Genomic DNA, 144179 nt, shown 5'->3' with positions numbered 1-144179 from the left:
TAAGAACTCATCGTTCGCGCATATATTACACCGGTTGACTTAATGCAGGCTTTTGGTATTGAGTGGGTGCCGGTAAGACCCACGAATACATAAATCCATGAATCCATGAGAAACATTCTAATATAGGTTTACTTGTGTGCCAGTATTTCTATTGATATAAATGCATTTTATTAATACAAGTTCATGTATTATTGATATCAAAAGGGTACTAACGTTTTTTCTTAAAAATGAGTTTTGTTTCTTTATAAACAGAATATTTATATCTTGGGCCTGTGACATGCATTTTCTGAACAACGTTATAAAACAAACGATAAAGTACACACTTTTTTAAGACAACAGTGCTCAATCAACTTCAGCGTACATTTTAGACTTTATGGACGACCACGCCTAATGTTTGCAATACTTACTGCCAATAGTTAAGTCTTTTTTATTTATTTATATATTTAATGTAATTTACTTTTCTACTACAATTGGCGAAGTTTATCAAAGACGTTGCAGGGCATTATCCTGGACGAACTATATGACTGTGCATTCTCATCATAATAAGATACGTTTAAATTATAACAATATTAAATGAATAATTCATTTCATTTTTTAAAATGTTAAAGGCGTATTTCAATATCAATTTATATGAACGAGTTGAATAAAGCTTAAACCTTCCGCATAAATAGTACATATGTTATGACCTTGTGGTAGTTTTTTTCTTATCCAGAGCCATTAAATTCCTCTTCTTTTGCAAACAAGCATTCTCCCGTGCATTGTGGATTCATTTAACATAATTTCCGATCTAAATAGATATTTCATTTTTTTTATCTCTTAAGCGCAACCATATATTATGAAGGAGTATTAAAAATTGTCATTCATAAATTGTTTGCATAAGTTTATACAGGAACAAGATCATTAGTCATCAAATTATTTAAGTTTTTATGCTACAATTATTCGGATGAACAGTGCGTAGCATAACACATGTAAACTGTCTTGGTAATTATTTATTTTAAATTTCTAAAAGCAATATCGTATTCGTAAATAAATATTAAAATGACCTACTTATTGTGGAACGAACAGTAACTGTAAACATTTAGCTCACACGTCCTACGAAGAATGCAAAAAAATAATGTAATAAATAAAAAAACAACATGTTTTATATAGGCAACATGTTGGTCAACAGAGGTTTAGTAAACACGTGTTTTGTCGTCCAGGGTGATATATTGCAAGAAGGCCTCTACATTAAAAAGTCTATGACATACAGTGCAGGCTATGTTCAAAGTGTTCATATGTTCTTTTCATACATAAGTATAAAATGATATTGGAGATTGTTGAATCAATTGAAAATGAGTTTGTTCATACGAAATTACTAATCATGATAAAATGCCCATTTCGCTATCCGTTTATAACATGTTTAAACGACACGAAATAGTATGTCAATGTATATATGTAGTAATAAATTAAATTTTAACACAGCAATCTATGTATTGCAATCTTGTAGCGTGACAATATAAAACGTTTTAAACGTGGGCGATACAATGGCAAGTACATACATAAATTAACACGTTGATCAATGTTAAGGCGTCAACGCATCGATAACGTTACCACCACATTACCATTTTATAGCACAAAGTGTGTCAAAAGCTGTATATTTGATGTTTATATGATATTATGTTATCTATATTTTTTCATTTAGACTATCACTTCTTTGTACATGGTACATAAATATGTGCATGTCATTATTATTCATACGGTCCTGGAACCTGTTTATTTGATTGGATGAATCTTATATCCCACAAACTTGCAGTTATATAATAACACAAAGCTGAAAATACTAATTTATACTAGCTTATTTATTATGTATGCTTTTAGCTTCTGTCATGCGGTTACCCCTACATTTCTTATACACAGATTAAAGAGCTTGAAATTAAACACGTTTTTGATACATAACAACGTTGCTAAAAGCTCTGAGCAAAATCAAACTAATATCCGAAGATGCATACGATTCTTAAATTGTTTCAAAATATGGTCTTGTTCCTGTATAAACTTGTGCAAACAATTTATGAATGTCAATTTTAAATACTCCTTCATAAAATATGGGTGCGCTTAAGAGATAAAACTAACATATCTATTTCAAAGGCTCGCTTACTAACACAATTCCCGAACTCGTTTAATAAAATATGGTATGATATGACAACTCGTGCCAGATCCTATATATATTAAATTTCATTTTACGAGGGACTACCAATGCGTAAAAATGAGTATCTGAGTGGTCAAGGGTTAATCTTAATTTACTTAAAGAACTCATTCAAAAGATACAATAGTGTATCTGTCCAAAGTTCAGTTCGTACCATTTACAATGTCTGCCATTGCAAAGATTAATGACTGACTAAAGCACACCCTAATTTTAAGTAGAAAAACAAGAGAGTACCTGTTGTAATGACCCTTCAGCACTTACACAACCACTTTTAAATTATATATAATCGTTATAATCTTGAAAAAAAATCAAGCGATTATCCTCAAAGAATTTTATTGTTTATAAGGCGGTTTAAGGCTTAGGATTAGCATGTAAATGAGCGTATTTAACTAATTTCCATTATGTAATATAGACCAATACATCGAAAGTAGATCCAAATGCGTGTAATTATGTAACTGTCATGTAGATTTTTTTCTACTGAATACATATTATTAACAGACAAGCGACTGGTTGTTAATTGTATATCTTGATATCGATTGTTTATTGTAACAAATCTCAAAATTACTTTTTGTTGCTTCTTTCGGATATTAATTAATATATTAACCTGCTACACATATGTATGGCAAATAGGAGGCTTCAAATCACCGCGAGCTGTCTACTAATTATGAACAAGCAGTGGCGTCTCGTGAACGGCCTAGAATTGGACAAACAAAAAGTTATTGAATTCACCTTACTTCTCAAACAATAAGGGTATGTATGTGATGCAAATGTGATGGAATAAAACACACGTAATACAAAATAAAAAAGACAGGGTCTGTCGTGTTAGTGGAAACAAACAGCTTTTGGTAACCATTACGATTCATCTCCTGCCCTCCTTTGCTTATGATCTTTATTTAGCTGTTTTTATATTATCATGCACCGTTCGAATTAAAACAGTTAAACAAAAACGCGTTTTGTGTTGCACTTTGTTCACTGTCTTGGTTTTTAGTTGTTCGCTTGCGAACAAATAAGGTTAGTACTACGCGTTGAAAGTCGGTCTTCTATTAACTACGCTAAGAACGATTACCGCCGCTATTCATCATCTGAGGCTATTAATAGACGCTGATTAACAAATACAGTGGGATGTTGTGTAACTTCGTTCATAGTGCATGCTGCTAAAGCGGGGTTAAATTTGATATGCCTGGGAAACATTCTTTTTTCTCATCAGATAGCGGCGATCTTTTGTATTCACGGGTGCTAACAATGCAACAGTAGAAGGTTAAGTTTGTTAACATTCCCAGTTCTCAATTAATAAAACGTTGAACTTGAGTTTAACAATTACTACAGGTATTCTTTAGACAAGAACAGACATGCTATGTAATCGCTTATTTTTGAAATAAAGTTTGCAATGTACGTTTCTAAATAATTAAATTGAAAAAAAACTATTGTGTTTGTTAAAGTGTTAATCGCCTATTCACCGTATGAATTGTGCGTTATCATTGTTAAACAACATATTAGTTTAAGTAGATAAAAAATATACTACGGGAGTACCACACAAAAGTGTAAGTAGATAAAAAATTTACTGCGGGAGTGCACATCATATGTGTCCTCACATGCCTTATTATGAGTGTATTTCTTCTCCATCGAAATACATCGTATTTTAATATTGATTTACACTCAGTTTTTTTCGACACATTTAAATCACACTTTCATGGCCGCGTCATGCAAAAATAGGTCTTAAGCGTTTTGGCAAGCGTATCTTAAGCCCAACCTGTGCATTTGCGCAGTCTGGTCATAGGCGCTGCTGTTCGCTATAAAATCACACAATGTGATATGGTCTCATTATGTATCTCCTGACCAGACTGAGAGATTTGCAGGCTGAGTGTGCTATACATATGATAGGCGCATATTGAATAAGACCCATGTTCGCATGACGAGGATCATTAAAACTCTAATTGCGAATTTTAAATGGCACATTTTAGCACAATGCTTTTCGATACAAAATTGAATTCAAAATAGCAAACTTGTAAATAAGGGAAGCCTATCCAGGCGTTTAGGAACGATTTCCAGACGTGCTGACCGAGTGCTGCAAACATTTGTGGTTGGATAATTCAAAATTTTTCATCTCATCGTGACACTATACTATTTGTTTGTTTTCTCATATTGAAAGCAAAACTGTGTTTATCGATAGTTAATTAAATATTCCCCGTACGATTAAGTGAACGAGTACTGACCCTGAAATTCTGCGATATGGATTTAAACACGTAATTGTAACTGGGCCTCAATTTGTGTCGTTTGAACATACAGAGAGAAGTCCGGAATTCCTTACACTGGATAGTGATACATCCTTTACAGACACAGTGCCGTAGCCAAAGTTCAGAGCTTTTATCTCGAATCAGCTAATGAAATACTCGAATATATTCATGCGTGTTTGCTGGCGTTATGTAAAAGTCATTTAAGGTGAAAAGCCGGGTAAAACAGCTATGCCGAAAAAGCGCATTGGTGCTCTATACTCATGTTTAGATCAGAGTTGTTGACATCGTGTGGACTGCTAGGGTAACGAGTAATGCATAAGCAACAAAGTACGGGTCAACGGGGCTGTCTTTATGACTGCCTAATTCGTGAGTAAAAAGTATTGCTCTCAGATTTAATTTTTTATTTATTTTCATCAATTATCTTATTGTATATTTATAATGTGTATTTGGGGTCAACAAACAAACATTTTGTACAGGGAATTTCCATAATGAAATTATATTCTTATATAGATAGGTATTCGATATTCCAACAATATTCATTAAATATAATGGTGATTGCAAATTGTCTATATATTCAGTTTTCAGTACCATTTTCGTCATACTTTCTATGCTGAACGTCAAAAAGGGCCATGTTTGGGTTATTTTGTCTAAGTTATCTCTATAAAATAAATAGGATAATAAAAAGTGCACACACATCTCGAACCGTGCGTTAAGACAAACTCTTTTATAAATTTGAATGGCTTGTGTTGATTTAAAACTTGCGATTAATTTTGAAAAATGAGTTGCGTCTCAAATTATTCAATAGCGAACAACTTCAGTGTCTTCAGCGCTTTAATTATTAATGCAAACGATTTGAAGCCGTTTATTACCGAGTCTTTCCGATGTCCCATGGCTTGCCACCGTAGAATACGGTAACGAATCATTCATATTCCGTTTGAAACAGGTTGTATTGCATATCGCATAATTAAGCAAACTTCGTGCAAGAAATACGAATGCCACTGCAAGCTGATTCTTTCATACACTGCACGTTCATTCTGACACAAGCATCGCACATTCACAGGGGATCTATAATCTCAGCCCAATCCATTGAACACGGGCATTCATGCCAGTTCATCAATCGCTTACAATAATACGCAGTATAGCGAATGGGTTGCGCTTCACTGGCTATGAGTCTGCAAGCTAGATTGACACGGGTCATACCGGAATTGCATGAATACGATGAAATAATGAGTAACATTTCACCAAAGGAATTAAGATGACGGCAATATTACAAAAACATGGGAATTTTAAAGCATTACTATTTGTTCCATAGTTATTTTTATATCAAAATCAATAATTCACAGTTCGTCATTGCATGTGTTAATCGATGGGTCGAAACTGTGCGTCATAAAGTATAATCATAGAAACAATATGCATGTCGGTGTGTTATGTATATACTGCATGTTTATGCCAATTCATCATTCGTACAAAGGCGGCATTAACTATTTATAAACACTGGGTTCTTTCGCCATGCATTTCATGCCAAGATACTCAGAAACAATGCAATATAAACATATTCGCGTATGGTTGTTAACTGACAATTTGTTAACAACAATGTCATGTGACGCTCTTATTTACAGCATCTCTGCACGTGCTTCCTTGCATTTTTTGTATCGAATCGCATTTAAACTTCGTATTTCAGTGGGATACCTGTCCTTCCCATTCAGCTGATTTTCAAAGAAATATGCATTCGTTAAAATGCACACAATCGCAAAAAATAATCACTACGCAAAGGTTTACGGCCAGTTCATGAAATACATTCAAAGAACACTGTGATTAGAAAGCAGTGAAGTAAAACGCAAGGGATCAATGATTGCAGCGTGTTCCTTTTGAAACGAGCTTTCACGTGGCAAACAATGCCGTCGAGTTCATTAGTGCTCAGTATTGCGAATGCATTTCGCAGCATCGTCAAACTCTCTGTACATGGTTATTAACACATCAAAAAGTACTGACACTGATGTTGCATTGAAATTGCTTGTTTTCATACCTCATGAGAAATTCAAAGTAAAGCAATAAATTTAATAACAATAGAAGTCGACACTAGTCCAGCGGTTTCTAGTATGGTCGCTGATTTCATACCGTTCCTATGAATATATATCTTAACATTGTTCTGCAGCTGCATGCCATGTCTGTAGTGGGTATCATTAAGACCATGCTATTGCAATTGTTACTTGCCTGCAATACATGTCATGCAATCCATTCAATGGGCTTCACAGTTTAATTATTCATGAGAAATCATTGCATGCAATCTCAGAGGACCAAATGGTATTGTACTATTCCGCCTTAAGCGTATCAATCAAACATAGCTTTCCTTTTTAAATGATTCACAGCTTTGCATTTGCCTTTTGAAGATATAATTACAACTGTTGAATTTTCCTATTTAAAAAATACGGATAAGACGAAGTTTGCAGAAAATGCAAACATTAAATGTAACATATAGTCTATGTGAAAAACATTGGTGCACTCTGATTTTGTTTCTATATTTATATATTGCACTAAATGTGAATGGAAAATGAACAACTTCAATATTTTGGCAAAAGCTCTATATTGAATCGATTTTGTCAACACATAATTCCCATAACCATATTATAGAAATAAATGAATAATGATAGCCTCGTACAAATATAAATAACATGTTTCGCAAATACACTTGACCAGGATACTCATATATGAAGATATTTTTAATAATATTTAACAATTAAAATCAATTGCGTCACGTGTTATTGTGAAACAGTGTTTGTATTGTATGCGTTAGGCTACCATTGTGCGATGCAATATGTATTTATTTATCTGTGCATAGCATTGTCTTGCTTTATGTCTCGCGTCATATGCATTTCGTTAAGTATTGGCATTTTTTGTTGCATTTAAACGGCTCAAACCAGTGACCCCTGGAGTCTTAGAGTAAAAAGTCTATCACCTAGACCACTCGTCCATCCTTCCTCATTCAATGAAAGATGTAGTTCATACTTTATATAAGCAATCCTCGTAGTTTCACAAAATATAACGACAACAACAGATCTCTCCAAATTATTCAATCGTTTCGCGTAGCGACGCTTTATAATTGTCAGGTTTTTAAATCGTCAAAAGATGATGGCTATTTTAGAGCATGGTAAATATTCAGTATCACTGTTTCCACACAAATATCATAACTGAAACGAAAATTTGCGAATCTGAAACAACTTTTTCAAGTTTGTCAATTTACCAAAACGTGAAAAGGCCTCTTTAACAAATCTTCACCTTAGCAGAACAAACATGGTATATTAATGTTTTTTTGTTGTTTGTTTTTGAGTCGCTGTGTATATTAAACTTTCATTAAATAGTTATGTTCTGTGTTCGAATGATTACTATATATCTAGTTGCTCACAGTAATCACGGCTTCTCCGCTGTGTCAATGTTCTAAATTTGAAGGATAGACCGTCACTGTCTGGTGAATATTCAAATAAAGATCACATGTGCAATCATCAAAATTCAACCACATGCATCTTGTGAATGAAGCATACTTATTTATTATGTTTATGTTTTAGCAAATAATGACATGAGTTATTTTCAAGATAAATTCAAATACTATTGACGGACGTAAAGGAAAGAGCTTTCCAAAATATGGTATGGGGATCTAAGCAGATGAAATTTGTGTTACATCATACAAAATAAACATAGCACTTACTTGTTACGTGATAAAGTTTTGATTGGAAATATGTTTCATTTTGTTATTTTGTCATGATTACATAGTAATTAGTGTTGATTAAATCATTATTCGTGTGCATTGATGCATCTTACAAATTATTACTTACTATATATTTACATTGGCAAATAGTAAGAAGTAAAACAACCATTGCAAGTTATTTGTCAATATTTATATAAGCCTTTTTTTACTAGATAGTTTGTATTGCAAAGCTTACATTAAAATGAAATATCGAGCGATGCCCTGCGGTTCCTTCTTAATTGACATCGTGGGAGATAAAACAAACAGTTTTTGCCGTTCATTTAAGTATACGCGCCTATTTTGTGGTGAGCATGCACATATTTCAATCGTTGACGGTTTCCATTGTTTTTACATGCGGCGGATATGTTTACTTTCACCAACCTTGATCCATAGCCGTGAAGTAGGTGCAGTTTATTCTTTTGAACGCCGGTACATTTCATTGGGCATCAACGCACTTATACGGTGTACCTTATGAAAGCGTAGGCAGAAAGGTTGTTTTGTACAACTTGCTGCTGCGTTGTTGAAAATTAAAATATTGAATCATTAGTTTGTACTTAAGAGTTTAATACATAAATTAAATCGGTTATTTTGCAGTTGAACGGTCTTTCACTTTTTTTTATGTGGTGCTCACAATACATCTACTCTATGTTTATTGCAACCAAATGCAAGTGTGAGAGTTAGGCATGCCTTAACCAGTTGACAGAGGTTGCCATTTAAAGTAGCAATGTCCACAGTTTTTTGCTTTGTGTTATGTATTGCATTACACGGGTTCGACATCTGTCTCTTGTCTTAAAAAATTGAGGAAATGAGGGACCATTCGATTTGCTCATTGATTCATATTTTATATATTTTTTTCTAAATTTAACTGAAACATATCGTTTGTTGACAATCACAAGTTAAGAAACTCGATAATATATTTTAAATATGAGTTTGTAACTAGTGACCTTTTGACGATCGGTTGGACAAGGTAGTCAGTTAAACGTACGCTTCCGAAAATCTTAAGCGAATACTGTGGTTTCCACATTGTTAAAGAATTAATTTAGTTTAAACCCATTTATTTTAGCATCGAAAGCCTCAAGCGAATTTGAAATGCTCTCGAGTCCGTTTCCTGGGACTAGAACCAGTACTTAGGGGGAGATCTAAAGAACGCTCCCACATTGAGGATTGAACCCGTGAACTCAAGGTCGCTCGGCAGACACCATATCAACAACGCCAGAGCAAAGTTACAGGATTGTCGTTGTAAAACGACATTATTGACAATTATTGGTGAAGATTACGATAATAGGATTTTAAAAATGTCTTATTATAAGTCTTAAGCGTTTTGTGAATCATATCGGGCTTTCAGGTTCGGCATGTCTTGTAACCGGTTTCCATATGGACGTAATCGCTCGAGTGGAATTAGACAATTATTTGTAAAAATGTCTGAAGTTGTAATGTGCAATCCCACGAGACCCAATAATTGATTGGAACGCTTGCAAATTGCGTTGGCGTTTAGAAATGCTTGTTATGTGATGAAATATTTGTATGAATCTTAATTTTTTTACAGGATCAGCAAGAGTTTCAAAAGCGGATTATATTCTGCGAAAACATAACTCTGACAGAAAAAATGAGTGGGTCGAGATTATCAAACATTCAAAGTGCAAATGGCTGTTAACTTGTAACATGTGGGGAAATATTTACGGCTGATTAAAAGAGTTGTCAACCTGTGTTATGTACATAGATTTATCATTTTTATTTAAGCTTAATTACATTGAATGAATGACGCTTGTTTACACATCCCCGAGTCTGATTTTTGTGCAGAACGAATTCTCAATGTGTTTGTGTTAAACTTGAGAATTGAACAGTGCACCTTGCGACAACTAGGACGACATCATATTAATTACATCAACGCGACCGTCAGCATAAAATTCTTTTTTTCAAATGTTTGCATTGAATTAAAAGAAACGTAGACATCATGTTAGTAAAGAAATCATGGGGAGCAACTGTTCTGGTGCGGGAAAGTATGAAGTCGTATAAAAATCTTCACAAATGAAATGGTCATGCAGTACAGCTCTACGCATGAGCTCTTCTACTAACGACACTGTTGTTGATATGATTTTAAGCCCTTATTTTTTATGTTTTTCTACATGCTGTAAATCATATAAAAAGTTTAATAATGTAGAACAAATGAATTTTCATTGCATAAGAAAAAGTTACAAACTACAAATCCTTTAAGATCTTGAAGGGTTTGTTTAAAAGGGAAGGTAAACACTGCGATGAGTGAAAATATTCCTTAAAGATAAATTGTGCAGACATAGATGCGAATGCCGATGATAGCGTATATTAAAATTTATGATATGGCCTTGTATTTACTTTTTTTCTTAATACGTTTGTCCATAAAAGGTTTTGTTTGTCAAGCAATAATGCATGCTCAGAGGGAATACCCCTGGTATAACTACTTTTGTAAATATATAAGGAAATATATAGCCGTATGCCCCTTGCAATATAACAATACCAGCATGGTATTTCTAATAGACTCAGTAACCGAAGGTCTAAAAATCATATGTTCTTAACAATATATGAATAGAAAGCAAAGGTATTTTGCACATCAGAAACAATTCTATATTGTTGCATTCCATCGTTCAACAATACATTTCACTGTTACATGTTATAGGTTCTCGTGGTAGCGGCTTTATTAACATTATTTCTCAGTTAATGCGTTATTTATTACTGTAAAAGTTAACGCTTGGCATTTTAATTGCAACCGTAATTCATTATCGTTTTCAGCTTTATTTGGTAAATAAATACAAATCCTTTATACTTGTGTTGAAAAAAGGCAATGTTCGACTTGCCAGCCGTATCTTTAAGGCTCTATAAAAGTCACAAATCCAATTATTATGCATATCAACTGGTCTAATTTTTACCGGATTTCAGTTACTTTTGCATAAAAACTGCTAATAACACAGCTTAGGTACAACGTTGTCAAGAATTATGGAAGATAAACCCGTTTCATAATTGGAAGAAATGTTGACATTTTTGCAACTAACGTGATGTGTAGCCTCAGAGCGTTGACATATGCTAAAAGTAGCCGAAAGAAAATTCAATTTTAATTCTATTTTAACAACTTTTTACCAGCAGAAAGTAACTAATTAGATCACTACAAACGTTTTAACCATTTAGAAAAGACCTACTTTGTGAGTGATACCGGAAAACGTTAAAAGTCATCGGTATATTGTTGGTGACCTGAGTCACTTTCACTTTCTCTTTCGCGAGTAAACAGCAATATAAATAAACTGATTGTTTGTAAACACAATTGACTTGGAGGACACTTTATTTTGAGCTCAAAACAAGTTGTATTGCTCATTTTTTTATTATTATGTCCAATAGCATATATATATATATTGTTTTTTGATAACATTTATAAATAAAATATGAAAAAAATATTTAAAAATGTGTAAAAAATTACGTATCTTCACCTTTATAGAGCCTTTAAATGTACCGATAAACGTTATAGTATTCTGTTACTGATTGATGTTATTCGGTAGACGCACATAATATCAGTGGTTACCTCACTGTATTCTGTACAACAACGACACAAGAAAAGAGCGAGTTGCTTCCAATTACGTCGCAAAAAAGGTAATTAGGAAGGCTTAACTATTTTTTCGTTCTTTTTTTTAAAGATTCCCAATTCAAAAAGAATATGCAACACACACATATTTTCCAAATGTCGCGTAACACCAGTAGAATATATTTAAAGTTAATTTACTGTACATGATCGAATGTTGCAAATACGACTGCAAATTTTACGGTTATTTATAGACTTTAGCAAATATGAAATCCCAACATGGAATTACACAAATGTACAAGATCGCCGAACACAAATAACGGTCGGTTTGATTAGTGAAGGCAAACTACTCATTTACGCCTTAAGAGTAAAAACAAGTGAACATGTGCCAAAATAAACTATTTTTATTTTTGTTTTCAATGTTGAGTTTGCGATTATGTTGTTTACATGAAATAACTTTCGCAATACCAACTGTTGAATATCAAGAACGTTTCGTGCATACATATTTTGGAATATTTCTGTCATATTGAACATTTTACTTGAAGTGCGAAATAACTCATGTCTTAATTAAGAAAAAACATTGGGCGATCAATCTAGCGTAGTTTTGGGATGTTAAACGTTCAGGTGCATTTAGAGGAACGAGATTAAGCATTTATCCACATTTAAGAACGAAAGCGACGTATTCAAGTATATGCAAGCTGTACAAAGAGAACATAATGTAGGGTGACTTTGATATTTATATAACAACGACTTACAGAGAAGGCAATAATTAATAATTTTGGAGATTGCAAACCTCTGCTTATGACCAAATTCATTGCCTGGGTTTTGTAGACATTGATCTAAGCAACACATTAAACAAATGATACGATTTTTTTCCTAAATAGTTGAAAGCATGGAGGCAGAGAATCGGGAATAAGATAAGATATTAATGATGTATGTCAGACTGACTGATCCTTCGTCGCTATGGGTGAAACTATATATATATATATATATATATATATATATATATATATATATATATATATATATATATATATATATATATATATATATATATATATATAACAGATATGCTTTAACGTACTTTATTATACATGTACTTAATGTTGTTCACATATATGCTTTAACGTACTTTATATTACGTCTTAAATAAAATACAATTCAATACAGTTTAATAACATCCAAACAAGGGTATGTTGTTTGCAGAATATTGGTGTTTGTTTGTCGTATCGGGACGGCGGTATTAAGGAAGTCAATTACTGGAGCCTTGTTGTGGCCGTTGGAACCTCTATAAAAAGCATGCATACAAATGGGTGTCTTTCAGTGCAAATGTCCATACGATGTTTTTGTTCGTAGGAAACAAAAACTATTTCAACATTAGAACCAGTATCAAAAGACTAATTATGGACAACTTTCGTTGCGAATGTCACCAAGATTGTTTCCTTGTTATCAAACTTTAACTATTTAACGTTAGAAATAACTCGTGGGTGTATTTTGAACCTATTCAAGAATGGTATAAATGTTCGGAAAGTAGTTTGATTTTGCTCAGAACGTTTTGCAACGTTGTTATGTATTGAATCTATGTTTGGATTCTTTGCAGTTTCGATATTATACTGAATATACCGAATGATCTACTGAAAAGGTAGCCGTCTTCTCTTTTATACGTACTGAGGAAAATATGGTGGATGATATTCTGTTATATTCGATTGAGCCTCAGGTTGCTTTTGTTGGTAATGCAGAAACTTGATTGTATATGGGATTGGTCTGCACATTTCAGCAGAGGCAGCCGCCTCTTAAAGCACCAGCGTAGTTAATACTTTGGTAGTAATATTTGAATCTTATTTGTTCGTAGTTTCATTTCATCGTTCCTCAAAATGTTGTAACTCTCTTGCTCTGGTATCTTTCTTACCATTGAGTAATTAAATGGTAATTAAATTGAATACGTTTTAATTCCATTTTATTATTGTTTAATTTGAGTTACAATGCTATGAGGTTAAATTTTATTCACACTTAAATTTATCATTAATATTGCTGTGCCAAGTGTGAGGTTGAGCGCTCTAAAACCGGTTTAAAACAACAATGCTTTGCATTGACCGTTCCAAGGCGGTGACCCCAGCTTTATTCTTATATGTGTTTATGTTGTTTTGTATTGTGCTGTTGTGTGCTGTTTTGTACTGTTTAGGCAATCGGTTACTTGCCTTAAATAAAGGACCAACTAATTGTATATAATAATAATTCAATACTGCTCCAGCAGCTGGAGCTTTACTTCTTTATATTATAAAATATTATTTAAAAACAAATATCCATGAATTTAATATTAAAAAAAAATCTAATATTTAGTCAACCAACGACATTTCGTGTCAACGAAAATAAATCAATCTACAGTATCAACATACATGTATAAATACGAACAAGACTATCAATGTATAGAAAACAAATTCTGCGAGTGTGCGAGTTTTCATGATTGGACATCAGTTGGGGTAACCGCATGACAAAAGATAAAAGCATTCATTATACATAAGCTATTATTAATTAGTATTTTCAGCTTTGTGTTTTTTATAACTGAAAGTTTGTGGGATTCAATATTTGTAGAATATGCTGTGGCCCCCTAAGATAACTGAGTGATAAACAGCATACATTTTCAAATTGTCAATACGCCCACACAGTTCATTGCAATAATGTTTATAAAAATCAAGTTTTTGGTAAGTAAACATGGTGGGATGTTATGTCAAACCTGTAACCCTGATAAAACAAGAATGCATATAATATTAGTTATAAATCTTGAAAATCTATAAAAATTACGTAGGCGGTGAATACTTTCAAATAAATTCGAAGCGTAATAAAAGGTACTTAAACTTAGCGATAAAATTGTAATAAAAATTTTCGTCTTCCTGCGTATTATGTTTAACATTTTTACAATAAAATTTGAGCATCGAAATATTAAGATGATAATATATTCTCAAAGAAATAAATTTTACACGAAATGTCACTTTACACGTTTTCTGCATCAGAGAGTTTTAATTAAGAATAACGGATTTTATACCTATGGCTTCGGTAATAGATATTCACATGCGTAACTATAATAGACATTGCATAACTTATAGAATACGCATGGATAAGACCTGAACTAGACGTTATTGAAACTAATATTTTAATTGGACTATATTTGGAATTTAATAACCTGGCAAGCTAACGATCCGGGCTACTTAATGAGTTTAATAAAATATTGTATGAAAAGGAAATGAGTGTAATTTGTTAAAATGATATTGCATTAATATATAACAAATGAAAACTCGAAATTGTTTTATGGCACGGGAAGCAAGGAACGACTTGTTCTCAATCGTTTGTGGCAATAAATCAGAGCATGCTTTCACCGATGTCTGGTTAAATATTTCAAGGTATAAGAGGGTAATACATAATTAGACTATCCGTGGAGTTGTGGATATTTTATGGTAAAAGCCGCACAAAAATTAACATTATATCATTATCAAGATTTGTTTGCAGTACCTCAGGGATGGTCATAGTTTGACTTTCAAGGGACTTTGTCATAAACTTACAATTTTCAAAAAAAAATACATACATTAAAAAAACGACAGTGTGCATTATAAATAATTATTAAAGCAGTTTTTAAATACTGAATTGCACAATATTGACCCCATTCTGATTGACATATCTCGTGTAGTATATATGTTGAATATTTAAAATTCGGCATACGAATGCAAGAAAAATTCAAGTTGAAATCATAAATTTGAAATATGACACTTCAACTTTTGTGTATGCCCATTCGAATAACATGTGTACATTACTGAAGATAGCAAAGCACTTTGATGTGATTGTAAGAGCCACTTTAGCAAAGTACCGAATTGAAACGGGAATTTATTGAGCTAAACGAAACGCATTTAACATTTATTAGCATGTCATATATTAAGATTTACTATTATGAGTTTTGAAGATTAATTTGTGGTCATAATGTGTATCCATGGAATGTGTTTAAAAAAATGCTTACGTTTACACATTTGTAACGCATTTAAAGCTATTTGAAATGGATGCAAGCAGAAACAAAAACTTCTTTTGAAAAATTACGTTTTTTTAATCAAAAGTGCATTGAAATGAAGATTCTAAATACTTAAATATGTATGTTTGTCAAATTATATCAATTAATTTCATGCGTAATATATCTTAGCCTATAATTTGAAATAAACAATATGCCGCGAACGTTATATTAAATGATAACGAAATGATATAAATGGTTTATCTAATCATGAAGATGTTCAAGGCCCATATACATAATTATGACATCATTATGCAAATATATACGTAACATGTGCAAAGAAGTAAATTCCTAGTCTAAAGGTAAAATACACATGTTATATATGGTAATGAACATGTTTGGCAACAGAGGTTAAGTAAACACGTGTTTAGTCGTCCAGGGTGATACTATATTGCACGAAGGCATATAAACCAAAACGTCTATGAATATTACAGGCTATGTCCAATGTTTTCATAATTTATTTTCGTACATAGGTATGAAATGATATCAACAATGCTTTAATTATATTGATAGTTTTTTGTTAATGCAATCATGTTAAAAGGCCCATTTGCTATCCGTGCATATTCTTGTTTAAACGACACGTTACAGAGTCAATGTATACATGTAGTAATAAATTACACGTTAACATAGCGTTCGTTTATGGCAAATACTGATTTTGCTTAGTGTATTGCAAGCGTGTAGCGTGACATTGCAATACGTTTTAAACGTGGGCGATTCAATGGCAAGTACATACATAAATTAACACGTTGATCAATGTTAAGGCGTCAACGCATCGATAACGTAACCACCACATTACCATTTTATATCACAAATTTGTCAAGAGCTGTATGTTGGTGTTTTATTTGATTTTTATATGATATTGTGTTAGCTGTTACCTATAAGTACACGAGTATTTCGATCATTATTAAATCTCCAAAGACCGTTCATTAATAGAATACAGGTCGTTTTGACAGTCGATGACATTATATTGTAGTCATCGGAGCCTCATTGTCGATGACTGTCACTCAAACGCCACATTAAGGTCAATGGCATTAGATCATTACTGTTTGCAAATAAATATGAGTTAATAAAATGTGTTTTATCTTGGAAGATTATTAAATTTTAACATTCGATGAGCAATTTTATGAATAATAACAACATCTGCCAATAACATTAATTGAAAACAATTATTATCAAAGCGCAGCGCAGAAGACAGCTTTACACAAGTTTTACCTAAACATTTTTATTTTCGTTCTTCGTAGGACGTTGGAGCTAAATGTTTTACAGTAACTGCTCGTTTCACAATAAGTCGGTCATTTTAATATTTTTTTTACGAATACGATATGGCTTTTACAAATTTAGAAAAAAGAATTACGGTGAAAGTTTACGTGTATTTTGCCACGCACTGTTCTTCGGAATAAACGTAGCATAAAAACTTAAATAATTTGATGACTAATGTTCTTCTTCCTGTACAAACTTGTGCAAACAATTTATGAATGACAATTTTTAGTACTCCTAGATAAAACATGGTTGCGCTTAAGAGATAAAAATGAAATATCTATTTCAATCGGATATTATGTTAATTTAATGCAGAATGCATGGGAGAATGCTTATTTGCAATAGAAGAGGAATTCAATTACTCCCGGTAGAAAAATGTACCCAGAGGTTATGAAATATGTACTATTTATGTGAAAGGTTTAAGCTTTATTCAACTAGTTCAAATAACATCTTTAACATTTTAAAATATCAAAGGAAATATTCATTAAATATTGTAATAATTTAAATTTAATTTAATTCTAATTTAATCTAATTCAGTAATGTGTAATCAATATTGTTTTATAAAGTTAAAAAGCTGTAAAACCATTAATAGAGAACAGCTTAACCATTCGATAAAATATACAAATAAGACGGAAAACATGTAACCGTTTATCACAAGAATATGCCCTGTAACGTCTTTGATAAACTTTGCGAAATGTATAAGAAAAGTATACTACATTAAATATAAGACTTAACTTTTGGTAGTAAGTGTTGCAAACATTGGGCGTGGTCGTCCATCAAGCCTTATATGTACGCTGGCGTTGATTCAGCGCTATTCTCTTAGACAAGTGTGCACTTTATTGTTCGTTTCATAACATTGTTCAGAAAATGCATGCCACATGTCCAACATATAAATATTCTTTTTATAACGAAACAAAACTCATTTTAAGACCATTAATTTTTTTACTACAATATAAATATCAATATTACATGTATAAATAAGACGCGTCCATGTTAATAGAAACACTGGCATAAAAAAATGTTAGAATATTCCTCTAGATAAAAGTATATCGTAGGAATACCGCGTTTTTTTTCTCATTGCAAAGGACCTTGTTTCTTAAGAATCAATTATTTATAGAGTATTCAAGGACATTAAGTATTCATGGTTCCTTCTAGCACTCACTCAATAGCAAAAGCTTGCATTAAGTCAACCGGTGTAATATATGCGCGAGCGATGAGTTATTAATTTCGCATTAATTACGCTAAATGCTCCTTAATGACGGTAGAATGATCCGTTATAAATGATATATACATATTTTCGTGTAAAAATGTTCTATATTACGACCAAACTAATAAATTACGCCACGGTTGCCATAACAAATTAACCAATCGCACATTCTCGCCTCTTTCCGTCAAACTATCGATTATTGATAATCTGCGAGGGGTACCGAATGCAAATTAACGATAATAATGTACGGATGATTACAGAAAACAAAAGTATGTTTACGTAAATCTACGAGTTTGCTTCTCGAACATTATCAACCCATTTATGCCTAGTGGACTCTCCCATCCTTGTAAATCGGATCAATTTATTTCCAATATTAGGGATGTCTAGTATATTTATTTCTATATTTAGAACATTTCTTACAGAAATTCCTTTAAGCAAACAGCGCAGACCCTGATGAGACGTCATGCGGCGTCTCATCTGGGTCTACGCTGTTTGCCAAGGCCTTTTTCTAGACGCTAGGCATACATGGATCAAAAGACCTGTCTTTAAATGATAACCTTAAAAAAATATTTAATTGTTTTCCATTGTTTCAAAGGTCTTAGTTTCCACAGTCGAGAAGGCTATTCACTTACTTTTATAAAATTATTTTAACAAGTGTTTCAGTATTATCAAGTTTAAAATCGAATTGAATTATTCTCTTGTTCTGCGGTTTCCGTCTTAATTTGCATCGTAGGAGATAAAACAAACAGTGTTTGCCGTTCATTTAAGTATACGCGCCTATTTTTGGGTGAGCATGCACATAGTTCAATCGTTGACGGTTTCCATTGTTTTTACATGTGGCGGTTATGTTTACTTTCACCAACCTTGATCCAAAGCGGTGAAGAAGGTGCAGTTTATTCTTTTAAACGCCGGTACATTTGATTGGGCATCAACGCACTTATACAATTTACCTTATGAAAGCGTACGCAGACCGGTTAATTTGAACAACTTGCTGCTGCGTTTGTGAACATAAAAATATTGCACCAATAGTTTGTACTTTATAGTTTAATCCATAAATTGAATCGGTTATTTTGCAGTTGAACGTTCTTTCACTTTCTGTGTTTTCTTATGTGGTGCTTAAAAATAATATTAAACTGCATTTGTATTGCAACTAATTGCAAGTGAGAGAGTAAGGCATGCCTAAACCGGTTGACGATCTACAGGCATTGCCATTTAAAGAAGCAATGTCCACATTTTTGTTGGTGTGTGTTATGTATTGCATTGCAAGGGATCGACATCAGTCTCTTGTCTTAAAAAAATGAGGAAATTAGGGAAATTTCGATATGCTCATTGATTCATATTTTATATACTTTTTTTTAAATTTAACTTGAAACATTTCGTTTGTTGACAATCACAAGTTAAGAAACTCGATAATATATTTCAAATATGAGTTTGTATCTAGTGACCTTTCGACGGTCGTCAGTAAAACGAACAATTCCGAAAATATCTTGCGAATTCTGTGGTTTGCAGAATGTCAAAAGATAAATTTAATTTAAACCTATTTATTTTAGCTCAATTGCATCGAAAGCCTTAAGCTTATTTGAAACGCTCTGAGTCCGTTTTCTGACACTAGAACCAGTACTTGGTGTCTATCGGGGAGATCACTGGAACGCTCCCACATTGGGAATTGAACCCGTGAACTCCCGGTCGCTAGGCAGACATCATATCAACTAGACCACGGCGACCTTACAGGATTGTCGTTGTAGAATGACATTATTAACACTCATTGGTGAAGATTAAAATAATAGGCTTATCGAATGTTTTTATAATTAGTCTTATGCGTTTTGTGAATAATTTCGGGCTTTGAGGTTGGGCACATCTTTTAACCGGTTTCAATACGGACGAAATCGCTCGAGTGGAATGAGACGATTATTTGTTTGCAGTCTGAAGTTGTAATGTGCAATCCCAAGATAACAAATAATGCAATGGAACGCTTGAAAAATTGCGTTGGCGTTTAGAAATGTTTGTTTTGAATGAAATATTTATAAGAATCACACGATCTTATTTTTTACATGATCAGCAACAATGTAAAAAGCGGATTATATTCTGCGATAACCTTACGCCGACATAAAAAAAAATGAGTTGGTCGAGATTATCGAACATTCAAAGTGCAAATGGCTGTTTACTTGTAACCTGTGGGGAAATATTAACCTCTGATTCAAAGAGTTGTCAACCTGTGTTATGAACATAGATTTATCATTTTCATTAAAGCTAAATTACATTGAATGCCTGACGCTTATTTACACATCCTGAACAGTGCACCTTGCGCCAAGTAGGACGAACTGATATTAATTATATCAACGCGACCGTCAGCATAATTTGTTTTTCATATGTTTGCATTGAATTAAAAGAAACGTAGATATCATGTTATTAAAGAAATCATGGGGAGCAATTGTTCGGGTTCGGGAAATTAAGTAATCGTAGAAAAATCTTCGCAAATGTAATTTTCATGAAGAACATCTATACGCATGAGCTCTTCTGATGACACTTAAAAAAAATATGATTTTAAGTTTTCTTTTTCATTTATTCTACATGTTTTCCTGACAACCACACAAAAAGTTTCATAATGTAGACACAACTTTTGCATTGAATAAGAAAAAGAAAAAAAAAAGATCTTGAAGGATTTTATTTGTGAATGCTGTGCGGTAACCCGAAAGGGAAAGTAAACACTGCGATAAGTTTGACAATATGTCTTAAGGATGAATTTTGTAGGCATAGATTCGTATGAAGATGCTAGCGTGTATAAAAATTAATGAAATGTCCGTTTATTTAATTAGTTCTTAATAAGTTCTTGTATAAATAGTATTGTTCTCCAAGTATTAATGCATGCACAGAGGGAAGACCCCTGGTATAACTACTATTGTAAATATACAAGGGCAGCCGATATGTCCCTTGCAATAACAATACCAGCATGGTATTTCTAATAGACTCAGTAACCGAAGGTCTCTAAATCATATGTTCTTAACAATATTTGAATTAAATGTAATGGTACTTTGCACAACAGAAACAATGCTATATTGTTGCATTCCATCGTTCAACAATACATTGCACTGTTACATGTGATAGGTTCTCGTGGTAGAGGCTTTATTAACATTTTTCTCAGTTTAATGCGCTATTTATAACCGTAAAAGTTAACGCTTGGCATGTTAATTACAACCGCAATACATTATCGTTTTCAGCTTGATTTGTTAAATAAATACAACTCCATTATACCTGGGCTGGAAAAAAGGAAAAGTTCGAATTGACAGCCGTATCTTAAATGAACCGATAAACGTTCTACTATTCTGTTACAGATTGATGTTATTCGGTAGTCGGGTGATATATAAATGGTTGACTCACTGTATTCTGTACAACAACGACACATGAAAATAGCCAGTTGCTTCCACTTACGTCGCAAAAAGGTAATTAGGAAGGTTAACTATATTTTCGTTAATTTTTTTACGATTCCCAATTCAATACGAACGTGCAACACACACATATTTTTCCAAATGTCGCGTTACACGTGTAGTATATTTTAAGGTAATTTAGTAAATAAAATCGAGTGTCGCCAATACGACCGCACATTTTATAGTTATTTATAGACTTTAGAAAATATGAAATCCCAACAGGGAATTATACAATTGTACAATATCGCCGAACACAAATAACGGTCGATTTGATTAGTGAAGGCAAACTACTCATTTACGCCTTAAGAGTAAAAACAAGTGTGCATAAATAAACTATTTTTATTTTTACTCATGTCTTAATTAAAAAAAAGATTGGGCGATCAATCTAGCGTAGTTTTGGGATGTTAAACGTTCAGGTGCATTAAGAGGAACGAGATTAAGCATTTATCCACATTTAAGAACGAAAGCGACGTATTCAAGTATATGCAAGCTGTACAAAGAGAACATAATGTAGGGTGACTTTGATATTTATATAACAACGACTTACAGAAAAGGCAATAATAAATAATTTTGGAGATTGAACCTCTGTAAAAAGCATGTATACAAAATGGATGTCTTTCAGTGCGAATGTCCATACAATGTTTTTGTTCGTAGGAAACAAAAACTATTTTAACATGAGAACCAAGGGTGGTGTTCCAGAAACATGTTAGAATATTCCTCAAGATAAACGTATATCGTAAAAAATACCGCGTTTTTTTCTCATTGCAAAGAACATTCATTCTTAAGAATCATTTATTTATAGAGTATTCAAGACATTAATTATTCATGGTTCCTGCTAGCACTCACTCAATAGCAAAAGCTTACATTAAGTCAACCGCTGTAATATATGCTCGAGCGATGAGTTATTAATTTCGCATTAATTACGCTAAATGACCCTTTATGACGGTAGAATGATCCGTTATAAATGATGTATACATGTTTACGTGTAAAAATGTTCTGTTTTACGACCACGCTATTAAATTACGTCACGGTTGCCATAAGAAATTAACCAATCGCACATTCTCGGCTCTTTCCGTCAAACATCGGATAAGTTATCGATTATTGATAATCTGCGAGGGGTACCGAATGCAAATTAACGATAATAATGTACGGGTGATTCTAGAAAACAAAAGTATGTTAACGTAAATCTACGAGTTTGCTTCACGAACATTATCAACCCATTTATGCCTAGTGGACTCTCCCATCCTTCTAAATTTGATCAATTTATTTCCAATATTAGGGTTGTCTAGTATATTTATTTCTATATTTAGAATATTTGCATCATGCGGCGTCTCATTTGGGTCTACGCTGTTTGCCAAGGTCTTTTTCTAGACGCTAGGCATCAATGGATCATAAGTCGTTCACTGTCGTTAAATGATAACCTTTAAAAATATTTAATTGTTTTCCCTTTTTTAAATGTCTAAGTTTCCACAGTCGACAAGGCTATTCACTTACTTTTATAAATTATTTTAACAAGTGTTTCAATATAATCAAATGTTAAATCGAATTGAATTATTCACTTTAGGGTTCAGTGATTGGCTGAGGTTGACATTGACTTAAATCTTCCACCGCGAAACATTTTCTCTATTTAATACTAATTTATTTATATAACTACTTGATATGCATATTTAAAATAAGGATGAGAAGGTCTCTGCAAGGATAATCACAAAGATAATATACACCTGTACGCCGCACCAGTAGAATTAGTGCCGTTAATTTCTAAAAAGCATGCATTCATCATATAGTGTTCCTGTCCGAATTTCAGTTCGAACCATTGACAATGTCTGCCTTTGCAAAGACAAATTAATGACTAATACCCACGTTTATTTAAAGTTGAAAATCAATAGTGTGCCTGTTTTATGGACACTATCACTTCTATAACATTTTTACTTAGATCTAATCGTTCTAATCTTGAAAACAATTCAAGCGATTAGCCTCAAAGCATTTTATTGTTTGAAAGGCGATTTTAAACTCAGGATTAGCATTTTAATAAGCGTATTTATCTGATTTCTATTATGTTATATAGACCCATACAACGAAAGTAGATCCTAATTCGTTTAATTATGTAATTGTTATGTAGATTTTTTCAATTGAATAAATAGTATGAACAGACTAGCGACTGGTTGTTAACATATTGTAAATAGTACATATTGTATTGTTTGCTTTGTTGGATATGATGTGAACTATTTATACCCTACTACGCTATTTGCAACTGCACGAATGTATTACCAAAAGGAGGCATCAAATCAAAGTGATATGTCTAAGACATAATGATGAAAAAGCAGTGGCGTCTCATGTACGGCCTACATAAGGTCAAACAAAAAGTTATTGGTTTCCCGTTATATATAAAACAATAAGAACAGATATATGATACGGATGTGTCGGAATAATGCACACGTAATCCAAAATAAAAAAGACAGGGTATGTCGTGTAAGTGGAAACAAAACACTTTTCTTAACCTTTACGATTCATCTCCCGCCCTCCTGTGTCTACGCATGAACTGTTCGTATGAAATAGTAAACCAACAACGCGGTTGGTGTTGCAATTTTTTTTCTACTGTCTTGTCTTACTGTCTTGGTTAGTAATCCTGCCAACAATGCCTAGCCTTTTATAACCGAGTCTTCTTCGATGTCCCAAAGTTCCAAAGATACCAGTGATTGTCACCGTAGAATAACGAATCATGCTTATTTCTGTTCAAATATGTTGTATAGCAGATCGCATAATAAAGCAAACTTCGTGCAAGAAATACGAATGCCACTGCAATCTGATTCTTTCATACACTGCACTTTCATTCAGATACAAGCATCGCACATTCACAGGGGATCTATAATCTCAGCTTAATCCATTGAACTCGGGTTTTCATGCCAGTGCATCAATCGCTTACAATAATACACGATATAGCGAATGGGTTGCGCTACACTGGCGATGACGCTGCAAGCTAGGATGGCACAGGTCACACCGGAATTGCATGAAGACGATGAAATAATAAGTTACATTTAATCAACAGAAATAAGGGCAATATAACCAGCCATGGGGATATTAAAGCCTTAAATTTTGTTCCATAGTGGTTTGAGACAGCAGAGTTTTCTATCCAAAGCATTTATTGACAGTTTGTAATTACAAATGTTAATGGATAGGTCGAAACTCTGCGTCATTTAGTATAATCGTACTAACACTATGATTATCAGTGTCTTATTTATATATAAAGTAGTAAAGTATACTACATGTTAATTTCAATTCATTCGTACACAAGCAACATTAACCGTTTTTTAACACTGGGTCAATCGCCATGCATGTTTGGTCAAGATACTAAGAAACAAAGAAATGCAAAGTTAACATGATTCTTTTCGTTTATGTGTTGTTGTTTTTTCATCTGATGCTCTTATGTACACAATTTGTGCACGTTCTTCCTTTGAATCCCTACATTTTGTGCATCGATACTCAGTTATTCTCTGTGTTTTAATGATTAAGATTTCAAATTTTATTTACAACATTTTCAAAAGGCCAATGCCCAAAGTGAACACATTTAGTACATGCAAGTGATAACAACATTGCGGTGGTTGAACATTATACATACTTACATATATAAATAATATCAAGCATTATCTGCAGTTAACCCTTTGCATGCTGGGAAATTTGTCGTCTGCTAATATGTCGTCTGCTGAATTTCTAAAATTAGCATTTTCTTCGATTTTTTTTTCAAAGAATATTATCAGAATAGCAAACAGTTTGGATCCTGATGAGACGCCACGTTATGTGGCGTCTCATCTGGATCCAAACTGTTTGCAAAGGCCTTCAAAATTCGGTTCCCGCACTGAAAGGGTTAATAACAGATGCATTTACTCGTCGCACACAATCAAAGTGAGACTATAAAACGAACAAACGCGAAACTACTGAAAACACAGAATAAGATGAGTAATACAAACACCATAGTGGATTGTATTCATTTAAAAATTACAAATATAGAAAATGAGATTGATAATGACCGTGTTTCATGCTAATAACAGAACATGTTTATTTCGCAACAAAACATATGGTAGATTAAATGCAAAGTATTATCATATAATAAAAATTCATAATGACACACTAAATTCGATTTCTTTTCATTAATCAAAGCACTATATACTCAACATTTTGATAGCGGATAAATTATATTTACATTTCATTTAAAGAGGTATCGTATCTGTGTTCTCCATATAGCCGGTTTTCAAAGAAATATACATTCGTTAAATAACACACAATTGCAACAAAAAGGTAATAACGCAAATGTTTACTGCACAGTTCCTGAAATCAATTCAAATAACTATTTGATTATAACGCAGTGAAGTAAAACGCAGGGGACCAATAATTTCAGCGCGTTCCTTTTGAAAAGAGCTTTCACGCAGCAATCAATGCCGTCGAGTTCATTAGTGCTCACCATCGCATATGCATTTCGTACCATTGACAAAGTCTCTGTACAGGAACATTGTTCTGCAGCTGCATGCCATGTCTGTTTTGTGTATCATTAAGAGAATGTTATTGCAAATGAAAACTTTCCTACAACACATATCATGCAATCCATTCAATGGGCTGCTCAATTTAATTATTCATGTGAAATCATTACATACAACCTCAGAGGACAAAATGGTATTATATTATTCCGCTTGAACCGTATCACTCAAACATAGCTGTCCTTTTTCAATGCTTCAGAGCTTTGCATTTGCCTTTGGAAGATATAATTACAAAAATATTGTTACACGGAGTTCAAAGAAAAAAATATGAAGTCCATATCTCCAAGGAAATTCACAAACAAATCATTATACTAAATCGTGCATGTAAATATTATAGATAAATCTATGCTGCAATTTATGTTTCATGACGCTTCCTTTATACCAACCACCGCTGCTAATACATTGTTTAGTGTACAGCTGTTCATAGCAACCACCTCTGCTACTACATTGTTTAGTGTACAGCAGTTCATAGCAGCTACTACATTGTTTAGTGTACAGCAGTTCATAGCAACTGTTGAATTGTCCTATTAAACAATTACGGATTCGACGAAGTTTGCAGAAAAAAAGTGTCAACAAATATAATCATACTTTTATTATGCGTCCTTGTGTTGACAACTGAGTAGATATTACAATAATTAAAGAAAGTACGTAGAATATGAAAATACCATAGTTTTCAGAATAATCCACTATTGTAAATTACGTTGGACGACGGACAGGCAACCCAAATGCAACATTAAATGTAACATACACTTTATGTGCAAAATAATGCTGCACTCTGTTTTTCTATATTTATACATTGCACTGAACGTGAATGTAAAATTGAACAACTTCAATATGTTGCCAAAAGCTAAATATTGCATCGATGTTTTCAACACATAATTCCCATTACCATATTATAGAATAAATTAATAACGATAGCCTCGTACCCTTATAAATTACATGTTTCACAAATACACTTGACTAGGATACTCATACATGAAGATATTTTAATTATATGAAAATCAATTGCGTCACGTGTATTTGTGTAACGGTGTTTGTATTGTATGCGTTAGGTTCCCCTCGTGCGGTGCAATATGTATTTATTTATCTGTGTATAGCATTGTCTTGCTTTATGTGTCGCGTCATATGCATTTCGTTAAGAATTGGTATTTTTGTTGTTGCATTTAATGTACATATTTTGAAAGATTTTTCTCCTGCGTATGATACAGAGTTCTAATGGAATTAATATTCATTGCGGTTCAACCATCGCGGGAAATTCATATGACGGTCCTTAACTATTATTGCAATGACATAACGTTCTGCATCAAATAGATTGTTTGATAACCATTCAATCATTGCATGTTGTGTCGACGGCAACAGTTATAAGTCATTGTAAATTATCTCACGTTCGCTGATGCGACTCAAATTAAGTCGCAGAAGTATCATTTAAGTATAATAATTGTATCAGTATGTGCAGTAAAATAAATTATAATATGTTGTGTGCATCACTATCTTAATGTCAATTAGTTCGAGCCAGCGCCTTAATAGAGCATAAAATATTAGACAGCAATACAATATGGTCCACAAAATACAATAACAAGTGATATGTATTCACTAAAAAAACTATAACATATATAAGATGTGTTTGAGTATCTGATCGTGAATCGCGATGTTAACATATTCGATACATTGGCAATAGCTTCTTAATCATTAATCGATTTCTTCAACGTCCCATGATCGTTTCATAGAAATAAAACAATAATTATACCCATGTACCTTCATCATTTACAGTGTGATCAAACATGCACTAAACCAGCAAAAACATATATGGAGATATGTTTAATATTTCTTACAATCAACATCAAGATTTCGTGTTTGTATGTGTACTAGAAATTGTATTGTATACATTGTGTTGTTACTTGCGGAGTCATATGATTGCATTAACCCATTTATGCCTAGCGTCTAGACAAAAGGCCTTGGCAAACAGCGTAGACCCAGATGAGACGCCGCATGATGCGGCGTCTCATCAGGGTCTGCGCTGTTTGCTTAAAGGAATTTCTGTAAGAAATAATCTAAATATAGAAATAAATATACTAGACATCCCTAATTTTGGAAATAAATTGATCCAATTTAGAAGGATGGGAGAGTCCACTAGGCATATTGGGTTAATGTGTGTATTGTATAGTCTTGCTTCGTGATGTCGTATGCATTTCGTAAATATATTGGTAGTTTTTTGTTGGTAATAATGTTTTGCATCCTTTCATGGGAAGCTATATTTTTATTCATTTTAAGATTCACATGTAATATTTATTGCGGTTCATATATACATGTATAAAGAAATAAATAAGTCGGCCCAGAACCATTCTTGCAATGACAGAACGTTTAGCACCATACGTGATCAATCGGGACTCCTCGGACAATTCCGCCATAACGGCGATCGTGTGGTGTAGCCCACTGCCCGATGCGTTCAGATTGCATACGTGATGTTTGATTACGATTCAAGAAGTTCTTTGACCGGAAACTGTTAGCAGTCTATGAACAGTGTATATTTCAAGGATGGGTTTCAAATTGTTTGCGTTAATTGTGTAATAAAAGAATAATCATTGTACCATTATGTAATATAAAATAAAGGATTATAGGTTGTGTGCAAAATTATATGGATGAAAATTTGTTCCAGTCAGCACAATGATAGAGCGTAAAATTGCCATAGCATATGGTCTACTTATCACAATAACAAATGAGATGCATCCACTAATGCGAAGAACATTCCATAGGCAAACAATCCATATACAACAGAAAATTAAATATAGAACAAAATGTATTTGTGAACAACTATGTCCCCTATATATTTGACCTTTGACTTTGAAGGATGACTTTGACCTTGACTTTCACCACTCAAAATGTGCAGCTCCATGAGATACACATGCATGCCAAATATCAAGTTGCTATCTTCAATATTGCAAAAATTATGGCCAATGTTAAAGTTTGACGCAAACAAACCACCAAACAAACCAACCAACAAACAAACAGACAGTGCAAAAACAATAAAGGACATAAAAATTATATTTTTGTTTATTGTGCGAGGAGAGAAAACAATAACATCGTGTTTTTTTCCACACGAGAGCTTGTGCTGCATTTGGAGTAAGTACACCAACTTGTGTACAAAAAACATATATTCCATTTACAAAACGCTTGTATACATTATTTTAAAGCGAACTTGTTTCAATAAAGAAAACACTCCTTGTTACCATTAGAACGGTTACGTTTCTAAAATGCATTGTATGATTTTCATTGGACTGGGGTAATGTGGATACCCCTATATCATGTAATGTTAGCATCAGAGTGTTACCTGGTGTGATTTAATAAAGATTTTAGGTGTTCACAACTTATCAAAGAACATGATACTCTATAAAAACAGTCGTTTATACTGCGTAAAATGCATACCAGACACCAAGACATAAAACAGAGAACCGTTGATAACCATCTAGCACATGCATCATCTACCATATTTATTGGTAAGTGGATATGTTATAATACGCTGGAATATAATATCTTTATCCTTTCTGGATTAAATAACAGTGCACTTACATGTAGACACTTAATTACGTAATAGTACTATATATTTTTGTCAGCAGATGTTCGACCAATCTATAAAATTGACATTTGCAACGACAAAATGCAAATTATAGCAAGACATTGTGCAGCCCTATGGCCTAGCATGCTATTATTCTATTATCATAATACAAAACAATTTGCTGCATAGCAATTTAACATTTCCATGAACAATAAACCTATTCAATTTCTCTTATCTAAATTTCCTTAGAGAAATGAGGCACATTATGTCATCGTATAAAAAACATTAACTGTATGGTTTGTGTCATTCTAAAACAGACATATCAAAGGCTAATACACTATTATCATCAAATCAAGAGTATATTTTCAGTATTTATTAAATGTCAATAAAGCATCGATACACACATGCGCACCTTTTACAATCGGTTGCAACATTTAAAATGCAGTGCGCGTTTTTTGTTGCCATGACAGTAGGGAAATTGAATATATAGGCGAACGACCGTCCATAAATACCGGTATGCCCTTTTAATCATGACATAAAGAAATGCTGGGATAAAAAGTGCAAACCTGTATTAACTTAAAGCCGCCAGAGTTGATGTTGGTATATTTTCCTATCTTGTTATGTGTCCCAAAAAGTGATTATGAGTCAAAATGTGTTTGTATTTATGTCAGATGTGCAAAGAATTTGGTCAAAATCGGTCAAGAAATGCCAAAATTCAGTACAAATATAGAGCTTTTCAATTTCTGTGCATGCACAGAAATAATCTAAATTTAAACACGCGCGGTCACATGTAAAACCAAGTGACCATTGCAACATTTTTTACAATGCCATTTGCATGAATAATGAATAATCATGTCATTACCAGTTTACAATGGGACAACACACAGACAGGACATAGCAGCGTAATGTTTTACAGCGTGATTTTTTGTCAATATCTTTTCATATTACTCGACAAATTTCAATAAACTTTCACCAAGCATGATAAAAACTCCTTTTGTGTTCAATCCACAAATCGGCCTTATTGAATTCGCTCTGATCTTAAAAATCGTTTTTGTGCGATCAGCTTGCATTCCAACTTTTTACGAACATGATATTCGAACAATGATCCTCGTTTATCCACAAATTGAACTTTTTGTAATAGTTTTTCATGCTTTTATCTTTTTAAGTTATCTTTTAATACCGTTTATTCCTGAAATGTATTAACATAACAATACCTGCAAATTATACTTGTATTTCCACAGTTATTTCAGGCTTTTTTAAAAATTTGTTTAATAGCATGCATATATACTACCGGAAAAATAAAAATGTTATTTAATAAGCAATGCCCTTAAAGTCTTACATTAGTCATGTTTTCCAAAGTTACCCCGCATCTTTGATTTAAAAGGTAACAACTGACGAACTGAGGTTCATCTTTATGAATAAAACAACATATCCCATAAACAACACAGAATAACTTGCTTAACCAGTTTTAAATAAAATATAAGCCATCATTTTTTTTTATTCACTTTTGTGGTAATAATATGACTGTTTTACAATAAGCAAAAGTCATGGCCGTCGTGATATATAAAAATTTCTTTTTTTTACTACTTCTTTTGTGGCGCATGAGCAAACATTCAAGACCCAATCGTATCGGGTATCAAACCACAAGATTTTGTTACAATAAGATGCAAGTAATTATGCATTAAACCGCACATGCATAGTTCAAGACACCTGCACGAACGTTGTATATTTTAGGGAAAGGTCGGACATGCAATTTTGAGATGATATCACTGGCGCATAAACGGTTGCTGCGGTGTAGTAGATATGATATCACAGTTCTTCGGTTGTGAGATTGACTAGCCTCGGATGTTTGGATGCATTTGTCAACGTTTATAAGGTTATTTCCGGGCCCAAATCAAGTGCTGTTTCTGCAGTTATTGGTAATTTCTTTGGGGTAGATCCTAAAGACGCTTCCACAGTTGGATCGAATATGTAACCTCTTGACAGCATATCCATTACGAATGACTTTAGGAAATATACATAAATTAACAGATGCTTCCATTTAAAGCTCAGTTAATAAGGACCCAGTGCGTGTATTTATACTGATTATACTGTTTAAAAGAAAAGAAACACATGTCAACTGAAATGATTGCAGCTTCTGGAAGAAATACATCGTTTAGTTTTATATTTCATATATTTTTAATTTATATGAGTTGACAATTTTCCAAAGGCCTGTGCTACGTAAACGGTAAAACACATTCAGACTTATCATCAACTTCAATCATTAACTGCCTAACATTCTGTATGTACGTGGGGAACGAAGAAACATTACACATATAATGAAAAAAGTCAAATATCTTAAGTTTCACATTCTCCCACCTTGATAACTTGATACACAATCCTTCCAGTCTCAGCAATAATATAACGGTTAAGTTGGGCAAATGCATTATCATTATGACATATTGTGATTAATTAAAATTAACACTGAAATAGTTTGCTTCCACATTCTCGTGCGTTAAATAAGATCTCTCCAATTTCAACAACCTTTAATATAAGATATCCAATACATGTTTAACACAACACTAACAAAGGTACGGAATCGCTGATGGATATCGTGACATTTTGGATACCTTTACAATGCGTGTTGTCCACAGCAACTGCCAGGAATCATTACGTGAATGTACGATTACATGATAATACTCAAACGGTTCACATAAACTGTCAAAAAAGTATTATAATAGCATCATTATGTGTTTTGTACTTAACTGAAATAATACTAATGTGTTGTGTGAAACAAATCCCTATTTGTCGTCTGCTAAAATGTCGTCTGCTGAATTTCTAAAATAAGCATTTTCTTCGAATTTTTTAAAGAATACTATCAAAATAGCAAACAGTTTGGATCCTGATGAGATGCCACGTTCTGTTTATGTATATGTATGTGCGTATAACTCTTAACATTGCAGTGCATTTATTTATTTATTTTCCTTTTTTTTATTCAATACAAGACATACAATGTGTACATCATAAAACAAAGTGATACCATGTAGCAACAATAATGTTCAAACATGTTACAAGATATGCTTATACAGTTTGTATATACTTTTTTGACCTGAATGTTTTCCTTTTGATAAAAAAAAGGTTAATATGTATTTTTTTCTTTGGTTGTTTGAGATGGGTGTTTTTTTTTTTTAAAGAAAAAAAAACTAACAGAATAATTATGAATAAGGATGAGTTGCATAAAGTGTGTAGAAAGCATACTGAACTAGTTTATGAAAATTTAATGTTTTTCCATTTTTGTTCAAATATATGAAGTGTATCATTGTTTAGGGCTATTTCTTTTTCAATTTGAATCTTCAGTTTTAAATAATTGATAAAACAGTTCATTGTAGGTATTTGTTTTCTGTATTTAATGCAGGATATGAGATACTTCATTTATATAATTATGTAATTGACAGCGTTATTAACCTCTTGTATTTTGAAGGTATCTTAACCCCTAAACTGATGTCTTAGAGAGATAGTTTAACATTTAATTGTTGTTTCTCTAGAAAGGTTGTCAATTGATTCCATAGAGATTGAATATGTTTACACGCCCAGAAAAGGTGTTCTATTGTTTCAATATTTTCTGCAGTGCATTTATGGTATCTACTGAAACGCAATATGATATTGTGATTACACTTAATTAACGTTAATTTATGTATTACCCATGTGTCGGCCCATCCATAAAAAATGCCACTTGTAGCGACAGACTGCAGTACATTGGCCGCTTGTTTGCATGTTAATGCGTCTTCAAAAAAACACAATTTGCTGCAAAACAATACATTGTATAAAATATACATGCACAATAAATGTGAAGTATAAGGATTTCATTTTCAATTTTCCGTCAATGCTGATTTCTGATTTGATAATCTGCCAACATGACCTGTTTTTATGCCCTGATGAATCCACTACATATTCCAATTAAAACGTTATCATTCCTGAAAGTATTGCTATTTAATGAAAAGTTGTCAGCCATCATTGTTTTGTGAAAATTTTATCACCGTTCTTTTTTTTATTTGTCCATATAAAGCATGTGATCAAAGAGGTCAGTTTTGACTTTAAAGGGAATGATTTGAAAGAGAGGACCACAATACAATGATACATATCAAATAACAAACGTCAGGCACTTGTAGTCTCATTTTTTGTCATTTATTGTGCTTTATTAGGGTTCATGTAAATTGACCATGAGATCCCCATGGCATAAGTCCAGTTTCCCCTTAGTTGCATAATTTAAGAGAAATTTGAGGAGAAATATTATACAATATTAACGGTTATTTTTTCCCATTTATGCCTATTTGACCCTCCCATCCTTCTAAATTGGATCAATTTATTTCCAAAATTAGGGATGTCTAGTATATATATTTCTATATTCAGAATATTTCTTACACAAATTCCTTAAAGCAAACAGCACAGACCCTGATGAGACGCCGCATCATGCGGTGTCTCATCTGGGTCTACTGTTTGCCAAGGCCTTTTTTCTAGATGCTAGGAATAAATGGGTAAAATACCCCTTATGGACCAAGTGGTCCCCGAGAAAATAAACTGCTTATAGTTTATACTTATAGTCATAACCATGATGTTATTGAAATTAAAGTTTAGAAAGAGGCAAAACTTTTGTAATTTTTGAAGTAAGATGATACAAATCATACATTAACAACTTCATGTCATAAGGAACAATGCCTGCAAATTGAATGCTGTACATTGATAGGTTTTAGGGCAACGCCTGCACAGAAGTTCATATCCACAATCAGGCATATTGACAAGACGTCTATGGTGATTGCAGTATAACACCCTTTACTTGGCAATAGGTGTAAAATCAATTATTAGATGGCATATGGACGACGCAGGTTGTCTCCCAAACCAATAGCTCAACAAAAATTTTATGGTTAAATAAGATTTAAATCTAAACAAGGGCTGTTTGTAAAACATGCATGCCCTCCATATGGGCTGTCAGTTGTAGTGGCAGCCATTGTCTGAATACATTTTTTGTCACTGTGACCTTGACGTTTGACCTAGTGATGTACTATGACGTTTCATGATCCTAGGCCTTATTATTCTTGAGTTATCATCAAGAAACAATATAACTGTTTTGAGTCACTGTGACCTTGACCTTTGACCTAGTGACCTGAAAATTTATAGGGGTCATCTGCCAGTCATGATCAATGTACCTATGAAGTTTCATGATCCTAGGCGTAAGCATTCTTGAGTTATCATCCGGAAACCATTTAACTATTTCGAGTCACTGTGACCTTGACCTTTGACCTAATGACCTGAAAATCATTTGGGGTCATCTGCCAGTCATTATCAATGTACCTATGAAGTTTCATGATCCTAGGCGTAAGCATTCTTGAGTTATCATCCTGAAACCATTTTACTGTTTCGAGTCCTTGTGACCTTGACCTTTGACCTAGTGACCTGAAAATCAATAGGGGTCATCTGCCAGTCATTATCAATGTACCTATTTAGTTTCATGATCCTAGGCGTAAGCATTCTTGAGTCATCGGGAAACCATTTTACTGTTTCGAGGTACTGTGACCTTGACCTTTGACCTAGTGACCTGAAAATCAATAGGGGTCATTTGCCAGTCATGATCAATGTACCTATGAAGTTTCATTATCCTAGGCGTAAGCATTCTTGAGTTATCATCAGCCCCTTATGGCCCATATCCCAATCATACTATACTCAAACAACTTGCCTAACATGGCTTTTGCAACCAGCATAAAACCGAAACAGCCTGCGAGTAAATTGAAGTCTGTTTAAGTTTTATGCTGTTTGCTGCTCATCAGTATCAAAGAGTAGGAAATGAAGCCTTTGAATTTAGTAATAAAGGTATTTGATAAATTATACTTTTTATGGGACTACAAATTGATCAAAATACGTATTAAAGTGGTAAAGGGTTATATCTGTAGTAATAATACATCTATTGCGCAAACTATTAATCATATTCATTGCCTGTATACAAAAAAGCTTTCAAACTACTCCTTGCAAAACTTTTGGGACAAATGTGCAGACAATGAAGGCGTTGGTGTTGGGTATCAAAACCACAAAATGTAATCTGCCATATCAAGCTTGCAGAATGTCAATTAAACCGCAGAGCAAGGTTCAAGCCACCAGGGTTGGTGTTAAACAGATGAATTTGATTTTAGAGACTTTACCACAGTTTGGTAAAATGACATTGTTAAAAACAGTCTCAATGATTCAAAGAAGAATGTATGCAGTGTCATTAAAATAATCCCAAACAAGGGACAAAATTGTCACAAAACCAGGTTTTCATTGTGAAAAAAAAATCTGATAAAGTGAGAAAACTCAAACTGAATTTTTGAAATGAACAAACAAAATTAACCCATTTTGTAAGTTTGTTTTTAAAAAAAATATATTTTTAGTCGTGGCGACCTTGACATTGGAGATATTGACGTGATTCTTTCGTGCGACACACCGTCCCATGATGGTGAACAAATGTGCCAAATGATTTTAAAATCTCACAATGAATGACATAGTTATGGCCAGGACAAGCTAATTTATGGCCATTTTTGACCTTTGAACTGAAAGTGTGACCTTGACCTTGGAGATATCAACGTAATTATTTCGCGCGACACACCGTCCAATGATGGTGAACAAATGTGCCAAATGATTTTAAAATCTGACAATGAACGACATAGTTATGGGCTGGACAAACTTGTTCCGCCCGCCCGCCAGCATTCGCCAATCTAATAACCAGTTTTTTCCTTCGGAAAACCTGGTTAAAAACTGGATTTAAAAATGTTTAAAATATCAGTTTGTTAATGGATATTTTTTTTAATAAAATTGGATACAATTATAGAGCCTTTGTGAAGCTTTACATGAATATTTTCGCATAAACATATATAAAACAGCATTTTTAATAAACGTTTTCTTCTTGCCATTTTAAATATTTAAGACTTTTCCAATGTTTCAGTATTTTAAATACATTAAATGAATGAATGAAAAAAATCCATGAACAAGTCCATTTAAAGAAACATTGAGCAGATACATAAAATTTGCACTCAATCTTATGTATTTGATAATTGGGAGCGGCACGCTATTTTACGCTGATAAATATGCATTAAGATGCAATATCAGTGATACGCAAATTGATGTTTAAGTGCAGTGTATATAGTGTCTGCATTGCAGTTTGAAGGTGGACTATTCGAGCGTTCATGTTATGTTTGGATGTGTTTGCCACATTTTTTACAGTTTTTTTTCTAACAAACACAACAGTTGTTCCAGGGCCCTTATTCACTAACCAATTATAAGTCTTAAAAATAATTCTTGAAACTGTTATGTTTTGATACTGTTCAATATGACATGAAATTTAATACCTTTTACAACATTATTATTTATTTTATATTCATTTATTTCTTATTAAAGCAAAATGTATAGCCTGTATATATCTCAGCTATTTATTTTTGCCCAATTGGGAAAAGAACAAGTACCAGCCCAAATAGGGAAAATTATGCGCGAAAACCCCTGAAATTGGGAAAATTTGCTTTGTGAAGTCTTCATACTGGAAAATTGGTGCATTAGATTGCTGTTTGCTGCTCATCAGTATCTAGGGGTTGAAAATGAAGCCTTAAAAACTTTAAAATAAATTTACCTTTCTACTGGACTACACAATTTTAATGGGTCAAAATACGTATCTAAGTTTTAAAGAGTTAATACATCAATTCTAACACTACCATGTCCTGATAGAATTTCACAGATTCAAAAACACCATTTTCATGTTTAATCAGAACAATACATGCAAATACAGTTTTTTTTCTAACAGACCTATATGAGATATGGCTTTATTTAAGAAAGAAAAGAGGGTCATGATGGTATTAAATCGCTCACCTGAGGGGCAAGGCTAAATACAGGGTATTACTTGAACAATTTTTGTTGAGGATCACTTAATGCTGTCAGGCAACAAATATTAAAACCCTGACAGGTGTGGTTTCTTATAAGATTGTTTAAGTTATTTACTATATAAGACTACAAAAATCATGTGAACTCTGGCGCATGGCCAGTTATCTAATATTAAAGTCCGTATATTCATGTGACCCCTAGCACGTGAACAGAATTGATCACAGGAACAGGAACTGAACAATCTTACCAGATTGTCCAATATGAAATGTTACACACTTAATATTAAATGCGTATTGATCCAGATAAGATTTTTAAGTTATATACTACATAAGTAAATATAAACCATGTGAACACATGGTACTTGCCAATTTAGACACAGGAGGCATGATTTAAATAAACTAAGCAGCAGAGGACCCAAATACGATGTTACACACTTAATGTAAAACCTCTGATATATTTGGTGTCAGAGATATTTTAATTTGTCAATTCTATTTTTATCTCAGTGATCTACATTATGCAGCAGACCAAAACGCTTTGGACAACTTCAAAAGATGGTCATCCAAGGTTAATTCTGGTAAAGTTTCGTTTAAATCTTCACAAGAATTATGAAGGAGATGCAGTTGGAATGACAATAAACGATGCAAAATGGACAAAAGGCAATCAAAACAAGAGATGTGTTTGTCAGAAACACAATGCCCCCTATTGCGCCGCTTTGAAGCGATAAATTTGACATTGACCCTGAAGGATGACCTTGACCTTTCACCACTCAAAATGTGCGGCTCCATGAGATACACATGCATGCCAAATATCAAGTTGCTATCTTCAATATTGCAAAAGTTATTGCAAAACTTTAACCTTGGTTAAAGTTTTGGGACACACACAATGACACAGTGACACAATGACAGACAGACAGGCCAAAAACAATATAACCCCGATCTTTCGATCCGGGGGCATAAAAACTGACAGTGAGCATCTTGTGCAGAGGAGAGCTAGAAAACACAACAATTTGTGTGTCTTGGCATGGTTGTAACATATGGAATTGAATGAGATAGTTATCCAGCTAAACAGTTGCAATCCGGATCTTCAAAACTTCGGAAGAGCACAAACAACCCTGACTTATGTAACAATTTCCCCCATAGAGCAATTTTAAGACTGATCAACTGTTCATTTGTACAGCCTTTTAATCAAATGTTCCAGCCTTTTTCCCATAAGGCTATGTTTCAAGTGTCGACTTCCGTAAATGACTAATAATTTTTTTTCAAACTTTCCTGCCTTTTTCCCATATGGCTATGTTTCAAATGTCAAATTCCAAAGATGGCTCATCATTGTATTGAAATTTTCCCAACTTTTTCCCATAATGGCATATTTTAAGTGTCGACTTCCATAGAAGTGTCATCATCATTTTAATCAAATTTTCCTGCCATTTTCCCATAATTCTTTGCTTTAAGTATCAACTTCCATGTATGACTCATCATTTTTTCAATTTTCGCCTTTTTTCCATAATGCAAACTTTCAAGTGTCTACATCCATAGAAGTGTCATCGTCTGGTTCATCGCTCTCATCCTCTGATTCCAGAACTTGCCTTGTGTGACTTTTACCCTTTCTTGAATGGACTGAAAACAGGAGTGAAAATATTTGACATGCATGTCATCATAGGCAAATTGACAGAAAACAGAGGATATATGAGCCTTACACTGGGACAAAAGAGCTTAATGCATGTGTGTTAAGTACTCTGGGAAAAAGGGACTTAATGCATGTGTGTTAAGTACACTGGGAAAAAGGGACTTAATGCATGTGTGTTAAGTACTCTGGGAAAAAGGGACTTAATGCATGTGTGTTAAGTTCTCTGGGAAAAAGGGACTTAATGCATGTGTGTTAAGTAATCTGGGAAAAAGGGGCTTAATGCATTTGTGTTAAGTACTCTTGGAAAAAAGGAACTTAATGCATGTGTGTTAAGTACTCTGGGAAAAGGGGGCTAAATGCATGTGTGTTAAGTACTCTGGGAAAAGGGGGCTAAATGCATGTGTGTTAAGTACTCTGGGAAAAGGGGCTTAATGAATGTGTGTTAAGTACTCTGGGAAAAAAGGGGCTTAATGCATGTGCATGGATTATAAACGGGTCAGATATGTATGACATGCATGCTTTCAAGCCTAAAAAGGTATGGAATGATGAGATGAGCTTGGCTCTCAGAAAATGGGACTTAATGCATGAGCATAAAGTGTTTATAAGATAAGCATGTGCATTGTGCAAAAGCCAATCAGAGACAATACTTACCACCTAAATTGGATTTTTGCTAAGGAGGGACTTCCTTTCAACTAAAAGTACCATAAAAGTGGCAAGAGTTGTCTCTGATTAGTCTGTGCACAGTGCTCATCTTGAGATATTCTACCCATATGCATTTAGCTGTGTTCTTGCAGAGCGAGGCTGAGGCAGAGTGAGGGTGGTGCGGTAGTTGAGTGGTAACACTCTGGTCTACCATTCCAGAGGTCCCCAGTTCAATTTCTGGCCGGGGCACTGGAAATTTCAGAAATGCTGCAAGTGTTTCCCACGCAACTTGAGATGTACTGGTATGAAACCCAGGTAATTTTCGCGTGTATTGGTGCTATACACTGGGCACGTAAAAGAACCAAGGGATCTATTCACAAAGAGCTAGGGTGTGCACCCACATTCCTTGTATCCCATTACTGTCTCTTCTGCTTGCTGTCTCTTCAGCAAAACCAAAGGACCCCATTGGAAATAAGTACTTGCACTTTCATGGGTTATCCTTGACCGCAAGGTCAAAAGAAATACAATACATACACTGATATGTTAAACTATACAAAACTATGCAAAAACTTGCAAGAATGCTACATAAAATATCTAATAAACCAAGTTTCATTACTTGAAAGGCAACAACTTAACAGATCCTGACCAGATTTTGTCTATGAATCAGTCTTAGCACAAAAATAGTGGCAGTAAGATATTCTTTTAAAAACAGAAATGAGTAGGAATGACAAAATCAGGGCCTGGACTGAGTGAAGGGAAACAAAATGGTATGATGCAACGCCAGCCAATGCAACTACTGACGGACCATACTTTGGAAATATTTACCTCTCATGTAATTGAAGTCGACAGAGTCGGAAATGGAGATGAGCTTGTTCACATGTTCGTACATGATGTCACGACACCGGTCATTGAATTTCTCTACACACCAACCATCCTTCTCTGTGCATCTTTTCTCCTAAAATTACGATTAAAAACAGTTTTAATTTAAACCTATTTATTTTAGCTCTATTATCGAAAGCCTCAGGCTTACAGAAACACTCTCGAGTCCGTTTCTTGGGGCTAGAACCAGTACTTGATGTCTTTGGGGAAGATCTAGAGAACACTCTCCGAGTGGGGATCAAACCAGTTACCTCCCCATCACTAGGTGGACACATTATTCATTAGGCAACGGCGAACTTACCGTTACATTTTTAGTTACATTTACAGTTACAGTTTTAAAAAGAGTGCCAACTTGCCACTTGTTTTTTTCTCTTGAACAACTGAAAGAAGGACATAAAATACTTTGACATTTCCACAAAAGAGACTTATACCCTGCACCCTCTTGAAAGCTTTGTGCAAAGGTAACAACTGAGGAATACGTGTTAGTGTCACTGAGTTAGTATATTGGCTTACACATATACACTTAGTGGTGATGACAAATTAAACATTTCCATTTAATCGCTTGTAATGTTTTATGCAAAAAAATGACTGATCCACAAACTTTGACTGATCCAAAAACTTATCTTCAGAAATCTTCCCATATACCCCCTGATAGAATAATTTTATAGTTATATTAAGTTATATAAAGAAAGGTAAAATTATTTTATGAAAAAGATGAAAAATTGCACATTCACAACAGACAGACTGATATAGCTTCATGGTGAATCCAGTACAGTCCCTCTCAAACAAAAGTTGTGAACTATTGTGAACAAATAACAATTTTTTTTTATAAGAAACTAAAAATGAATCAGACTGAACCAAAAATTTAATGTAAATATAATTGAAAAGTTTAGCAAAATTTTGAATTAAGAAGAATGTTATAATTCCACATACCAGTAAACCTAAAGCAAAATAATGTTCTTTTTAATTATTTAAAGAGTTTCATTCTTTGTTTTGTTTTTTAATTATTCTTTATAGTAATATGGATTATTACTACTAGATTGAATCCATTTCAGAAAAAATGAGAACTGGAATAAATATTGCAGTTAATTGGTAATTATTGGGACAGAAGTCAAGCAATTTGTTTAAGAACAATTATAGATTACACACACTTTGGTCAAATACTTTTATTTCCAAAAGGACATTCTATTTATTGCAAACCCATTCTACCAAAAGTACAACCAATTTAGATTTACACACACATACTCAGTGTCCTAGTACATTTCTGTCCATCCATAAAACAGTAAACAAACTCAAGGGGACAAAAGTGATCAGCTGGTGGTGTGTGGCCGCAGTCGATAGTGCAGTAAAACCTGAACCATTTGACCCAACCATCTTTGGTCATTCAATACAATTACTATCTTAACTGCACTGTTTGAACAGTGTAACAAAATAGCAAAACCCACTCGCAGTATGAGAATTTATTCCCCTCCTGCACCTTAAACCTTCAATTCACAGTCAATTTTCACATTTTTTGGTGAATTGTGACACTTTTAAGTATGTTCTCAAAAGACAGCTTCAGTGGTGGTGGATTTTACTTTAATGGGGAAAAATAACTGGTTATCTTACTGTGAGAAAATGACTGGGACAGCTTTAAAAGTGTTAATATTGCTTGAGGCATTTTTGTGGCTGTTAAAATTACCTTTTCCACAAACCTGATGGTTTTTCCCCCTTGATTACATGTTATCTGTCATTTGGATGTGTTGAATTTTACATCTTGTTCACGCTTAATTGAATTTCTGAAAGCTTTCAAATAGCTTCACTATGTGTTTATCAGATGAATCCATCAATTAGCCACGCCAGAATCATCGTCATCAATTGGGCCAAGCTAAATAGGTGTAATCGAGTGGTCTGCACCCAAAGAAAAGACAAATTTAAACCAAGGGCACCCATTGTATTGACAATCAGGATAGAAATTAAATGTAACATTAAGTGACAGACACTATAATGCTACCGGCTTAAAGTACACATCAATTAGTGAAATACAGAGCTATAAGCTAGGTGTATTGACCATCAAAGATAATCAGGACACTGTTGACATAATCTACACAATATAGACTAAGTGTACTTTATTGTCTCATACATATGTTATTCAAATAAAATCGATCACAGAAAATGCTTTTTTTCTTCTTTTTATTGTACAAAATATATATAAAGAAATGACATACCTATGCTAATGCAATATTATCTGGAAAGCATAACTTTATGGACATTTTTATTTCCAAAAGGGATATTATTAATTACTAAGGTTGACATTTAAAATGTTGCATGCAAGTGAAAGTTGACTTAATACTAGTAAATGTGTAGTAACAACATTTACAATATGCTGAAATTTCAAGGATGTTTAAACAACTGTATTGTTTATTTGTTAATACTTCAACAGAGCAAATTTATGGAACTATCAATTTAGAGGGCAAACATAGGATTATCTTTGCCAAGTTTGAACAAATTCCAGTCAGTGGTTCAGTTTAGGATGTAATTTCATATTTTCATTTCAAAAATATTTTTTACAACTCCAATAACATGTTTTTTTTAAAAGCCGACTTCAGCAATTTATTTTTGTTTGTTACAAGTGGACCATTAAAGGATCATATCTGTGCAGCTTCCAATAAACTGCAGGTTTTGTGGTTTAAAAGAAGAATTAAAATTAAAATAAAATGTTGTCACCTGAGGAACAAATGAATGTCAAAAATGCTCATCCCAAACCCTTCCTTCTCAGCTGATGTAAACACATTAATATTTGAACCGCATTCTGTGAAGAGGGGGTATAATGCATGTACATAAATTGTCCTTCCCAATTAGCCTATGCAGTCTGCACAGACTAAGAACGGGCAACACTTTCTGCATAAACTGCAATTTTGCTTTCTTTAACCCATTTATGCCCAGTGGACTCTCCCATCCTTCTAAATTGGATCAATTTATTTCCAAAATTAGGGGTGTCAAGTATATTTATTTCTATATTTAGAATATTTCATAAAGAAATTCATTTAAGCAAACAGCGCAGACCCAGATGAGACGCCGCATTATGCGGCTTTATGCGGCGTCTCATCTGGGTCTACGCTGTTTGCATTGTCCTTTTTTCAGGACGCTAGGCATAAATGTGTTAAATAAAAAATATCATAAAAGCAGATTAAAGTGATATTATGCACATTTTAAAGTGTTGAATTGAGCTGAAAACAATTAACAGGTCAAAAGAGTTAGTTAAAATGTGACCATTTATCTGCAACTCATCTTGTTTCCAGTTGTTTATAACAAGAGGGCCTGAAAGGCCCAAAGTCGCTCACCTGTGATAACAAGGTATTATTGGGACAAATCTTCTGACCAAGTTTCATGACCATCGGACAATAAATGTGGCGTCTAGAGTGTTAACAAAGTTTTACTTTAGCCATATAAGAAAAAATGCCCCACCCCGGTGGCCATGTTTTTCAAGCAAATATAATTATTTTCAAACTCATCCAAGATATCATTGAGACCAATCCTCTGACCGAATTTAATGAAGATTGGACAATAAATGTGGTCTCTAGAGTGTTAACAAGATTTTACTATATACAATATAGCCCCATATAAGGAAAAATGCCCCTTGGCAGCCATATTTTTCAAGCAAACTTAACCATTTTCAAACTCATCCAAAATATCAATAAGACAAATCTTCTGACCGTATTTCATGAAGATTGGACAATAAATGTGGCCTCTAGAGTGTTAACAAGGTTTGACAAAAGCCATATATAGCCATATAAGGAAAAATGCCCTGCCCCCTGGTGGCCATGTTTTTAAAGAAACCAAAACCATTTTCGAACTCATCCAAGATATCATTGGGACAAATCTTCTGACCAAGTTTCATAAAGATGGGAAAATAAATGTGGCCTCTAGAGTGTTAACAAGGGATTACAATAGCCATAAAAGGAAAAATGCCCCGCCCCCTGGCGGCCACGTTTTTCAACCAAAGGGCATTATTTTTGAACTCGTCCAAGATAATATTGGGAGGAATCTTCTGACCAAGTTTCATGAAGATCAGACAATAAATGTGGCCTCTAGAGTGTTAACAAGATTTTACTATTGCCATATATAGCCATATGAGGAAAAATGCCCCACCCCTTGGTACCCATGTTTTTCAAGCAAAGGTTACCATTTTTGAACTCATCCAAGATATCATTGGGACAAATCTTCTGACCAAGTATCATGAAGATCGGAAAATAAAAGTGGCCTCTGGAGGTGTTAACAAGATTTTACTATAGCCATATATAGCCATATAAGGAAAAATGCCCTGCCCCTTGGCAGCAATGTTTTTCAAGCGAACATTACCATTTTCGAACTCATCCAAGATATCATTGAGACCAATCTTCTGACCAAATTTCATGAAGATTGGACAATAAATGTGGCCTCTAGAGAGTTAAAAAGGCAAAATTGTTGACGGCGCACGACGGATGACGGACAAAAGGCGATCACAAAAGCTCACCATGAGCTCAGAAGAGCTAAAAATATTATATTCGATATTTTACATGACTGTCCAAGTCCTTTAAGCTGAGTGGAAATAGTCTTTTTTTAAGGATCGGAGTTAGTGTTCGTGTGTCGTATGAATATATAATTTGCAGGAAATTAAAATGATCAGTAAAACAAAATTGTGTCTTTGTGTCGTATGAACGAATCTGCACTTAAACTAAATTTAGAATTACATCGTTCATGCATGATCAGTTGTCAAAAAAAAGAACGGTTGGTAGTCAAATGCATTATTTTTCTCTTTCCGGGATATTGTTTTAGTATGTTGATTCTGCATTAACAAATATAAGCGTATATGAAGTAAAAACACCAAAAATAAACAACTGTTGCGATAGACACCTATAAACATCATGAGCATATACTGTTAGATGCACAAAATATAACCTTAAAGTGTTGACCCTGACTAGTCTGTGCAGACAAGACTTGAGGCACATGCATTAAACGTCCTTTTCACAGAGCATAACCCTTTGCATGCTGGGAAATTTGTCATCTGCTAAAATGTCGTCTGCTGAATTTCTAAAATTAGCATTTTTTTCACAGAATACTATCAGAATAGCAAACAGTTTGGATCCTGATGAGACGCTGTCTCATCTGGATCCAAACTGTTTGCAAAGTCCTTCAAAATTCGGTTCCCGCACTGAAAGAGTTTAACGTCCTTTTCACAGAGCATGGACCATATTAAATTCTTTTTTCAGATGGTATAAATCCATGTTTGCAATTCAGACTTCAATACAGTTTTTTTGTTAAAACTTTTTTATGACTATGTTAAAGAGACCTTTTCACAGAATTTAGCAGATATTGAACTTTGTCATTAAATGATTTATATTGATAAATGTAAACATTGGATCTAAAAAGCTACAGTAAAAAAACAAGAATAAAATTAATGAAAGAAAAAACAAGAGATGTGTTTGTCAGAAACACAATGCCCCCTACTGCGCCGCTTTGATGCATGTTTTTTTACTTTTGACATTGAAGGGTACCTTGACCTTTCGCCACTCAAATGTGAAGCTCCATGAGGTACACATGCATGCCAAATATCAAGTTGCTATGTGAAGGGACATAGAAGTTATGAGCATTTTTCAAAACCTAAATGCGAAACCTAAATGCAAAGTGTGACGGAAAGTAAGAAGGACGGACGGTCCGATCACTATATGCCCTCCTTCGGGGGCATAAAAAGTTACCCTCAACTTGGCTCAAACCACTGATCCCCGGAGTAACTTTAGAGCAGCAAATCTCATAGTGTCACAAAATATAACGACAACAACAGAACTCTCCAAATTATTCAATCCTTTTGCGTTGCAAGGCTTTATAATTATCAGGTTTTTAAATCGCCCAAAGAAGCATATAATGGATATTTCAGAGCATGGTAAATGTTCAGTATTACTGTTTCCTCACAAATATCATAACTTCGACGAAAATTTGCAATTCTGAAACATTTTTTAATTTTTTTGTCAATTTACCAAAACATGAAAAGGTCCCTTTAATATCATCTCATCTCTAATCTTTGCCTGAGGTCTGTGATGTTTGGTGGTATGCTGTTTGGGCTATGTTTACATCATCATTTATATTAACCGGATATTTTAATTGCTGATAATTATACATCTTTTAGAAAAGAAACCGATACTTTTTTAACCTTCTTTACATGCCAAATAAAGATATGGAGATTCAATATGACAATCCTGTCTTAAAAAAACTTCAACAAGGGCTGTTTGTAAAACATGCATGCCCCCCATATGGGCTCTCTGTTGTAGTGACAGCCATTGTGTGAATATGTTTTTTGTCACTGTGACCTTGACCTTTGACCTGGTGACCTGAAAATCAATAGGGGTCATCTGCCAGTCATGATCAATGTACCTATGAAGTTTCATGCTCCTTGCCATAAGCATTCTTGAGTTATCATCCGGACACCATTTTACTATTTCGGGTCACCGTGACCTTGACCTTTGACCTTGTGACCTCAAAATCAATAGGGGTCATCTGCGAGTCATGATCAATCTACCTATCAAGTTTCATGATCTTTGGCATATGCGTTCTTGAGTTATCATCCAGAAACCATTTTACTATTTCGGGTCACCGTGACCTTGACCTTTGACCTAGTGACCTCAAAATCAATAGGGGTCATCTGCGAGTCATAATCAATCTACCAATGAAGTTTCATGATCCTAGGCGTATGCATTCTTGAGTTATCATCCGGAAACCATTTTACTATTTCGGGTCACCGTGACCTTGACCTTTGACCTAGTGACCTCAAAATCAATAGGGGTCATCTGAGAGTCATGATCAATCTACCCATGAAGTTTCATGATCCTAGGCGTATGTGTTCTTGAGTTATCATTCAAAAACCATTTTACAATTTCGGGTCACCGTGACCTTGACCTTTGACCTAGTGACCTCAAAATCAATAGGGGTCATCTGCGAGTCATGATCAATGTACCTATGAAGTTTCATGATCCTAGGCCCAAGCGTTCTTGAGTTATCGTCTGACAACCACCTGGTGGACGGACAGACCGACCGACCGACCGACAGAACGACCGACAGACCGACATGAGCAAAGCAATATACCCCCTCTTCTTTGAAGGGGGGCATAAATATTTAAATTCATGAAAACTGGTGTAGCTGATATCACTTGCAAGCAAAAAAAGTATTATTTCACTTACATAGGCAGTTTTGATCATGATAAATAGCGTTTAAAAGGAGAGGCAACTTCAAATAACAGCAACGCATAATGGGTGCCACGCTCGGCTGCGAAAGCTTGTCAGATTATTTTATGTTTTTTTAGAGGTCACAGTGACCTTGACCTTTGACCTAGTGACCCAAAAAAGGGTGCGGCGTGTAGAACTCATCAAGGTGCATGTACATGTGAAGTTTTAAAGTTGTCGGTGGAAGAACTTTTATTTTAGAGCCAATGTTAAGGTTTTAGCACGATGCTGGCGGACGACACGACGAGCTGGCTATGACAATAGCTCGGATTTCCTCCGAACACAGCCTCGCTAAAAAGATATCAGAGATTATGAAACGCTCAAGTAAATACAAAGTGTCATTTTAAATTGCAAAAAGAAACAACATTCAATTGTTGATAGCTAAGTGCAGCATAAATATGTTACCTTTAAATAGTGAGCAAGCAAAAACAGCAATTGAGTCATAGGCGTGGCACATTAAAACGCAAAAAAACACAACATTCCTAAGTGCAGCATCAATATGATACCTTTGAATAGAGAGCGCCAAGCAAATACAGATGCATAGCAGTAGCACATGACTAACTTCCTACTTATAAAGGTTCAATGACATAAAAGAAGGGACCAAATTAGTGTTTTCTGATCTGCTGACATAATGAGAACTTTTTACAATATGCAAAAAATACCAACATATTAAATGTCCACCGTTTTTGAGTTATCATCCAAAAACCATTTTACTATTTTGGGTCACCGTGACCTTGACCTTTGACCTAGTGACCTCAAAATCAATAGGGGTCATCTACGAGTCATGATCTATCTAACGATGGAGTTTCATGATTCTAGGCGTATGCGTTCTTGAGTTATCATCTGGAAGCCATTTTACTATTTCTGGTCACCGTGCCCTTGACCTTTGACCTAGTGACCTCAAAATCAATAGGGGTCATCTGCGAGTCATGATCAATCTACTTATAAAGTTTCATGATCCTAGGCGTATGCGTTCTTGAGTTATCATCCGGAAACAATTTTACTATTTTGGGTCACCGTGACCTTGACCTTTGACCTAGTGACCTCAAAATCAATAGGGGTCATCTGGGAGTCATGATCTATCTAATGATGAAGTTTCATGATCCTAGGCAAAAGCGTTCTTGAGTTATCATCCGGAAACCATTTTACTATTTTGGGTCACCATGACCTTGACCTTTGACCTAGTGACCTCAAAATGAATAGGGGTCATCTGCGAGTCATGATCAATCTACCTATGAAGTTTCATGATCCTAGGCGTATGCGTTCTTGAGTTATCATCCGGAAACCATTTTACTATTCCGGGTCACCGTGACCTTGACCTTTGACCTAGTGACCTCAAAATAAATAGGGGTCATCTGCGAGTCATGATCAATCTACCTATGAAGTTTCATGATCCTAGGCCCAAGCGTTCTTGAGTTATCATCCGGAAACCACCTGGTGGACCGACCGACAGACCGACATGTGCAATGCAATATACCCCCTCTTCTTCGAAGGGGGGCATAATTAAAAACCTTTTTTGCTTGATTCAAGTTTTAAAGGCTTCATTTCCAACCCTTAGACACTGATGAGCAGCAAAAATTAACAGCATAAAACCTGAACGACTCACAGGCTGTTCTGGTTTTATGCTGTTTGCATATAGCGATTTGCAGTTTGCTTCTAAGTGGGTCAGGTTTAAAGTGTTCATTATACATGTATACATATATGTATACATATATCAAATCATTGACCTTGATGGTTTAAGAGATTTTTTAAGTTTTCATGTTTAAAATCAATTTTTGCCTCTCGTGACATGCAATCCTCCAGAGTTATACAACCTTGTAAGACAGTCAATCAAAGATCATTCCTGTGAAGTATCACTTAAATCTGTAAAGAGGGTCATTAGTTGAAATCGTTCAAAGAGAAAATGAACCGACAGAGGCATGCACGCACATACTGACTGACGGACGCTGGAAAACATGCAATACTTAAAACTCGTCATGAGCACTAAAAGCTCAGGTGAGCTCATAACATTTCACCCAAACTGTTTTTATACCCGTCTTTACATCAGAATTGAAAGGCAACATTTAACCCTTTACCACTATTTTCACGCATTTGTAGTTCCTTAGAGAGTTATATTCGATTTAAGACCTTTCTTACTAGATTCAAGTTTTTAAGGCTTCATCTACAAACCTTAGATACTGATCAGCAGCAAACAGCCTAAAACCTGAACAGACTGCGAGTTACTCGCAGGCTGCTCTGGTTTAATGCTGTTTGCACATTTTCAATTTGCTTCTGAGTGGGAAAGGGTTAAATAAAGAGTGGGAGTCAGTAAATTAAGAGTATGAGTCATTAAGTATCCATTTCCAGTGCAATTTATCATTTCTTGTGACTAATGCAACTTTATCTTTTATTTATGAAGTTGGCGTATATTTAAGACTTGATAGAGAATACAAGCTGAAAGAGCTCTCATAACAGTTACATGAAGAAGAATCTGGATTGAATTAAGTAAAAATGCTTGAACACATGCAGCGTCTTTCATTAACAAGGGCTGATTGTAAAACATGCATGCCCCCCATATGGTCTGTGAGTTGCAGTGGCAGCCATTGTGTGAATACGTTTTTTGTCACTGTGACCTTGACCTTTGACCTAGTGACCTGAAAATCAATAGGGGTCATCTGCCAGTCATGATCAAGTTACCTATGAAGTTTCATGATCCTAGGCCTTATTATTCTTGAGTTATCATCAGGAAACTATTTTACTGTTTTGAGTCACTGTGACCTTGACCTTTGACATAGTGACCCAAAAATCAATAGGGTTCATCTGCCAGTCATGATCAATGTACCTATGAAGTTTCATGATCCTAGGCGTAAGCATTCTTGTGTTATCATCCGGAAACCATTTTAGATATTGCAAAACTTAACCAAGGTTACAGTTTTGGACAAACACAATTAATAAATTACTGTGACCTTTACCTTTGACCTGAAAATCAATAGGGGTCATCTGCCAGTCATGATCAATGTACCTATGAAGTTTCATGATCCTAGGCTTAAGCGTTCTTGAGTACTCATCCGGAAACCATTTTACTGTTTCGAGTCACTGTGACCTTGACCTTTGACCTAGTGACCTGAAAATCAATAGGGGTCATTTGCCAGTCATGATCAATGTACCTATGAAAATTCATGATCCTAGGTGTAAGCGTTCTTGAGTTATCATCCGGAAACCATTTTTCTTTTTTGAGTCACTGTGACCTTGACCTTTGACCTAGTGACCTGAAAATCGATAGGGGTCAGCTGCGAGTCATGATCAATGTACCTATGAAGTTTCATGATCCTAGGCATAAGCGTTCTTGAGTTATCATCCGGAAACCATTTTACTATTTCGAGTCACTGTGACCTTGACCAAGTGACCTCAAAATCAATTGAAGTCATCTGCCAGTCATGATCAATGTACCTATGAAGTTTCATGATCCTAGGCCTAAGCGTTCTTGAGTTATCATCGGGAAACCATCTGGTGGACGGACGGACGTACCGACATGTGCAAAACAATATAACCCCTCTTCTTCGAAGGGGGGCATAAAAAAAAACTTGAGCTTACAAAACATCCAGTTAAGATTAAAACAGTTGTCCTTGGTAAACCTGTGCGGACTGCACAAGATATCTGGGACGACACGTAACCCACAATGTCTGTTCTCTTTCAACCAAATCTATGTGTCAGTTTCACTTACAAAAAGTAAACAGCAACTTCAAAGGGTCACATGAGATTGTAAAATATACCCCCACATTATGGCTTTGTCATAAACAGCCATCCATTTGAAATAACAAATACATGGGGGCCACGTTTTTCAACTAACGGGAACCATTTTCAAACTTGTGCCAGATTATATTATTGGCACACATGTTCTGACCAAGTTGCATAAAGATGGTGAGCTTAACAAACAGCTATCAATTTCTGTTTGAATTCAAAATTTAAACGTTCTATTGTTATATTGCAATTCATACATTAAGTACATAATCGTATGAACCAAAAACATAATTTGCCATATTCTGCTAACCAAAACAAAATCATTTACTTAAAACAGTTACATAACAAACAGCTCATTGCAAAACTGTAATATTTAGTATATGGATAACACCTATATAGAACACTGTTTCATCATTTCAAACACACAAGATAACATTTACACATCAATTCCCATTTGGTTTCTCTTGGTTGATCATGTAAGACAAAATCACAACTTGATATTTTATTCCCAGGTTGTAAAAATTATCCTTTTAAGATTGCGTATCTTATATGTGTGGAGAATTCAAAAAGATGAACGCGTCTGCAGTCAAGCATAAATATTACCGTTTGAATGCGAACAACGCCAGGGCTCAATAGTTTCTTATGGATGATACTTGTTAAAAGTTTGTGTGCAAAGATAGGCAATAAACTATCAGTAAAATACCTCAATTGAATCTGCCCATGCCCTAAAATCAAATACCTGTACAACACCACAGCTTGTCTATATAGTGATAAATAACCCAAACTATGCACGTGGTATTATGTAGCAAGATGTAACAATAATGCCATTTTTATTTTGTTATTAAAGGGGGCATAACATTTGTATTTTTTATTCAGTTAAATAAAAAATGTCATGTACAACTTCATAAGGAACAATGAATGCAAGTGTGAATGTTATGTAGTGTACAGTGCAGGTGAATGCCAGCAGAAAAATATGTGTCTACAGTCAAATACCAAAATATTGATATATTGTTTTTGTATGTTTTTTTCTACAAATTTAGCAGTTTCCCAAGGCTCAAAAAGATCACGAAAAACATAATTAAGGTGTTATTGTTCTTTATTTAACAGAAATATTAGCCTGTAAACTCCAAATGCTGCAAACTCTTTATGTGTATTATACATTCAGCAAAATTAACAACTACTTGTAAATAATTTTAACATTGAAAGGGAGGCAATTCAGCTGAAAGAAGGAGAAATCACAACAGTGTTTTACTACATGTGTCTAGAAAACAGCCTTTTTACTTCATATGATCTGCAATTATGAAACTATAATGCACAATTTAATGCTAATTATAAACAGACCTTCAATGCCAAACCTTGTGGACAAGTTAGTTTAAACCTATTTATTTTAGCTCGATTGCATATAAAGCCTCAGACTTATAGAAACGCTCTCGAGTCCGTTTCCTGGGCCTATAACCAGTACTTGGTGTCTTTGGGGAAGATCTAGAGAACGCTTCCCTAGTGGAGATCGAACCTGTGACCTCCCAGTTGCTAGGCGGACACCATATACATTACTCCACGGCAACCTGTGACCTCCCTATCGCTAGGCGGACACCATATACATTACTCCACAGCAAACTTGTAAACAAGTTGTGGACAAGTTGTTGGGTCATAAATAATTTTAATTCATTCATTAAAATTGCCTAACCGTTGCAAAACGCCTTTGTTAAAAGCATTCAATCAAGAACAATTGAAAACATTTTAAAACACTGATAACAACAAGATGTTTTCACAGGAGATACTCAAATCAGCCTGGGGGCTTCAAAACAACAGTTAGCTGACGTTGAACAACTATTAAACAAGGCAATTTGACAAATTACCACATTGAATATCAATGCTTCCAGCTTGTTAATGTCTTTTTAAATACCATACTAGGTTTTAAATGGACCTTTTAGCGGAACAGATTTATCCTAATACACTATAATAACTGATCTAAGATAGTGAAAGCTTTCCATTAATTGTTTTCACATAAACCTACTCCAGCATAACTGTTTCGCAACTGTTTCGTGAAATAGAGGACTTATTTGTTTGTTTTCAGGGTGATAGTTTTCACTGGGAAGGGAAAACTTGATTATTTACTACAGTATAAAATAATCAAAACATTAACGTTTACGTGTCCATTTCCTGAGATTTTAAAATATCTGATATCTATCATATGCTTCATACATATATGTGATATTCAAAGAAGATTTATATTCTGTGTGCTATGTTTGAATTTGTAAATTGCAATTATTAAGTACAGAACTAACATGCATATTTCAGAGTTTCCATGTTTCTTCTTTAATGTTTGAATTCTTGTCTTACTTTTCAAGCCCCTGCAAAGACAGTTTCCATGTTTCTTCTTATATGTGTTATTTTAAAGGGACCTTTTCACAGATTTTGGCATGTATTGAAGTTTGTCATTAAATGCTTTATATTGATGAATGTAAACATCGGTTCTAAAAAGCTCCAGTAAAAAAAAACAAGAATAAAATTAAAGAAAGAAAACAAGTAACCCTCAACAGGGCTGGAATCACTGACCCCTGGAATAAAAAGCGAACACTTAGACCACTCAGCCATCTGTTCTCATAAAGAATTTGATGTATTTTATACTTTATAAAAGCAATCCTCGTAGTGTCACAAAATATAACGACAACAACAGAACTCTACAAATTATTCAATCATTTCGCGTTAAAACGCTTTATAAGTTTCAGGTTTTTAAATAGTCAAAAGATGCACATAATGAATATTTTAGAGCATGGTAAATGTTCAGTATTACTCTTTCTCACAAATATCATAAATGCAACGAACATTTTCGAATCTGAAACATTTTTTTCAATTTTGTCAATTTACAAAAATGCCAGTCTAACATTTCAAGCCCCTGCAAAGTAAATTTCCCTCATGCTTTTTCTTTATCCTGTATGCACTGAGTGGTCACCATACAAACACCTGACCAAACGTAATTTCCCATAAAAAGAAAACAAGATTTAAATAGTCAATAGGTTACACTGATAATAAAATCATGACATATAATTGCCAGCTACTGACCGATGACCGTTTACTACCCAACAACATTCCTAACACAACAGGAGGGGATATAATGGAGGTCCAATCTTTTTTTTCAGTAAAGCTTAATGATCACTTTCAACAAGGATAACACAATTTGGTCCTTGTTCTTAATCTGTCATTTCAAAAGGACAAATGAGTTTTAATAGAACATCTATTAATTTTCCTGAATTGTATATTGCAGAAATAATGAAGTAGAAATATTTATTGCTCACAAAATTGCAGATATTGTGTAATTTAAGGGAATACAACAATCTATAAGAATTTGTATTTATGTATCTGAATGTACATTTCACTAAATGTTGCTGTATTTATGTATCATTAAATGTTAATCTGTTAATATTAATCACTAAATTAACGCGTCACTAAATGCTAATCTGTATGTACTTATCACTAAATGTTGCTTGTGCAAAAATAAAGTTGATGTACATGTAACTGTATATATGAAATAAAGTTATAAATATATCATGGACACACACTTTAAAATCAAACATAATGATTTATGGACCGTTATACACATATTTTAAATGTTGGTTGATAAAGATTGAACAGTTTTTATGCACCACTGCATACAACCAGGAATAATTCATGCATGTTTGCATTTTGTAAATTGAAAGGGGAAGGACTATTTCATCAAAAGAGTTTGTGTCAATGAACAGACAGACAGAAAGATGCAAAGACAATCAAGTATCCATGGTTAATCAAGTTTTTTACCACACATTTCTGCATTCATTGGGGATATAACTACTTTATAAAATATTATCAAAGCATATCAACTTATGGAGAAAATACTAACTCTCTTAAGAATGAAAATTAGTTAAAATTTTATTCACATACATATATTCATAAAACAAAGTTTTTGACTTTTATTTTTTTTAGCCAGTGGTTCATGGTCACAGACGGGGCAAATACATGTACAAATCAGCGTTGCTCTGGGAAAACGGGGCTTCATGCATTAAGTGTTGTACCAGATTTCCATTCAGATTTTAGTATTGAACGAAAAATTCCATAAAAGCAGAAAGTCAGGTGCCCGTTGGCTTGAACACAGGCTTAACCGTTGTACCACATTTGCGTTCAGATTTTCATCTTGAACGAAAAATTCCATTAAAGCGGAAAGTCAAGTGCTTGTTAAGCCAGAACACAGGCTGTTCTGGGACAAAAAGTACAAACATGCATAAAGAACAGATTGAGGCTCATTTGTAGGTAATGATCTGTACAAACATGCATTAAGCCCTGTTTTGCCAGAGTAAGGCTCAATGATAGGTAATGATCTGTATTTGTTAATATTTTTTATATTTGCATGCACTATTGCAGAAGTCTGAAAGATAGTATTTCCAAACTTGTAGGGGGATCTCAGTTGTACCACCAAAAAACATAGGCTTTGCAATGGGCTTCATTACTTTTTTTTAAATGAATTTTTAACAACAATACATTCACAAATGCTCAAAAGGATAATTAAGAGTAGTTTAAAAAATATCTGCTGTTATAATAGTGACAAATTTTAGTACTTGAGAAGACATATCTGTTAACATTCATCTTTTATGTAAAAACAAAGACATTCAGGCGACAGGGAGAAAAGTACTAAAACATAATTCATTGACAGAGAACTCATAAATAAATCATGTAAGGAATCAATATCAGACTGAATGATGCGTTTTAAATCACTCATTCACGTCATAAAAGTTTTCGTAATCTATGATCAGTGGAGCGAAGAAAATAATGTATGGATGGACAAGACCGATAATGATTGTACAGAACGTTGACCTTGGTAGGTTTGATGAGTGCTCATATATAACAGTGAGTTGTACAAGTATTTAAGAATATTTTTATTCAATCATTCAAAACATTTTCAAAAAATTTGTTGAAGAATCAGACAAGTAATTTTTAAATAATTGTATAAAAAACAACTGGTATCAGACAAAGATTGAAAAAAACAAGAGCACCGCATAGCAGGTGCCAACGCTCAGATGCGGGTGCAGTTTTAAATGATTTTTTTTAGAGGTCACAGTTACCCTGACCTTTGACCTAGTGACCCAAAAATGGGCGTGGCATGTAGAACTCATCAAGGTACAGCTGCATATGAAGTTTCAAAGTTGTAGGTGGAAGCACTTTGATATTAGAGCCAATGTTAAGGTTTTAGCACGATGTGGACGAGCTGGCTATGACAATACCTCGGGTTTTTAGTCATTACAGACCACCCCACTCATCTCAATTTGACAGCCACTGTTTCAACCAAAATTATAATTAATTTTGTTGATAATTACCAGTAAACTTTTCTGAACAACTTCTTTTACATGAAGCAAGTGGTTTCTTACATCATAATTATTATATAATATTTTTCACTTTATATCGTTCTTTGCGGGTATATATTATAATATATATTATAAACAAAAAACTTAACATTCTAACAACTTCTGTTTTAAAAATTCCAAGCCAAAACACAAATGTGTCCATATTTATCACATAGTGATTCAAACTAAAATATTTTTGTAAATATCTTATGATTCATAATCAAGAATAGTTAAAGAAAAATAATCCTGTTATGAGTCATGTGTTTTCAATGTTTAAGGCTAGAAATCAGCAAAGGTTGCCGTGGCGCAGTGGATATGGTGTCTGCCTACCTGGCAACCAGGGCGCCACGGGTTCAGTCCTAACGGTTGGAGCGTTCTTGATTTCCCCCAAGTACTGGTACTACCCAGGATATGACAAACTAAAGTGTTTTCAATAAGCATTATGCTTTCAATGCAATACAGCTTAACCCATTTATGCCTAGTGGACTCTCCCATCCTTCTAAATTGAATCAATTTATTTCCAAAATTAGGGATGTTTAGTATATTTATTTCTATATTTAGTACATTTCTTACAGAAATTCTTTAAGCAAACAGCATAGACCCTGATGAGACGCCGCATCATGCGGCGTCTCATCTGGGTCTACGCTGTTTGCCAAGGCCTTTTTTCTAGACGCTAGGCATAAATGGGGTAAATAAAAAGGTTTAAATTTTATCAGAAAAGGTTGTGAAAGGGAAGCTACTATAGAACTAAATTCAAGGCAAAATTATCTCCCTTGCAAATAAAAGCATCTTCCAACTCAACCTCTCTGAAATGAATAGGTTTCAAATAAACTCTGAGGGAAGTAACATAAATAGATGAAACAAGAGATGTGTTTGTCAGAAACACAATGCCCCCTTCTGCGCCGCTTTGAAGCCATGTATTTGACCTTTGACTTTAAAGGATGACCTTGACCATTACCTTTCATCACTCAAAATGTGCAGCTTCATGAGATACACATGCATGCCAAACATCAAGTTGCCATCTGAAGCGACATAGAAGTTATGAGCATTTTTCAAAACCTAAATGCGAAACCTAAATGCAAAGTGTGACGGAAAGACAGACAGACGGACAGTTCTGTCACTAATATATGCCCTCCTTCGGGGGCATAAAAACACTACTATTAGTGCCAACCTTTGCCTTAATGTAAATATTTTTAGGAGGCAATAAGGAAGTTTAAGTCACTGAAACATTATAATTTTCTGATGCAACCCACATTTTATACAAAACAAATTCACAACCCTTATTTTTGCAACAAAACTAAGTATATTTGTTAAACATATATGTGTTAAAGAGTATGCCCTCAATTTGCAGAAAATAGGTGTAATCAAAACATGAAATTGTTAAAGGGACCTTTTCACAGATAGGGACATTTTTTTAAGTGTGTCCTTGAACTTGGTCACGTAAGGGGAGAGGTTGTATGGCGGCCCTGGTAGATCAGTCGACAGCATTTGCCCTGACAGAGATTGTGCCGGGTTCGAGTCTCGGACTGGTTGCACAATTGTCTAACTCTGTGACAAAAGCCTTATAAAATTTCATCCAGAAAAGTTGCAAGACCCTTTGACCTTGACATTTTACCTGCTAACCTCTAAATCTCTAGGGTCTTCCTTTACTACTATAACAACTTGATTAATGGTAAAAGTATTTTATGAATATCGAGTGAAAACTAAATGATGCAAAGATATATTCCCTTGCTGCTTGTAATAATGTGCATAGAACAATCCTTGAAAAAGTTTAAGTGGATAACTGAATGATTTGAAGCAATTTTACCTTACACATGTAACAACCCATACAACTTGTAACGGAAAGTAATCCCTGTAATGCCAAAAGGCTTCCAGTGATTTATTTGGGGCAAATTTGAGGCCAAAATTCAGCCCCATTCTCCTATTCAAAAGGTGTTTATTTTCCCCATGTAATTCCTGATCTATAACAGCTTTATTTAGAAAAAAAGATGACAAAATTTAGAAAAAATGAGGAATTTTTGGTATATACTTCTAACAATTTGTATCTAAAAAAGTTCCATCATGATGTAATTTAGAATTCGTAGCAAAGCATTTTTAAATATTGATAACAAGGTATAACATGTAATAACGCTCAACTGAAAAAATAATTCCCCTTTTTATACAAAATCCCCCCTCAGAAGGGCCCCACTGCCTTATATGTCAAAAACAACAAGACTGGTTTCAAATCTACCATTTTACCTTGCCATCCTTTGAATGGGAAAAGATCAGTTTTAACGGATGACCATATGATCTGAGCAATTTTACTAAGGGCGATTTTCTTTAAAATATGTTCAAATGGAAGGAAAAAATCCTTGTAAGGCAGAAAGAAGGTTTCAAATCTATAACCAGTACCTTACCATCATTCAAATCTACCACGTTACCTTGCCATCATTGGAGTGCAGAAGTTGCTGTATTTCCGGCACGTTAACATAGCACACAGGGTAATACATCATCCTCTGTGGAGGGATGATGTCGGGATCAAACTTGTACATTGACTCCTGCAGGAAACAAGGGACTTGTATCATAAACATATTTAAGACAATATTTTGACACAAAAGTTTTTTTCCTCAATTTTCTTCTACATTTACTCCTGCAGGAAACAAGGGCATTATCACAAACATGTTTAAGACAATATTGTGACTAAAATTTGACTTTTTTCTCAATTTTTGAGATGAGTGGTACACTCATGCTGAAAATTTGGTGCTCAAAAAAGTTTTATTAGTTTTGTGTCTGACTCAAAACTGAGTTTGACAAGGAATATGTACATATTGTTATAGGTGAGATTTTAGATTGTTCGTCAGCTAACCGGCATTTTTCCATACGAAGCTTATCAGTAATGACTATAACATAATCTAATATAGTTTACCTCAAAAATTGAGAATTATTTTGAGTTCTCTTTTTCTAGCATATTCAAAGGTATTCTATAAGTAGAATATAATTCTTGTGGTATATTGTTTAAGCCCCCTTTAAGCTTTTGTTTACAAATAAACCTGCCATCTCTACTTGTTAAAACTGCAAGGAAACATCTCTCCCTGTCAATATCAATTGATTTTGGGTTATTAAATGTCTTAAAAAGTTTCATAACATAATTTTAAGACTAATTTCTACTGTATATCCATCTTGAAATTAAATTTTCATTTCAGCCTCTACAGTATTTATGTGTTTTCTTTGTGTGTATGTTATTATGACTTTGGAGTTCTTAGAAATACGATAAGTACTGCCTTGTTGAGACAATCTCAAATATGGTAATATCATTTATATTCGTCAGCATATAATTTTGTGGCTTTTTAGAAAACAATTATTTCATGGACACATCAAATTGAGGATCTCTGACATTGGAAAGAACGACGACAAATTTGCATTGGTTATTGTGTCTGGGTTAAATTGGTGCATCAGTCAGACCATGAAAATCAATACAATTTAATTTACTGTCTCACAAATAAAAACAGTAAACCAGAAAATGATGAAACAATTTTTTGTTATACAATCTACTGAAGTTAAAAAATAGAAATCTTTTGACTAGTATATTACTTTTTCCAGTTCATTTAAGTTTAAAAAACAACACCATGTATACTGTTGGAAACTATTATTTTGTCACATTAAAGCAGAAATGGTTTGAATTGCAAATGAATTTTATCAGTTTATTTAAAAGATTTGATAATTGAGAGTTATGTCTTAAATTGTTGTTGATATTTTAATGAAAATATTCAGTGTCATGGTCAAATGTAAATGCACGTTGATAACAAGCAATACACCTTCACCGCTTAGATACGTATTTTGACGCATTTGTTGTCCCTTAAAAAGTTAAATTTAATTGAAGACCTTTCTTACTTAATTCAAGTTTTAAAGGCTTCATTTCCAAACCTTAGATACTGATGAGCATGCAGCAAACACAATAAAAACTTAACAGACTGAGAGTTACTCGTAGGCTGTTCTGGTTTAATGCTGTTTTCAAATTGTAGTTTTCCCTTTGCCTCTGAGAGGGAAACGGGAAACTCTCACCATGTGCCTTTTGTTCTCCTCCACCTCCTCGGGTCCCATGGGTTCGTTGCTCTCCTGCAGTGATGTCACATTAATCTTTACGTTCTGTTTCTGACTCCGGGTGATCTGGTTCCACAGCATCAGCTTTGAGCTGTTCCGCTTGCACTTGATGTTCCTCTGGCCTGGCTTAACTGGAAATAGTAGAGCACTAAGTCTTGATGTTTATCTGGCCTGACTTAACTGGAAAACAATAGAGCACTAAGTCTTGATGTTTATCTAGCCTGGCTCAACTGGAAATAGTAGAGCACTAAGTCTTGATGTTTATCTAGCCTGGCTTAACTGGAAATAGTAGAGCACTAAGTCTTGATGTTTATCTAGCCTGGCTTAACTGGAAATAGTAGAGCACTAAGTCTTGATGTTCATCTGGCCTGGCTTAACTGGAAAATAATAGAGCACTAAGTCTTGATGTTTATCTAGCCTGGCTTAACTGGAAATAGTAGAGCACTTGATGTTCATATGGTTTGGTTTAACTGGAAAATAACGAGACATTTAGAAAGGGGACACGTTTTTTTCATTTGAATTTTCGAAAACATCAACTATCAGCATTGGTTTCGAGCTGTTCAACTTGCACTTAATGTTGATAAGGTTAGGCTCAACTGGAAAACAGTAAGCAAGTTTCGAGCTATTCCGCTTGCACTTGATGTCCATTTGGTCTGGGCTTAATATTTATTCAAAATCTTTGTGAAATTTTCTGATTCCCTTAAGTTTTAAATTTGCATTTGCATTTTGAAAAACCAGGGTCCTTATTTATTAAAAATCTTGAGTGAAATTTTGATTCCCTTAAGTTTGTAATTTTCATTTGCATTTTGGAATACCAGGGCCTTAATTATTTATTATATATCTTGAGTGAAATTTTCTCATTCCCTTAAGTTTGTAATTTTCATTTGCCTTTTGGAACGCATCAATTTTCAGCTGTTGATCTTGCAACTAACCTGTCAAGGATTTATAGGAAAATTGCAGGGGCTGTATGCTAGACCATTGTTATGTTTTGAAAATTGAATAACTTTAAATATTGAAAACATCCGCTGAGATGTTGACCTTGCATGTGACTACAAATCACAAGTACCGTAATTTTGGATGAAGTGAAACCTTTTAACACTGGTTGAAGTTCCTTCTTTCTGAGAATGAGTAATACAACCATTAAAGAAATACTATGATAGTGTCATATTGAAGTTGAATTTGTTGATGATTATGATGATGATGATGCTGATGATGATAATACTGGCAATCGCTTCATAAACATGAACAACAACCCTTATTTCTAATTATATTGAGTTACTCTAATTAAATATTGCCATTCCTTCAGATTATTTCATTTTCAAACAAGAGATGTGTTTGTCAGAAACACAATGCCCCCTATTGCGCCGCTTTGAAGCCATATATTTGACTTTGACCTTGAAGGATGACCTTGACCTTTCACCACTCAAAATGTGCAGCTCCATGAGATATACATGCATGCCAAATATCAAGTTGCTATCTTCAATAATGCAGAAGTTATTGCAAATTTTTTACGAAGGTTCAAGTTTTGGGACACACACATACAATGAATGAATGAATGAATGACAGACAGACAGACAGGCCAAAAACAATATGCCCCCGATCTTTCGATCCGGGGGCATAAAAATCTCATAGTGATAAACCCAGTAAAACACGAGGAAGAGTTCCATGAGAATCTTATTTGAACATTCACCCAATGTACCAAAAATAAATAAAATAATAAAACAACAACAACATAAACAAACAAACAAATCATAACTGCTTTAAAATATAACCCTAATTCCCATAACCCCTAACACAGTTATCAAGAGTGAGCAGGTGTTAAAACAAGAGCACCGCCTTGCAGGTGCAGACCGCTCATCTATTTTTCTTTTTAAAGGTGTAGGGACCTATCTCAATTTCAATCACAAAGGAGGGAGGGGTGGAGTGGAGAGGGGTGTATAGTGTTGGGGTGTGGTCATTTATCACATTATCTTCCAAAAATGCAAAAAAAATTAAAAAAAAATTGAGGGGGGGATTCTTGGGTGGGATGGTTGGACGGTTTTTCAAAAATAAAATAGTAAAAATAAATATTTGTGTTTTTTAACAATGTTTGAAAAAAAAATAGATGTGTTTGTCAGAAACACAATGCCCCCTATTGCGCCGCTTTGTTTTTTTTTTTCACCTTTGACCTTGAAGGATGACCTTGACCTTGAACTTCCACAACTAAAAATGTGCAGCTTTGTGAGAACGCCGCTTTGAAATATTTTTTTTGGACCTGTGACCTTGAAGGATGACCTTGACCTTGAAGGATGACCTTGACCTTGAACTTCCACCACTCAAAATGTTCAGCTTCATGATAACGCCGCTTTGATTTTTTTTTTGACCTTTGACCTTGAAGGATGGCCTTGACCTTGAAGAATGACCTTGACCTTAAACTTCCAACACTCAAAATGTGCAGCTTCATGAGAAAGCCGCTTTGAAATTTTTTAATTTTTTTTGACCTTTGACCTTTGAAATAATTTTTTATTTTTTTTTTACCTTGAAGAATGATCTTGACCTTGAACTTCCACCACTCAAAATGTTCAGCTCCATGATAACGCCGCTTTGAATTTTTAATTATTTTTTTTGACCTTTGACCTTGAAGGATGACCTTGACCTTGAAGGATGACCTTGACCTTGAACTTCCACCACTCAAAATGTGCAGCTTCATGAGAATGCCGCTTTGAAATTTTTATATATTTTTTTTGACCTTGACCTTGAACTTCCACCACTCAAAATGTGGAGCTTCATGAGATACACATGCATGCCAAATATCAAGTTGCTATCTTCAATATTAAAAAAAATATGGCTAATATTAAAGTTTTCAGACGGACAAACGCCATATATTTGACATTTGACCTTGTAGGATGACCTTGACCTTCACCTTTCACCACTCAAAATGTTCAGCTCAATGAGATACACATCAATGCCAAATATCAAGTTGCTATCTTCAATAGTGAAAAAGTTATGGCCAATGTTAAAGTTTTCGGACAGAGAGACACTATAAATTTGACCTTGAAGGATGACCTTGACCTTTCACCACTCAAAATGTGCAGCTCCATGAGATACACAAGCATGCCAAATATCAAGTTGCTATCTTCAAAAGTGAAAAAGTCATGGCCAATGTTAAAGTTTTTTCGGGCGGACGGACAGACTGACTGACATACTGACGGACAGTTCAACTGCTATAAGCCACCCTACCGGGGGCATAATTTTTTTTGGGGGGTGGGGGGGGGGGGTATAGTGTGAGGGTGAAGTGGTCATTTATTAGATGATCTTTAATTAAAAAAAAAAATAATGGGGGAGATTCGGGGGGCGTGGGGGATGGTTTGGGTGGAGTCTATTGTGGTATGTCAGGTAAGAGCTGTTTTGTCTAAGTATCAATCGAATCTAATCATAAATAAAGAAGTTATGGCAATTTTAGCAAAATTTAATAATTTGACCTTGAGAGTCACGATCATTCAAAGGTCAAGGTAAAATTCAACTTGCCAGGTACAGTACCCTCATGATAGCATGAAAGGATTTGAAGTTTAAAAGCAATAGCCTTGATACTGTAGAAGTAAAGTGAACCTAAACACAAAATGTAACCATATATTCAAAGTTACTAAGTAAAAAAAGGGCCATTATTCCGTAAAAATGACAACCAGAGTTATGCAACTTGTCCTTTACTGTCCCCTTATAATAGTTTGCGAGTGTTCCAAGTATGAAAGCAATATCTATGATACTTTAGGGGTAAAGTGGACCAAAACACAAAACTTAACCCAATTTTCAAGTATAAAGGGCCCATAATTCCGTCAAAATGCCAGTCAGAGTTACATAACTTTGCCGGCACAGTCCCCTTACGATAGTTAGTAAGTGTTGCAAGTATGAAAGCAATAGCTTTGATACTTTAGTGAAAAAGTGGACCTAAACACAAAACTTAACAAAAATTTCAATTTTCTAAGTATAAAAAGGGCACATTATTCTGTCAAAATGCCAGTCAGAGTTACATAACTTTGCCTGCACAGTCCCCTTATGATAGTAAGAGTTGCCAGTATGAAAGCAAAAGCTTTGATACTTAAGGAATAAAATGGACCTAAACACAAAACATAGCCAAAATTTTCAATTTTCTAAGTATAAAAAGGCACATAATTCTGTCAAAATGCAAGCCAGAGTTATCTAACTTTGACTGCCCAGTCCCCTCATGATAGTAAGTGTACCAAGTTTGAATGCAATAGCATTGATACTTTATGAGAAAAGTGGACCTAAACAAAAAACTTAACCAGATGCCGACGCCGACGCCGACGCCTGTGTGATGACAATAGCTCATAACTTTTTTTCAAAAAATAGATGAGCTAAAAAAAGTGTTACCTGCAGTTAATTACTGTTGATTATTAATTGTGATCAATGATACACTATAGAAACTTTGTGTCTGTATATAGTGCCAAATCATTACAAGTATAGAAATTTGTTTATATTTCCCATGTGTTTAAATGTTTGGAAACTGTTTATAAAATACATCTTATACAATAAACCAATACAATACATCTTATACAATAAACCAATACAATACATCTTATACAATAAACCAATACAATACATCTTATACAATAAACCAATACAATACATCTTATACAATAAACCAATACAATACATCTTATACAATAAACCAATACAACTTCTAATACAACATGTTATTTCTACTTTTAACTAAAACATCAATATTTAGTTTGACTTCTCAAAATTTCAGACCAGGGCCCATTTGACTCCTGAAATGTTCTCTGCAAAAGACAATCAAAGCGCCGAAGGCACTTAAGTTGTTCGCTGTTGTCGTCCTTGATTAGGATTGTGCGCATTGCACAGGCTAATCTTATTTGACATGCATTAAGCCCCATTTTCCCTGAAAGCAGCCAATATGTACAGATTTCAATGATAAGCACTAGACTGGCCAATGTCATCTTACAAGCTGGTAAATACACTCACTGTAGTGGTATACTCAAGCATTCGTCGTCTGCAGTGCAGACTGGCAGCGGTATTTGTTCCTAGCATAGTGAGTTACGGTTCTTAGCGTAGTTTAGACTTCTAAGCACATACTGATTTGCAAAACAGGCTCTGTAAATTTAGTCGAAAGCTAAGGCTCACAACTCAAAACTTAAGTAACATATAGCAAAAGTGAAGAGGACTATAAAACCAACTGTTCACAAACAGAGACATGCATGTTCAAAAATACAGTTTGTAAGCTAGGGGACTTGATGTTTTCGTGTACATATGATGATGTATGTCATAATAATGATAACCTTTTCTAATTTAATGTCGAAATGGACTATCATTAAAAATTTAACAGCAATCTTGTATCAAAAAATGTTTGTGTCTGAAAAAGGTCCTGTGTAACATAGAAATACGTAAGACAAATTGTTCATAGTAATCCAAAATGTTCACGTATACACTGTTACCAGATCTCTTTTTTTCATAATTTCACAGTTATTTCCCTTGTGAATTTTTATGCTGAAAGTTTGAGGTTCCAAAGTTGGACTTCATAGGTAGCCAGCTTACATTGTTGGAAAACCAGTTTATGAACCTAAAATGTCAATTCCCGCTGACAAAGCCCCATGCAGGGGGTATTTCAGGCATGACTGTGACAGTTGTTGTTTGTTTGGAGATGAAGCCTTAAAACTTGAATCTAATAAGAAAGTCTTAAATTAAATTTAACTTAATAAGGGACTACAAATGCATCAAAGTACATATCTAAGTGGAAAAGGGTTAATTAGGGTTTTAAAATGGTTCCAGTACCCATTAGGGCTTAAATCACTCTACTGCTATAAACACTGTGCAAGTTTGGAAAGAATAAAATGAAAACTGTGTACTTAATCGCGCAAACAAGGAGAATTTTCTCAAATTCAAGGGGAGATTATTGTGTACTTATTTCTCCGATACTGGTCATATTCAATAGGAAATAATTGGATGAAAACTGTGGAATTAATTGCATAAACGAGGGGGATTTCAAAATTTTCTCATATTCAAGGGGAAGTCATTCTGGACTTATTGCTTCGATATTGCTCTTTTTAAAAAGGGTTTGAGTCCTCATTGATACAAAGACACTGTGCAAATTTGCCAAGAATTGGATGAAAATTATGGACTTTATCAGGCCACGACTTTTTTTTAAAGTTGTTAACAAAAATTATTTTGAAAATGGTCCATCGGGCGGTCAAAAAAAAAATTAGAAAAAAAAGTTAATACTAATAACATCAGAACAAAGACAACATATCTTTTATAACCTTAACACAGAGACAAAAATCAAATTATGCAATGAAACACATCTATATCTTCAAATGAAATGAGTCCTAAAAGCACCTTCTGTAACATCAGGCAATTTTAAACACACCATTGCATAACATGCGTTCTTCTCCCATTAAAACGAAAAACTGTGCTTCATTTCCGCAATTCGATGCTCACCATTACGCAATGCGATGCCCTTAGCATAAATCTTATATAAGATAAACTACTCATACACAAATTATGTGTTTGCTCTTACTCGACTTATGAGATTGTCCATGAAAAAAAAATCAAGGTAAATCGATCCCCACGTCGTCGAGGTTATGTTTGTTTAAGTTGTTGTTGTCATGAAAACTTGTTGATTTACAACACAAAACGTCTTATTTAAACTGACGCAAATTAATTTAATCATATATGTCAAGTTCGCTTTTGCTTTAAATTGATAATTTAATCCAAAGATTAATGTAAGCAAGTGTTTTTTTACTGGAATTGAAAACAAGGAGTCAGTTAAAGTCTTCCGAAAATGTGCAGTCTGTGTGAATTGACAGTTTGACGTCATCAAAGGAAAGCCGCTTTCTGTCTGAAGCAATAAAGTGACAAATTTCGCGCCGACAAAATTGGCTTCCTTTGTCTAGCAATCAACATGCCGAACCAATCGTGTGTTTGTTTCTCAATTGCAATCCTCCAATTTAATAATAGCACGTGCATAGCTCCGCCTTCAAATCTTTTGCAGAGAACGGAGGCGGAGCTTAACGGTTAATTGAGCTAGTGTTTTACGCATGTTGAGTTGCGATTTGCCGAAATGACTCGGCCCTAAGCATTGAATCGACAAATACATTTATCAATGATTTTCCGAGTTATACCGATTTGTTCCGATTTCCAAACTTTCAGTACAGTTCCTATAAACTATGTCGGACGTGTTTACAAAATTCCTAAACACATAATAATAGCAGTGTTTTATTGGATTATTAATTTATACTAATTATCAAATTTCAAGGTAATACTTTTTTATCTACTATAATATCGGGTTTGTTAAATATAATTTAACATAAAAAAAATAAATTATATCGTAAATAATAGCAGTGTTTTATTGGATTATTAATTTATACTAATTATCAAATTGCAAGGTAATACTTTTTTATCTACTATAATATCGGGTTTGTTAAATGTAATTTAACATGTTAAACAATATAGTTGCGTCACAGACTCGGAAATAAATTTTGATGGGGTCGACATTTTACTGACGCTGATTTTCCTATTGTCTGTAATTTTTACCCGAAATAAATTTTGAGAAGTGCCCATAAAAGGACTGGTACATAATGTGTCACATTGAAAAATATCCCGATCTCTGCAATATATGTGAACCAATCGTTGATTGTACTTACTTGATTTTATTCGCAACTGTACTCAAACCTGATCGTTTTTTTTCCTCGTTTCGCTCGTTTTTCAGTCGGGAACAAAATATATGTAAAAAAAGCTGAATTTCCGATTTTATTTTTTCCCCCATTTTCCAAAAATTAGGGTCGGCGGTTTTGTTAACCAAGAAATATAAAAGTCGTGGCCTCACATAAAAAAACTGAATTTTCATTTTTTCTCAAATTCAATGGGAGATATTTCTGGACTTATAACTCGATATTGCCCATTTTTAATAGGGTTTGACTCATCATTCAGATAAAGACACTGTGCAAGTTGGGAAATAACTGGATGAAAACTGTGGACTTTATTGCGTAAACAAGCCTTATTTCACAATTTTCTCAAATTCAAGGGGAGATAATTCTGGACTGTTTACTATGATGTAACCCATTTTCAATAGGGTTCGAGTCATCATTAATATAAAGACACTGAACAAGTTTGAAAAGAATCAGATAAACTGTTGACTTTATCGTGTAAACAAGAAAGTCTAATGCACGCAGGTACGGACGGACAGACGACAGAAACCACGCCATGACATAAGCTCTTCCGGCCTTCGGCCAGTAGAGCTAAAAACAATGGCTGACATCGGGTGGATCAGTTTGCTTTATATGGCTATAGTGAAACCTTGTACTCTCTGTAAATTGCAAACTCTTTGTCCAGTCCTGGTGAAAATTGCTTGGAACATTTGTATTAACCCATTTATGCCTAGTGGACTCTCCCATCCTTCTAAATTGGATCAATGTATTTCCAAAATTAGGGATGTCAAGTATATTTATTTCTATATTTAGAATATTTCTTACAGAAATTCATTTAAGCAAACAGAGCAGACCCAGATGAGACGCCGCATCATCCGGCTTCTCATCTAGGTCTACGCTGTTTGCCAGGGCCTTTTTCTAGACGCTAGGCATAAATGGGTTAATGATATCTCAGAATTTTTTTACATGATTACTGTCTGTTGAGAAACCTGACCATAATTGAGCACGGCATTTTGTATTTATAGTGAAAACTCAATAAGTAACATTCATCATATAAATTGCTTAGAACAGTTGTTCAATGATATCTCGGAGGAGTTTACAAATGGTCCAATTCTGTTGAAATACATGGCTGTAATGAAACCTTGAGAACACTAGAAGACATATTTTTTTTTACAAATCATCATGAAACTTACTCAGACATTTGTTCTGACATTATGGCTTTTAAGATTGCTATGGAAACAGCACAACAGCTATTCAGCTTGGGTCTCAGGTGAGTGACCTTGGGTCTCAGGTGAGTGACCTTGGGTCTCAGGTGAGTGACCTTGGGTCTCAGGTGAGTGACCTTGGGCCTTTGACCCACTTGTAAGAGTTATATATAGTGCCATTTGCTAATGTTTCATTATATGAAAACTAAACTAAACAATCAATTCCCTCAGACAAAGTAGCACAAGGTGGAATATTTCAGTCATGACAAGGACAGTTTTGATAAATGTTCAAGTTCTGATTTATCTAATATTTTTATCTGTAAATGCATTTTTTTTTGTGAAAAGTACATTCATTGAAGCTAACTTGGAGGCTGAACTTTTCATTAAAATGGTCCACATTTAAAAATGCTTCCAGTGTGGATACGCATATTATCTTGTTTACTTTAACCATTATATTCTTCTTGATTTATTGATTGAACGCAGCCTTGAGTTTAGATATTTCCTTTTTTATGCCCAAATAAACTAACTGCAAAATTAAGGTGTACCGGTAATCATATGGTTTATTTTACCATACAGCTCGTGTGACAGATTAGATAGGAACTATGCCTACTGGAGTTTGAACCTTTAACCAAACTGAAGTTTTATCTATTATCACTCTTGTTAATGGACTATGGACCAAAGCTAGATGGGTGTGATATATTCATCTATATAATATAGCTTACCAGCAGTAAGAGATACTTAACTATATTAGTTAAATCAAAGGTAAAGAGATCTAAAGCTGTTGTGTTTGCAAATTCATTCTGTAAAATGGCAACCTTTTCACAATCCACCATTGACAAGAGATCTGACATTTTCAAAGACCTCTTATGTTCGACCTGCGAAGACAAGAAACAGGATACCATGGCTGATTTCTACTGCCAATCGTGCTTGAAGTTTTACTGTGGAAAATGTATTTACATGCACAGCCAGTTGTTTACAAAACATGCCACCTTTGGAAAGGAGGCTATGAAAAAATGGCCAGTTGCCAATAAGGTGGAAGATTTTCTTCTGAAATCATGGTGATGTCCATAAAGATGAAAACCTGAAAATGTTCTGTGATGACCACAGTGAGCTTTGCTGCACAAATTGTGCATTCCTGAATCACAGGTATACTTTACTTTACTTCAATTGTAGAAAAAATCACCCTTACATTAAGAAATAAATGTAGGTCTTTAAAAACTTTGTTAAAAATTCTTTGCAAGGAGCTAGAATTATTAGCCAAAGAAATCAATTTGATAATATCAACAAAAGATTTGTTATATCAAGATAACATTGATTTATTAATGTTAAATATTTTTAAACAAGAGTGTCAAACTTCACAAGATAAGCCTGTTTGAAGGTTTTGGACAACTTGATAACTTTACCATTTGAGTGGCAAACTCATATATTTTTCAAAATTAAGCTGCACATATTTGAACTTGACCTAGATATCATCTAGACACAACTTCTGACCAAAGTTCGTGAAGATCGGATGAAAACTACATCAATTAGAGAGCGGACACCATGCTCAATGTTTGAAATGCAGTAAGTGACCTCATAACCTAGTTTTTGACCCGGCATGACCAATATTTGAACTTGACCTAGATATCATTTAGACATAACTTCTGAACAAATTTGGTGAAGATTGGATGAAAACTACTTCAATTAGAGAGCGGACACCATGCTAAATCCTTGAAATGCGCTTAGTGACCCCGTGACCTAGTTTTTGACCCGGCATGATCCATATTCAAACTTGACCAAGATATTGTCTAGATACAACTTATGACCAATTTGGTGAAGATCCGATGAAAACTACTTCAATTAGAGAGCAGACACCATGCTAAATCCTTGAAATGCACTAAGTGATCCTGTGACCTAGTTTTTGACCCAGAATGATCCATATGCCAACTTGACCTAGATATTGTCTAGATACAACTTCTGACAAAGATTGGTGAAGATTGGATGAAAAGCTAATTAAAGGGTGGACACCATGCTAAATCCTTGAAATGCACTAAGTGACCCCCTGACCTAGTTTTTGACCCAGCATGACCCATATTTGAACTTGACCTAGATATTGTCTAGATAAAACTTCTGACCAAGTTTCGTGAAGATTGGATGAAAACTATTTGAATTATAGAGCGAACATAGCCGCAAGCCAAGGGTGCTCTTATAATACGCCCCGTTTTGAAAAACGAGCGTATAAAAAGACTGCAGTTTTTAAACGAAACGGGGTCAATTAAAAAAAAAACTTTCTTCTTGTCCTTAATAAAAAATCTGCACTACTCAAGAACTATTAAACAGTATCACTTGCTGTATTTCCTTGACTTTTTGTTTATGTCCTAAAATTCATCTACACATTTCTGTTAAATCACAATGGGTCCTATTGATTGCGATCAAGATATACATGTATTAACTTGTCAGGACATTCATGAAGATTTGTAGTTTGGCAATCTCAAACATGTTATTTACCTACTTTTTGTTGTTGCATCAAGGATAACATCACTGTATGCTAAAATTTTTCCAAATAATACATTATGACATGTAATTTTTTTCCTCTATGTCGAAAGCATGTAGAGAATTTGGTGCAAAATAGATTTTAATCTAGCATAATTTTAAATTCACAGAAAGGATGTTGTTAAGGGTGGCATGACGAGCAAGGTTGTAAAACTGTTAATGTATGATGTATGATGTCGCGCTACACAAGTGATATTCAATGAAGGTGCAAAAATCTGGACCAAATCGGATTTAGTTTTTAAGTAACCTACTTATCTCACATGTCATGTGCAATCTCCTATACACAAACAGCTGCTTAGCAGAATGAAAATTACAGTAGGGTAAGAGCTTGTTAGCGCTGGTCAAAAATAGCCATGATCTGAAAATCAAGCGTTGCAGCAACACTGATTTGGAAGTTAAGGCACAGTGGCGCCACTGCCCTAAAACCGCCTGTGAAAAGCCTGACCATGCTAATGGATTGCTGGACTTAACTACATACACTGTCTCATTCTGATTTTTACAAATTATTTTGAAACTCTCAAGATAAAAGCTTTCAAAAAAGATGAATTTTAGTATATTATTTAGACAATAACACATGACAGAGCTGGGCCGGACATCTATAATCGGCCCGCTGCCAACATAACGGCCCGAGTGCCTTTGGCCCGAGGGCCATTATTCGGCAAGGGCCGATTGTAGACGCCCGGCCCAGCACTGTCGTGTGTTATTGTTTATATCACATATCATACTATTTTGGTCCTTCACGAAAATTTATACAGAAACAGCTTTCCGTACTTTTATTTTCATTCAATTGATTACGCAGTTTATGACGTACCTCATGTGACGTCATTTCAATGACCAAACTACCTAGTCTAGGTCCTAGACTCTCTAAATTGTGGGACAACAACAAATCGGACTTGAAGTGTTTTATTTTACAGTTAAATATTTTGTTAAGCATCCAACGATTAGTGTGTGTGTTTACGATAGTTTAATATAATATTATGAATGTGAATAACAGTGTTGGGATATAAAACTGGAATGAAACTGGTGAGACTGCATTTTCGATTTCGTTAAAATGTTGACTCGAATAGCCCAACGCGATGTTCTGTTGAACAATTGATGGATTATGCCTAAATTTAAGATAAGCGTCAGTGAATGGTTCTTTAACTGTTTGAAGGAAATCGATGTTGAATTAAAAGGGTAATTTCTTTTATGAATACGTCCTTTCTTTGTCAGTCGATCAAAGAATGTCTATCCTCAAAGAATTGCCTGCTTACATCCAGTCCTTTTAAATGGAAAAGATGGATGGCGATGAAGAAATGTGTCCAGAATTTACTTTGTCATGGAAGCAAATTAAATTTTACGAAATAAACATGGTTATGACACAACTTCGGTGAGTAGAACAATAACCAGTAGATGATGATTTACTTCTTTATGGCTCAGACTGAATGTGGACGCCATATTGTTCAGTATTAGCCGCGCGATCCCATTCTTTTCTGATATGAAAAATCGGCCCTAAGGCTGATATGATTTATATCGGCCCACCGGATATGAATAACGGCCCGCTCGCGACGTCATTTTGTTACTATTTATAGTAACTATATGTGATATATGTTTTTAACCTGTTTTTGTCCTTTTCTTTCAGACAATGCCAAAAGGTTACTCTTATATCTGACAAAATAAAAAGTCAGTCCTCAGAACTTAAAAAACTGTCAGAAACTATACAAACTATTCTTGAAGAAATAAAGAAACTTCAAGACAACCACGAAGCTAGCATGCGGTCTGTGCAAAGTTCATATGATGAGCAGTTACACTCAATAAAGGAAACTGGCCAAAAAATAAATGCAGCTTTAGACATGATTGAACAGAAGACACAGACGGAAATGAGAGATACTCTAACTAAACTGCAGGCCTCTACCAAAAGTGATCTTGACAACTGCATGAAGCTTAGGGATGAATTGAAACAACTTCGAGTGCCATACATGACATTAGTGATAAAAGCAAGCTGGAACTATCCTTTATAGCCACCCAGAAATGTGAAGACATAATAGAACAAACTGAAACCTTTCTGAAGAAGAACTCTGTCAAGGTTAAAATTTCAATAACAGTCCAGCCCAACAGTGAAATTGTTCAGTACTTGTCAACACTGCCAGGTCTTGGGAGGATTGAACACAGTATCCAGACATTGATGGTAAAAGAGAATCCAAATAAGTTGTTCACTGTCCAGGAGAAGTCTGCACATAATGTGAAAATATCAAGTGATTTATTCCCATGCAGGATTGTATCCATCTGCGTTCTCCCAGACAGACAGGTCCTGAATGCAGACGGGTATAATAAGAAAGTCAAGCTGCTTCAACCAGCAGTACCAGGAGGTGAGTCATTGGCCTGTAAAAGCCTATCCACTGGACATGTGTTCCATCACACCCAGTGAGGTGGCTGTGACTGTGGATGATAACGAAAACACACATGAGGTCCAGTTTATCACAGTCAAACATGCAGCTTGTGACAGGAAAAAAGCTTCAGTTACAACATCCATGTGTTGGAATTGCCTGCCACCAGGGAGACCTGTATATAACGTCTGGTACTGCACTGTGCAAGTACACAATGAGTGGGAAACAAGTCAGCAAGATGTATGAGAATACATCAGGTTCTTTCACAGGTTAGAATCAAAGTTAATTAATCTTGATATGATTAGGAATATGTTTAATAACAAGAGGGTCAAGATGGCCCTAGTTTACTCACCTAAGAGGAGTCGGTTCATTCAATCTTTACCAAATGTCAAACTTGACCTAGATATTGTCCAAACAAACATCCTGGTCAAGTTTCATCATTATTTCATCTGCCAGTCATGATCAATGTACCTATGAAGTTTCATGATCCTAGGCGTAAGCATTCTTGAGTTATCATCCGGAAACCATTTTTCTAAGTTGAGTCACCGTGACATCGACAGCCATTGTGTGAATATGTTTTTTGGCACTGTGACCTTGACCTAGTGACCTGATAATCAATAGGGGTCATCTCGAGTCATGATCAATATACCTATGAAGTTTCATGAACCTAGGCATAAGCTTTCTTGAGTTATCATCCAGAAACAATTTTACTATTTCAGATCACCGTGACCTTGACCTTTGACCTAGTGACCTGAAAATCAATAGGGGTCATCTGCGAGTCATGATCATTGTACCTATAAAGTTTCATGATACAAGGCATAAACCTTCTTGAGTTATCATCCAGAAACCATTTTACTATTTCAGGTCATCGTGACCTTGACCTTTGACTTAGTGACCTGAAAATCAATAGGGTTCATCTACAAGTTATGATCAATGTACCTATGAAGTTTCATGATCCTAGGCATAAGCGTTCATGAGTTATCATCTGGAAACCATTTTACTATTTCGGGTCACCGTGACCTTGACCTTTGACATTGTGACCTGAAAATCAATAGGGGTCATCTGCGAGTCATGATCAATGTACCTATGAAGTTTCATGATCTTAGGCCTAAGTGTTCATGAGTTATCATCCGGAAACCATTCTACTATTTCGGGTCATCGTGACCTTGACCTTTGACCTAGTGACCTGAAAATCAATAGGGGTTATCTCGAGTCATGATCAATGTATCTATGAAGTTTCATGATCCTAGGCATAATTTAAGCGTTCTTGAGTTATCATCCAGAAACCATTTTACTGCCTTGGGTCACCGTTACCTTGACCTTTGACCTAGTGACCTGAAAATCAATAGGGGTCATCTGCGAGTCATGATCAATGTATCTATGAAGTTTCATGATCCTAGGCATAAGCTTTCTTGAGTTATCATCCCGAAACCATTTTACTATTTCGGGTCATTGTGACCTTGACCTTTGACCTAGTGACCTGAAAATCAATAGGGGTCATCTGCGAGTCATGATCAATGTACCTATGAAGTTTCATGATCCTTGGCATAAGCGCTCTTGAGTTATCATCCAGAAACCATCTAGTTGACGGACGGACCGACACGAGCAAAACAATATACATCCTGTTCTTCGAAAGGGGGGGGGCATAATGAGAAAACTGCCCCCCTCCCAGCAGCCATGTTATTCAACTGACCGGAACCATCTTTGAACTCAACTCTCGTATCAAGGAAACAAATGTTCTGAGCAAATTTCATGAAAATTGGGCCAAAAATGTGACTTCTACTGTGTTCACGTTTTCACTATATACATATAGAGAAAAATGCCCCGCCCACTGGCGGCCATGTTTTTTCACCGATCCCGACCATTTTCAAACTCGTCGGAGATATCAATAAAACCAATGTTTTGACCGGCTTTCATGATGATTGGGCAAAACTTGTGACTTTTAGAGTGTTTACAAGGTTTCTCGATAGCCAATTAGGGAAAACTGCCACTATATACATATAGAGAAAAAAATGCCCCGCCCACTGGCGGCCATGTTTTTTCACCGATCTCGACCATTTTCGAACTCGTCCAAGACATCAATTGAACCAATGTTTTGACCAACTTTCATGATAATTGGGCAAAAATTGTGACTTCTAGAGTGTTTACAAGGTTTCTCTATAGCCAAATTAGGAAAACAGCCCCGCCCACTGGCGACATGTTTTTCAACGGATCGGCACCACTTTTGAACTCAACCAAGATATCATTAAGACAAACATTTTGACACAGTTACATGATGATTGGGCATGAAATGTGACTTCAACAGTGTTTACAAGGTTTTTCTTTTTTTTGACCTAGTGACCTAGTTTTTGATCCGGCACAACCCAAGTTCGATCTCAGCCGAGATTTCATTGGGACAAAGCTCCTGACCAAGTTTCAAGAAGATGGGACAACAAATGTGGACTCTAGAGTGTTTACGAGCAAATGTTAACCGACGGACAGACGGACATACGACGGACAAAGAACGGTCACAAAAGCTCACCTGAGCAATGAGCTAAAAAGATTAATAATGTTCTATCAGTTTATTATTTCAGTCGCAGTTAAGAAAGTATCTCAATACTCGAGCAGAACGTCCTGCAACACATAAATATTTAATATCATTGGATTTTATACAGATATTAATAATTTGTTGTATCTGGTATTTAACAACACATTATTAATACAGTTTAAATGAAATTTGTTATTATTTTCTATACATATAATTCAATAATTTGATGTTACTCTGTTTTGCAGTATGGAAGTGTACTATGAGTCCCACAGGGGACAAGCTGTACCTCACAAACTTCTCCCAGTGCAAGCTCCTCACCCTAGCCAGAGATGGAACACTCCTGGCCACATTCACTGACTCAGAACTGCAGCACCCAGATGGTCTACATGTGACCCCTGCAGGCCAGGTGCTGGTCTGTGGAGTCTTGTCCAACACTATACTACAGGTGAACTGTATGGGGAGGGACAAGCTGGCCACTCTGGCTACACGGGATGATAAAATGGTGTACCCACAGTCAGTCTGTTACAACAGACACACTGCCTCAATCATGGTGGGTCTTGATTGGTACCACTATCCTGTTGTTATATAATGGATTTTTATATGTTTCTCAATTTATTATTCAGATTATTTGAATTGCCATGAGATTGTGTTGTGCGTTAGAACATTGCGTTATGATTTTACATCAATGTTAATGTTATTGCAGGTGCATCTATTTTGTGAACAAATAATGTCATTAGTTCAAAGAATGTAAAGTGTTTTTGTATGTATTATTGTGTTATATCTGTAACAATGTTTGCGTATTTCTCTTTGACTTAATAAGTTGACAAGCTGCTTTTCAAAATACAAGAACAACTTAAGTTAAGCAAATAATTTTTTTCACAAAAGATTGAAATCACATTGGATCTAAATTTAGGCTGTCATTTTTATAACTAACCTTACAAATGTATTGAAGATTACATGAATTTTTTTTTATCTTTGGGTTTGAAGTATGATGAATAGTTTTGTTTCCATCAGTAAAAAGTTGAAAAACATATTTCGTTGTAATTTATAATGACATTTTTCAGCATATCTGTCTCACCCGAGTATACAGAACCTATTTTATCAAGTGTATACATGTAAAACAGTAACAACAGTTTAACACTTCACTTTTATAATCAGTACAATTTGCATGTGCCCTTTTATATTTCCAAGTGCATTTCACCCCCTTGGTGCAAAAAGGTACCAATGAAATTAGAAGGCACATGGTACCTTTTTGCGCCAATGTTGTGATTTATACTTGGAGGCTGTGTTCTCCTATATGACAATTATTATTATTATATTGCATTCTGTCAACTAGTATAGATTATAGCATATTGTTGTTTCTTACTGCACCCTTCCTAGATAAACTTATAAAAATTCATTCAAATTGCTTTTATAATGGACATTCAAACATATAAAACTAAGGAATTTTACATAAGCCCACGTTTCTGAAGTGCACTTTTAAACTCTCTTTCAGTGCACTACAATCTATCTTAACTGTATGATTCTACACCCACATTACTTGAGGTGATATATCATCAAATTGTATCTGTGGCCATTCTCCTACTTCCTCTGATTCAAGAAGGGTAGTTCCAATACAAACCAGTAAACAAACTTAGGCTTGATTGGTCATTGTCAGCTCGGGTACTACTTACATGTACCTAGGTACACTTAAGAATACTTACATGTACCCCGGGTACGGTAGATATACTTAAACGTACCCGGGAATTTTAACGCTAAATCGGCTTTTTTAAAAATTAATTCTGTTCATATTTATGTCAATTTTCTGTCACATGGCCTCTATATTATCGAAACTCATACTAAAAAGCATGTTGATGCATTTTTTTTTAAAGAAGTTTGTTTGATAATTACGGTAATCTGTAGCGCATTTTACAGCAAAGTATGTTTAAGTATATTTACCGTACCAGGGGTACATGTACATTTGTAAGTATACTTAAGAGTTCCCGAAGTACATGTTAGTAGTACCCGAGCCGACAATGACCAATCAAGCTCAACTTAGCCAGGAAAAGAACAAGTAAATTATCTGACCACTGTGATAGGACTAAAAATGGTTATACGTCCAAACAAACAACCTTAAATGATTATGAGATAGAGACAGTTTATTTGACTGTCCCAGTTAACCCATTTATGCCTAGCGTCTAGAAAAAAGGCCTTGGCAAACAGCATTGACCCAGATGAGACGCCACATGATGTGGCGTCTCATCAGGGTCTGCGCTGTTTGCTTGAAGGAATTTCTGTAAGAAATATTCTAAATATAGAAATAAATATACTAGACATCCCTAATTTCGAAAATTAAATTGATCCAATTTAGAAGGATGGGAGAGTCCACTAGGGATAAATGGGTTAACAGCTCGCCCCAAATTGATATAGTGGACCTCACCCTGCCTAATACGGAAGTCAATGGTCTGGTATATCTTTGCCGAGGGCTGAGCAGTTGGGTCAAAGCCGAATCTGTTCCATTGGCCACGCCATGGTCCATCCAACCAATAGAAACACAGCGCTGGCAGAAATACCTGCAATTACAGAAACGCCTGTATTTTGAGAAATATTGGCTATTTAGTGTTTATTATGCTGAGGCAGTTTTCTCAAACTGTTTCATTTAAAATTTGAAAAAAAATAGAATTGGCTTGCAGGAACAAATCAATTAATATTTTAATTTAATGATTTGATAACACTATTTAATGAGTTTCATGTAGTGTGTTTGCTTTGAGCGATTTTCAAGATGAAAAAAAAGAGCTGTGTTTATGAAACACAATGCCCCCTAATGCGCTTTGAAGCTGCACGGCATCTATTTAAGAAACATGGTTATATTTTGAAGGTAAAGGTCACAGTGACCTTGACCTTTGACCTAGTGACCTCAAACCATGTTTGATTGTAGATTGCAATGTGATGTATGCATATGTGAAGTTTAAAGAACATAGACCAAAGAGTTTTCATTTTATGAGCAAGGTTAAAGTTTTGGGACAGACACAAACATACAATGCCAGACAGACACATACAATGCCAGACAGACACATACAATGCCAGACAGACACATACAATGACAGATAGACACATTCAATGACAGACAGACAGGCCAAAAACAATATACCTGATCATTCGATCTGAGGGACATAAAATGCATGGGCTTCATAAGCCCAAGGCCTGTGGGACTTTAAATTGCGCAACACTGAATGCCTGTGAAATACAAAAATAGGCTGCACTCTGCAAAAACAGGGCTTAATGCATGTGCATCAAATGTCCTTCCAGTTTAGTCTGTGCAGTCTGAGGACTTTTTCCTCCTAGACTGGATTTTAGTATGGATGTGACTTCCCTTAAAAAATCCATAAAAGCCGAAAATGCCATCTCTGATTAGCCTGCGCAGACTTCACAGGTCAATCTAGGACGACACTCTATTCACATGGATTAAGTCCTCCTTTCCCAGAGCGTTGCTAAAATGTGTTCATCAGCCAAGTGCAACTGAATGTTCAAACCAGCTTACCTTCAGTTTTAACAAGTACATTTTTTTTATATGACTGTTTCTCAATCTTAAACCAAAGACATAAAAAATATGGATTCCTAATTTCTTTGTAAATTTATATAAGAATAATAATAATTCAACAGAATAATATATTTTATAACTAAAATTTTATTAAAAAAAATATTTTTATAAAATTTTAATTAAATTTTTATCATTTAAATTTTATAAAATTTTAAATCTTAATTTTAAATATAAGTTCTCAATTTTTACATTTTGCAAAATATAATAACCATTTACCATTAATTATAATTTTATAAAAAAAACTCTAAAATGTTTAACCTATTTGAATTCTAAATTTCTAAATTTTATAAAATTATATTTATATTTTACCTTCAGTTTTATCGAGCTGACTCCCGTCACATGCTCCAGCTCCACTTTCAACCACAATGGCTTCTCCTCAAACAGCTGAAGTGGACAGTTTATAATTACAAACATTTTGTTTTAATGATGTAAAATCATTTATATTTGTAGGCATGGAATTGTGTCATTTATATTTGTAGGCATGGAATTGTGTGGTTTAACTATTTCCCACTCCCAGTCTGTTCAGGTTTAATGCTGTTTGCTGCTCATCAATAATGAAGAGTTGGAAATAAGACCTTTAAAACTTGTTTTTTTTAACTTTCAAAAGGACTACAAATGCGTACAAATAGGTAACTAAGTATCTCCATGTATTGTGTAATCTAATGTGTTATACATGATTATTTCCTGCAAAACTACGTTTTGTCAATGTATGACATTGACGTCACTGTGTTTATGTTTTCATTGATAGTACTGATGAAGGCTATGGCAAGATATGTTTAGTATTTGAGAAATTAAAATCTACTTAAGTAACATGATTGAATGGGATAGTTATTTAACCCTTTCCCACTCAGAGCCAAAGTGGAAATGGCTATGTGCAAACATCATAAAACCAGAACAGCCTGGGAGTTACTAGCAGTCTGTTCAGGTTTTATTCTGTTTGCTGCTCATCAGTGTCTTAAGTTTGGAGATGAAGCCTTAAAAACTTGTATCTAGTAAGAAAGGTCTAAAACTAAATATAACTTTCTAAGGCAATGCAAATATGTATCTAAATGGTAAAGGGTTTATTAATTAATACCTCAGCGCATGGTCTGAATGACCTAAACATCTGAGGATTCATCAAACAGCAACAGGAGATATGGAGTCATAGAATACCGGTAGTAAAGCTCAAATATTTGTCCTTCAACTTTAAGTGTGCCCTTAACCTTCAGATGTAATGACTGGGTCATGCCTTCTTAACATGCCCTCTCAATGACCTTGACATTTGAGCCAATTTCCACAAAATTCCTTCCTAGGGTATAAGAGATAATTATGGAGCAGAAAAAAAATCTTACAGACAGAGAAAAAATGGGTGATGCATATTCCAAAATACCTGGCTCCTGCATGAATAACAGTTACTTTTGTTAAAAAGAAATGATGACCTTGCTAGTTAGCTATTATGTTGCCTCTTAATAACATTAACGATGTAAACCAATGAGTTATTTATGTATTTATTTAATCATCTATGTATGTGATCAGGTTTTAATTATCCATGTATGTGATCAGGTTTTAATTATCTATGTATCTGATCAGGTTTTAATTATCTATGTATGTGATCAGGTTTTAATTATCTATGTATGTGATCAGGTTTTAATTATCTATGTATGTGATCAGGTTTTAATTATCCATGTATGTGATCAGGTTTTAATTATCTATGCATGTGATCAGGTTTTAATCATCTATGTATGTGATCAGGTTTTAATTATCTATGTATGTGATCAGGTTTTAATTATCTATGTATGTGATCAGGTTTTTATTATCCATGTATGTGATCAGGTTTTAATTATCTATGTATGTGATCAGGTTTTAATTATCCATGAATGTGATCAGGTTTTAATTATCCATGTATGTGATCAGGTTTTAATTATCTATGTATGTGATCAGGTTTTAATTATCTATGTATGTGATCAGGTTTTAATTATCTATGTATGTGATCAGGTTTTAATAATCCATGTATGTGATCAGGTTTTAATTATCTATGTATGTGATCAGGTTTTAATTATCTATGTATGTGATCAGGTTTTAATTATCTATGTATGTGATCAGGTTTTAATTATCTATGTATGTGATCAGGTTTTTATTATCCATGTTTGTGATAAGGTTTTAATTATCCATGTATGTGATCAGGTTTTAATTATCTATGTATGTGATCAGGTTTTAATTATCTATGTATGTGATCAGGTTTTAATTATCTATGTATGTGATCAGGTTTTAATTATCTATGTATGTGATCAGGTTTTAGTTATCTATGTATGTGATCAGGTTTTAATTATCTATGTATGTGATCAGGTTTTAATTATCTATGTATGTGATCAGGTTTTAATTATCTATGTATGTGATCAGGTTTTAATTATCTATGTATGTGATCAGGTTTTAATTATCTATGTATGTGATCAGGTTTTAATTATCTATGTATGTGATCAGGTTTTAATTATCTATGTATGTAATCAGGTTTTAATAATCCATGTATGTGATCAGGTTTTAATTATCTATGTATGTGACCAGGTTTTAATTATCTATGTATGTGATCAGGTTTTAGTTATCTATGTATGTAATCAGGTTTTAATTATTTATGTATGTGATCAGGTTTTAATTATCTATGTATGTGATCAGGTTTTAATTATTTATGTATGTAATCAGGTTTTAATTATTTATGTATGTGATCAGGTTTTAATTATCTATGTATGTGATCAGGTTTTAACTATCTATGCATGTGATCAGGTTTTAACTATCTATGTACACAAATATATGTGATCAGGATTTTGTTGAGTATTTTATTGTTGTGATCATCTTTTTGTATATTTTTTAGTATGTGGCCAAAAAGATGTATTCGCTGATTCTGACAATTATATAAACTGAAACTCAAACTGATAACGCAATCTTATGCAAATTTCTGATGAAAGAACACTAAAAAGAATAGCCTTTGTTTGTAAACAAATAATGAAAAACATATATATCAAAATTGATGTTAAAGATTGATGTATCACAACTCTAAAGTTGAATGTTGTTACTTATATATTCTGTTTTTTGGGCCAGTGGCCTTTATTTACAAATATTTTTTTGTCTTGTCTTATCTTTTATTTAGTGAATATTTACATTAAACATTTATCAAATAATTGACACATGCATATCTCAAATTCATATATCACCACCTGAAGACCTGAAAATTTAAAGTGTATAGCAAGAACACTATCTTGAAGGAGGTTGCTGTTGGGCACTAGGTATGGTGTCCTCCTAGCAACCGGGAGGGCACGGGTTTGATACCCACTGTTGGAGCACTCTTTAGATCTCTTACCTAGATCTCTTCCCAAGACACCAAGTGATGGTTCTACCCATGAAACCCACTTAAAGAGTGTTTAAATAAGCTTAAGTCTTTTGATGCAATCAAGCTTCAATAAATAGGTCTAATCTAAACTGATAACACTACCTGTTGTATCCTGACACCGGCATCTTGGTCCACAAATTCAGACTTCATTTTCTCCACTGCCTCTGGCACAGGCTGAGTGGGAACGCTCTCTCCAAAGTTTACGAACACTGTGAATATTGTCCTACGCTGCCGCACTACAAACACGATTTTTATATGAATGTTGGTAAATCATAGAGTAAAACAAGATTCGAAACAAAACATGGACATCAAACATTTGACTTAGAATAACTAGAATTTAACAAAGTTACAGCCTAATCTTAGAGTTTTGGATGTCACTCTTGCAAGATTTAAAATTACAAGCTTCTTTAGGTTTCCGCATCAGAATTGATGATACCATCATGTGACCCTTTTTTAATGCTTACTTATGATGTTTCATGCAAATTAGGTGTAATTTTCCCCACAGTGAAAACACCTAGGAAATGCAAAACAAGGGACAAATTTGTCACAAAACCAGGTTTTCAACTCAAATTGTGACCTTGACCTTGGAGATATTGACAAAATTCTTTCGCACAACAAACCGTCCAATGATGATGGGACAAATGTGCCAAATGATCATAAAACCTCACAATGATTGACATAGTTATGGCTGGGACAAGCTCATTTATGGCCATTTTTGACCTTTGAACTCAAAGTGTGACCTTGACCTTGGAGATATTGATGTAATTCTTTCACGCAGCACACCGTCCAATGATGGTGAACAAATGTGCCAAATGATTTTAAAATCTCACAATGAACAACAAAGTTATGGCCCGGACAAGCTCATTTGTGGTCATTTTTGACCTTTGAACTCAAAGTGTGGCCTTGCCCTTGGAAAATTGACATAATTCTTTCACGCGACACACTGTCCAGTGATGGTGATCAAATGTGCCAAATGATTTTAAAATCTCACAATGAACGACATAGTTATGGCCTGGACAAGCTTGTTCTACCCGCCCGCCAGCTAGCCCACAGACATTCACCAATCTAATAACCAGTTTTTTCCTTCGGAAAACCTGGTTAAAAAAGGTGATTCATTTTTCGAATAAACATGGCAAACAATATGGGTTTTCTCTTGCAGTTAAATTACCTATATCTTTTTAAAGAACAAAACAGATTCATGTGAAACTGTTATATCTGCTTAATATTTCTATATATGATTCAATAGTTTATTTATGTTTAGGGTTAAGCACGAAACTATTAAATCATATGTGTCTTGTTCTGTGAAAATTGGGCAAAATGCATGTGCGTAAAGTGTCGTCCCAGATTAGCCTTGCAGTCCGCACAGGCTAATCAGGGACGACACTTTACACTTAAACTAGATTTTCAGTAAAAAAAGGACTTCCTTTTAACGAAAAATACCATTAAAGCGGAAAGTGTCATCCCTGATTAGCCTGTGCGGACTGCAAGGCTAATCTGGGACGACACTTTACGCACATGCATTTTGCCCATTTGTCACAGAACAAGACACATATGATTCAATAGTTTCGGGCTCAACCCTAAACATGAACATGTAAATATGTTTTTATCAATGAAAAACGACCGCCTTTAAATTTCTGTCGTACAACAGTCATTTATGTGGTTGACTACAAAAGATTTATAAAGGAAGCAACATCAATGTGTCCCTGAAGCAATGGAGAACAACAGCTGTCACCATAGGATGATATATGCCCCCTATAAAAGCTTTGATAGAAATTATGAGCATTTTTCGAAACCTAAACCCATTTTTCGAAACCTAAACGCAGACCATATGTTCAAGGTCAGGGTCGAAGGGGTCAAAATTTGAATGCGTATGGAAAGGCCTTGTTGATATACACATGCTAACCAAAAATGAATGTTACATCTGAAGGGACCTAGAAGTTATTAGCATTTTTCAAAACCTAAACGCAGAGCGTAACGAAAGATGAACGGACAGACGGACACTATCACTGTATGCCCTCCTTCGGGGACATAAAATCATACAAATGTTTTATTTTATATTTTGAACACTCAAGCAACATGACACTATAAGTAGAATCATACAATTGATTTTTGTTTGTCTATGTTTGATTTCACAGGGTTACAGGGTCAGGTGTACTAATAGTACTTGATGTACTTCAAAATGCAGTATTTAAAATTGTATGTACATGCTACTGTCACAATAATAAACAACTTACTAACTTACTTATTTATGCAATAAACCAACCAGCATTCAAAAACCAATATATGATCAACATTATGCCAAAATGGGTCTTATGCTATATGCAGCCTGCGTTTCTCCAGACCAGCATGCCATAGTGCGCAGTCTGGTCAGGAGCTAGCCTGTCAACTATAAAGTAAGGGAAGGTTTGGTAATCTTATAACCAGCCTGTGTAGCTCCTTACTAGACTGCAAGGATGCGCAGGCTAGACTGGAGCTGCAATAGTTTCATATGGCATAAGGCAAATTTTCGCATGACACAGGTCATATCCTATGAATAGATATGAGCTGCGCTATGTGAAAAGGGGGTTTAGTGCATAAGTGTCATCCAAGATTAGCCTGTGTAGATCCATAGAAAGTTATATTTTATTTAAGACCTTTCTTACTATATTCAAGTTTTTAAAGGCTTTGTCTCCAAACCTTAGATACTGATGAGTAGCAAACAGCATAAAACCTGAACAGACTGTGAGCTACTTGCAGGCTGTTCTGGTTTTATGCTGGTTGCAAAGCCATTTTCACTTTGATTCTTATGGGAGAAAGCGTTAAGTGGACATTTTCCACAAAGCGTTAATAATATATATCCACCATACCTGTCCCAATATAGTGGTCCGGCCTGGTATCATCCGGGTTCTTGTAGTGAGGGGTCCTATGTTTGATTGGAGCCCGGAAACTGAAGTCAACAGGGCGATCCACTCTACAAAAATATACGCTAGTTAATTATGTCATGGTAAACTGGAAAAATGCCCTAGTTTCAGGAACACACTTCACTCAATATTCGGACTCAACTTAAAACAATTTCCAAATTTTTTAGATAAGGTAGATTATCATGCTGAAGTATGTATTCACAATTGATAAGAGTCTGACTCAACTCTGAGCATGAATTAGTGAGATTTGAGCATTTTTCAGAGCTGAGTGGAAACTCAAAACTCATCTTAGTTAATTTCAAACCTATTTATTTTAGCTTGATTGCAGCATAAGCCTGAGGCTTATTGAAATGCTCTTGAGTCTGTTTGCCTATAACCAGTACTTGGTGTATATTTGGAACATTTAACCAACACTCCCACATTGGAATCTAACCCAGGACCTACCATCTTTTCTTTAAGCGTAAAAATAGATTATGTTCAAGATACTAGGCCAATTTGAGCTCAAAAATTGAGAATGTTAATGATACTGGGCAAATTAAATTATGTGCAAAATGTGTGGTCCTGGATCCGTCCATGCATACCATTAAAGCAGCTAAAATTTCACATATATGTTCCTGAGTCAACCCTCAACAATTCTTTTTCAAATCATTATAGTGCCTTTAACTCAGATTAACTACTCAACGCCATCTTTGGCAATCTTGTTCAAGAACTAATAGAAATTGGCCTATTTTTTTTAATTAAAAGGTTATACTAATGAAAAAGCCTAATTTCAGCACAAACTGGCAAACAAAATATGTCAGCATGTCAAAACAAAACAATGATACACAGAAAAAAAACCCAAATGCTTTCCAAAAGTAGTTAAGGGAGCAAACGAGCAGAAAAAAAACAGAAATTGCAACTTAAAAAAGGGCACTTTAGTGAAGAAATATTTCTTGCGAGAAACAAGGTGGTCGAACTTTACAATGTGTAATTATGTATTAAGGGTAAAAACTTTTGATATGCCCCCCCCCTTTAACGATGTTGATTGAAGCTTACCCCAGACTTGGAAGCTTATGCTTTGTATATATTTCCAGGTTTTTTTTACCTTATATAACAGACGCCGAATATCGGCGTCTTCCCCAAGCAATCTAGGCTACTTTTTTCCCCTTTCCGGACCGAAAAATTCCCCAAGCAGAAGCTTTTCCCCTCCATAAAACAGTTCAAAACGATTGAATTTTACAACAAATTCGCTCAATATTGTACATAACACCGTCTGTGGTACCCGTCCAATTATGGTTCACAAGTCACGCCGTTCTGTACTGTATAAATGTTACGACAATGATTACCTCCCTTGGCCGATTACGATAACTGTCAACTCGCTTTACGTTAAATGTCACCAAAAAAGGCAAAATGTCGCATAACTGGCGAAATTACCGGAAATATCCCCAAATAATTGCGAATAACGAGGTTATTTCAGCTTTCTTCACAGAAGTAAGTCCACTGCAGCAGTCTGTTCCTGAACAGTCTGAAACTGTCACAGCCAGTCCCTGTCAAGGTCAACTCAGTCTGGCACAGCCGGCCATGTAAATTAACCACAAATATTGATGTATGAAGAAAATAACAGTCTTTTTTGTTTTTTTTAACCCAATTAACAGTAAAAGTAAGACCCTTAAAATTTTTCCCCCTATTAAGGGTAAAACGCGTGAAATTTCCCCAAAAGTAGAAAATCGCGCGTGAAATTTCCCCAACCTAAGGGCTAAAGGCCCCTTCCCCTACAACCCAAAAAAAAACCTGATTTCTATAATATGAAATGCTTATTCTATAGAGTGTGTAAGAAACAAGAGCTGTCAGAGGACAGTGTGCTCGACTATTCGAGTGCTTGACACAGTATAACGTAAGCCATCATGGAGAGGGGGGGGGGGTATAATGTGGGTGTGTGGTCATTCAATAAGAAGATCTTTCAAAAATAAGGAAACACATTTTTTTTTGGGGGGGGGGGATTCTGGGGTGGGGCATAAGGGATGGTTTGGGTGGAGTGCATTGTGGTATGACACGTAAGTGTTGTTTTGTCAAAGTATGAATGTGATCATAAATAAAGAAGTTATGGCAATTTAAGCAAATAAGCAAAATGTTCAATTATCTAATTATAAAAGGGGCAATAATTCTGCCAAAACGCTTGATACAGTTGTCTGCTCTTGTTTATAGATTGGGTTCATGTTGGTAAAGAAGTATGCAAAATATGATATCAATATGTCAAAGGACATAGAAAATATTTGAGGTGGTACGCAAACTTTAACTTAGATTTATCAATAGTACGCATATTCTAAGTCAGGACTCAAAATTTACACTCACACTTGCAAAATGCGAGTGAAAAATACTGATTGCGAGTTAAGTTTTAAGCCACTATTATTATTTTCCAAGTAAAGAAATAGTGGAAAAAAACTAGTAATATAAATGCACTCGACGTCATGAACGCTAAACCTTAGGTCAACTTATAGAACGTCTGAATACCTGTATGCGGAAGCGCGCACCTTGTATGTAGACTGGTATATTTATAGTACAGATACGCGGATAGTATTGGTACAAAGAATGGAAATAAAAATACGAAAGATAAAGCAAAGTTAACCTTTGATTTGTATTTAGGTGACGTCGGTCTCAACACACGATATCATAGCTGATTTTTTTCAATATTTGAAAATCCATTAAAAATATCCCAAACTGACACTAAAACTTTGTTTTCTGAGTGAACATGACACACTTATATTTGAAAACAATACCCTTATGGTCCAAGGAACTGATATCTTTGTATGATTGCAGAAATTAAATGTGCATGTTAAGTACTTTTTATTTTGTTTTAATAGTACTATATTAATGTCCAAACTTTTTTATGTTTCTTGCAAAATTTGCGAGATTGTTTTTGATTTTGCGAGTTGGTATTAAAGCTGCTCGTAATGTTTTGCGAGTAGAAAAAAAAGTTAATTTCGAGCCCTGTAAGTATAAAAGGGGCAATAATTCTGTCAAAATGCTTGATACAGTTGTCTGCTCTTGTTTATAGATTTGGGTCATGTTGGTTAAGAAGTATGCTTAATATAAAAGCAATATGTCAAAGGACATAGGAAATATTTGGGGTAGTATGCAAACTTTAACATTTGCACGCTAACGGGAACGCTAACGGCGACGCCGGGGTGAGTAGGATAGCTCCACTATATATATTTCATATATAATAGTCGAGCTAAAAAACATTGCTGACACGGGCAAATTTCAGTTAAGAGTTCACAGATGTTTCACAATTTAAAGAAAACAGACTTGTAAGTGAAGTAAAGGAAACATGAAACATTTCTGTTATGTGAAAATTTCAGTCAAGATTTCAAAAAGAGCTTTAATAAAAGAGCTTAAAAGAACAATAATTTGCACCTTGAAAATGTCATTGGTGGAATGTACAGGGGTACATCAGTTGAGAAATACTTCTTGCGAGACACAAGGTGGTCGATAACAACTTTTTCATAGATACTTTCATACTCTCCTGTTGCTGTGGAACGCATGGGCAAATACTGGAAATCTGTCATCGCTGAAAAACATACGGGAAAATGTCAAAAAAAATATGGAAACAATTAAAAAACAAGAGGGCCATGATGGCCCTGTATCGCTCCACTGTTTTTTTATGCGAAAAAAATGAGTGCAATGCGCATGAGTTGAAATGAACAGCAGCATGTGACTTTCTCTTTCTATCCCTCGTCCCACTGGGCGTCCCAAGTTGGAAGGGTGAGCATTTTTATAAATGGAAAACGTTACTACAGTGTTAACTAAACAGACTAAAAAGCCCGGGAATTGTCGCACAGGTCCTTTGCTTATAACGTAGGTACATTAACATTGTATCTCTCCGAAAGATATTGTCGTTCTTTCTATTTCAAATATTGTTAGATGCTGGAGATCAAATCTATGCATGTTCTACAAGATTAATGAAAGTTCCTTCATTCAATCATGAATCTTTTTCCAAAATTCCAAAAAGTGTTTGTAGGTTTCAAAGTTTCTGTTACTTATATAGTTCATGACAAACATGTATGCAAAATACCTAATGACGTAGATCATCTGAACTTTACTTCATTCTTGAGGCATTGGTGAGCGTAGCAGGATTGTAAACGTGGTGAAGAAATTGTTAATGTACAAAGAAGATATTTGCCTGAGGAAACATAAGGTTTCGAGTTTTTCAGGTTCATGAGGTGCAGAAAGGCAGAAGGAATGATAACTTTGTAGAGGTTATTTGTTAAACAAAGTAAATGTTTATGACACAACAAATTGAATAATAATTCATCTAGATGTTGCAATCATGGCAACACTACTTGCATATAGCGTGAGGTTTAAAGAGATATCATGACAAACAATTAGCTTGACATAACTTTCCTTTACTTTTTCCATCTGACATTCCAATAGACCATAACTCCTTCTGAAGAGTTTGTTTTCGTTCTGAAAACAGGACTTCCGGTTTCAAAAAGGAGAAATTGCTCATGATGAGATTTATAAATAGTCCTTTACAATATTATTTCTCGCCTGCAATCTCTTTCATTTTGGGGCAGTCCAAAATGTGTCGTTTGGTAAAGGGTTATCATTCATGGATAGCTAACATGTTGGTCTACCTTTCACGCTCGACATGTATGCATTAATCTCTTATTATTTAAAAGTTATTCCAAGTGTATTTTGATAAACTTTTAGTTTGAGAAGAAAATAGTTTATTCATCCCATAATGAATAAATTGAAAAAACGCATAAACATGCAAAGTTCAACGACTTCCTGTGGCCATGTTTTTTGACGAATCAAATTTTCTTGAACAACTTTTTAATGGGGGCCTTCAAGGAATAAATTTGGTCACAGGGGCATAATTTGAACAAACTTGGTAGAGAACTATGTCACTTCATACCAAATTTGGTAGCCCTAGGCCCAATGGTTATGGACAGGAAGATTTTTAAAGTTTGCACAAAAGAGGCTTTATATAAGCATATGTTCAGTTTTGTGACCCCCGGGGCAGGGTCAAATTTGAGCCCAGGGGAATACTTTGAACAAATTTGGTAGAGGACTATTAGATGTCACTACATACCGAATTTAGTAGCCCTAGGCTCTATAATTATGAACAAGAAGATTTTAAAAATTTGCACAAAATAGGCCTTATTTAAGCATAGTTTTATGTTCATTTTTGTAACCCCCAGGGCAGGGTCAAATTTGACCCCAGGGATATAATTTGAAAAAACTTGGTTGAGAACTATAAGATTTTAATACATACCAAATTTAGTAGAAATAGGCCCAATGGTTATGGACAGAAGATTTTTAAAGTTTGCACAAAATAGGCCCAATATAAGCATATGTTCCATTTTGTGACCCCTAGGGAACAGTCAATTTGGATCCCACGGGCTTAATTTGAACAAACTTGATAGAGGACTATTAGATGTCACTACATACCAAATTTGGTAGCCCTATGCCATACGTTTATGGACAGGAAGATGTTTAAAGTTTGCACAAAACAGGCCTTATTTAAGCGAAATTCATTTTTGTGACCCCCCGGGGCAGGGTTAAATTTTCCCCAGGGGCATAATTTGAACAAACTAAGTAGAGAACTATTAGATGTCACTATATACCCAATTTGGTTGCCCTAGGCCCTACGGTTATGGACAGAAAGATTTTTAAAGTTTTCACAAAATAGGCTTTATATAAGCATATGTTCATTTTTGTGACCCCCGGGGCAGGGTCAAATTTGACCCCAGGGGCATAATATTAACAAACAAATTAGAGAACTATTAAAGGTCACTGCATTCCAAATGTGGTAGCACTAGGCCCAATGATTATGGACAAGAAGATTTTTAAAGTTTGCACAAAATAGGCTTTATATAAGCATATGTTCAATTTATTGACACCGGGGGCGGGGTCAAATTCGACCTCAGGGGCATAATTTGAACAAATTTGAAAGAGTTTCACCCCAGAAACATTTGTGAGAAGTTTTATCAGAATAAGACTTGTAGTTTAGGAGAAGAAGATGTTTAAAGAAAAAGTTAACGCACGCACGCAGGCACGACGGACACAGGACCATGACATAAGCCCGGCTGGCCTCTGGCCAGTGGAGCTAAAAAGAGAAAATTTGAAGAAAAAAATCTGGAAAATCTAATAAAAAACTTTACATGAGCAAATACTGGCAATATGTCATTGCTGAAAGAAATACAGACATTTTTTTAATGTAAAACTCATAGGTACTGGAATCAATAGATTTGACTTGTCTTTGAAAATTGTTGTTTGTTGCAAGAAATTTCCTACACATTTTTTACATTAGACAATAAGCATCTTTTCTATGCTGGTATTGACTTGCTTTCAACATTCAAAATGGTATCAAGAGTGAATGTGTTGATTTTTTTTGTAATTATTAAAATAGCAACACATAAACAGGTTTTAGCCAACTTGCTGTCACAAAGTATCTTCATTGACCACTAAAAATGATATTTGGACACTTTAATATTCCATTCATTGCAGGGCTTTGAATTATATCAGAAGTGCTGAATAAAGACTGTCACATCTTAGTCTGGTTTGGTCAATTACTCCAAATAATATATTTCATAATAAAAAGAAATTAAGACAAATGTCAGTTTTAATAACAAATGTAAAAGCAGTGACAACAATGGTTGGAATGTGATTAAATAAAATTAACATGAGTCATGTTCTCAGAAAAGTGGGCATAATGCATGTGCGTAAAGTTTCGTCCCAGATTAGCCTGTACAGTCTGCACAGGCTAATCTGGGACGACACTTTCCGCCTTTTAAAAATTTCATTTTTGCTAAGAAGAGACTCAATTTAAATGAAAAATGTCATAAAAGCGGAAAGTGTTGTCCCTGATTAGCCTGTGCATACTGCACAGGCTAACCTGGGACAACACTTTACGCACAAGCATACATATGCCCACTTTTCTCAGAACGTGAAACACATGTTTTTACGGGTATGCAGTGTGTATACATTTAAAAAAAACAGTACACAACCAAAATGTGAGGCAATTTAACAAAATAAAATTTACAATTTAGTGGGTATGCAGCCTATTCTTAAAGCGTTACAAAAAGTCCAAAATGCAGTAAGAAATTATATGAATATATTTATTTGCCCATTGAAATCTGTAGACGACTTCTATATTTCCGAACACTTAAATTTATTGGATATAAAACCCATTCTTAAAGCAGCTACGAATAAAACCAAAATAAGGAAAGAAATCTTATAAATATACTTATACGCACATCGTAACCTGTAGGTGACATCAATAATGCTGAACACTTCCATGCAGCAATCCAATTTAGTGGGTATTATGCAACACTCATTCTTAAAGCGTTACACAGTCCAAAATAAAGAAATAAATCATATAAATATATGCATACGCACATTGGAATCTGTATGTGACATCTATAATGCCGAACACTTCAATATGTTACATGAAGTCCAAAATAAAGAAAACAAGATGTATTTGTCCCCCCCATACATTTGACCTTTGACCTTGCAGGATAACCTTGACCTTTCACCACCCAAAATGTGCAGCTCCATGGGATACACATGCATGCCAAATATCAAGTTGCTATCTTCAATATTGCAAAAGTTATGGCAAATGTTTAAGTTTGATGCAAACCAACAAACCAACAAGCAAACAAACAAACCAACAGACAGGGCAAAAACAATATATATAAAAATATATTGTAAATATAAAAAACTATATACATGTATATATTTATACGCACATGCGAATCTGTAGGTGACATTTATAATGCCAAACACTTCAATTCGGTAATCTTCTTTTCCATCTGACTTCCTGCGTCTTTTCACCACCTTCATCAGCAAGTTGGATACATTAAACCTGGAAAGAACATTGTTTTATTCATCAGCAAGTTGGAGACATTGAACCTGGTAAGAACAGTGTTTCATTCATCAGCAAGTTGGAAACATTGAACCTAGGAAGAACATTGTTTTATTCATCAGCAAGTTGGAAACATTGAACCTAGGAAGAACATTGTTTTATTCATCAGCAAGTTGGAAACATTGAACCTAGGAAGAACATTGTTTTATTCATCAGCAAGTTGGATACATTGAACCTGGAAGAACATTGTTATAATCATCAGCAAGTTGGATACATTGAAACTGGTAAGAACATTTTTTATTCATCAGCAAGTTGGAAACATTGAACCTAGGAAGAACATTGTTTTATTCATCAGCAAGTTGGAAACATTGAACCTGGGAAGAACATTTTTATATTCATCAGCAAGTTGGATACATTGAACCTGGAAGAACATTGTTATAATCATCAGCAAGTTGGAAACATAGAACCTGGGAAGAACATTGTTATATTCATCAGCAAGTTGGATAATTGAACCTGATAAGAACATGGTTTTATTCATCAGCAAGTTGGATACATTGAACCTCAGGGAAGAACATGGTTTTATTCATCAGCAAGTTGGATACATTGAACCTGGAAGAACATTGTTTTATTCATCAGCAAGTTGGATACATTGAACCTGGGAAGAACATGGTTTCATTCATCAGCAAGTTGGATACATTGAACCTGGGAAGAACAGTCTTTTAGTTTAATCCTATTTATTTTAGCTTGATTGCATCTAAAGCCTACAACTTATTGGACCATTCTCCAGTCTGTGTCCTCGGTAGAACCAGTACTTGGTGTCTTTGAGGGAGTTCTAAAGTGGGGATCAAACCCATGACCTTCCGGTTCCTAGGCGGACACCATATCCACTACACCATGGGGACCTTATCACTAGTGTAAACTATATTCTACGTAAACAAACCAATTTTCTTTTTCTTTTTTGCAGCTTCCACCATTTGGAAATGCATATAACATAAAATTTTATCATGAAACAAAACACTATGTTTTACAAAACAAAAAAAAAACATTTAACTTTTTTAATTTCATGCACTTTCTTGTTTCTACCATCTCGTTTTACATTTAATTGGACACTTCAAGTGCTCTTACTTCAGGTGACTTAAATACCCTCATAAACTGCTTTTACATGAAAATTTATTACTAAATATGGTTAAAATCAAACTCTCAATCTAAAACATCCAAGTACAATGCTAAATTAACTCCAAGCAACTCTATTTACATACAATAATGGTTTGCCTAATTATGCTCAAATTATTTTCATCACAACATTTTTCAACAACACCCTTTTTAAAGCTAAACAAGAACTTCTTGTTTTACATTATATGAAGTGTGATTCTTAAATTGCATAAACAAAAGGTTAATCAGGGATGATACTTTCCGCTTTCAGGCATTGAAGAATCCACTCGACCGCTCGCATATGCGAGTGAAGTTGACGGTCAGGCGAGTAAAGTTTGATAAATACTCGACCGACCAGGCGAGTGATGTTTTTCAAATTAAGAAATATAAATTCAGTTCCAGAACTCCTGCCACATCGATACAAATTGCGAACAATTTTTCGAACGAACAAAAAATAGGTTTAGTACACAAAGTAACTGAACCTTGTGTCGTTTGGTAAAGGGTTATCATTCATGGATAGCTAACATGTTGGTCTACCTTTCACGCTCGACATGTATGCATTAATCTCTTATTATTTAAAAGTTATTCCAAGTGTATTTTGATAAACTTTTAGTTTGAGAAGAAAATAGTTTATTCATCCCATAATGAATAAATTGAAAAAACGCATAAACATGCAAAGTTCAACGACTTCCTGTGGCCATGTTTTTTGACGAATCAAATTTTCTTGAACAACTTTTTAATGGGGGCCTTCAAGAAATAAATTTGGTCACAGGGGCATAATTTGAACAAACTTGGTAGAGAACTATGTCACTTCATACCAAATTTGGTAGCCCTAGGCCCAATGGTTATGGACAGGAAGATTTTTAAAGTTTGCACAAAAGAGGCTTTATATAAGCATATGTTCAGTTTTGTGACCCCCGGGGCAGGGTCAAATTTGAGCCCAGGGGAATACTTTGAACAAATTTGGTAGAGGACTATTAGATGTCACTACATACCGAATTTAGAAGAACAGTCTTTTAGTTTAATCCTATTTATTTTAGCTTGATCGATTGCATCTAAAACCTACAACTTATTGGACCATTCTCCAGTCTGTGTCCTCGGTAGAACCAGTACTTGGTGTCTTTGAGGGAGTTCTAAAGTGGGGATCAAACCCATGACCTTCCGGTTCCTAGGCGGACACCATATCCACTACACCATGGGGACCTTATCACGAGTGTAAACTATATTCTACGTAAACAAACCAATTTTCTTTTTCTTTTTTGCAGCTTCCACCGTTTGGAAATGCATATAACATAAAATTTTATCATGAAACAAAACACTATGTTTTACAAAACAAAAAAAAAACATTTAACTTTATTAATTTCATGCACTTTCTTGTTTCTACCATTTTGTTTTACATTTAATTGGACACTTCAAGTGCTCTTACTTCAGGTGACTTAAATGCCCTCATAAACTGCTTTAACATGATAATTTATTACTTAATATGGTTAAAATTGAACTCTCAATATAAAACATCCAAGTACAATGCTAAATTAACTCCAAGCAGCTCTATTTACATACAATAATGGTTTGCCTAATTATGCTCAAATTATTTTCATCACAACATTTTTCAACAACACCCTTTTTAACTCTTTCAGTGCGGGAACCGAATTTTGAAGGCCCTTGCAAACAGTTTGGATCCAGATGAGACGCCACAGAACGTGGCGTCTCATCTGGATCCAAACTGTTTGCTATTCTAATAGTATTTTTTGAAAAAAAATCGAAGAAATGCTAATTTTAGAAATTCAGCAGCTGACATTTTAGCAGACGACAAATTTCCCAGCATGCAAAGGGTTAAAGCTAAACAAGAACTTCTAGTTTTACATTATATGAAGCATGATTCTTAAATTGCATACACACAGGTTAATCAGGGATGATTCTTGCCACCTTCAGGCATTGAAGAATCCACTCAACCGCTTGCATATGCGAGTGAAGTTGACGGTCAGGCGAGTAAAGTTTGATAAATACTCGACCGACCAGGCAAGTGATGTTTTTCAAGTTTAGAAATATAAATTCAGTTCCAGAACTCCTGCCACATCGATACAAATTGCGAAAAAAATTTCGAACAGCAAAAAATAGGTTTAGTACACAAAGAAACTACACCTTGTTTTGACAATGAAAAATGACTGTCACAGGCACAGTGAAAATATTTCTCGAAATCGGCTGCGCTCTTTTCGTAGGTGTCAGTGCTCTTAGCTAATCGATTAAAAGTGAAAAAACATCTAATTATATTGGTCATTCCGTGAAGAATAAAATGTCATTTTAATGTAAATATCAATAAAAAATAATACATACCGGTAACTGGTTAATTATTATACTTTTTAAATTTAATTAAATTAAACAGAAACAATAATTATTAATAAACAGAATAATTCGTGATCAGAAGCATTCGCCAAAATTTACCATATTGTAACCATTTGTCAATCAAGCGTGTCTTTATGTAAAAGTTGGTCTAAAATGTTAAAACTCAGCATTGAAAAAGGGTTCTATTTTAAAATATCTGCAAGGGGGTGGAGACAGGGAACAGAAAGAAAGGTCATCAAAACGAGAAGCTGAAAGTATTGAGAAAAGGAAACAGGTGCAGAAAACGTAAGGAACGCAAATAAAATCCATCAGATAATGTATAGTTAATTTGTTTTCAGTATAGTGTCACTATGTTTATAGGTAGGTTAAAAAGGTTCTGGTTGATCATAACTATAAATATAGATATATTTTTTTTAAATGCAGGGCGAGTAGATTAAAGTGAAGGGCAGTGGATTGTCAGGCCTATTCGCCCTGCAGGGCGAGTGGCTCTGAAAATATTATTCAATGCCTGGCCTTATCTAGATTTTCATCAAGAAGAGCCTTCCTTATTAGAAGTACAAAAAAGCTGAAAGTATTTCCCTTATAAGCCTGTGTGGACAGCACAGGCTAATCTGGGACGACACTTGACGCACATGCATTAAACACCCTATTCACAGAGCGAAGCTCGATTGCGTTTACCTGTCTCCATATGTGGGTTTGCTGTAAATATCTTCTGGTCGCCATCTCAAAGGCAGTCTTTTCACAGGATCATTGAAGATCTAAATATAAAAATATATTTTTTTTAAATGCTTAGTTAATAAATTGTTTTTGGTGATGTAATTTTATTGTTCATAAATGTGACATAATTTTTTTTAATGTTAGTGTTAATTCAGCTGTCATTACATATTTTTAAGGTTGAATATTGTATAATAGACAATCATATCAAAGCAATGTGTTAATGAATGATACAGTACACTCCAGGCGTTTTCCCCAAAAAACGCGCTCCCTCCGCGGGTTTTTTTCTGCTAGCGAGTGTTCACGCGGCGTTGGAAGAGCGAGGTGAGCTCGATAAAACGCTCGGCGTTACGCCGCGTTCGCTAATTCCTGCGGCGTGTATTACTTTATCCTAGCCAGTAAATGCAGACAATTTCCGTTCTTATCAGTGACCGCCGCGCAACGCCGCGTTAGCAGTGTGCTACTGGGCATGCCAAAAAATAAAAACAGTGTTATAATAAATTGTTTAAATACTGTAGTACATGTATAAAAAAGAAAATTGTATAGAAAATTTATATATGTTTTAATTCACAGGTACGTCTAGAATATGAATTAATACGCCAGGTGATCCTTTAAAGATTATAAGGATAAATGTTCCGTAAAATTTCCAAATGAGAATAATAATAAGTAATCCGAAACACACTATAATTTTAAATGTTAACACGACGTTTACAAACGCTTCCAATATACAGTCATCATGTATATTTCCCGACAAAAGCGCGCGAACATTATGCTGCAATGTACAAGGTCAAGGTATACTCCTGCAAAGCGTGCGTGTATTGATTTTTTTATACAAACTTTGTAGCGCAGAGAACACTTAATTATGTTGATTTCGCTTAAAAGCTTCTTTGGTATTTTTTAACAAAATTATATCGCGAATAAGTTGATATTTCCTCCAAAATAATTTCAAATCGAGCACGCCGAATCTTTATCGTTACGGTATTTTAGTAGAGTAATTATTTTAACAGTAATTGTTCTGTAAACTGATTAAAGAAGACATCTGGGCGAAACTGGATTAAGTGTTCGACGTTATGAAAACACGCAAAGCTTGTCTACTGACCTATTGTGTAGACTGCTGTCTGCGGTGTTTTGACATAAGGGATTAACATGTGTGAATGTCACTCTGCTTATTTGGTCCATAATTACTGGTAAACATTGTTTTGAATGTCGACGCAATTAGAATACAACTGTGAATATTTAATGCAACTATCAACTCAATAGTTACCACCTTCTTTTAGCAATCAATGGAATAACCTACCTACAAAGAGAAAATAAATGCATTAGTGAGCAGATAATCCACTTTGTTCCGACAATTAAAACCATTCCTTATGCATTCGTTGAACGTGTTTACTTGAGTAAGTTATGCCTTCAGACAGGAAGCAGGTTTTCTTTGATAACGTCAAACTGTCAATCCACACAGATTTGCGAGACTTTTAGGGTCCTTGGTCATTTGTTTACATGTTCAGTATAGAAAAAACACCTGCTTACATGAAAACTTTGGATTAAATTATCAAAATGAAAACAATGTTGCAAACTGTGATTATATTAATTGGTAAGTATCAGTTTAAAGACGACGTTTTGTTTGTTGTAAATCAACGAGTTTTCTATACTACTTCTACAACCACGTGGGGATCTATCTATCTTGGTTGTTTTTTTAATGGTAAATTTTATATATATAAATAAATATATATACGTACTTGTAATACATGTTAATGTAATTTTATTTGAAAATCAGGAAGTCAAACAAAGTTAAATTGATCGTTATGTCGTAAAACACGGAGTTTCCCCCACGTTGCCAACGCCGAGGGCCGCCGCGTCGGCTAATCAGTTTTGCCGATCGTTAACCGCCGCGTCCAAAATCATGCAAACGCCGCGTATCGAGGGATTTTCTTAATCTCCCTCCAGGTCAATCCCTGCGGAGTAAGGAGGGAACTTGGGGAAAACGCGTGGAGTGTACTGTAAGCCACAACTTCTTTATGCTTGTATGCATCATTGCATGTATACTTCTTAAAAATATATTGGCTTTTGGTACTTTCGCGACTCTAATTTGCACAATTTCAAGAGGTTCACAACTGTAATTTTCACAATTTAAGATAGTTTGCGACTCACAAAGTTTGGGGGCCAAGGCCGCTTCACAAAAACAAGAAAAAAAGCCCTGATGCCAAATATTCGGAAATATTTAACATCCGAACTACTGTTACTCACAACAGCCACTGCATCCACACCTCCGAGTGTTTTCACAGCTTTCTCAGGATTTGAAATTAAAGCGGGATGTTCAACGCAGAGGAATGTACGAGATCCGTTGTACTCGACATCGATTCTCTTGTTACTTTCTGTCCAAACAGACATTTTAGAAATGTTGTTGTTGTTGTGAATTATTTTTATTTCGCGTTTTAAGCCTCAAAACCTTTCAGTGTGTTTCATAAATCGGTTTATAAAACATAGAAATATTCAGAATATACTTAAAATAGATAAATACCATTTTAGCTATATTTTAAATGTAACCCTTCTTGATCATGTATTAAACTGCTAAAATAATGTAATAAAAACGTAATGTCAGTTTGTATTGAGAGTAACAATACATAGCAAGATGGCAGCGCCCATGTCGGCACGATTTTAAGCGTTTGTTTACCTTAATTATTCAATTGTTTTGAACTGTAAGTTAGTTTATGTTGGCGATATATCTTTCATTTTCATTTTATTTCTTAAGTGTTATTTTTATGTTTAAATTCTACCCCGTTGTAAAACATGGGAAGTGTTCGACTTTTTTCGGTCTGTCTTCAATTTTCGCGACCAATAGATATTGCACAATATTTGTCAAACAGAAACCATTGTGCCGCAGAAAACATTCGGTGTTTAAATCATTGTGATTGAAAAAACTGCTTCCAATTTGTCTAGACACACATGGTTGATAATTATTCCTCTCATTGCTTGAATGTTTGTAAAACGGTTAAAATGTGACAGCTCAGTGGTTTCCCCCTGCAACCCGTTGAAATCTGATTGGGGCAAAATTTTAATAAGTGCAATATCATGTTTTAAGTTAAAATACATGTTTTAACTTAAGCTGTTGAAGTAATCAATTGCCAGTTCAAGGATTATCTAGTGTTTTTACTTAATTTGTGATAACCTTTTGTCCAGTTTTTGTCTTCTGTTGTCTGTCATCAAAATTTACTTAATAAACATTCTATTGGCCACATTTATTGAAAATTGGTTAGGACATTTGTCCAATGCTATCTGGGCTGTGTTCAGAACTGAGGCACGTGGTTTAAAAAACTAGGTCAAATCAAAGAAATTGCTGATGAACACTTGAGGCCATATTTATCGCCTTATAATTCATAAAACTTTGTCAGAACATTTTTGTGTGTGTATTTTTCCCAATGCTATATCCGTCAAGTTTGAAACTGAGTCATGTTTTATCAAAAACTAGGTAAATGGGTCATATAAACATAAATTCTTGTGAACACTCTAGAGGCCACATTTTTTGCCTAATCATCCTGAAAATTGCTAATTATTTCGGTTTTGATGATATCTTGTTCAAGTTCTAAAATGGCTATCAAAACAGTTCAGTTCCTTGAGGTCTCAAATGAGAACCTAAGGGCCCTTTTGTTTGCTTAGAATTTCAGTTCTGATGATATCTTGTTTAAGGTCTTAAATGGTTATTGAAACATCCTATAATCAAAACAGTTCAGTTCCTTGAGGTCTCAAGTGAGAACCCTAGGGCCTTTGGCCCTCTTGTTTGTGATTTTTCAAATTGAAGTTGATGGGTCTTGCAGTGTTTTTTTTTCCACCATTTTGGGAATGGGGCTGAGCGGTTTTGGATCGGGAAAATTTGAGGTGTTTTGACTTAAATTGCGAAATAAGTGTTGTTGTTGTTTTGTACAAAAATGCTTCAAAATTGAGAATACAAGTGATTTTAGTATTAAATTTTATAGCAAGGTTGAACTGATATGAATGGGAGTTGAACAAAATATTGAGATCTAAAAAAAATTATTTTTTTTTAACCTTCCATTGGGAATTTTTAGCTCCCATTTGAGAAAAATGTATACTTTTTCTCCATTGGGAATGGGGCTGATTACCGGACCCGATTTGTAATGAAAAAAACACTGTCTTGCTTATGTGATTTATGTTGCTAGTGACTAGTCTACAATACCATGATTATTTGCTGGCAATAATATCATTCAGTCATTTCTTCATAAAGTACCTGGAAAAAGGCACTTTCCCTTTGGCAGAAAAATTACAAAATTCCCAACCAATTGCCATCCAAAAAATTCCTAAAGTAAGGAAAGTTACATCAATTTCAATAAAATAAGCACAGAAAATGAATATTTCAGCAAAAAGGAATGTCAAAGAATATTTAACCCATTTATGCCTAGCGTCTAGAAAAAAAGCCTTTGAAAACAGCGTAGACCCATATGAGACGCCATATGATGCTGGTGCTTAACAGAATTTTTTGTAATAAATATTCTATATATAAAAATAAATATACTAGACATACCTAATTTTGGAAATAAATGGATCCAATTTACAAGGATGGGATAGTACACTAGGCATAAATGGGTTCATGCAACTAAGGACCAAGCAATTAAAGAGACACACATTTCCAAATTTGAAGATTTAATGGCGCAAATTTTCACAATCTTAGGGTTTTTTTGCTCCCGGTAGGGTAGCATATAGCAGTTGAACTGTCTGTCTGTCAGTCCGTCTGTCCGTCAGTCTGTCCGTCCGAAAACTTTAACATTTGCCATAACTTTTGCAATATTGAAGATAGCAACTTGATATTTAGCATGCATGTGCAGCTTGTGTATCTCATGGAGCTGCACATTTTGAGTGGTGAAAGGTGAAGGTTAAGGTCATCCTTCAAGGTCGAAAGTCACACAAAAAATCCATGGGAAGTAACAAGCTTTAATGGGAGATAATTTCAATTTATCATTTGGCAGGTACAGATCATTTTCACAAGGGAAGTAATATTTTTCTAAAGGGATGTAATAAAAAAAAAAGCATGGCATGCAGTAGGGGTTGTTGTGTTTCTGACACACATCTCTTGTTTTTAGCTAATTTTCTCATTGGCGGTGCACCAGTTCTTTTCCCAATTGGGGAAAAAATCGCTGTCATTTATCAATGTTGTACAACTTAATAGGACATACATTTTTAGTCATGACACTCAACAATCATCAATGCGACTTTACAATTATACTTAAGTTTTGCTGCAAATATATTAGAAAAACTGAAACGTTGATGCGCGTTACGAGAAAACTGGGCATATTGTGCTTAAAGTGTTGTCCCAAATTAGCCTCTGCAGTCCGCACAGGCTAATCAGGGACGACACTTTTCGCTTTTTTGACATTTTTCGTTTAAATGAATTCTCTTCTTAGCAAAAATCCAATTTAGGCGTAAAGTGTCGTCCCTGACTAGCCTGTGCGGACTGCACAGGCTAATCTGTGATGACACTTTACGCACATGCATTATGCCTAGTTTTCTCAGAACACGACTCATTTCATCTTTATATTCCAGGTGCTAACTTTGTATACATGACATCAGTCATGACTGGTAAGAGTGAATCAGTCATGACTGGTAAGAGTAAGGAAGACAAGAATGCAGAGCTGAGGAGGAAGATTGAATATCAAGTGGCCTGTGAGGAGAAGGCACACCGGATTGTGGAGAGGCTCATAGAGAACCCTGTCACTGGGGAGGCGCTCATTGACTCTGTAAGGACAGTCAGCCATTTTTTCCTTCTGTATAAAGTACCAGAAAGCGGAACTTTCCCAATTAGAAAACAAATACAAATTTCCCGATTGCTGTCCAAAAAAATCCCAATCAAAAGTTTCTAAAACAAAATATGTATAAAAATAAAATAAAATTAATAAAATTCAACATAAAGTTAGTTTCTCTATGCAGCTCTATGGCTTAAACCTAAGTAAATACAATATTCACAACTTGACACATTTAGTTATCAATTTTAAAGTATTTGGGAGCAAAAAATCAAATACTACAATTTCCCAATATGAGGACCTCATGACACGAATTTTACCAATGTCTTTTTTTTTTAGTAAGATTTTCCGCATTGGACTGTTACTGGTTCTTTTCCCAATTAGGCAAAAAGTTCACTGATAATGCTTTTCCGGTGTGTGCCAGTGTTTTTTTCCACCATTTTGGGAATGGGGCCGGGTCCCTTTGGATCGGAAAATATCTTGTATTTTTGCCTACATGTAAAAGTAGGAAATTAATGTTTTTGATTTGTGGAGATAATCGAAATGTTTGGAATTATTAAAAATTATTTTTTGGAAATCTTGAATTGGGAATTTTTAGGTCCCATTCAGGGGAAAAAAACCTTTTCCACTGGGAATGGGTCCCCTTATGGAACCAAGATTCGAACAAAAAAAACACTGTGTGCATTTTATTCTTATGAAGGATATTTGGTTTGTTTTTTGTAGATTATCAATTTTAATACACAAGTGGTCAGAAAATATATGTACTGCACCACTCGTGAAGGTATTTATTTTCTATGATCACAAGGGAATGCAAAGTGATAATCTACAAAAAAAAGCAACACATTTTCTTTTATTAGTTGCTTTTTCCCCCTTTTATTTACCTTAAACAAGTTAAAACAAGAATTTTGCTGAAATATTGTATCATCATGTAAAAAAATGACATCAATTCACAGTAGAACACTGAAAATTATTAATAATTTTCTCTGGTATTTTTCACTGTTTGACACATTGAATGTATCACTTTTAACCCGTTACTACTTTATAGAAACATATTTTCACACATTTGTAGTCCCTAAGAAAATTAAATTTTATTAAAGACCTTACTTACTAGATTCAAATTATAAAGGCTTCATTTCCAACCCTTAGATACTGCAACAAACAGCATAAAACCTGAACAGACTGCGAGTTACCTACAGGCTGTTCTGGTTTTATGCTGTTTGCACATAGCCATTTTCACTGTATGCTTCTGAGTGAAAAAGGGTTAAATCACTGACTTCCATATAAACCATCGAAAAACATTAATTGAAATATGATCTTATTTTCATGGTCGTGTCAGTATTGATGTCACCAGAAACGCACCCCTGTTTCTTTAGGGCTTGTTTGAATTTAAATTTTATTTTGGATACAAGGGAACAAATCCATAAATTTTTAGGGAATGAAGTTGAAATGAAGGTGACACAAACATTACAGAGCATTTTTTCTTGATTTGGGGAAAGGACCTGGCCTTCCATTTTGGGGAAAAAAATCAATAAATATGAAAAATGGGAAGACATTTCCCATTAAAGTAAGCTTGAAATTTGGGGGAAAATTGCATCATTTGAAAGAATGAATTTTCATAGGGAAGGGGGCTATATAAGGCATAAAGAAGGAAAAAAAGCATGGACAATTACACAAATATATATAAAGAACATACATATAATATTTAACACCATAGAAAAGTATAATTTAATACAAAAATTTAGGAAAATAATAGTCTGCATATTTAAAAGTGTTTTTTACCCATTTAAGCCTAGTGGACTCTCCCATCCTTCTAAATTGGATCACTTTATTTCCAAAACTAGGGATGTCTTGTACATTTATTACTATATTTAGAATATTTCTTACATCAATTCCTTTAAGCAAACAGCGTAGACCCTGATGAGACACCGCATCATGCCTTTTTTCAAGACGCTAGGCATAAATGGGTTTAACATTTTCATTTCAGCTTCATTTCATCACAGCAAGCCATTATGATGACATCACGGTTGAGAGGGCTGTATCAAAGTTGTGTGGTTATCCACTCTGCCAGAATGCCTTAGGAAAGGTGTGTATTAATCTCACAAAAACCTGTTCATTGCCCGTCTTTTTAGTCCTCTACCGGTGAAACCAGAGGGGACTTATGGTTTGCGCTCTGTGAGTCTGTCAGTCTGTCACACTTTTCTTGATCCTGCGATAACTTTAAAAGTTCGTCATATTTTTTCATGCAACTTGAAACATGGACAGATGGCAATATTTCATTTTGTTCCTACATCAAGAATTCTGGTTGCTATGGCAACAAATAGACTAGAAATATTGCTGAAAATGGAGGAGTTTCACCGGTAGGGGACTTCTGTTGCTTGGCAATAATCTTGTTCATAATTGATTGTTCTTTAAAATGATATATGATGTCAGTGGGGTTTTTTCATTCAAAATCGGGTCCGGTAATCGGCCCCATTCCTAATGGAAAAACGTATACATTTTTCCCAAATTGAGGTAAAAAATCTCAATGGATGGTTAAAAAACCCATTTATTTATTTGATCTCAATATTTTGTTCACCTTCCATCCATCCATCCATATAAGTTCAATCTTAGTAAATATAATACTGAAAACTCTTGTATTCTCAATTTTGAAGCATATTTTAGCAAAACAACAACACTACTTTCCCAATTTTAGGCAAAAAGCCGCAAATTTTCCGATCCAAAGGGACCCGGCCCCATTCCCAAAATAGTGAAAAACAGCACTGGTTTTGTATTTAACTGAAACTCATGTTTTATTTTATGTATATTTATGTTTTTGACAATGACCTTTATATGCTCAAAATAAAAAATAACTATTATGTTCTGTTCTGTTATTTACAATACAATCAATAGGCTTTTATTGAAAATGTGTTTGGCCATTTATCATCCTTGGCTTTATAATTTGACAGGGAAGTTTTGAGCAAACAATACTTTACTTGAAACACTGTTTTTCAGCAGCTTACTTGAAACAGCAGGGTTACATCAAAATTTGATCATTAAATTGATAAGCAACAAACAATAAATTATGGGTATTTCACGATGGAATTCTGTTGTTTGGACATTAACAAGTACAATTAAGTATGTCTGTACAATAAAACTTTGCAATAGCATGACATGAAATACAAATTGAATTATTTTTGTAAAATGATGAGCACTTCTATGATGCACATTTCATTCAGAGGTGATTTATTTGTTACAATAGTGACCGGGGTTTTTATGCCCTTGGTAGGGTGGCATATAGCAGTTGAACTGTCAGCCTGTCTGTTTGTCTGTCAGTCAGTCTTTGCGTCCGTCAGAAAACTTTAACATTGGCCATAACTTTTGCAATATTGAAGATAGCAACTTGATATTTGGCATGCATTTGTATCTCATGGAGCTGCACATTTTGAGTGGTGAAAGGTCAAGGTCAAGGTTATCCTTCAAGGTCAAAGGTCAAAAAACAAAATCAAGGTAACTAAGTAACAAGCTTTAAAGGGAGATAATTTCTATTTTATATCATTTGGCAGGTACAGATCATTTTCACAAGGGAAGTAATATTTTTTAAAGGGATATAATCAAACTAATTTTATTTAATTCAAAGCGGCGCAGTAGGGGGCATTGTGTTTCTGACAAACACAACTCTTGTTCACCCTATATTAAAGAGGCATGAACAATCATTCAGTTTTCCCTTAAATCAGAATTAACACCAGCTTTTTTAATTCCCTGAATCAGCAGTTTAAAGGATAGATATTCCCAAAATGAACATAGTAAGGTCTGTTCCCAATGAGAAGAGAAAAACTTCTAATCACAGTTTTCTAGCAAAGAATTGCAAGAATTAGACATCATTCTTTTTTTGTACTAATATGAAAACAAGAATAAAGATGTTACCTGTATATATAAGTAAATTGGTGATCTGTATGCATATGAGTAAAGTGTCATCCCAGATTAGCCTGTGCAAGTCCTCACTGGCTTATCAGGGACGACGCTTTCCGCTTTTATGATATTTTTAGTTAGTCCCTGATTAGCATGTGCAGACTGCACAGGCTAATCTGGGAAGACACTTTGCGCACATTCATTTAACCCCTTTTTTACTGAGCGAGGCCCGAATCTAAAACAGAAGTATATGAGAAATCGTATACAATACATTTTTGTTTCACAATTTCAGGTATTGAAACAGAAGTATATGATATCCACAAAGACAAACAAGGTGTATGACATTGAGAGCAGAAAGGTATAAATTGTTTGGTAAAACACATTTATTTAGATTATAGATCATAGCAAAGGTTATTAGAATTGGGAAATACCCTAATATTTAGCATAATTGATTTGTCAAAATACATTATTTAAGTACTGGAAGTTATGTTACACCAATATATTACAGATATTATTGTGTGAGTAAGAATTTGCAAATGACAGCTTGTTTGGAAAAATTAAGCTGAGTTTTGAATGTTAAGTTATAAGTGGATAAGTGAATCTTTTGTGGTCTCTTGAAATAATTAGGTAATGAGAACATTGAATTATTTTTTGCTTTCCAATGATTTATCAAACAAGATGTGTTTGTGAAACACTATGCCCCCCATATATTGGATCTTTGACCTTGAATAATGACCTTGACCTTTCACCACTCAAAATGTGCAGCTCCATGAAATGCACATGCATGCCAAATATGAAGTTGCTATCTTCAATATTGCAAAAGTTATGGCAAATGTTAAAATTTGACGTAAACAAACCTACAAACAGCCACAGCAAAAACAATATGTATATTTCGAGTGAAAAGAATACAATATTTAACCTTTTCATTGCTGAAATAAATGGTACTGGTAATTGTCATTGTTTGTAAATGATTCCCACTTTAAGATGGCAGATGAAACAAATTGTCAATGGTGCCTGAGGGTAAAATAACAACTTTATTATGAAGTCATTATTTTTTAGTTTTTACGAAAATTTCCGTTAAAACACAATCGATGAAAAACAAGCAAAAACTAATTTATAATCAAACCATTTAACTGTTCACCATAAAATATCATCATTATATGAACTTGTTCACACAAAAACCTTGCATTCTGCAAATCTAAATACACTTTTTGATGTTGATTTTGCCAGCCACCATTTTATCACATGATTTCTTAAAAACATATTCATAGTCTGCAGAGTTCCTCTGTTGTTGTTTCCAGAACTTCTGCAGTGCAAAATGCTACAAGGCCTCAAAGCACCTGGAGCGTCAGATTTCCAATGACCCGTTGTGGTCCCGGCAGAAGATGCCCCCTAGGAAGTATGAGTTGCTGCCCCTGGATATGGAGAAGTAAGGATTAAATTGAGGCTCATTCTGAGAAAACTGGGCTAAATGCATGTGCGTAAAGTGTCGTCCCAGATTAGCCTGTGCAATCTGCACAGGCTTACCAGGGACCACACTTACGGCTTTTATGTTTTTTTTCTTTAACAGAAAGCCCCTTCTTTGCAAAATCCAGTTAAGGCGGAAAGTGTTGTCCCTGATAAGCCTGTGAGGACTGCACAGGCTAATCTGAGAAGACACTTTACGTACATGCATTAAACCCCGTTTACATAAAGCGCGGCTCATATTTTATTTTCCTCGTAAATAGGTGTGTTAGGGTCGAGGGCATTCCACTACAAACCATACAGAGTTCACAAGCAATATAGGCACGCTTTAACACATTTGAAACGAATGACTCGCAGCCTGTTTAGGTTTTATGCTGTTTGCTGCTCAACAGTATCTAAGGGTTGGAAATGAAGCCTTTAAAACTTGAATCAAGTAAGAAAGGTCATTAATTAAATTTAACTTTCTTAGGGACTACAAATGTGTCAAAACACCATCTACGTGGTGAAGGGTTTTAAGGTATCAAAAAACATAGGTGGACAACCATGGCCAAAAGTTGACAAAAACTGTTGTCAAACATGATTTATTTTAGTGCAGAATAGAATCCGCTTAATCTTCAAGCACCAATTGATGAGGAAATAAAGCTTTATGATTAATAAAAAAGATATGTCTTTTAAAGACAAATGGCATTGAAATAAATCTCAGTTTGCCCTACAAAAGTGCATGATTGCTACATGAACAGTGATGCTAGAGATTGCTGGATGGCCACTTAGAAAATATCTCGGACCCTAGACTCTTCAAACACCCTTATCCTACTCAAGATAAAATCGTGAATATGACATAATTACAGATATTAATATCTTTACCGGTAGTAAATGATTGTAAACTGCCATATGTTTTGCCATGATTTTTTGACATTATGGACAAATGTTAAATACATGTAATATAAATTGTTCAGTATCAATTGGAGAAATTGATTAAAGGCACAAATAAAACTAATTTGTCATTTAACGCAATCAAACATAATGATAATTTCTACATTTGTTCAGGGGACAAATGTAAACTTAAACAGTTTCCATAAATTTAAGGGGACAAATATAAACAAAGTTTTTACATTTTTTAAGGGGACAAATATAAACAAACAAAGTTTCCATGTTTTTCATGGGACAAATTTAAAGAAACAAAGTTCCCGTATTTTTTCAGGGGAAGAATGGGAGATGAAGTCCTGGACACACATCACAAGAAAGAGATGAAGAAAGAAGTAGAAACCCTTGAAAAACAGGACAAGTATTTACAAAGTCTTCATAAAATGCTCAAGAAACCTGAAACCTCCCAGAAACTGCCTGTCCCAAATCAGGATAAGCTTTCAAAGATGGGTGCAACAAAAGCAAGTGTGGATGAAAAGGATGAAAACATTGTTGAGCCGGTTAAAGATGTAGCTGAAGATGTGTGTGTTTATGATCTTGAGAAAGCTTTGGAAGAGTTTGGAATAGATGATAAAGCTGAAAGGAAAAGTGGTCTGGGAGATAGAGGAAAATTTAAATTGTTTGGGTTAAAAACTGTTTCAGAGGCTACAAACAATGATTGTAATATGTTGACTAAACCTGTTGATGGTAATTTGCCTGGTTGTCTTGTAGAAGATTCTGTGAAAGGAGAAAAAGTGAGCTTAAAATCAGAAGCTACTGAAGCAATTCTTAGTGAGGTTGTTGAATCTGTAGAAGGTTCCACTGAAGATGTCAATGGGGAACATGTGTTGAAAAAGACCAAGGGTCGTTCAAAAGCAAAAGTAACAAATCAGACAAAAACAGACTATCTCATGCAGCTTTTGAATAAAAGAAAGTCACTGCTGTCAAAAATGGTCGACATCCAAGATGGCGGGGCGGCAACAAAATGTGATGAAAAAGCTGCAAAATGTGAAGAAAAAGCTGCAAAATGTGATGGTATACAAGTCATTGAGAATGCGAGTTTGACTTCTTGTGGTGCGGATCAACTTACCAATGAATCTAGTGTTACAAATGCAACTTGTGGGGCTGATGAAAATTCTTATCCTTGTCAAGTAATTGAAACGCAAACAACTTTGAAATCTGATAGTATGGATCAACTTGTCAGTGAATCAAGAAGTGTGAGAATTTCTGTTACTGCAAAGTCAGAAAAAGACACTGCCAAAGTCGGTGTAAATGTGTCCAAGATAAATAAAGAGTTAAATCCTGAAAAACAAGCTGAAGCAGTGACAGACGTTCCAAAGAACTTGGTCATGATGGAGTTTATCTATAGATGCATGAAATCTTGGATCACCCAGGATACCAGGAAATTCATGGGCTGCGACAAAATATCGAAAAAGTCTCCTCCATATGATGTAAATCCAGAAATCCAGGACAAGTACAAAGCTTTGGTTGCCAAGGTCGATGCGCAGGAGAAGGACTTTGACAGGCTTCTAGGTGTGTTTGTAGTATGCATGTTCAGGGGGCCTTCTGCTATTTTAAAAAGGGCCGTAATTTGGACTCTTCCTAAGCAAACGGACCTGATCCCAAACCGAAATTGCAAACAAGAATAGAAAATCCCCCCCCCCCCAAAAAAAAATGTATATATATTTTTATGCCCCCGAAGGAGGGCATATAGTGATTGGAAGGTCCGTCCGTCCGTCACACTTTGCGTTAAGGTTTCGAATAATGCTTCTTACTTCTATGTCGCTTCAGATAGCAATTTCATATTTGGCATGTGTGTGTATATTGACAAGATCTTTCCATACGCACACAAATTTTGACCCCTGTGACCTTGACCTTGAACTTAGGGTCCGCGCTTAGGTGTCAAAATCTGCGTTTAGGTTTCGAAAAAAGCTCATAACTTCTATCAAGCGTTTAGAGGGGGCATAAGTCATCCTATGGTGACAGCTCTTGTTTTTTTATATTTTTTTCTTACAAAGAAAGATTATTATCTCAGTTTTATTTCATAAACATCTACCAACGTATATAAGTATAATTAATATGATTTTGTCCTGATTTGTCAATATTTCTTGGTAGGCTGCAGAGCTTGAATTTACACAGAGATTCACAGAATAATCACTTACATTTTTCTTCTAATTTGTACACCATTACATTAATGACTATAAAAGAAGGTTCATTAAAACTTAAAATAATTCTTGTACTTAAATTCATTCTGTAACTTAAATAAGGATAAATCCTCCCAACCTTTCAATACAAGCCATGCATATACATGTATTATTCTGAAAGCATCACACAAAATGATCTTGTATAGTAGCTGAAATGAACTTAAGAAGGATTTTTATTTGAAATATAAGATGATCTGTGTGTATTTTTATTCTGATTTAGTATACAATTTTTTTCCTGGAAAAATCTATTATGAAAGTACAAACAATAATCATGTGCAAATGTGTGCTCATAGCACAAATAGACAATAATAGGTTAGTGTTGATTATAGATCAGGTTTATCTTGCGAGGCTTAGAAAACAAAAAGCACGAGCCTTGGCGAGTGCATTTTCGTTTTTGTGCCGAGCAGGATTAACCTGATCTATAATCAACACTAATGTATTATTCTATTTATCCCACTTTTTATTCAATTAACCTTTTTATTTAAACAAAACTGGATATTTTCGCTGGATTTATGACGACATTTTGTCGAAAAAATGACGTCATTTCGTGCCGTTGATTATAGCAGAAATTTAATCAACGGGACTTTAATCAACCGAATGCGCTAAAAAAGTGGGATAAAAGTGAGTGAAGGTGACACTAAGAGGTAAAAGATAGACTACATACATAGCAGCATATAATCAGCCTTCTGAGAAAATGGGGCTAAATTAATGTTCGTAAAGTGTCGTCCCAGATTAGCTTGCAAACTGCACAAGCTTATTAGGGACAACTCACTCTGCCTGAAGCTGAACTGGATTGCAAACTGCACAAGCTTATCAGGGACAACTCACTCTGCCTAAAGCTGAACTGGATTGCAAACTGCACAAGCTTACCAGGGACAACTCACTCTGCCTAAAGCTGAACTGGATTGCAAACTGCACAAGCTTACCAGGGACAACTCTGCCTGAAGCTGAACTGGATTGCAAACTGCACAAGCTTATCAGGGACAACTCACTCTGCCTAAAGCTGAACTGGATTGCAAACTGCACAAGCTTACCAGGGACAACTCACTCTGCCTAAAGCTGAACTGGATTGCAAACTGCACAAGCTTATTAGGGACAACTCACTCTGCCTGAAGCTGAACTGGATTGCAAACTGCACAAGCTTATTAGGGACAACTCACTCTGCCTAAAGCTGAACTGGATTGCAAACTGCACAAGCTTATTAGGGACAACTCACTCTGCCTAAAGCTGAACTGGATTGCAAACTGCACAAGCTTATCAGGGACAACTCACTCTGCCTAAAGCTGAACTGGATTGCAAACTGCACAAGCTTATCAGGGACAACTCACTCTGCCTAAAGCTGAACTGGATTGCAAACTGCACAAGCTTATTAGGGACAACTCACTCTGCCTAAAGCTGAACTGGATTGCAAACTGCACAAGCTTATCAGGGACAACTCACTCTGCCTAAAGCTGAACTGGATTGCAAACTGCACAAGCTTACCAGGGACGACTCACTCTGCCTAAAGCTGAACTGGATTGCAAACTGCACAAGCTTATCAGGGACAACTCACTCTGCCTGAAGCTGAACTGGATTGCAAACTGCACAAGCTTACCAGGGACAACTCACTCTGCCTGAAGCTGAACTGGATTGCAAACTGCGCAAGCTTATCAGGGACAACTCTGCCTAAAGCTGAACTGGATTGCAAACTGCACAAGCTTACCAGAGACGACTCACTCTGCCTGAAGCTGAACTGGATTGCAAACTGCGCAAGCTTATCAGGGACAACTCACTCTGCCTGAAGCTGAACTGGATTGCAAACTGCACAAGCTTATCAGGGACAACTCACTCTGCCTAAAGCTGAACTGGATTGCAAACTGCACAAGCTTATTAGGGACAACTCACTCTGCCTAAAGCTGAACTGGATTGCAAACTGCACAAGCTTATTAGGGACAACTCACTCTGCCTAAAGCTGAACTGGATTGCAAACTGCACAAGCTTATCAGGGACAACTCACTCTGCCTAAAGCTGAACTGGATTGCAAACTGCACAAGCTTACCAGGGACGACTCACTCTGCCTAAAGCTGAACTGGATTGCAAACTGCACAAGCTTATCAGGGACAACTCACTCTGCCTAAAGCTGAACTGGATTGCAAACTGCACAAGCTTACCAGGGACGACTCACTCTGCCTAAAGCTGAACTGGATTGCAAACTGCACAAGCTTATCAGGGACAACTCACTCTGCCTGAAGCTGAACTGGATTGCAAACTGCACAAGCTTATTAGGGACAACTCACTCTGCCTAAAGCTGAACTGGATTGCAAACTGCACAAGCTTATTAGGGACAACTCACTCTGCCTAAAGCTGAACTGGATTGCAAACTGCACAAGCTTATTAGGGACAACTCACTCTGCCTAAAGCTGAACTGGATTGCAAACTGCACAAGCTTATCAGGGACAACTCACTCTGCCTAAAGCTGAACTGGATTGCAAACTGCACAAGCTTACCAGGGACGACTCACTCTGCCTAAAGCTGAACTGGATTGCAAACTGCACAAGCTTATCAGGGACAACTCACTCTGCCTGAAGCTGAACTGGATTGCAAACTGCACAAGCTTATCAGGGACGACTCACTCTGCCTGAAGCTGAACTGGATTGCAAACTGCACAAGCTTATCAGGGACAACTCACTCTGCCTAAAGCTGAACTGGATTGCAAACTGCACAAGCTTATTAGGGACGACTCACTCTGCCTGAAGCTGAACTGGATTGCAAACTGCACAAGCTTACCAGGGACAACTTACTCTGCCTGAAGCTGAACTGGATTGCAAACTGCACAAGCTTATCAGGGACAACTCACTCTGCCTGAAGCTGAACTGGATTGCAAACTGCACGAGCTTATTAGGGACAACTCACTCTGCCTGAAGCTGAACTGGATTGCAAACTGCACAAGCTTACCAGGGACAACTCACTCTGCCTGAAGCTGAACTGGATTGCAAACTGCACAAGCTTATTAGGGACAACTCACTCTGCCTGAAGCTGAACTGGATTGCAAACTGCACAAGCTTATTAGGGACAACTCACTCTGCCTAAAGCTGAACTGGATTGCAAACTGCACAAGCTTACCAGGGACAACTCACTCTGCCTAAAGCTGAACTGGCTTGCAAACTGCACAAGCTTATCAGGGACAACTCACTCTGCCTAAAGCTGAACTGGATTGCAAACTGCACAAGCTTACCAGGGACGACTCACTCTGCCTAAAGCTGAACTGGATTGCAAACTGCACAAGCTTATCAGGGACAACTCACTCTGCCTGAAGCTGAACTGGATTGCAAACTGCACAAGCTTATCAGGGACGACTCACTCTGCCTAAAGCTGAACTGGATTGCAAACTGCACAAGATTATTAGGGACAACTCACTCTGCCTAAAGCTGAACTGGATTGCAAACTGCACAAGCTTACCAGGGACAACTCACTCTGCCTGAAGCTGAACTGGATAGCAAACTGCACAAGCTTATTAGGGACAACTCACTCTGCCTAAAGCTGAACTGGATTGCAAACTGCACAAGCTTACCAGGGACAACTCACTCTGCCTGAAGCTGAACTGGCTTGCAAACTGCACAAGCTTATTAGGGACAACTCACTCTGCCTGAAGCTGAACTGGATTGCAAACTGCACAAGCTTATTAGGGACAACTCACTCTGCCTAAAGCTGAACTGGATTGCAAACTGCACAAGCTTACCAGGGACAACTCACTCTGCCTAAAGCTGAACTGGCTTGCAAACTGCACAAGCTTATCAGGGACAACTCACTCTGCCTAAAGCTGAACTGGATTGCAAACTGCACAAGCTTACCAGGGACGACTCACTCTGCCTAAAGCTGAACTGGATTGCAAACTGCACAAGCTTATCAGGGACAACTCACTCTGCCTGAAGCTGAACTGGATTGCAAACTGCACAAGCTTATCAGGGACGACTCACTCTGCCTAAAGCTGAACTGGATTGCAAACTGCACAAGATTATTAGGGACAACTCACTCTGCCTAAAGCTGAACTGGATTGCAAACTGCACAAGCTTACCAGGGACAACTCACTCTGCCTGAAGCTGAACTGGATAGCAAACTGCACAAGCTTATTAGGGACAACTCACTCTGCCTAAAGCTGAACTGGATTGCAAACTGCACAAGCTTACCAGGGACAACTCACTCTGCCTGAAGCTGAACTGGATTGCAAACTGCACAAGCTTATTAGGGACAACTCACTCTGCCTGAAGCTGAACTGGATTGCAAACTGCACAAGCTTATCAGGGACAACTCACTCTGCCTAAAGCTGAACTGGATTGCAAACTGCACAAGCTTATTAGGGACAACTCACTCTGCCTGAAGCTGAACTGGATTGCAAACTGCACAAGCTTATTAGGGACAACTCACTCTGCCTAAAGCTATACTGGATTGCAAACTGCACAAGCTTATTAGGGACAACTCACTCTGCCTAAAGCTGAACTGGATTGCAAACTGCACAAGCTTACCAGGGACGACTCACTCTGCCTAAAGCTGAACTGTATTGCAAACTGCACAAGCTTATTAGGGACAACTCACTCTGCCTAAAGCTGAACTGGATTGCAAACTGCACAAGCTTATCAGGGACAACTCACTCTGCCTAAAGCTGAACTGGATTGCAAACTGCACAAGCTTACCAGGGACGACTCACTCTGCCTGAAGCTGAACTGGATTGCAAACTGCACAAGCTTACCAGGGACAACTTACTCTGCCTGAAGCTGAACTGGATTGCAAACTGCACAAGCTTATTAGGGACAACTCACTCTGCCTGAAGCTGAACTGGATTGCAAACTGCACGAGCTTATTAGGGACAACTCACTCTGCCTGAAGCTGAACTGGATTGCAAACTGCACAAGCTTATTAGGGACAACTCACTCTGCCTGAAGCTGAACTGGATTGCAAACTGCACAAGCTTATCAGGGACAACCCACTCTGCCTAAAGCTGAACTGGATTGCAAACTGCGCAAGCTTATCAGGGACAACTCACTCTGCCTGAAGCTGAACTGGATTGCAAACTGTACAAGCTTATCGGGGACAACTCACTCTGCCTAAAGCTGAACTGGATTGCAAACTGCACAAGCTTATTAGGGACAACTCACTCTGCCTGAAGCTGAACTGGATTGCAAACTGCACAAGCTTACCAGGGACAACTCACTCTCCCTAAAGCTGAACTGGATTGCAAACTGCACAAGCTTATTAGGGACAACTCACTCTGCCTAAAGCTGAACTGGATTGCAAACTGCACAAGCTTATCAGGGACAACTCACTCTGCCTAAAGCTGAACTGGATTGCAAACTGCACAAGCTTATTAGGGACAACTCACTCTGCCTGAAGCTGAACTGGATTGCAAACTGCACAAGCTTATCAGGGACAACTCACTCTGCCTAAAGCTGAACTGGATTGCAAACTGCACAAGCTTATCAGGGACAACTCACTCTGCCTGAAGCTGAACTGGATTGCAAACTGCACAAGCTTATCAGGGACAACTCACTCTGCCTAAAGCTGAACTGGATTGCAAACTGCACAAGCTTACCAGGGACAACTCACTCTGCCTAAAGCTGAACTGGATTGCAAACTGCACAAGCTTACCAGGGACAACTCACTCTGCCTGAAGCTGAAATGGATTGCAAACTGCACAAGCTTACCAGGGACGACTCACTCTGCCTAAAGCTGAACTGGATTGCAAACTGCACAAGCTTACCAGGGACGACTCACTCTGCCTAAAGCTGAACTGGATTGCAAACTGCACAAGCTTACCAGGGACGACTCACTCTGCCTAAAGCTGAACTGGATTGCAAACTGCACAAGCTTACCAGGGACAACTCACTCTGCCTAAAGCTGAACTGGATTGCAAACTGCACAAGCTTACCAGGGACGACTCACTCTGCCTAAAGCTGAACTGGATTGCAAACTGCACAAGCTTATTAGGGACAACTCACTCTGCCTAAAGCTGAACTGGATTGCAAACTGCGCAAGCTTATCAGGGACAACTCACTCTGCCTAAAGCTGAACTGGATTGCAAACTGCACAAGCTTATTAGGGACAACTCACTCTGCCTAAAGCTGAACTGGATTGCAAACTGCACAAGCTTATCAGGGACAACTCATTCTGCCTGAAGCTGAACTGGATTGCAAACTGCACAAGCTTATCAGGGACAACTCACTCTGCCTAAAGCTGAACTGGATTGCAAACTGCACAAGCTTACCAGGGACGACTCACTCTGCCTGAAGCTGAACTGGATTGCAAACTGCGCAAGCTTACCAGGGACAACTCACTCTGCCTGAAGCTGAACTGGATTGCAAACTGCACAAGCTTATCAGGGACAACTCACTCTGCCTAAAGCTGAACTGGATTGCAAACTGCACAAGCTTACCAGGGACGACTCACTCTGCCTGAAGCTGAACTGGATTGCAAACTGCGCAAGCTTACCAGGGACAACTCACTCTGCCTGAAGCTGAAGTGGATTGCAAACTGCGCAAGCTTATCAGGGACAACTCACTCTGCCTAAAGCTGAACTGGATTGCAAACTGCGCAAGCTTATCAGGGACGACTCACTCTGCCTAAAGCTGAACTGGATTGCAAACTGCACAAGCTTACCAGGGACAACTCACTCTGCCTGAAGCTGAACTGGCTTGCAAACTGCACAAGCTTATTAGGGACAACTCACTCTGCCTGAAGCTGAACTGGATTGCAAACTGCACAAGCTTATTAGGGACAACTCACTCTGCCTAAAGCTGAACTGGATTGCAAACTGCACAAGCTTACCAGGGACAACTCACTCTGCCTAAAGCTGAACTGGCTTGCAAACTGCACAAGCTTATTAGGGACAACTCACTCTGCCTAAAGCTGAACTGGATTGCAAACTGCACAAGCTTATCAGGGACAACTCACTCTGCCTGAAGCTGAACTGGATTGCAAACTGCACAAGCTTACCAGGGACAACTCACTCTGCCTGAAGCTGAACTGGATTGCAAACTGCACAAGCTTATCAGGGACAACTCACTCTGCCTAAAGCTGAACTGGATTGCAAACTGCACAAGCTTACCAGGGACGACTCACTCTGCCTAAAGCTGAACTGGATTGCAAACTGCACAAGCTTACCAGGGACGACTCACTCTGCCTGAAGCTGAACTGGATTGCAAACTGCACAAGCTTATCAGGGACAACTCACTCTGCCTAAAGCTGAACTGGATTGCAAACTGCACAAGCTTATTAGGGACAACTCACTCTGCCTAAAGCTGAACTGGATTGCAAACAGCACAAGCTTACCAGGGACAACTCACTCTGCCTAAAGCTGAACTGGATTGCAAACTGCACAAGCTTACCAGGGACAACTCACTCTGCCTAAAGCTGAACTGGATTGCAAACTGCACAAGCATATCACTGGATTTTCATTAAGAAGAGACTTCATTAAAATGCCAACTTACATAAAAGCAAAAACTGACATCTCTTATTTGCCTGTGAGACATTTTACTCATATGTGTCTTGTTCTGAGAAAACTGGGCTTAATTTATGTGCGTAAAGTGTCGTCCCAGATTAGCCTGTGCAGTCCGCATGTTGAAAAAAATATTTATGCAGAGTAGTTGCCCTTGTTAAAATTGGGGGTCACAATATGGAAACCAAACATCTATAATAAAAAAATGTTTCGGTAAAACTTTGAAAATTATCGATAATTTTCACTTTTAATTGTCACTGTTTGAAACAGTGAATTATCAGTTTTAATTCACTGATATTTCTCTCTAAACAACAAGAAAGCATAAAATAATAATCAGTATATTTTTTTTCAAACATGAGAAAAATATTAATTTTTTTTACAGGTGATGTATCCCTTGAAGACGAGGGTACCAGGCCCTCTGCTCCTTTGCCACACTTTGAGTTCCTGAGAGAGGAGGTGTTGCAACATCAACAGCGTGTACAGCACTTTATGAAGGGGTCCTTTACCTACACAGTCCAGGAAAAACCTACAGCAAAAGAGGTAGTGGTGATAGTAATAGGGGTCCTTTACCTACACAGTCTGGGAAAAACCAACAACAGAAGAGGTAGTGGTGATACTTAAGGGGTCCTTTACCTACATAGTCCAGGAAAAACCAACGGCAAAAGAGGTAGTGGTGATAGTAATAGGGGTCCTTTATCTACACAGTCTAGGAAAAACCAACGGCAAAAGAGGTAGTGGTGATAGTAATAGGGGTCCTTTACCTACACAGTCCAGGAAAAACCAAACGCAAAGGAGGTAGTGGTGATAGTAATAGGGGTCCTTTACCTTCACAGTCCAGGAAAAACCAACTGCAAAAGAGCTAGTGGTGATAGTAATAGGGGTCCCTTACCTACACACGCCTGGAAAAACCAACCGCAAAAGAGCTAGTGGTGATAGTTATAGGGGTCCCTTACCTACACTGTACTGGAAAAACCAACTGCAAAGGAGGTAGTGGTGATAGTAATAGGGGTCCTTTACCTACACAGTCCAGGAAAAACCAACGGCAAAAGAGGTAGTGGTGATAGTAATAGGGGTGCTTTATCTACTAAGTCTAGGAAAAACCAACGGCAAAAGAGGTAGTGGTGATAGTTATAAGGGTCCTTTACCTACACAGTCCAGGAAAAACCAACCACAAAAGAGGTAGTGGTGATAGTAATAGGGGTCCCTTACCTACACAGTCCAGGAAAAACCAACCGCAAAGGAGGTAGTGGTGATAGTAATAAGGGTCCTTTACCTACACAGTCCAGGAAAAACCAACGGCATAAGAGATAGTGGTGATAGTAATAGGGGTCCTTTACTTACACAGTCCGGGAAAAACCAACGGCAAAAGAGGTAGTGGTGATAGTAATAGGGGTCCTTTACCTACACAGCCAAGGAAAAACCAACCGCAAAGGAGTGTAGTGGTGGTGGTACTATTATGTTGGATTTTGTGTGATAACTTTATTAAGTCTAATTTCAGAAAGTTGGATATAACTGTGACCATGATTTAGTATATGTGCAGTACTGTCGGAGTTTGTTCTGCACTTTGAAAAGCACCTTTAAAATAACATACCCGGTAGCTTACTTGTCCACCATATTGAGATGACATGGTGCATATAATAATTTTGTCCCATTTTCAAAGGCTCTGGTTTTTGTATTTTTAAATACTGAAAAAATTAATCTATATATTTTATGTTGATAAGCATTTTCTTACTATTTGTGAAATGAACATAAACAAAAACGTATTAAAATATAACAAATGGTAATAGACCAATCTTGTATCACTTTAGGACCAGAGCCAATCTGTGGTTTTACCCACAGTTGACAAATATGACCAGATGCTTATACGACGGAAAATCCTGTTGGAAAGGCTGAGCAAAGTGTAAGTATCATCTTTTATAATACAACTCACAATTTCACTTGAATCGCATAGTTATGTGTAAATGTAAAATATAAACAATGGAATATCAAGTTGGAATGGCTTTGCAATTTGTAAAATTGATGCTTATATGAAATAAAATCACATTGAAATACCTTAGCAATGTGTAAGTATGATTCGTATATGACAAAATTAGTCAATTGTATTGAATCCGCTTCAAAAATGGTAAATGTACTGCAATGTGAATGTACTGCAATGTAAATGTACTGCATTGTGAATGTACTGCAATCTGAATGTTCTGCAATGTGAATGTTCTGCAATGTGAATGTTCTGCATTGTGAATGTACTATAATGTGGATGTACTGCAATGTGAATTTACTGTGAATATACTGCTTACTAAAATGATGTTGGATTTGCTAGACTGCACAAGTGTATTGTAATGGCTTAGACAGGTGTAACTATGTAATGCTTCTATAATGGCATACTGTGCTGGATTGTATACTACTGTTTATATAATGCCACATTGTGTTGGAATATATAATTATGCTTAAGCAGCAGACAACTGTTTTGGAAAGGCTTAGCAAAAGTTTAGTCTATGATGCTAATACAATTTAATATAAGTCTGGATTTGCTTAGCAAAGTATAGGTCATAAGGAATGTTCTGTTAAATGTTAATAATTGATGGTACAAATTTGATTTAAACATTAATTTTGTAAATAAAAGATCGTTCTCTGAACACTTGTCTCAAAAATTTAAATCCCAACCTGAAAACATTTTTTAGTTTTATATATAACTAGAAACTGGAGTCTAATAATTGAGACTGGTTTGTTGAAAACCTTAGGTTCAACTCTAGGGGGTATTTGTGTTGGTTTCATTAGATTTTTTCTTTGTGGCACAACCATAATTTCAATTGTATTGTTAGTCTTTGTTTTATCATGTCCAGTTTACCAGATGTTTTGGGTCCACTTCATATGCTGGTACAAGATGTGTTCACAGAGCTGCGTCAGCTTGTTTTTACATTTAAGTAAGTATAAACTAATACAATACCATCAATGGACAATAAACAGGTTTTTTTTCTCCACTTTTTGGGAAGATAGCCCATGGTTTTGGAATTGGGAATTTTATCTGCATTTTCATGCAATTGGGAAAATAAATTCATTAGCCTTTTTTTCCACAAGAAAAGTCCACAGATGATGGAAATACTTAATTTGATATAACTCTTTATAATCATTTAAATTAAAAGAACAAAATCATATAATACTTTGTTAGATGTAATTGAATTAAAATTGAGATAAAATACTCATTAGACACTTCTTTCTAAAAAAAAAAATTTTCTTTTTTTTTTGGAAATTGGGATTTTTTGCCACATTTTGGGAAAAAGTATACTTTTGGATAGCCGAATTTCGGCTATAAAATCGGACCAAAAAAAACCTTGATAAATCATGGGCTTTATAACAACAACTTAACAGTATTTGGTTAGACAATTCCATCAATTATGCACAGCATACTGTGCAGTTTATCTGTAAAACCTCTACTTACTTCAAAGCTCAGTCCAGTGTCAAGGATCAGTCTATTGGAAATGTTCAGTTCCTTGATAAGTCTCAGTCTTTTGGTCAAGTCTCAGCCAAGTGATAAGGTTCAGTCCATTGTCAAGGCTAAGTCCACTGTCAAGGTTCAGTCATTGCCAAGATTCAGTCAATTGTCAATCCTTAGTCCAATGTCAAGGTTCAGTCCATTGTCAAGACTCAGACCATTCTCAAAGTTCAGTCCATTGTCAAGACTCAGTCCACTGTCAGTGTATAGAACTCTTTGTCAAGGCTCAGTTCATTGTTAAGGCAGTCAAGACTCAGTCCATTGCCAAATTTCAGTCCATTGCCAAGTTCCAGTCCATTGTCAAGGCTCAGTCCATTGTCAAGGTACAGTCCGTAGTTAAGACTCAGTCCATTGTCAAGACTCAGTCTATTGTCAAAGTTCAGTCCATTGTCAATGTTTAGTGAATTGTCAAGGTACAGTCCATTGTCAAGATACACTCCATTGTCAAAGTTCAGTCCATTGTCAAGGTACAGTCCATTTTCATAATTTAGTCTATTGTAAAGGTCCAGTCCATTGACAAAGTTTGGTCCATTGTCAAGGTGCAGTCTTTTGTCAAGGTACAGTCCATTGTCAAGGCTCAGTCCACTGTCAATGTATAGTCCATTGTCAAGACTCAGTCCACTGTCAAGACATAGTCCATTGCTAAGACTCAGTCCATTTTCAATGTACAGTCCATTTTAATAGTTCAGTCTATTGTAAAGGTCCAGTCCCATTGACAAAGTTCAGTCCATTGTCAAGGTGCAGACTATTGCAAAATTTCAGTCCATTGCCAAGGTCCATTCCATTGTCAGATCCAGTCCATTGTCAAGGTACAGTCCATAGTTAAGACTCAGTTCATTGTCAAGACTCAGTCCACTGTCAAGACATAGTCCATTGCTAAGACTCAGTCCATTTTCAATGTACAGTCCATTTTAATAGTTCAGTCTATTGTAAAGGTCCAGTCCCATTGACAAAGTTCAGTCCATTGTCAAGGTGCAGACTATTGCAAAATTTCAGTCCATTGCCAAGGTCCATTCCATTGTCAGATCCAGTCCATTGTCAAGGTACAGTCCATAGTTAAGACTCAGTTCATTGTCAAGACTCCGTCCACTGTAAAGGCATAGTCAAGACTCTGTCCATTGTCAATTTTTAGTCCATTGCCAAGGTCCATTCAATTGTAAAGGTACAGTCCACTGTCAAGTAACAGTCCATTGTCAAGGTTCAGTCCATTGTAAGGCTCAGTGCATTGCCAAGGCTCTGCCTATTGGTAACTTCCAGTTCCTTGACATGTGACAGTCAGTTTATATGGTCATTTTATTGTTTATCAAATATATGCTATGGTGACTATTCCAGTTTGTCAGAAATTATTGTCTTAAGATTGAATTTTATCTGCATTGTTTTCCTTGTAGCCTCAGTAACGACAACATTACCTTCAAGCCTGTAGAGTGGACCGTTGTGGCAGTGTTGCTGCTTAAAGTGTAAGTGAATCCTTACCACACTTATTTTTTGTGGCCACACTCAAAAATCTTATTATTGTGTTTATTTTAAAATGCAGGTTGAATCTAAATGCTTATAAACTTCCGCAACATTTTATCACACTAATTTTGTGTTTGAAGTCACACTAAAAAAAAGTGTTTCATTTTTTTCATCATTATATCTTATATCAGAGAGAGTGTTACTGGCAATAAATTATAATCAATACATGTCTAGAGGCCTGTGATTATAGATTTTAAAACCAGGCTCTGTGTTCACAAAAGTTACCATTGATTTTATTTTTAAACATAATTTGATCATCATAAATAATTAATGTCAAGTGATATCAAACATAAATTACACTGACATTTGATGTCAACAAAGTGAATGTCGATTTTTGCTGTCTTCATAAATTATGCTGGCTTATAGAATCAATTTCATTTAGTTAGATTTTCTGTGCCATGTGAAATACATTTTATTTTCAAATGGTTTGTGAACTTTAAATTATACATAAGAATCCTTAAAAATGATTGTCATATTCAAGTGACAATGAATGTCAATACAAGTGTTTTGTGAACATGCGACCAGCTGTTAAACAATTTCCCTCTCTGAAGCAAAGTGAAAATGGCTATGTGCAAACAGCATAAAACCAGAACAGTCTGCGAGTAACTCGCAGTCTGTTCAGGTTGTATGCTGTTTGCTGCTCATCAGTATCTAAAGGTTGGGATTGAAGCCTTTAAAACTTGAATCTAGAACGAAAGGTTTTTAATTAAATTTAACTTTCTGAGGGACTGCAAATGTGTAAAATTACGTATCACTTTATCAAAGTGGTAAAGGGGTAATAACCCTTCGGCTTTAAATTACAGAGTCACATAAGTTAAAGTCAACTGTGGTATGTTTCTGCATATTTTGTTTATAGCTTTAATTATATTAAATTAGCTGCAAAAATCTGACCTATTTTCATCAATGACGTTTCCAAAAAGAGAGTTTCACCAGTCACAATATACACATGTGTTTATGCTTTTAATGTATACCTGTAGAAATAACTTTGGATGGGTATGCTATTTGTCGTGCACACCATTAAAACAAAGCACACGACTTGTGTTTCATATACCTTTTCTATTATTTATTTTGCAGACTTTCTAGTAAGCTTCAGAGTTTGAAACAAGCTTTCAGCAGCCCTGGAGCAGAGCAGTATTTTAACATTTTGTTATCTCCCCTTGGTGAGAACTTGGCGACAATTGAGAAATACGTGAATGGAATAATTAAGTGAAGACAAACTCAATGTTAGTTTGAATGTTTTACAATAATCAATGGACTCTACGATGAATTTGAATGGGACAGAAGCAAAGCATAGATTGTGACTTGAGGATCTTAATTCATGTATACTTTAATGAATGTTTGTACATGTTTATGTTCAAGTCTTAGTGGTTTATCTAAATATTGAAATTTTCATAACTTTATCCGACGCAACACCTAGGGATGGTTGGTTTGGTGGTCGGCATATTTGATTCTTAATATGTTTTCAGCTTATATCATAAGACTATCTTCTTAATGTTTTTAAGGTTTTCTTTTTAAAGATTTTCTGCTTTTTACATGTATGCATGTCGTTGCATATTATTATTTAAGGTGGACAGAAGCCCATATGTAATAAAAAGGTTAAAGAAAAAAGATATTGAATGGGGGATTAATTGTTGAGTATTTACAAAAGGGTTTGGGTAAGGAATTTTACAAGTCACCTTTATCTAAAATGTCAATAAATAAAGAAAATGTAGGTAATTGGATTTATTCCCATAGCGTGCATATAAATCTCCTATAACAGATGTTATAGATGTAGTGGTTATTGATGACCTAGTAACCAATATACATAAATAGTAAGTAAGTTTTAAATATTATAACAGCAACTTCTCTTTGCGTATGATTATATACATACAATTATGTGGAGGTAAATAAAGAATGGTATACTGGTAAATCCAGTGTTGTATTTACATACAATTTATTAACCTTGATCCATATTATTTCACCCTTTTTTTCTTTATGAATTACAGAAAAAGCCTTTTTTAGAAAAGGTCAATACATACCAGACACATTCCGCCATGGAAGCGTTTACAATAATTGTTATTATTGTCCCCTACCGGTGAAACCAGAGGGGACTTATGGTTTGCGCTCTGTGTGTCTGTCAGTCAGTCAGTCAGTCAGTCAGTCAGTCAGTCAGTCAGTCAGTCAGTCAGTCAGTCAGTCTGTCACACTTTTCTGGATCCTGCGATAACTTTATAAGTTCTTGATATTTTTTCATGAAACTTGAAACATGGATAGGTGGCAATATGGAGATTATGCAGGTCATTTCATTTTGTGACTGTCAAAAATTCTGGTTGCTATGGCAACAAATATATTTAAAAAAAAAAAAAATCTGACAATGGTGGAGTTTCACCGGTAGTTGACCATTTTGCTTGACAATAGTCTTGTTGTTATTGTTATCTAAATTCCGAGATACATTTATAGATTCATACCTTTTTAGGTCGCGTTCAATATCAGACATTAGCCAGGTTTCCCTTAAAAAGCAATGCCAAACAGATTAAAAAAATTAACATAATCTTAGTCGACAACACTTAAAACCATTTACGTTCCAAGAAACAGTTTTCAGATCATGCTTTTCACTGGACCCCTAGTTTGACTGCGTGGATGTAGGAATAATCGGACAACCATCAATGAAGAGCTTGTCGCGGACGAGAATGTCCCACTTCCAGTCACTTCTGGCTGCCATCATGTAACATACAATTGCCTTCCCGGCGCTAAATAACACCCACGATGTATTGTATTGTTGACTTTAAATGGTGCCTGCATGAGGCCAAAGCTTTTGAGTACATTCTTTTTACACACCATAGACTGTGTATCATGGAATTTAGCAACTATCGGTTTTATTTCTTTGAAATTTCCTCATTCTAAGCGCTCCATCAAAAGATCTATCAATAAACAGTTTATTAATCAATCTTTTGCTCGATCCAACTGAATCACACTGCACATGCCAGGCATGTTCAGGAGATCAGTGTAGAACATCGGAGCTTTGTTCGGTGCAGTCTGTCTGACCAAGCACTGGTTCTACCCAGGAAACAGATTCAAGAGCATTTCAGTAAGCCTTAGGCTTTTGATGCAAGCGAGCTCAAATATATAAGTTAAACTCAATTAAAGTAGCGGTAGTATTTGGTGGTTTTTGAAGGCAGGCGAATACCACCAGGTGTCTTACTAAAGCAAGGGACGTCTCACAGGAAGCTTTGGGCGTCTCCCTGGAAGCAACAGGTGACTCATCTGAAAGGATCAGGTGTCTCACTGGAAGCATCAGGCGTCTCACTGGAAGCGATTGATGTCTCACCATAAGCATTGGGCATCTCACTGGAAGCAATTGGCGTCTCACTGGAAAAATTGGCGTCTCACCATATGCATTGGGCGTCTCACCAGAAGCATCGTGCGTCTCACTGAAAGTATCGGGTGTCTTACCAGAAGCATCGGGCGTCAATGGAAGCATCAGGCGTCTCACCAGAATTATCGGGCGTCTCACCAAAAGCATCGAGCGCCTCACCATTAGCATCGGGCGTCTCACCATAAGCATCGGGTGTTTCACCATAAGCATCGGGCGTCTCACTGGAAGTATCGGACGTCTTACCAGAAGCATCGGGCGTCGCACTGGAAGCATGGGACGTCTTATGGTAAACAATGGGCGTCGTACTGTAAGCATCGGGCTTCTCACTGAAAGCATCGGGCGTCTCACCGGGAGCAACGGGCGTCTCACTGGGAGCAACGGGCGTTTAACCGAAAGCATCGGAAGGTGCCACAATAGATATTTCTGAACAAAATATATAGGACTTGTGAACACCATATGAATATTGATACACACGCCGTTGAAGATCCTCAGTTTAAACTTTGACCTTTTCAAATGTGTCCAATTGTAAACTTGTAATGCATAGACAACAACAATTATGAACTTAAGTAGATTGATTCAAATTACAGAAGGTTTGGTGAATACATTAAGTTGGGGAAAGTGTTATAAGCACTCCTGAGAATTGTATATTCTCTCATTATGTGCTTAAATTGCTTACTTATTCACATAGCAAATTTGTGATGAGAATGGCAACGTTCCTGAAATACCTTGCAGAGCTAATGAACTGTCACACCGCATAGAAGGTATCGTTCCAAAGGACCAGGCAACTGAGCTCGTTGTCGAACTAGTATTAATGCGGGTTCCAGGAGCCGCCATTTGCCAAAGCATCGTTGCTTCAGGGTGAGGTTATGTTGCCCCTGGGCTGACAAATCTGTCTGGGCTTAAAACACCAGTGTAGCAATTTGCAAGGTATTTTGAAGGCACCTATATAAATAAACCAAACAGAAGGCTTGGTACAATGCTGAGTTGATTTATGGAAAGTTATGATTTGAATAGTTGAGGAAGAAATTGAAGGATGAAGGTCAGGACCAGTTTCATTAAATATGTTTACTGATTAATTTGATCAGCAATCGGTTATGAATGATAACTTGGAATTCATAGGAGACACTTTGTTTGGCGATTAGTTGACATGTTCTTGCTATTTGTTTCCAATATAATGATTGACCTTTTCTTTATTTTTACATTTATATTTCTTAAATGTGACCCTGTTGCATCTGTTGTGTAAATGTTATATGAGAAAGATTATTGTACTTTTGACGATATTTAACATTAACATACTCATTTTAAAACAATTCATATCCCCTTCCTATATTAAGGAATATTCATACACTAAGTTACACAACAAAACCAGGTGTATGTAATATCTGAAGGCAATCAACAGCGCAACTGCATTTGCATGAAAACCCATAATTAGTCATGCAATCATCAATCTCTTGAAGATTGTAATTAAAACTCAAATCATTTTAACAAGCTATTTTTGTTTTGCCTTATAGTATATTTTGTCATATTTGACACAGTTACACTGCTTTAATTTATTCTCGCAAAAGTTAGACAAAATAGTTGAGCTATGCAGCTAAACATAAACAAAAGTTAGACAAAATAGTTGATGTTTTGCAAGATTTGTTGTCCTGATATCTTAATTGTGAAGCATTAGTTTATGAATTTTCAATCATTTAAGATTTATTATAAAATAGACGTATTGTATTATACATTTTTAGCTCATCTATTTTTTGAAAAAAAATAAGCTATTGTCATCGCCTTGGTGTCAGCGCCAGCGTCGGCATCTGCGTCGGCGTCCGGTTAAGTTTTGTGTTTAGGTCAACTTTTCTCAGAAAGTATCAATGCTATTGCATTCAAACTTGGTACACTTACTTACTATCATGAGGGGACTAGGCAGGCAAAGTTAGATTACTCTGGCATGCATATTGACAGAATAATGTGCCCTTTTTATACTGAGAAAATTAAAAATTTGGTTAAGTTTTGTGTTTAGGTCCATTTTATTCCTTAAGTATCAAAGCTATTGCTTTCATACTTGCAACACTTACTAACTATCATAAGGGGGCTGTGCAGGCAAAGTTATGAAACTCTGACTGGCATTTTGACAGAATTATGTGCCCTTTTATACTTTAAAAATTGAAAATTTGGTTAAGTTTTGTATTTAGGTCCACTTTATTCCTAAAGTATCAAAGCTATTGCTTTCATACTTGCAACACTTAGTAACTATCTTAAGGGGACAGTACAGGCAAAGTTATGTAAATCTGAGTTGCATTTTGACATAATTATGGGCCCTTTATATTTAGAAATTGAAAATTTGATTAAAGGTTTGTGTTTTGGTCCTCTTTACTCCTAAAGTATCACAGATATTGCTTTCATACTTTGAACACTGGCAAACTATCATAAGTAGACAGTACAGGTTAAGTTGCATAACTCTGGTTGTTATTTTGATGGAATTATGGCCCTTTTTTGACTTAGTAACTTTGAATATATAGTTAAATTTTGTGATTAGATCCACTTTTCTTCTAAAGTATCAAGACTATTGCTTTCAAATTTCAAATACTTTCATGCTATCATGAGGGTACTGTACCTGGCAAGTTGAAGTTTACCTTGACCTTTGAATGACCTGCACTCTGAAAGTCAATGTAATAAATATTCTTAAAATTGCCATAACTTCTTTATTTATGATAAGATTTGATTGATACTTAGACATAACAACTCTTACCTGACATACCACAATATACTCCACCAAAACCATCCCTCAAGCCCCCACCCCAGAATCCCCCCCTCCAATTTTTTTTCATTTTTTTTAAACATCATCTAATAAATGACTACACCCTCACACTATACCCTCCCCCCCCCCACCGCCCCCCATTTTTTTTTAAAAACATGGTTAAAAATAATAATATTTTTTTATTATTTTATGTTTGAAATACCGTCCAACCATCCCACCTAAGAATCCCCCCCCCCCAAAATTATTATTATTTTTTTATATTTTTTGCCTTTTTTTCCCCTATTTTTGGAATATAATGTTATAAATGACCACACACCCACACTATACACCCCTTTCCACTCCACCCTCCCTCCTTTGTGATTAAAGTATTGAGATAGGTCCTTCCACCTTCAATATCGGTTTAATGAAAAATTCATTTGTTTATATAATAATTATTTGACCAGTGAGTATTAAATTAAATTGTACTTGCTTTTGACGCTTATTTAAAAACGCATTTTCTCCTCCCAATTCAGAGAAGCAACAACGTAGCATTTTGGTAAAGCAAACGAATCACAGTTGACTTAAATCATATTTATAGAATAACAATCATGATAATGCTTTTAAAACACCGACATAATCACGTCAGTATATCACTTAACTAAGCCCGCGTTTTTTGTAGAAAAAAAAATACACGAATCAACTTATGTTTGCATATAAATGTAATAACAGAGTACATAATGAACCCGTTTCCAATAGGTCGACCGTCGACACTCCCGGTGTATATTTCCGTGTCGCTAGATTATATATACTGTTGAAGAACAACAATCATTTTAATTCATATTGATGTGCCACCTTTTGAAATAACATGTCATTCAAATGGACTTTGGAAAACAATGATTATATGATCTGATAACGGTAAATATATAAAAAAGCAAAAGGATATTGTTTAATTTTACATACAAATACCAGGCTAAAGCGTCGGTTTCGACACCGTTTCGTTTTATTGGTTGACTTCATTAAGAATTGGACATATAACCGATTCAATGTCTTATCGATAATTCAATAGATGATGCCGTCGCCATCATAATGGTTCATCGTAGTGCAAGATGACCGATTCATTCAAATGACATAATATTGTGAATATATCCAATATACTAGTTACCGTATTTTTATTAGTATCATCATGCCGCGAATAGTCATTGACATTTATTACACAATAAAATTAATGTATGTATGTAACGCTAGCTTGTTAATGTTTTACATAGTTGGTATTCAGTCAAGGCATGACATCATCATGCCAGAAATGAATATTCCAAAGACTACTTTAATTAGATACTCGGTTGAATGTTATGCTTCTTTACCAAATATATATTATGTCCCATTTCCATGAAACGTTTTCATCATGTTAGATCACACGGTTAGGTAGTGTACTAGCTCACTAGATGTACGGCTTTCTGTCTACAACAAATATGTAATTATACGGATTCAATCTGTTTCCTATTCGGTTAGCTCGGACACATATGCGTTATTATCAATTCCAAGTATATATGTAGCATGTGGACTACAAACATAATGGTGTTTTTATTGACAGTCGCCGTAACTGGAAAAAATGAATAGCACCATGTCACCATCTGCAACACTCTTTATGATACATATACATGAACCCGATATCAGGACAGAAAACAAAAATGATAAGAAATGACCAAACTCGATCAAATATTTTCGGTATTGAAAGAAGAGAACATAATCTGACAAATATTTAGTTGGCACACTGTCGTTGAAATGGATGGTCTGTCTGTATATCGCATGTCTTTGCGTATTTATCGGCTATGCTGGTAAGTTTTTTACTTGTTCAATCATAGACGTCTGTGGGACATGGTGACTTACTATAAGGATGATAACTGTGCATACCTATTTTATTTAAGACTTCTTATTTTGTTTATATATTAGCTGGTATTACATTAACTAGCTGGTAGTTATCGTAACATTGGTATTAATATTATGTTAACTTTATTTATGTTATACGCTTCTGGTCCTTGAGGTCAAGCCAAAGGGCCATGAACACGTGGCATGTGTACTTGCATGAAACAAAAATCTTCCGAATCCACTTTGCTACAAACAGATTCATAATTTTTATTTGTAAAATATACATGTTAAATTGAGTGTTGTTAGCAACATATTTTAGTTTGTTAACAATATTTTAGTAGTGTAAACAATGTTTATGATGGGTACACTTTGTTTAGTTACATCAATACAATTTAAGTATAATATCAACAGTTTATTGATTAGAAATGAACGATAAGACGTCAGGGAGCATAAGCTCAGTTAAAGTGCACGTTGACACAATTTTCTAACTATATGCACTGTGTGTTCCAACATTAATTCGATAAAACGCAATGCGTTTACATACTTACGCTTTTATTTAATTGAGATTCCCTGCCGATAAGCAATGAGCTGGTAAACAAATTTGGAACCGAGGCGGCTAACCTGCAATTGCACGTAAAAAGGTAACAATTTCTTTCAAGTGTACACATCGTACTCGATGTGTTGAGAAGTAACGTGTATTGGTGTCAAATGGGCTCGTTCTATTTAACATTTTAAGGAAACACATACACTAGTTTGGAAAATTGATATTTTTCGGCTAAATAATGTCAAAAGTAGTGAAAATGTATCTAAACCAGCGAAATATATCTAAAGCATTTTTCTTATTTGATAACATACGAGTTTACCTAATATAACCCTATATAACCTAACAGTGCTTGTATTCGGCGAAGTACTAGTTAATGTATTTCGAAAAGAAAGCATAACAATTTCATATCATTTAGATAGCATGTCTGTACTCACTTTGCGTTTTATACACCGTAGGATAATAACGATGCTTATATGTTTAATGGAAATGTTCCTTCCGAGTGTCAACAATGAGGACCAGAATATCATTTATTTAACATTGAGAAGAATCCAAAAAGATTTAATCACAACGTAAACAAGTATATATGTATAAAAACCGATACAAATTTAGTTGATACATGTAAATATTTGGTGAAAATAAGACCATACGCACAATTAATTACAAGTAATGTATGGTTCATTAGTCCCTTATTATAATCTTTGACCAATTATTTTCTTTGCAGTATATCGCATAGAATGAAACGGACGTGGAACCCGAACTGCGCTTTCTGCGGCAGCACTGGAAAAAAAGAAGTATTGCTTTAGAAATCAGCTAAACGACTTAACCGATAAAGTCTGCTATGAACACTGTCATCGGAAAAAATACTTGATTTGAATATTGCAAGGTTAAAATTAATCTTAAAACATACCATCATCCGTTGAAACATCGATTGTGGCGTTTAAATGCGTTATTAAATAAAATTGTAACATATTGAGTGTTTTAGTTCTTTTTAGCAAAATTTCCGTCTATGCATTTGAAAAAAATGCATAGACAATGCAAGCTGATATTGTGTCTAAGTCCAATTTGACATGACGATACAATTTAAAGCGCTGCATTTATGCTGGTTTAAGAATGCGGATATAATAAATTGTTATAGAAAACAACTTATACAAACTGGTAGTTTTCTTTGTTGTTTGTTTTTAAATAGACTGGAAATCGCACTAATATGATGCATCGAATACATTAAATAGTTTAACCGTGTTTAAACTGTCATATTGTCACATTGTAAGTTTATGATGTCAGGTTATCACAGCCCGATGCTATTCTTAATGTCATTTATGATCAAAAGTAATAGACACGGTTATATTTGAAGATATGACACATCAGTGCATATTCCGTGCTTATAACTTATTTAAACAGACGATGACTAACCGTTGAGAGGGAATTCCTAAAAATGTATTACCCTTACCACAGGCAAAGATGAACTGGTAGTTGTGAAATAAAAATATGTTTCCACGCGTGTTTGTTCGTTTAATATCAATCTCAACATTTTATGTAGTCATTCAATTAATTAGATAAAGGCTTATATAGTCGTTCCTTGTAATACACGAAGCATAATACTCTTATTGTATACATCATCATTCAAACATATGGGATCCTAACATGATTGTGTATATTGTGGACGATGCTGTAATGGTAGATACATTTTTGCTGTGTGAGTATGAAATATATCACGTACGCATTAAATTAATACGATATAGGAAAACGGTATTTCTACATTACGCATGAAGAAGATATAAATCTTTTATACTATGCATGCTACTATTTACATGTAATACAATTTCGTTTTTCTAATTTGAATTAAAATGACGATACAAGAAGTTGTTTAAGCACAATATTGTATTACATGTGTTTGTGTTAGTCTGCTCTTTAATTAAGTCTAATTAATCATGCACAAAAGTATGCTTATCATTGATATTTCATTGATATATAAGTGTTAAATACATTACATACTATATTTAATTTTACAAATTGATAAGCTTCTGCTATCAGGCCATTTAAACTGCTTTCTACTACATAGTGTCTGTGTCTATTTAAAACAAACTCGTTGCCAGTTGTAATTCTTAAATAACTAAGTTGTGCCGATATCGTTTGTTATCGTTTTAAATAATTTGCATGGTTTTAAGTCAATATATAGGTATCCACAGCTACAAACATAAAGATTGTTTTATGTGGATATCTATTAACTTTATTTTTCAAAGTCTTCGCCACTCATTACGGACTAAAGTGGCAATCGACGTGAATATAGTATAGCACTGATGAGGGGCGAGCATTACAAAGAAGCCCATATCAGGTTATATTTTGCATTTAATGTGACCAACAAAAAAAATACACACGAATAGGCTATTTCCTAAATTCGTTTGTACTTTAAACGTGTGCGATTGTGTGTCTTATTTTTACGAAACGAGAGAACATGACCAGGTAAGTATAACACGGGATCTTAACATTAAGATTACTTCTTAAAACGAAGAAAATCTCGGCTTTATAGTTATGCAGCCATTACGATAGCGAATAGCATCATGAACCCCAGTTCTAACTAAAAAGACAGCTTCGCTGATATTTTATTGGTAACACCATTGTTTGTAACTGTGTAAATAAAATGTATACACTTTTATACAAAATTAATGAAAGGGAAAACAAACACACAATTATGCCATTTCAGCTTATGTTTAGAAAATGATTACAATGCATTTAGCACTATTACGTCCTAACAATTTAATTTCAGTGCTAGTGATGCAAGATTATGACATTCGTGCAAAAAGAGTGTAATTATGAAAAATGCAGTCATCACTAGAGATTAATCCGGATAATGTTAATAGAATCAAATTAGAACGAACAGAATAAAATCGTTTATTCAGACTTAAGCATGTAAAGCTCATCGTCATTTACAAACGTATACAATAAAAGCATGAAGTAAATACAAAATATAACCATTTCGAAAAAAGATCAATTTACAATATAAGGAGTAAACATGTTGTCGTGTTTTCGTGAGAATGTTATTGCATTATTTCAAACGTAGTTTAATAATTGCAACACTCATTATATTATTGTGCAACAAATTTCACTAGTGAACCAAATTTTCATTTCAAACTTCATATGGCATATATTACTCGTTTTTTATGCATTCAAACCTTTGAGTCTTTTTAACATAGAAAAATACATTAATATGAAGTCATTGGATGGGCATATATAGCCGCATAAATCCAACTTTGTATTTGAATGTTTTTGTCATTCGTAGTAAAATGAAATTTATAAACATGGATAGAAATGCTGATAACTTTCAAACTGTTTGATATGCAAAAAGTAAATTCTTCATCTATATACACTAGTCAATTTAATTTTATCATACCCCAGCGTCGACCATCTATGCGAATTTTTTTGTTATAGATGGTCCAGGAATATGTATGTGAAAAAAAGTAGTTACAATTATACAATACATTTAATATTTAATAAACAAATAAAATACAAACAGCACAAACATACACAAACATGATCTAGGGGTATGAATGCGACAAAATTACTTCCGTAATAATTATACAATACATTACTTTTTTCCAACACATTTTATTTCCAATTGCAAACAAGTACATATACAAAATAAATTGTAACAATAATGCTTATAATGCAATACCAACTCATATCTAATGTTATGTAAAGTAGTAGTCACCAACAGACAAAATCTTACTCGTATCTAATGGTTTGTAAGTAGTAGTCAAAAGCAGACAAAACATATAAGTTTGTGAAGTCTCTTGAAAACTTTACAATTACAAGTATATGAAGCTGTGTCTTGGAAAGAAAGAAAAACATGTACAAAGTACATTAAGAGAAAAAAAAAACACGAAATCTTCAGTTGAAAGATCAACAAAGAATGTGTAAACTGTTAAAACGGACAAAATAAGCATAGAGAAGCAAAAGTTGGTATATATAGTTATATTATATATCACAAAGTACATAACAAGGAAAACAAACACTATCGTTCAGTGTGAAAAGACAAAAAAGAATGTGTACATTGTAATAACATATGAGAAAGGTACAGAGAAGCAATACGAGTTGCATATAATTATAGTATATAATACATACGTCCTACATTTTATTTGAATAGCGGTACACTTTAAATAGTACTTGTAAACAGTGCTTTAAACTACAACAATCATCAAATTAAATTCTAAGTTGTGAGAACATAGCATTAAACTGTTCCCACTCACTGTCAAAGAAGTAAAACTTAGTTTGTGAAATTGATATTTTTCTCAAGTTATCATACTCATACTAAGTGTATATCTTTGCTCCTGTTATGCTTGGAATGCATTTATTCATTTTACACTTATACAAGTATAACTTAATTAACAGAATAACATTATTTAAGGCTTTAGCAGAATTACTTGAATATCCCAGTAGAAAGATGGTCATGTTAATGAAAGGAAAAGATTGTTCTGGTAACATTTCATCAATAATTGCTTAGAAATCAGACACTTCCAGAATAGATGTTCGAAATTTTCATCACTTTGATTGCAAAATGAACATAATGGGACATCAGTAATTTTCATTTTATTCAAAAGACTATTTGTTCCCAATATCCTGTGAATTAACCTATACTGGAACTACTGAACCTTTACATCACTAGTTATTAAAAAGGGTAGCTCAAATAAACATTGCCATTCGTTTTCATTAATAATAGTATTGAATTTTGTACAACATTTTGCTTTAACTTTGTTCATTATTTTTATTTAGAATGGTGTACAGTATTTTTGCACCGGGTTCGATTTTCAGTTCAAGTTGACATAATGGGGACAAAAAGGGTTTAATAATTTGCTGGGTAGAGCAAGATAAACAATATTTTTTCACAAATTTATCAAGTGCTCGTGTCACTCCTGCGTAATGAATGAAATTTATGTTCAAATTATGCATTATATTTAATTCACCAAGAGAGATAAAGGTTCCATTTTTTAATATATAACCTATACAATGAATTCCAGCCACAAACCAAGATTTAAAGAAAAGACTTTTATTTCCTATCAATATATTTGGATTATAAAAAGTGGATAAAACAAGAAATCTTCTGTGTTTACTTCTAATTTACCACAATAAAGTGAGAAGTTTTTAAAAACATCTAACCCAAAAGCGTTAGAAATTCTGTTATCTATATTCAAAGCATAATGGTAACTGCAATTAAAGGGTTTATATGTATCAAAATAGAGTTCTGAAATTTATATCCAATTTCCCTTGAAGGATTGAATTTATTGAAGCCATGTTATTTTCATTGCTGGAATAAAAGCATCCAAATTTATCATTTTTAATCCTCTTTCATTATATTCCTTCACTATTATTGAAAACCTAATATTACTATGCCTATCCCAAATAAAGTTCATAATAGAAGATTTTATTGAATTTTAAATAGCATCATGTTGGTTAGGCAATGATATGAACAAGTGATTGAATAATTTAACAATAAGTGTTTTTACAATAACAATCTTCTCAATTGGTGTTAAATTCTTCTTTTCCAGATTTTCAGGATATTTTCCATTTTGACAATGTTTTCATCATAATTGATTTTAACCATTTTTGATAGGTCAACATGGAAATTTATTCCTAACATTTTAAAGCTGTTTAGCATCCAATTTAGTTTCCATTCTGTTTTTATGGTGTGACAACTGTATTTGTTTTTTCCAATCCATACAACATTTGTTTTATCAAAATTTACATTTAGACCTGATATATTTGAACAATCTTGTATAGCAGTAAATGATTTAATTTGATGATTGTTCAATACCGTCTAATAAAATTGTAGTATCATTCGAAAATTGGGACAATTTATGTTCAATTCCATGTATTGTTATACCTTTTATATTTGTGTTATCTCTCAATACAAGTGACAAAACTTCTGCGCAGAGGATGAAAATATAACATGAGAGAGGATCTGCAGCCCCTTTCAATAGGGACAAAGTTAGATAAGTAGCCGCACCGAGAAACAGCTGATTTAGAGTCCTTATATAAAACATGGAACCAACCCTTTATGTTTGGACCAAAATTAAAAAATGATAGTGTATTTTGTACGAAGGACCATGACAAAGAATCAAACGCCTTTTCGAAGTTTATTAGGAGAAGTAAACCCGGGATCTCATTTTCTTTGGTATAATGCATACTGTCATAAATTAATCTTGTATTTTCCCCTATGTATCTCCCTTTAAAGAGACCAGTCTGGTCATTATGAATTAATTTATCAACGAATAGTTTAAATCGGTTAGCTATAACTCTAGACTCTCTGATTATACTCCTTTAATTGACGTTTCGGCATAATGCCTTTATCAAAACAATGGAAATAATATGTTAACTACATTTTTACGTCTTTTGACTACGTAAAATTGAATGTTGGCATATGGTGATATTTTTACTTGTTTTACAGTTTGTGTATGAATTTTTTAAAGACTATTTTGCGTAAGAGAACAAATACATGTATATCACTACGCATGGTTACATTTGTTAGATTTTAAGCGCTTTAATGACTGAATTAAAATTATTGTTAAGGTTATTAGATCTATTTATGTTAAATGTCACGTTGAAAAAAAATCAAATGGGATAAATAAGCCTCGCAACATAAACTTCTCTGTATTCAACGCTAACCTAGTATTCTCTATATTTCCATTGTTTTGATAAAGGCATTATGCCGAAACGTCAATTAAAGGAGTATAATCAGAGAGTTATAATTATTTGATATCCCTTCGGATAATTCAACTGAGCTTATAACTCTAGAGGCAATTTTATAAATAAAGGACCTACTAATTGTTTATAATAATAATTCAATACTACTCCAGCAGCTCGAGTTTCACTTCTTTATATTTTATTATTTGACATATTTTTTAACACTGTTGAAGCTTCTGCTAAAGTTATGATGCCTTCAATTGAAATGGACTCATTTTGGTTTAATTTTGGACAGTGTATTTGTTTTACATAGTTATTAAAGTCTTCACTACTACATTCGTTGGTTTGCTTATAAAGAGACTCATAGTAATGATGCTATTGTATCAAGGATATTCTTTTGGTCGGTTATTTCATTACCTTCTTCATTTTTTAATTTATATATTGTTTTGGCTATTGCATTGTGTTTTTCTAGGCTGCAGAAATATTAAGACGGCTTTTCACCTTGTAAAGTCCATTGAACTTTGGATCTGAGCATACATCCTTTTAAGTTTGCATTCTGAATATTATTTATTTCAGTTTTTAAACGTTCTAGTTCTGAAAAGTTTTCTTCTGAAAAGTTTTCTTCCAGCTCTTTTATTTTCGTCAGTAATTTGCTTTCTGTAAGTTTACTTTCCTTTTTAATAAGAACCATATGAAATAGATTTGCCCCTTAATTCCATGAGCAGAGTTTCTAAAAAAAGTTTATCACTTATTGTAAACTGTAATTCACAGTCTGAAATTTCCTTTATATTTTGATAATTATAAATGGGTAGAGCATATTGAAGTTTAATATCATCAATTTTTTTGTTTATTTTCTGTACATATTCAATGTCTGACAGCAGACATTAAATATTTGGAGAACAAATAAAAAGACAAACATCACAAAACATACACAAACATGATCTAGGTGCATGTATGCGTCAATATTACTTTCGTAACAATTATACAAAAAATGAAATATTTGAAAAGCAAATAAAAAGACAAACAGCAAAAAAAATACATAAACATGAATATTCAACAAGACTTGGGTGTATGAAAGCTTTTAGTGCTGCGTAAGTCCCGATTTGATAACTGTAGACATTAACGTTTCTCGTAGCTGGAATGCTTTTAGGCAGTATGTTGCTAACTTTTAAAAAGTAGTTTTATTTTCGCTTTGCATTAATAGTACGTATTTGAGCATACTCGTATGTGTATAGAAATATTTTGAAATATATTCTTTCCGAATATGGAAATATATGGGGCACTTTAGGACAAAATGAAACTCGTCCTCTTTATCATTAAGGTTGCAAAGGGTGCATGTTCTATCTTGTCTATGCACATTATTATGACGACCGATTTCAATATTTAATTTGTGGGATGATAAATATAATTTGGCCAATACATTTCTGTATTTTGGAATTTCCATCTGGCTTATATATGCTGATTTTTTTCAAAATTAAGTTTTATTTCTTTATATACATATAGAGAAGTTGAGTCTTCTAGTCCTGATCGCCAATTGATAATATAGATATCGCGAAGTCGGACTCTTAGCTTTGAATGTTTCTATTCTAACAGAGTTCGGATATATCCAATTTTCATTGAAACCCGATGATTGAAGTATCACACGCACTTGAGAGGCCCAGTTAAAACGAGCATTGTTAACATTTATGTTATTTAATTCTTCGTTTAAAACGGTATTAAAATACATTTTTCTTGTTTAACCGTGGGTATCTTGAACACGTATATAATCATTCTAATGTATCTTTTGTTATACAGTGGAAATCTACCCAATTCGCTATACAATACAAGAGTTTTACATTAAGGACCCATTTACAAAACTGTTTGTGTACTCTTTCTTAAGTTTCACCTTGATCATAACCCCAAACTTCCGAACATTCATTTAATACTGATAGGACATATGCGTCAAATAGGTTAAACATGATATTTATTGGCACTGTGTTATTTGTAAGTAAATACATAAGCGCATGTAAAGATCGCAATCCTTTCCCCGCAAGTGTTTTCATTGCTAGAGTTAATGACCCGTTGCTGGTAAACACAACCCTTAAGTAGTTGAAGGAGTTAACGATTTCTACCTCTTGGTTAGTATACAACCATTTGTCGAAAGATCATTACTTTAGTTTTTTTCGATATTTACTGTTAAATTCCATTTTTGACAATATTAATAAAGACTATTGAGCGAATTTTGCAGACCATCTTTAGATTCAGATACGAGCACTAAGTCGTCAGCGAATAGTATTAAGAAAATAGCGATTTGGTCAATATTTACACCTGAATCTATATTTTCCTGTAAGTGCATCTCAATGTCATTTATAAAGAGAGAAAAGCAGATCTGAGAGGTAATCTCCCCCTGGATTAGTCCGAGGGTGCTATTTTTTTTTACAATGTACCTAAATGTTTTACGCAAAGTTTAACTTCACTATACATTTAACGAAGCATGGATAGTAATTTTCCGTCGATTCCTAAATGTATAAGTTTGTACCACAGTCGATTTCTATCTATGCAGTCATATGTTTTTACGATAATCAACAAAACAGCAAAACAATTTAATAAAAATTTCTTATTACTTATTTGTCTCTGTATAAACAAGAGTAAAATAAACACATGGTCTATACGGCCATAATTGATTTAAATACAAATTGGGCATTCGTTAAAACCGAGTGTTCATCTGCCCATAATCTTAGTCGCACGTTAAATTCTATTGTGAATAATTTAGAGGAACAGTTTGTTAGTGTAATCCCCCTATAATTATGTGGGTTGGATTGGTCACCTTTATTATGAATGGGGATAATCATGCCCGAGGCCAAAGAACGCGGAAATGACATTGAGTTCAGTATGTGATTCAAAATGTATTTAGCGGGCGGATTATTTGTGGTGTACATACCTTAAAATATTCGTATTGAACATTGTCAATTGATGGTGATTTATTTACACCAAGTTTCTTAATAGCTTTTAAAATTTC

At 35.1% G+C, this 144179-nt stretch overlaps 4 protein-coding genes across 17 annotated transcripts; 3 read left to right on the top strand and 1 right to left on the bottom strand.

Moving 5' to 3' along the window:
• Nucleotides 1–39061: 39061 nt before the first annotated feature.
• Nucleotides 39062–101982, bottom strand: LOC127837494 (general transcription factor 3C polypeptide 5-like). Its single transcript, XM_052364633.1, has 13 exons — nucleotides 101872–101982; nucleotides 101582–101836; nucleotides 99302–99381; nucleotides 95013–95128; nucleotides 90676–90829; nucleotides 87229–87332; nucleotides 84485–84618; nucleotides 81331–81405; nucleotides 79861–79993; nucleotides 61115–61284; nucleotides 59494–59610; nucleotides 40690–40819; nucleotides 39062–39212 (listed from the first exon to the last, which is right to left on the bottom strand). The coding sequence occupies exons 2-13, from the start codon at nucleotides 101723–101725 to the stop codon at nucleotides 39112–39114; spliced, it is 1458 nt and encodes a 485-aa protein (XP_052220593.1). The 5' UTR covers nucleotides 101726–101836; nucleotides 101872–101982; the 3' UTR covers nucleotides 39062–39111.
• Nucleotides 70666–78204, top strand: LOC127837496 (uncharacterized). 2 transcript variants are annotated; one of them, XM_052364640.1, is made up of 4 exons: nucleotides 70666–71162; nucleotides 71483–71579; nucleotides 74170–75183; nucleotides 77687–78204. In XM_052364640.1, the coding sequence occupies exons 3-4, from the start codon at nucleotides 74973–74975 to the stop codon at nucleotides 78028–78030; spliced, it is 555 nt and encodes a 184-aa protein (XP_052220600.1). In that variant the 5' UTR covers nucleotides 70666–71162; nucleotides 71483–71579; nucleotides 74170–74972; the 3' UTR covers nucleotides 78031–78204. The 2 variants fall into 2 exon arrangements, with proteins under 2 accessions (XP_052220600.1, XP_052220599.1); XM_052364639.1 differs by lacking the exon at nucleotides 71483–71579.
• Nucleotides 81247–84175, top strand: LOC127837495 (uncharacterized). Of its 9 annotated transcripts, none has more exons than XR_008029314.1 (6): nucleotides 81247–82671; nucleotides 82726–82806; nucleotides 83077–83130; nucleotides 83185–83292; nucleotides 83347–83508; nucleotides 83698–84175. XR_008029314.1 is itself a non-coding variant. In XM_052364637.1 (6 exons), exons 1-6 carry the CDS (start codon nucleotides 82492–82494, stop codon nucleotides 83809–83811), a joined length of 915 nt encoding a protein of 304 aa, XP_052220597.1. In that variant the 5' UTR covers nucleotides 81247–82491; the 3' UTR covers nucleotides 83812–84175. The 9 variants fall into 9 exon arrangements, 5 of the variants coding, with proteins under 5 accessions (XP_052220597.1, XP_052220598.1, XP_052220595.1 ...); XM_052364637.1 differs by having other exon boundaries at nucleotides 82726–82941; nucleotides 82996–83130; XM_052364638.1 differs by having other exon boundaries at nucleotides 82726–82995; nucleotides 83050–83130.
• Nucleotides 101882–127831, top strand: LOC127837493 (putative RNA polymerase II subunit B1 CTD phosphatase RPAP2). 5 transcript variants are annotated; one of them, XM_052364628.1, is made up of 12 exons: nucleotides 101882–102033; nucleotides 104888–105081; nucleotides 107069–107167; nucleotides 109265–109330; nucleotides 110274–110401; nucleotides 111638–112872; nucleotides 121394–121551; nucleotides 122820–122911; nucleotides 123852–123932; nucleotides 125498–125545; nucleotides 125890–125958; nucleotides 127091–127831. In XM_052364628.1, the coding sequence occupies exons 2-12, from the start codon at nucleotides 104905–104907 to the stop codon at nucleotides 127224–127226; spliced, it is 2289 nt and encodes a 762-aa protein (XP_052220588.1). In that variant the 5' UTR covers nucleotides 101882–102033; nucleotides 104888–104904; the 3' UTR covers nucleotides 127227–127831. The 5 variants fall into 5 exon arrangements, with proteins under 5 accessions (XP_052220588.1, XP_052220587.1, XP_052220591.1 ...); XM_052364627.1 differs by lacking the exon at nucleotides 125498–125545 and adding an exon at nucleotides 125264–125311; XM_052364629.1 differs by lacking the exon at nucleotides 125498–125545 and adding an exon at nucleotides 125264–125311 and having other exon boundaries at nucleotides 101920–101998.
• The last annotated feature ends 16348 nt before the right edge of the window (nucleotides 127832–144179 follow it).

Source organism: Dreissena polymorpha, chromosome 7 (genome assembly GCF_020536995.1).
Source record: "Dreissena polymorpha isolate Duluth1 chromosome 7, UMN_Dpol_1.0, whole genome shotgun sequence".
Taxonomy (NCBI): Eukaryota; Metazoa; Mollusca; class Bivalvia; order Myida; family Dreissenidae; genus Dreissena; species Dreissena polymorpha.
Note: the sequence above shows the minus strand (reverse complement) of the source record. Positions and strands in the feature narration are given on the sequence as shown.

Coding starts and splice junctions, on each gene's coding strand:
- LOC127837496 (XM_052364639.1), top strand. CDS start 74,973: ATGATAACGAAAACACACATGAGGTCCAGTTTATCACAGTCAAACATG. Junction 75,184..77,686: donor TACATCAGGTTCTTTCACAG/GTTAGAATCAAA, acceptor TCTGTTTTGCAG/TATGGAAGTGTACTATGAGT.
- LOC127837494 (XM_052364633.1), bottom strand. CDS start 101,725: ATGTCTGTTTGGACAGAAAGTAACAAGAGAATCGATGTCGAGTACAAC. Junction 87,333..90,675: donor CCACCAATGACATTTTCAAG/GTGCAAATTATT, acceptor ATATTTTTGTAG/AGTGGATCGCCCTGTTGACT. Junction 84,619..87,228: donor GGACCACTATATTGGGACAG/GTATGGTGGATA, acceptor TCGTGTTTGTAG/TGCGGCAGCGTAGGACAATA.
- LOC127837493 (XM_052364628.1), top strand. CDS start 104,905: ATGACATCAGTCATGACTGGTAAGAGTGAATCAGTCATGACTGGTAAG. Junction 122,912..123,851: donor TTGGAAAGGCTGAGCAAAGT/GTAAGTATCATC, acceptor TATCATGTCCAG/TTTACCAGATGTTTTGGGTC. Junction 125,546..125,889: donor GATCCAGTCCATTGTCAAGG/TACAGTCCATAG, acceptor TTTTCCTTGTAG/CCTCAGTAACGACAACATTA.
- LOC127837495 (XM_052364634.1), top strand. CDS start 82,492: ATGAGTTATTTATGTATTTATTTAATCATCTATGTATGTGATCAGGTT. Junction 82,672..82,725: donor TTATCTATGTATGTGATCAG/GTTTTAATTATC, acceptor GCATGTGATCAG/GTTTTAATCATCTATGTATG. Junction 83,293..83,346: donor TTATCTATGTATGTGATCAG/GTTTTAGTTATC, acceptor GTATGTGATCAG/GTTTTAATTATCTATGTATG.